The 144,179-nt window shown below is 46.7% G+C and overlaps 4 protein-coding genes across 7 annotated transcripts in view; 1 reads left to right on the top strand and 3 right to left on the bottom strand.

The window, feature by feature from the left end:
- The window catches only part of LOC119442692 (neurotrimin), a 242,401-nt gene extending 191,513 nt beyond the window's left edge, over positions 1-50,888 (bottom strand). Inside the window, exon 1 of the mRNA XM_049662319.1 lies at positions 49,344-50,888. Coding sequence (XP_049518276.1) covers positions 49,344-49,476 — 133 coding nt within the window. The 5' untranslated portion in view covers positions 49,477-50,888. The remainder of the gene's footprint in view (positions 1-49,343) is intronic.
- A 25,667-nt stretch (positions 50,889-76,555) lies between these two features.
- Positions 76,556-82,071, bottom strand: LOC125943685 (uncharacterized). Its single transcript, XM_049663143.1, has 4 exons — positions 81,794-82,071; positions 79,844-79,948; positions 78,638-78,902; positions 76,556-76,841 (listed from the first exon to the last, which is right to left on the bottom strand). Exons 1-4 carry the CDS (start codon positions 82,026-82,028, stop codon positions 76,556-76,558), a joined length of 891 nt encoding a protein of 296 aa, XP_049519100.1. The 5' UTR covers positions 82,029-82,071.
- Positions 82,072-90,852: 8,781 nt separating this feature from the next.
- On the bottom strand, positions 90,853-115,557 carry LOC119442690 (zinc finger protein 687b-like). The gene is given in 12 exon segments (XM_037707658.2): positions 90,853-91,336; positions 93,348-93,560; positions 97,713-98,101; positions 101,748-101,853; positions 106,503-106,712; positions 108,305-108,357; positions 108,360-108,438; positions 111,688-112,017; positions 114,696-114,806; positions 114,870-114,927; positions 114,994-115,149; positions 115,298-115,557. Coding segments are annotated over 12 exon segments (2,256 nt in total). The 5' UTR covers positions 115,459-115,557; the 3' UTR covers positions 90,853-90,946.
- LOC119442691 (DNA repair protein complementing XP-A cells homolog) lies at positions 114,400-131,043 on the top strand. 4 transcript variants are annotated; one of them, XM_049662318.1, is made up of 6 exons: positions 114,400-114,522; positions 115,831-115,981; positions 116,906-117,115; positions 120,147-120,309; positions 123,809-123,926; positions 130,853-131,043. In XM_049662318.1, the coding sequence occupies exons 2-6, from the start codon at positions 115,851-115,853 to the stop codon at positions 131,002-131,004; spliced, it is 774 nt and encodes a 257-aa protein (XP_049518275.1). In that variant the 5' UTR covers positions 114,400-114,522; positions 115,831-115,850; the 3' UTR covers positions 131,005-131,043. The 4 variants fall into 4 exon arrangements, with proteins under 4 accessions (XP_049518275.1, XP_037563587.1, XP_037563588.1 ...); XM_037707659.2 differs by lacking the exon at positions 114,400-114,522 and adding an exon at positions 114,615-114,751 and having other exon boundaries at positions 115,848-115,981; XM_037707660.2 differs by lacking the exon at positions 114,400-114,522 and adding an exon at positions 114,618-114,751.
- Positions 131,044-144,179: the final 13,136 nt, after the last annotated feature.

Raw genomic sequence — 144,179 nt, 5'->3', positions numbered from 1 at the left:
TGCACAATATATCGTATGCCACTCAGTTGCTAGAAAATCTACATATGTTGAACCATTATCGAAGAGCTTCCTGTTCTTCGTAGCGCACTTCGCACAATTTGTGAGGAACCACCTAACAAATGGAGTGTTTTAGTGACCCCAAGGCAACGCTACATTGCTTGCTTTCCGCCTTAGGCAGTGGACCCTACGAACAACTAGTCCTCGAAATCCGAGAGCTCCTTCATCGCCTCGTCGAGCAAGGACACGACGTCACCTTTCAGTGGCTGCCTAGTCACTGTGGCGTAATGGGCAACGAATTGGCCGATGAAGCTGCTCGATCTGCTCATGAAGACGGCGCACAGAAACCAATCCCGCTGTCAAGAACAGATGCAGCAGCGAAACTTCGAGTGCTTGCAAACGATGCCACACAATCGTTGTGGAACACACATAGTTTGCAACACACACATCTGCATCGACTGGACCCCTGTCTTCGAATTCGACCTCCACCTGGACTATCCCCACCCGCCACAACGGTACTTTGCCGATTGGGGCTTGGTGTCCCACTTACAAAAGTCGTTCGCTTTCCGCATCGTATGGGAGGATAGTGCTGCGTGTGACCACTGCGGCGACAAGGAAACAATCGAGCACGTACTGTGTCACTGTCCCCAATACAGCGCACATAGGCAGTCACTCGCGACCACGCTGGCGCGTCTTGACGACCGGCCGCTTTCGGAGCATACAGTCCTGGAACGCCGGCCTATACAGTCGTCACACAAGTCAGTCAAGGCACTATTGAAGTTTTTGCGATCGAGTGGACTATCTGACAAAACTATAGTGCTCACAAACGTTTCCAACCTCCTCCTTTGTTATTCCTTGAATTTTTTTCGTGACCTCTTTTCCTCTTCCCTATTCTTTCCGCCTTTCATTTCCCCTTCCGCTTCCCCCAGTGCAGGGTAGCAAACCAGAATCTTTTCGGGTTAACCTCCCTGCCTTTCCCACCACGTTTCTCTCTCTCTCTCTACATATGTTAAACAGCCAGACGTGTGAAACAATATTAGGTGGGCCCAGCACATAGTTGAAGCAGAGGACACTTGACAGATTAAGACAATTTTTTATAGGAAGGGTAGATGCCATCTCTCGTTTGAAGATACCTACATCCTAAACTGAAATGCAGGTGAGATAGTTGGTCTGATTAAAGGAAGTCATATGACAGCCAGGGTGATGATGGTTGCCTTAGTATTCCTGCTTTTGTATTGTAAATCAAATTGAGTTCCTGCGCAGGAGGAGAGAAAAAGCATCGAGTTTGAGCATTTGGAGTTGGTCACTCTTTGCACCGAGTAATTCGGACTTAGAATGGCCAATAACAAACAAGCTAATTAACATAGTGGTGATCCTAGCCAGAAATGGACTGAGACTAATAACAAGAAGGCGATTTAGAGCACACTGAGAAGTCTATTAAACTCTATGCGCGTGGTCCTTTCCAAGTTCCAAACGCCAGCTGCTAAATGCGCTCCACCGGTGCTTGCCATACTGAAGCCATTTATTTCAGGTCTTGTGGAACAGCTTCCGAGGCTCCGACATTATACGCCGTCGTACGCTCTGAATTATAGTGAGCTACAAGCTTATTCTTTTGATTCGTGTGGGTGTCCGGCAGGGCTTTATGGACCTTCCCGTGCATCAGTGGTTGCTTGGCTAGATGCGCAACAATCTTAAATTACAGACAATCTGGAGCATTACCAGAACTCTGACGTGGGCGCGTGCTATTAGCAGCGCAGCAAGACCACGCTTCTAACAAATCATCGCATATGTGCGGGCACAGTTCCCGAGTTTCTCGGGCGCCAAAAATATAAAAAGCCAGTGGCACTCCATGTGTGGCCGCGACCTTTTTTAGATTGTGGTACAGCCTATGAATTATATGACACAACTTGTGGCTTGGTCTTTGGATGTGCCCAAGCAGCTCTATGCCTTTGTGTTCCAAGATTTAGCTTTTGCAAGTGTCTCGGCAACATATTTAAAGTCTAAAAAGGGAAGCCTACAGCCAACCAGCAGCACACCTGACATGGTGGGCTGGTGCGGGCATGACTTCGGTGCGGGCATGACTTCGTCAGCGCAGATTCCAGGCGAAGTGAAGCAATGCCTCTCTTGACAATCTTAGAAAAGGCAGTGTCAAACGGCAATAGTCCCTTATTCGCACGAGGATTGCCAAACCAGCAAATGTACTCGCCGTTCCATGTTAGCTTCAGTTGTAAAACTTGTACACAAACCTCTTCGGGTGTCTCAGCTCTGAAGATCAGGCCAGGGCCATGCTCTTCGAAAGCATGCAGAGTACTATCAGGCAATGTAAAGTCACCCACTTCACCAAAGTTGTTTACTTTAGGAATATATAAAAAGTATCATAGGATGGAAATTCACACTGTTTAAAACCTTATACTAGTTTCTCGGTGCATATCAGGTCTGTATGTATGTTTAAAAGGAATAAGAAATAAATATATATCTAAAAAAGGCTATCTTGCACTTCTAACACTGCTGCTGGCTATCTAGCTATCCAGCATAGCATGTGCCCACGCATATGCAATGGCAGAAAGCGCGGATGCCTGAAAAACCTCAGACGACTTTCGTAAAGTGCTCCATTAGATTAATATACTCCATTGAACTATCCTGCGGAAAAGTGCACCACGTCGGGCAAGCAGATATATGTTTTCAATGACTGGGTAATATAACATGCGCTAAAATGAAGAAGAAAAATTTTAGTGACGTTGCACTTCGTGAACGCGGGTGACGCTCAAGTGTATGGGTGATATAGCGCAACGAAGCCATCGGCCCTAGGTGCGCCTAGACGCCTAGACTATCCTCCAGATCGCTTCCAAGACAAGGCTCGCTTGCGCACGTTGCATCATATAGGTGTGAACCAGGATTTCCTGATACGCAGGTTCTGAGAAAAAGCGCCAAACCGACATCCCCGCACGGGGTGTCGGCGAGCTTTTGTACCCGCACCTATGCGGGGATCTGTCCTGTGCATGTGTCAAGTACACCCCTCTTCATGTCACCTAGACCAGCCAAAGGCTTCGCTCGAGTAGCCGAAAGGCTTTGGGGGTCAAGGATGCGCGCTGACACCCACCACTATGTTTCGTCGTGCATGATCTGTCAGGGCCTCAGGGTTGTTTCGCACTGACGACCAATAGCCTTGCAGCCACTCATTGCAGCCACTAGGTGTCTGGGCATTGACGAATTAATGCTTCATTTCAATGGTTCATTTCCCCATAACCCGCGCCGTAAGAAGTTCGCGTTTGTCGCAGTTGATTACCTGACAACATACCCGATGTATTGGCCGAACATGTTCTTTGTTTTTTATGTGTTATCATTCTTAAGATATTTCACACTTACTGGAGCCTACGTGTGTGTGTGTGTATGTATGTATGTATGTATGTATGTATGTATGTATGTATGTATGCATGTATGTATGTATGTATGTATGTATGTATGTATGTATGTATGAATGTATACATGCATGCATGTATGTATGGATGTATGCATGCATGTATGTATGTATGTAGTCAGGTATGTATGAACCTATGTTTGTATCCACCAGTTTTCGCGCCTACCAGGGTCAATGGGTAGTCCATGGTGGGTTGGTTTTTTTGCATCGGACTGTGCACATGGGCTGAGGTAACAGGTTTTGAAAGAAACAATCAGGCGAACTTGGGTCACTGATTGTTAATGCGTGCCGCGGTTCAGCGAACCTCAGGCGGAATTCACTAAGCAGTACTGTTCGTACGCAATTTCTTAGCGAAAAAGTTCTTACGCTGAGATAAGGGTGCAAGCGAAGTGGCAGCGCATTTAACTTACGGTGGTGTATGAGAGCGAGGAGGAAACAAAGTACGGAATTAACGACAAGAAATGAAAGAAGTGCGAACTGATAGCATGATCGCACATCATGCATATGTAGTTGAGGCTATATTCTTACGGCAAATAACTGTCACATCCCTATTCGAGAGCTTCCTTTTACGGGTGTCTGCGACAGCATCGACAAGCTCGACCGCGCTCGCCCGTTCACCGCACCGCCATCAAATGAATTGCGATGAAAGTGTTATGAATTCTGCCCACATTTCTGCGAGAGACAGGACTGCTGGACACATGCGACATATTTGGCACAGAAAGAGACGCTCAGTCGAAGCAATTGGCGGCCAGGTCTACCAGGCTCATCCCGCCTACATGCATCGCAAGCACCACCGCCACCACCCTATTACAAACCTACTAAATGTCTTTATTTCTATATTAATTAAGGAATAAAAATATATAGTTCCATTTATATATCGTTCGCATGGCTTCAAGGCGAAGGGTCTACCACCCGTACGTTCATCGGTATGGTATTTTATCGCACTATGCACTGTTGCAGGTGCGGTTCTAATGCCGCGCTCAGGCTTATTATCAGCTCCCTCGCGAGCCCGTTTTAAGGGGCTAGTCGATGTCGTTGTCAAGCGCCAACCGATGACGAAATGCGCGCTCCGTTTGCATAGGATCACTGTCGAGAGCACAGAGAGCTATTAAAGTAGCCCTAAAATAAATGCAGAAAGACGCCGTGACTATCAATACTCCAAAATTATGACAGAAAACTTCACTACGTCACATCCACACCTGCAAGCTTCCCTGCCTATCAACACTTTGACATCGTGTCAGCGTTCATCGCTTCTTCTTAGCTTCTCCTCAGCTGATGAAATACGATGATGCCTCGCTCCTGGTCGAGAGTTTCTTCTTGCAGGTTCAGGCGACCGCATTCCGACAGAGGTGAAATGAACAAAAGGGCGTACAAATCAATTTTGGAGACCGGTAAGTTATAGGTTGGCGATGTCAGGGCGGGGAGCCCTTAACACTGTCTGCCATAGCCCAAGTGGCCCCTCATAAATGTCAAGGCTAATCAGTCAACATCACCACGATGCTCAGCGCCAACGATGCCAGAAATTTACCAGACTCATAATAACACACGCTCAAGTGCACGTCAGCACAGCACAACACGCTATGTGTTGAACCACATAGCGGTTCAACATTCAAGCTGGTTTCGGATCAAATCTGTTGAACTCATCGTTCTTGCAACGTACAACGAAAAGACGCAACACACCAAGGAAAAGAGAAGGCCTGTATTTTCCTTGGTGTGTTGCGTCTTTTCGTTGTATGAAGCATGCACCAACTAGCCCAACAACAAGTTTTATTAAGATCTTGCAACAGTGACGCACTTTGTTGAGAGCACTCACTGCACGTATAGTACGACGCCAAGGTGGTATGGTATGCGCCGCTTGGGTGGCACCCAAGCGGCGCCCGATGCCCTTCCGTAAACATGCGAACGCGGCTTTGCAGTATGAAGCGAAATATGGCTCAAGAGCAACAATCCGTGAAAATGGCGCACTAATTTTGTATGTTCTAAAACTTCATCAGCGTACTTTTACGTTCCCTGCAGGACGAAAGCCTCTCCCAGCGACCTCTAATTACCCCTGACCTGCGCTAGCTTATTTCAAGTTATGCGTGCAAATTTCCAGATTTTATTATCCCACCTAATTTTCCGCCGTCCCCAACTGCGCTTCCTTTTCGTTAGCACCTACTCTGTACTTCCAGTGTACCACCTATTATCTGCCTTATAAATTAAGCGGCCTGCCCAGCTCCTATTTTCCCTCTTAATTTCAAGTAACACTACCCCCGTATGCTCTCTGATGCACAGCGCTCTCTTCCTCCCTCTTAGCGTTATATTGGCATAACATTTTTCGTTTCATCGCTAATTTGAGCGGTCCTTATACTATTATCACACTTCATTGTTAATCTCAGTTTCTGCCCCATTTGATAGTACTGGAAGAATGGAATGATTGTACGCTCTTCTCAACGACAGCGGTGAGCTTCCAGCCACGATTTGGAAATGCCGGCCGTATGAACTCCGACCCACTTTCATTCTAATGTAAATTTCCGTCTCATGATCAGGGTTCTCTATGAGTAATTGACCAATGTAATCTTACTCCTTTACATACTCTAGATCCTGACTGACGATCATGGGTTCTTGTTCGCTTGACAGGTTATTCAACATTACCTTTGTTAACCTACTCTCACACTTTCTTGGTTGAAGTTCTCAATAAATTGCTGAAATGTGTCCCCAGCATTGCAGAACAGGACAATTTCATCGGCAAGCTGAAGGTTGTTGACATATTCACCGTTGATCATCGCCCTCGATCCACCCCAGTCTAATGGCTTGAATACTTATTCTAATCATTCAATTAATATAACTGGAGAGATTGTGTCTCCTTGCCTGACCACTTTCTCGATAAGTATTTTCCCTCTTTTCTGGCGGTTAATTAAAGCATACCACAACTATCACTGAGACAGAGTCGAAGCCTTAGAAGTGGCGGATACGTGTGATGTGTGAAGGCAAATATGGAATTTACACATAAATAATAATTATTGAGTTGTCTGCCGTATGCCGCAAGCACCGCGGCCTTGATGTGAAGTTCGTGCAGTCCTTCAGTACGATCCCTACGATATGCACTTACACCGCTAATTACCTAGAAATGTCGTAGCTTTGTCCAAACGCACTAAATTACGTGATGGAAGAGTGTGCCGCCGGAAGAGCGCACAAGGCAGCATAATTCGAGCGACGTCAATGCTGATCTTGCTGATACGACGCGTTTTAATGACCGCGCTTAGCTTCGGGCACGCTCCACATTGTTCACTTCACGATACCGTGCCACTCTGACCGAATTTCGCGCCGTGATGTTGACCTCACTACTGCGCAGCAGGCGCGATGCACCATAAGACTGTTGCAGGCTGGACGAAAATTCTTGCGTTGGATTCACAAATGCCAATGAAGGGTTTTTTAGATGAGAGTAAGTGAGAGGAGGAAAATATGGAAAGAACATCGCACGAAGCGACTTAAAGACGTGAGTGGCGTCATTTCGCCCAGGACTGATGTTAGTCTGGAGTTTAGAATAAGCATCTCCGGCCAATCATAGGAAGGCGATGGCTGTCGTCTGCTGTCGCGTTTTTTTTTTCGTCCGCTTTACCGTTCGCTGTTGACTGTACTGGCTTTGGGCATGCAAAATAAAAACGTAGTGGTGTCTTTATGAGCGTTATGCTGCGCACGTTTTTACCAAAAATGAAGTGTCTTCAGTTATACGCCTCTTTCTGGTTATAAACATAAATTGTGCGTGTGTGTGTGTGTGTTCGTGTCTGGATGCTAGTGACAATTATTCGCTTCATTACGTGAGATGCATTGTATTTCACATCTTCACATTGGTGGTACGTCATTTTATACGCCATTTCTTTTTTTACTTCATCATATTGACGTCCCGCGTCAAATCATAGACAGGATTGCCATCCGTCGTACGCATACATTGGTTGACTCCGTAGGCCTCATAATCAGCAACACCATGGGCACAGACACTACGTCGTATATAATAGAAAGCTGAGGCTAACAGCACAGAAGAAGACAGCGAATTGTGCAGCGGCAACAAGTTTTGATAATTACAAACCTTCAGGCGTTTTTTCATCATTTCGCATGGAAAGTTACAGCCTCAAAGCGCTGGAAAAAATAATTATCCGAAACCCTATGAGCAAAAGAAAGCTCAAACTGAAAAAAATACAATAGAATTGGGCCCCAAACACATGAATGACAAACTTGACGGTTCTAAAGGACGCACACTGCACTTATCTTTACTAACACCCAATAAAGTGTCATGACGAGTATGAAAATTAAGGCTACTGCGCGCATAGAGAAACAGCCTATCAGACATAAGGCAGAAGTTCGCCGCACATCATTAACGTTACTGCATTCCACTGTAGCGCACGCTCAAGGCAATTATGCACTGAAACAGCTCAATGCACTTTGAGATGACAAATCAGAGTGCGCCAAAGAGATATAAGTACGCACCATCCTCGGCTATCAGTTGGGGCCAATCAGCCGCAACAGCGCCTTCCACTGTTTACTTGCGTCAGCTCGAGCGGCGCAGATAGACAATGATCTTTGTTAGACTGCTACACCCTTATCATAGAGATTTATTCTTAAGTCTTCTTAATTTCTTCTATGACGGCTGTTTAGGTTTTTGTGAATCGACTAACGCTTACTATTGGCGGAAGCACGCGAAGTACGCTTACTGTTCGCGCTTGTGCTAGCCTTACATAGATGCATTTTTTCAAATACAATGCTCGTCTTTACAGCGGCGGGCATCGCAAGCTTGCTGACTTACGAACAGTTTTAGCTTTTTGAATACGCTTTTCTCGTACGATTTCTCTTAAGCCAAAATTTGATCGTAAGGTTGCTTAGCGAATTCCGCCCCTGTTTCACGCTGACAAGGCTCACTGTAGATGCGGGAATGGCTAATTACACTGTTTGAAGAAACTCGTTGGCGTCGACTTGGAGAACTCGGTATGTGCCAGTCGGTGCGTGCTGGTCTTCAATGAACATGTAGCAGCACCAGCAACGCGCAGAACTGTAGTCAACGCCATCCGCGTTTTCCCCGCGTTCACGCCGAACGCGCGTGGCGTCCGTGACTGTTGCCCGTGCCTCTGGCGGCGGCTCGGAGGTTTTCGACCAGATAAGAGCTGGACACTCGTCGAGCTGCGTCGGAGCGCCCGGTAAATCCGATGCAGTTTCCCGGATCAGGGAAACGGTGACTGCAGGTGCGTTGGACTAGCTCGAGTCGAAGACAGCCGGATAGGCGGCCTCAATCTCATGCCGGACGATCCTGGTAACATCGCCAGTGTTGTTGGGACGAGGAGCGTCGGCGCAGGAAGATTTCGCTGGGGTGTTGGGCAGACGGGCAAACTGCTGGCTGATACGTCGGCTTTTACCAAGTTCTAGGCCACGACATTCTTTTAAAACTGCATCCACCGTCACCACGTTGTTGAAAACGAGCAAGTTGAAGGCAGCCTTCGCCAATGCCTTTGAGGATGTGGGAAATCTTGTCTGGCTCAGTCATGTGTGCCTCAACTTTGCGGCACAGAGCCAAGATGTCTTGAATGTACGTGACGTATGGCTCTGTTGATGTCTGCTCACGGTCGGATAACGCCTTCTGCGCGGCAAGTTCGTGACCGCAGGAGTTGCCGAACAAGTCTTGGAACTTTTGCTTAAGCTTTGAATCCCGACTGGTGAGCTCATCATCGTGTGTCCGAAACCAAACTCGACTTGTGCAACCGAGGTAAAAGACTACGTTGGCGAGCATGATAGTAGGGTCCCACCACTTATTGCGGCTGACGTGTTCGTACAGGCTGATCCAGTCCTCGACGTCTTCCACATCTTTGCCCGAGAATACGCCAGGATCACGGGGAGCGGGGAGAGCGATGTAGGTCGTCGAAGTGGGAGCAAGTGTCGGAGCCGGTCAGTCGAGCTGTCGTCGCCAGGAGCCATGACGGAAGGTTCGACGTACCGTCCACTGCGAAGTGCCGTGACGAGGTACAGGGAACGTCCACCTCCACCAGATATGTTGCGTAGGAAGACGCAGACGAAAAGCTATATACAAGTATATTTACGAGCAAATGCGCCGCATTTGGCCAAGAGGCAACAAACAGCCCGCACTAGCCTCGAATCGTCGTCGTCGTCTTCACACTGCTCGCCTCTTCGTCATCGCAAATACTGTTCCGTAGCAGCTATTATAATACAATAATACAATAGAGATAGAGAGAGAGTGACCTAGAATCAGAGCGGGTGGGGCGGGCAGCTGATTTGCAGAGATAGCGACTCCTGCATGTAGTGACAACACAGGATGAGAAATGGTTGTGGCACTGCTGTCTAGTAAATGGGTCAGCAATTAAAGATAGTCAGGGGGAAACGTAAGATATGTTATCCAGTAAAGACGATGGTTTTAGGAGACAGCAGGAAATTTTAGGCTCTAGTTGAGCAGCTACAATATGAAGGACCATGTAAATAGTGGGAGGCCAACATAAATTGAGTAGGAAGGACGTCACTGTGTAGAGCATGAAGTAGAAATTGGGAGCGTGAGGAAGGATTGTATAATTTTAAATAAGGGAATACTACTTGTCAGCGTATTGCAAGCTAATACATTGGAACAAAGGAGGTGTGCTCTGAGGAAAATAGTTGACACAATAGGCAAAATTTTCCAGGGAAAGTGCCGAAACGTTGATTCTTACTGAATTAGTAAAGAAATACACAATAATAAATTCAAATTTTTAAGTATACAGAAAGGGCCTTACAGACAGCAGTCGTCGCCTTCGTCGATAGCTAGCGCGTTCGCACACGCTCGTGCCATGGTTCTGCGAAGTGAAGAAGAGGTTTTGCGCGCTATGCTCAGGAGAGCGATAAAGAGAGACCCCTTCAGGCAGCGGGTCGGCTGGGGCACGTTGTCGGCATTGCAAGGCGGTGGAACGCGGTGACGGCATTGGAACGCTGTGTCGGTGTTGCAAGCTACGCTATGCAACACGCAGTGACGGCCGTAAGTCCGACACAGAGAGAGAGAGACACGCATTCACTGAGCAGGTCTGCTTGAACGCTTTGTCAGCATCGCAACGCGGTGGAACGCGGTGACGGCATTCGAACGCGGTGTCAGTGTTGCAAGCTGCGCTATGCAACGCGCAGTGACGGCCGTAAGTCCGAGACAGAGAGAGAAAGACACGCATTCACGGAGCGGGTCTGCTTGAACGCTTTGTCAGCATTGCAACGCGGTGGAACGCGGTGACGGCATTGGAACGCGGTGTCGGTGTTGCAAGCTGCGCTATGCAACGTGCAGTGACGGCCGTAAGTCCGAGACGCGCGAAAGTACATTATCATCATCATCAGTAATAAGACGAAAAGTACGCGCGCACTTCCGTGAAATGCTAGGCTACGATAGCCCAGCTTCGCTGTTTCAAGCCTTGCGCGGCCGAGTGCAAGGTTTGGTGTTTTTTATTGTTGCTGCTGTGTATCCCACTTAGTATTCACAATGACTTAGTGGTTTAGGGATCGTGGTAACTCTCAATTTCTAAATTTGAAAACTAGAAATTTCCCATACCTTTTATTTCTCATGCCCAGTTACCTAAGCTGTGCTTTCTGTGCGGCCACAATAGTTAGGATTGTTGTTTTAAGAAGCTTGTTGCCTTATCCAAGTTCCCGCAGTGTACAGGATCATAATGAATTGTATGGAATGAACTGTCATGACTCTGTTGTTATTTTGCTAATGCAGCAAGGTTCCAGCATAGCGATGCACTGCACCTATTGATCAAGATGATCAGACAATGGAGTTCCTGTTCCTTGTGGTTAACCGCGAACAACATTCACTTTTTTATGAAAGCTAAAGGTGATTTGCTGCATAAATTACATTTTTACGGCTCAAACGTATACACATTCTTTTATTTGCAGTCAACTAATACACGTTATTTATTATATTTATACTGTTTGATACAATTATTTCTTGCTGGAGAATGTTAAGCGTAATGTTTAACTTGTACTTATGCATGAGTGACTGTTGCATGATTGCCTGTGTTTAAAAAATGTGAACTCACACATTTGAAGCTTCATTCAGCAAGCAAAGTGTGGCTGATGTAATAAACATTATTTACTCATTGATGTACTTGCATACTACAAGCCCTATAGCCTTGCATTACCGCACCCAGTACAAATAATTTAGAAATCGGCAACGTATTTTAACTTACTTCATCCACCTGTTGTGGCCAGCAGAGTACATTATTGATCAGTGGTTTGTTTTTATAAGACCCCCATTGATACTGCACTTTTACCTAAGCAGTAGTAGATGGGGAATATTTATGCTTTCGTTTTGCAGTAGAAAAATAACGCATTTTCAAGCGCCATATTTTATAATAAACCATGCAGTCCATTCGCATTACAAAAATTTAAAGAAACCCGAATTGTTTTGGAAAGTCTCCTACACGGCACTTTTACCCCCGAGAACTCTCCTATTCACACTTGAAAGAAAGGTATACAGGTGCGAAAATATTCTACATCATTTTCGTGCTCAAGTAATCTTGTTAAAAGACAAAGTTAAAGCAAGTTCATGTGTGCAAAATATTGTTTCAGTCTGTCAGAAATGTTGGCCAGTCAAGCGTTACATGGACTTTCCAATCGAACTTTTGGCATTGCTTTGCCATGATATTGGTGTACAAAATAACAGGTGTGTTTCTTGTCGTGTGCTTGGTCAGCATTTCATACAATTCCGTAATTGACCTTCGCGATATACATTTTTTCAAGGTCAGCAAAACTTGAATTTTTGTATTGCAATTAAATACTGAAAATTTATTCCATTAAGAGGCACAAGTGGCACAAAACACTTCGCGGCAAACTCGGGCTCTTCCAGTGTTACCGTATAGTTCCTCCTAATAAAAAGACAGATTTCATCAGTTCTTCCCTATTGCAAAAACCAGCGTCTTCCAGTGTGAAACCAGCGCGTTTTTTGACACTGGGTCGCTGGAGGGGACGCTGGCGCACGCTGGGAGTCACTGCGACACTGGTGAGATCGCTGGAGAAGTGCTGGGTTACACTGAACGAGACACTGGTTTCAATGCTATGACGCTGGGGCGCACTGGTGTGCGCTGCACACGCGCTGGAGTTCGCTGGCTCGTACTGGAGACTGCGCTGGTTTCGTTTATGCCGCACTGCCGGAGTATAGGCGCTGTTAAATATTAAATCCTGGATACAATCTTATGGGCATCTCCTGTCCAAAAAAACAGACTCCTGTCCTAAATATAGCGCTATAAGTTGGGATCATAAATGTCTATTTCGTGTCGGCGGTGTTGCACCTTGGAATAAAGGTGCGTGATGCTGGCCCATGCATATGCGACACTTGAGATCACTTTCGCTTTGTACATTTGCCTTTTGACTGTGCGGATAGCTGTATTCGTGAACGAAATTACGCAACGCAGATAAGGCCTCGTTTTCTAGTAGTTTGTACGAAATTGATGACTGCGAGTTGTCGCAGTGTTGTACAGTCGACACGAAATCGAGCAGCCGTTCAGACGCGTTCGAACGGACCTCAGAAAGCCTGCCGCTGATTGATATTATCGCACCGACAACAAAGCTGCGGTGATTCGTGCGCTTCCACTTTCCCTGCTGTACTAAAAATAATAGTTAAAAGGTTCTGAAGCTCAAATACAAACATTTTCGCATCCGCCCGATACCCACACCGAGATCGTTCACTTCCACCGAAGGTTAAGCCTACCGTACGTACCTGCCCAGTTCGTCTACACTCCTTCGGCCCGTCTGGGCTGAGGAATCAAGAATTCACGAGGATAAATCACTCTGTAGTTCACCTTTCCCATCGGTGTTTTTAAACAGACCATTCTTTCGCGTGTACAGTGTCAGCATAACAAGCGATGAGCGCCGATATGACGTTATAAACATACCAAATATGTGCTGTCGCCGAAGGCTGTCTGCCGCATTAACCGACCGCTTCCCTTACGGAGATATGTGCCTAAACATATGTGTCGATTGAAAAGCATTGTCGAGCTATGGAAATGCTGCATTACCTTTGCGCGAAGAATAAGAAACGGCTGCCAAAATCGGCTGTAACGGCCCGTACAACATTCCGGGTCGGCGGTTCATTTAAGGCTTTTTTCGTTGTTAATATACCAATCGCAAAAGCAAATCAGTGTTGCAGCACTTCCAGGCATACTATGCAATACGGACAACTTTTTCGTTCTGATAAAGGCGTAAGTTTCAGTTGAAGGCGATATCTCATCTACCATGTCTGTGCGAGACGTCTGTGCAAAGCTACAACTTTGTCAATGCGTTGACATGACAAAATATGAACAGGTAACCATGGATCGTCGTGGCGAAGTGGTAAGATACTGGGATTGGGAGCTGTAGGGCGGAGGTTGGAATCCTCGCGGAGTTTTTTTTGTTTTTCTTCTTTTTTTATTGCATTGCAACGTTCTCTGTTTCTTTCTGTATTAGAAAAAATATATAAGGTAGCCAGGCACCACGTATTTCTCGCTCAAGAGCTGCATTTCGCACCAGTACCCCGCGCCTTGCCAGCGTCCCAGTATCCAGCGCGCGACACTGGGCCCATAATCAGGCATGGCACTGGGCACTTGATACTGCATTTTGCAATAGGGTTATATAAAGAAACATACTTTTTATGAAATGTGAATTTTCTTGTACTTACAAATGTGTTTAGGTTATTGTTATTGATGTATATTGTGTATTCTGTACTCTAGCTTGGAATAAATATATTTCCTTGATAAAATACTTTTCTTGAAAATGTAGTATCATATGTCTTGCCTGTCTGTATTACATACTATACGGATCTCGAAATAGTAATAACCATGCTGTAGATATACACGCTCAGAAGTATAGAATTTGCTAGGTTGCATTTGTGCAGGGAAGACAGGTTTGACCCTGAATTATTCATATTTTTTCTGATCCACACGCATAAATCTCGTGTATCGGACGCCTTGATTGGTAGCTGAACTCGAATGTTCTGGCACACACGAGAGTTACGCGTGGATCGCTCTAAATAGTCCTAACTCAAGGCGTGTATAGCTGACCCTTCATTCCGTGCACTGTAGCAAAAAAGAGCGTACACCTTTCCAACACCCATGAACATGGTTGTTAATGTGGATTAGCACCCTAACACCCTAAGCAAATTTTTGCTGGGCACCCTTCCATTTGGGTGGTAAAATAGCACCAACTGTAGAGTGTAAGCAACAGCACCCTTAGGGTGTCTATCTGGAGACAAAGTGATTTACACCCTTAACGGTGTTAAAATGTTTAGTGTGTACATAATCATCATCACTGTGAGCGTAAGCTTCGTTAAGATGTTTCGTTCTTCTTTTCTTGGCGTTAAATCATCCCACAGCAATGCGAAGCTTGCAGAAATACGAAATGTCACTTAAGATGTGAACATGTTAGCCAAGCTAAATTTTCCTGAATGCCGCTAAAGCAGATACAGCAACACGAATGCGTGCCCTCTAACTTATCCTCGATGGAAACCATCATCGGCCGACTGGGATCATTTTAAAGAAACAAGTTATTTATCACAAGATTTTATCAGTATATATAGCACAGACGAAGCGGTAGCGTATTTTACCGCTTTTATAGTAGACGCAGCAGAAGAATGCATTCCACAGACAAAAGGCAAATCATGCAAAAGACAAGTCTCTTGGTGGAATGATGAGTGTAGAGAGGCGCGTACGAAACAACATAAAGCCTGGGGCATTCTCCGTCGATACCCTAATGCGGAGAACCTTATTGCTTTCAAACACATTAAATTGCAGGGAAGGAGGACTCTTCTCACTGCGCGTGAAGAACCTCAGCAAAGCAATGGCTGTTCCACTTCTTGAAAACCCTCTCATGGCTCCAGCCACACATGTAACACCGTGGCTATAGCAGCTCATAAAATGCGATACATCGTTTATAGAGGTTTCGAAACACGCACCAGAGGAACATATTAGAATGCATTTCCTAGAACTCCGGCCCAAGTATTCGTGCACATAATTTTACACCGATGTTTCAAAGTATCATGCTGGCGTTTCTTATGCTGCAGTCGGCCCATCCTTCTCGGAATCTGTCTGTTTGCATCCAGAAACAGGCATCTTTACGGCGGAGGCCTACGCTCCTTTGTCGGCTGTTAGACATGTCAAGAAAATAAAGCTATAAAAATAAATAATTTTTTACAGATTCATTAAGCGTTGCGAAAAGCCTAAGTTCTCTACAAAGAAATAAAAATACTGTATTTACTAAACTTCACTCAATGCTCTGCGCTTTGCACGTTTCTAATAACAATATCATAATATGCTGGGTCCACAGTGGCATCCAGGGTAATACGCTTGCCGACAGTATAGCTACATGTGCAAATAAAAAACTGAGCAATATTTCCATAACTGTCTCTGTCATGGATTTAAATCCCTTCCTTCGCACGAAATTGAGGGGCCATTGGAAACGCACGTAGGACACTGAGGAATTTAATAAACAGCACGTTATAAAGCCAAGTGCCGGAAACTGGCCACCAGTAACGAAAATACGACAAACTGAGCTTATTTTCTGCCGTCTTAGAATAGGCCACACCTATGGCACTCACTCGTCCCTACTGACCGGTGATGATGCTCGTGTCTGTGATAAATGTGGTGAGACGCTTACGATCCTTCACGTCTGGTTGGAGTGTCGGGGAATAGAAGCCCAAGGAAAAAGGTACTTTGTCGTGGAATATAGACAACACATTCCCCTCCACCCGGCAATGTTTCTCGGCGCTGAGCCACTCTTTGACAATTAGTTAGTTTTAACGTTTAAGAGATACTGGAACACTGCATACTGCAAGGTATACGCAGCACATCCTCTCACTAGAGGCTGCTGCTGCGATTGCATTTCACTAAAGCACGTGCCTGGCCCTTGCGTTCAAGGGCCCACTGGTGAGGTACGAGTGCTATTTTCACTCACACGTTCGATTAGTCATCCCTTTATAATATAACGTTTATGCTCATAGTATAGTCATTGTCATTATTTTAACACATTTATATTTTACGCACTTTACAAGGACCAATTTTTAGGCCTCTCTACAGCCAAATTACATCTGTCATTCGCCATTCAGATTCACAACTCTGGCTTTTGCCACGTTTACCTTCGAGAATCTATTAATTGTTTTTGCCTGCCATCCTTTGACCCTACCTGGCCCTTGCACCAATAAAATTCACAAATCATCATAAATCGCAAATAGTGTTTTCCGTTTGGGAAAGAAATATCACACTGCCATTTCGCTGGAATGTGTGCACGCCTTTAAGTCAGTACGGCGAGTTTAGACGCCGCATATTTGAGGGGAAGGAATGTACTGTGCAACGCATGCTTTGGAGCAGCGGTCACAGCAGCTCCGGAATCAATGCGCATGCCTATGTCGGCCCTTCTACATTTCCTTGCACCTCAGAGTAAGAGCGCTCGGCGTTATTTAAACGATAAAGGTTTACATCTCATTCATCATCCGAGCAGTCCCAACATTCGCATTCCTCAGACGTGTTTGCTTGCTCGCATGATCAAATTGTGGACGACCTTCGCATCTGGTATTCACATAACGACGAACACTTGCCACGTGCGCTTTGCCACATCTTTGCAATCGCTATGGCCATTTTGAAAGTTCAGAGGATTTCTTTTTTTATTCTTTCGCTCCGGCTCCTATGGTGTGCATTTAGGATACTTTGCCCTTTGCCCATATATAGAGGCGCTGTCCATATATAGAGGCGCTGACCGAAATAACCTCCTCGCCATTTAGTGGCTCTTCAAGCAATTGCTCGTAGAATATGTATCATTCCGCTTCAATCGAATTTTTCTGCCCATAGCGACTCTTCTGAAGATGTCATACTTTTTCAGATGAGATGTCGCCGCACATAGCTGGAACTATCAAACATTTGACCACTTGTACGTTCTAGGTTGTACATCGCTCAAAAATACCGCGATATTCATTACCTCTTTGACATATTGTCATGGTGCCACGCAGGGGCGGATCCAGGTTTTTTCTGAGGGGGGGGGGGTCAGCTTCTGTCGATGATGATGATGATGATGATGATGATGATAGTAGCCTTTATCATTTACCGAAATTCACCGTTTCTGCTCACGATAAACCCGCGTTTTATACGGCTAGAGCAGCACCTGTAGCCTACAAGGCTTGAGAGGGCAAATCACTTTTTTTTTTCTTCTTTTTTTGTATTTATTGCCAAGAAGTTCGCGCTGTTTTTATTCCCCGGCCGCCACTGTCATCATGAAAACGAGTGTTACCTCGCGCCATCTAGCCCGCCGTGGTGGCTCAGTCAGTTCAGGCATTGCGCTGCTGAGCACGAGATCGCGCGATCGCATCCTGGCCGCGGCGGCCGCATTTCTATGTAGGCGAAATGCAAAAACGCCCGTGTGCTTGCGTTGTAGTGCGCGTTAAAGAACCCCAGGTGGTCAAAATTAATCCGGTGCCCTCCACTACGGCGTGTCTCATAATCAGAACTGGTTTTGGCACGTAAAACCCCAGAAAGAGGAAGAAGACCTGTAGCGAAAACAGGTACGGTTTCTCCGTGCTTATAGGAAAAGGACGTTACCCAATACAGCCATGTGCTTGGCGGCTGTGCCTGATCATGCAGGTTGTTCAAAACTAAGCTTTATGGTTTTCTTAAAATTAGGCACTGGGAGGCACGCGAAGATCACCTGTGCAAATAAGTTATGTGGCCAGGGGGGCACAAAGTGAGATGATAATTATCGCTGTGAGCAGCCCAATTAACTAAAATTGAACAATTATTTTTGTCGACTGCAGTAAGTGGGTATGTTTGTATTGTGAGACGTTGACCAATGCGATGCCTTTATTTCCGAGCAGTCGCCCGAGTCAGAGACGAAGCACCGCACGAGACAAAAGATGATGATGAGTCGTATGTACAGATGACGACGACGATTTGCACAAATAGCGCTCACACAAGATGATGAGTCGTTTGTGGAGATGACGACGACGATATGCGCAAAATGCGCTCACACTAACTTCCCCCCTTCAGGAAAGCGGTCAGCAAGACCGCAAACTAGAAAGGGTAGGTACGGCGAATGTAGGGTTTCAGGCGAGATACGTGAACGATTTCCGTAGTGCGGCGGCGGCGGTCAGTAGCTGAGCTGACAGGAGTGACGCTGTAGTTAACGGCCGAAGTTCGTTGCAAAACGGTGTAGGGGCCGAGATATCTGTGGAGAAATTTTTCACAGAGCCCCGGTGCGCGAACAGGTCTCCACAAAAGAACTTCGTCGCCTGGGCGGAACGAAGCAACGCGACGCGTCGCATCATAGCGAATTTTCCTTTTGTCCTGAATGGTATAGCGGTGTTGGCGCGGGCAAGTTCACGGCACCGGGAGAGGCGAGCGGCAAATTCCTCAGGAAGAGACGCGGATGGAGCAGCAGGTGCTGAAAGGAGTGTAGTGTCCAAGACGAAAGACGGCGCACGACCGTACACCAGGAAGAAGGGACTGTAATTGGTTGTACGTTGGACGGCAGTATTATACGCAAACGTCACAAAAGGTGGGATGGTGTTCCAGTTGGTGTGATCGGGTCGAACATACATTGACATCATGTCAGACAAAGTTCGATGAAAACGCTCCGTAAGACCATTTGTTTGCGGATGGTACGATGATGTGGTCTTATGGATGGTGTCCGAGGCCTGAAGGACTTCACGGAGGACATGCGATAGGAACGTCTTGCCACGGTCACTCAGGAGGACACGAGGTGCGCCGTGGCGCAAAACGATTCCGTGCACGAAAAACTCGGCGACTTCGGAGGCAGTACCAGAGCGAAGAGCCGCTGTCTCAGCGTAGCGCGTTAGATGATCCACTGCGGTAACGATCCAGCGGTGACCAGCGGGCGTGAGTGGGAGGGGTCTATACAAGTCTATGCCCACAATTTCGAAGGGGGTGTACGGGCATGGTAGAGGCTGCAGAGGACCGGCTGGAAGGGATGTCGAGCGTTTTCTGTGTTGGCATGATGCGCAGGAGCCAACGTATTTGTCGACTGAGGTGGAAAGGCCCGGCCAGAAACAACGCGTTTTGATGCGGTCGTAGGTCTTATGAAAGCCCAAGTGGCCAGCCGTCGCGTCGTCGCGAAATGCTTCCAATACTTGGAGTCGAAGTGAGCGAGGTATTACTGGCACCCACCGGTTACCGGAAGGATGGTAGATTGATCGAAATAACGCTCCACCTTGAAGCTTAAAACGCGAAAGTTGTCGTCTTAAGCGACTGTTGGGGGGTCGTGCCAAGCCAGTAAGTCGGTCGATCAGCGTACGGCAGTATGGGTCAGTACGTTGGAGTGAGACGAGGTCAGTAGACGGGAGAAAGTCAACTGAGGCAACTGACTGTCCCGGGCTACTGGGCGTGCGCTGAGACGTGTGGCTAGATGGTGACGTGCATACCGAAGGTGAAGCATGGGCGTTTGGGGACAGCGGGCTGCGCGACAAAGCGTCGGCATCTTGATGTTGTTTGCCGGACTTATACGTGACAGTGAAGTCATATTCCTGTAAGCGCAGTACCCAACGGCCGAGGCGTCCAGACAAGTTTTTCAGGGACGACAACCAACAGAGAGCATGATGGTCGGTCACAACTGTGAAATGGCGGCCGTAGAGATAGGGACGAAATTTTTGTATTGACCACACGATGGCGAGGCATTCCTGTTCTGTAATCGTGTAGTTGCGCTCAGCAGGAGAAAGAGCACGACTTGCATAAGCCACGACTTGCTCTTCGGACTTCTGATTCCGCTGCAGCAGGACAGCGCCAATTCCATGCCCACTGGCATCAGTGTGTAGAATAGTCGGGGCCGTTGCATCGAAATGACGGAGCACGGGCCCTGACGTGAGAACTCGTTTGAGGGTCTGGAAGGCGGCTTCACAGTCGTTCGACCACACAAAGGACGCGCTCGAAGTCAGAAGTTTGTGTAGAGGAGCGGCGATGGTGGCGAAGTCACGGACAAAGCGGCGGAAGTAGGACGCCAGTCCTAGAAAGCTGCGGAGTTCTTTAAGAGCGGTTGGTGGCGGAAATTGCACTACTGCAGTGACTTTATCGGGATCGGGCTGGATGCCATGCTTACTGACGACGTGGCCCAATACTTTAATGCTTCGGCTTGCAAAGCGACACTTTTTAGTATTGAGTTGGAGACCAGCTTTTGCTAGACACGCGAGAACTTGGTCTAGACGTTGTAGGTGCTGGGAGAAACTCGACGAAAAGATGACAATGTCGTCCAAGTAACAAAGGCAGGTCTTCCATTTTAAGCCACGGAGTACTGTATCTATCATACGTTCAAACGTAGCTGGTGCATTGCACAATCCAAAAGGCATCACGTTAAATTCAAAAAGGCCATCAGGTGTAGCAAACGCAGTCTTTTCTTTATCTGGCTCATGCATGGGAATCTGCCAATATCCGGAGCGCAAGTCGAGGCTCGAGAAATACTCGGCACCTTGTAAGGTATCCAAAGCATCGTCAATACGAGGCATTGGATAAACATCCTTACGGGTAATTTTGTTGAGCGCCCTATAATCGATGCAAAAGCGCACAGAACCATCCTTTTTTTTTAACAAGCACAACAGGAGAAGACCAAGGGCTTGCTGAAGGCCTTATAATGTTGCGTGTCAGCATGTCGTTCACTTGTTCTTCTATAACTTTTCGCTCCGAAGGTGACACACGGTACGGGCGACGGCGAATGATGCGAGAGCCGTCTGTTTCAATTCGATGAGTAGTTACAGTGGTCTGACCCAGGCCTCGCGAAGAAACGTCAAAACAAGCTTCATGCTTCATTAAAATGGTGAGGAGTGCATTGGTCTGGGCCGGATTGAGATCTGCACTCAAGGTGGCCTTAATAGCACCAGTGTGGCCTTCTGCGGGCGTACAATACGCGGAAGATGTGGCAGGCGAAACACTGACGACACATACCGGCGCAGCCGTACTACTCTCCGTGGCGGTCGTCGCGCCCGGTTTGTTTCTACTGCGGTATTCGCGGCCACATTTCTCGCTACTGCCGTCGGCGTCAGCAGGATGAACGACGGGGCTATGCTACCTTTGAGCGAGACAGCGCACCTAGGTTGGATTACTACGTTCCCGGGCGTCACCCAGGTGACAGGCGCGGCTACGCCAACTTTGAGCGAGACAGGACACCTGGACCAGATTCCTCCGTTCCCGGACCGTACACAACCTCCTCTGGTCGCTCTCCTTCACCTACCCAGCACCTCCACCACTTGTGAGACGTTGACCGATGCGATGCCTTTATTTCCGAGCAGTCGCCCGAGTCAGAGACGAAGCACCGCACGAGACAAAAGATGATGTGTCGTATGTACAGATGACGACGACGATATGCACAAATAGCGCTCACACAAGATGATGAGTCGTTTGTACAGATGACGACGACGATATGCGCAAAATGCGCTCACAGTATTGAAAACCTAGAGGCTGTCGTGTTTCTACACAGTATCAGTCGGAAGAATTATTCTAGCGTGTTCGTGCTCCGAGATATCCGACTCCAAATTTCAATTGCACTGCGCAGAGTTATCGACTCGACGCGAGAGCGGTTTATGCTTTGCGTTGCTGTGGAAGGGAGGCATTTTGGACATTTTTAGGGCATTGACATCTTGATGGGTGAAGTGTTGTCTAGAGATTTGTGCATGACAACACCAAAGTTAAAGCGGCAGTATGAAATATTCGTTAGCATAGCTAAAAAGGTTTCTGCTGTTGATGGTGCAGTTGTTGCTTTTGATTTCAATAAAGCTTACAATACTTGTAAATCAGCAGTCACTTTATTTGCGTAGCCCAAACAAGGACCATGCCCGGTCGTCTAGTCACCATTACGCACGCGCACTGGCCTCCGGCTTCTCCGCTCGCGCCATTATCTCGGCATGGCAGCTGCCGCCATCTTTACAGGCTGCGCGGTCGCGTGTTACGACAGCGGTTACGGGTTCTTCGATTTTTTTTTTCGCCAGCCGTGAGGGGAAGGGGGGCAGTTATTATCTTTGCCAATGCCTCCGCCGCGTTGTCAGACTAAACGCTGCACCCAACAGCCGCGTCACATCAGGGAGGAGCTTTGCGCTGATCCTCACTCTCTTGCATGCGTAATCATGCGAACGACAATTAAAATTTGGAGTTGGATATATCGGAGCATAGACATGCTAGACGAATTCTTCCAAGTGAAACTGTGCAGAAACACGACTGCCTCTAACTTTTGAATACAAACATACACACTTACTGCAGTCAATAAAAAGTTAATTATTCAATTTTAGTTAATTCGGTTGCTGACAGCGATAATTATCTCATTTTGTGTCCCCCTGGCCACACAACTTATTTGCGCAGGTGGTCTTCACGTGCCTCCCAGTGCCTAATTTTAAGAAAACCATAAAGCTTAATTTTGAACACCCGGTATATCAGCCTGTATTGTTTCTTAAAATAAAATTTGGGATGGTCTGTCGCAGGTTCGTTATAAATGCGTAAGCACGGGTCCGGCTTTGGAGTTCTGTTGGGACACCTTGATTTCCTTAAGAAGATTCTTTGTGTTCGGCTGAGACACCTTCGTTTCAACGCGGCAACCACTACGCTAGTTGTTTACGATATGCGAATCACCGCGTGTGAAGACTCACGACGCCACCTACAAGAAGAACGATGTAGCGTAGTAGCCGTGAGCGCGAGCCAGCGTCTTCATGTTTTGTTTCCCACGCGACGTCATCCTTTTACACAAGGCGCGCATCTGCTCCCATTTCTCTAACCACGCGACGCCATCCTAGGCCCGCGCGCTGGCGTTGGCCGCTGACGTCACGCTCCCCCATTTCGCAGCCCATGCTCGAGGCTTCGCCCCGCTCCGCGAGAACGCCCACTCAGATAAACGGATCCGGTGGGCTTGAGCCTCCTATGCTTAATGTACGACAATAAAACTGCGAAGTTACAATGAAAAACTTGTAGCGTACGAACGGTACTGTGCTCGTACTGGATATTGTCAACGTGTAACTGTGATCACAATGAGTGCTACAGTTAAAAAAAAGTTGTCTATGCGTAGTTCTTAGTTAGGCTGTTAGTTGTTATATATATATATGAACACTTCAGCGAGAGATCTCTTTCATTAAGCAGGTTGGTCGCGGAACCGATGACAGCAAATGAGGCAACCGATGACACCCCAATGGGGAACTAAGTTGATCAGGCGCGAAGGCGCTCGCGCGGACATCGGCGTGCTTGGCAAAAGGGACGTCCCCTCGTTCATTCGACGCCACCGACGGGACGAGTAAGGCACGGCCGGCGCCAGGAGGTCCAAGGTGTTCATGAGAAACAATAACTACGGCAACTTCGCGACACCACACCCCTACGGAATATAACTAAGCTTGTGAGCGAGCTAGCTTTACTTCTACATGGCTGCTACCACTGGTATTCGCGAAAAATACTTTTGAAAAATGCTGGTGGCCATATTTTTTTGCGACAGGGCCGTCCCCGTGTCAGCAGGGGGGGGGGGGGCGATGCAGAAATCTGAGGGGGGGGGTCAGGACATCCGGACATCCCCCCTGGATCCGCGCCTGCACTGCCACGAGAGCGACAAAGAAGACGATCACCAACAAGACGACAGAGACTACGAAGTGGGGCTAGCTTAACATTCCGCCGTCCTGGCTCTACTGGCTATATCTTCTGAATAGTAAACACGGCCCCATTTTCTCTTATATCTCTGCGCGTTTCATTTTTGGTGGATGTACACGGCATTGTACCGGACAGAACTCGACAGCGCGCTTGTCCTCGGCCGTCCTACCGTGCTAACAGGCGACCAGGCCTCTGCGTCAAGCACGGCGTCAGCACCCGGCGCGCCCGGGCCTTCAGCATCCGCGACGCCGCAACCGTCAGTCGTCTTCACTCATCCGAGCGACCCTGGCACCGTCTCTGGTAAAGGAACCGGCAGAGCCGACGTCGAAGAATTTATTGACTTATATGAGCGTGTCGCTGCAAACAACCGATGGCACGCGACGCTGATGCTTGCAAATCTTGAATCAGCTGACCAGCTGGGACTTATGTAAGCAAAAACTACGTGACCTCTTTGGCAAGCTTGCTGGTCGCAAGTGCGCCGCTGCGAAAGACATATCCTGTCAGAATCAGACAACTACATAGTCGTTCGTTGCGTACATTTATGTTTTAGCTCTTGGCCGCAGCGTCGATTCCAGTATGCCTCAGGCTGGCAAAGTGAGGCATATTATGAAAGGCACCGCCCGTGATGCGTTTAACTTGTCTTTCTGAACAATGCTCGACGGTTGATGAAATTATCCATGTGTGCAGGCGTTTCGAAAACGCGAAGAGCAGTCGGATCGCCCGACAGTTCGTGCGGCTTCCCACCAGGTGAGGCAATAATTTGGTATGATAATATTCTCTAAGATCGGCAACTACAAATCCGACTCGAAATTATGCAATGCCTCCTTGTAGGCGTTTTATTTTTGTAGACGTGGAATATTCTACTGGCAAAATTAAGTACTTATTCCTTGTTCTACTTGGAAAGACGTGCGATGACTGCACTGGAGCGTGGGGCGTCACTTACAAATATCATGCCATCCACATGTCATCGCGCTATCGTCATCAGGCCATCATCGTTGATGAAAACTGAAGACAACGAAGAGTTTAGAACGCAGGACGAGGGCTCGCGCCAGCCGCCGTCGTACCAGTTGGTTCAGTAAACCACAACCGGCGGACGCGCAGTCGCTTCGTTCCTTACATTTATGGTGCCGTGAAACGCGGGAGATGACTGGCGTCCTGCACCGACGATGGATCGACTGCGACGCAGCAGAGGCGTACTTCGAGCCGCTGCTACAAGGCTCATCTCGTCCGCTACCGAAACGCTACAAGCCGAGCATCCTTCGCCACCCGACCTGCAAGTTATTTTGGATGACCTGCAGGACAAGGACTCGGCGCTAGCAGCGCTCAACGAGACGATTGCCGACCTCATGGACGACGGTGACGAGTATGAGGCGGAAGCCACCGTCGCTTTGGAGTACCACGACAAGATCCGCAACACCATGAGCCGGATCCGCTTCATTCTGAATTTTGCTGCAAGAGCCGGAGACAGCGCCACACAGAGCGTTCTGAGCGTTCTGAGCGACACCGCCACCCAAGGCGTCTCAACTCAAGCAAGTTCCCGAGCACCGTTACACCGAGTTGCCCTACTGAAACTACAGGTAACCGTTTTTTCCGGTGAACTTCGCCAGTGGCATGGCTTCTGGGAACATTTCTAGGCCCCGAGCCATAACAACCGCGAGCTGTCCGACATCGAGAAATTTTCGCACTTAAGATCCGACTTAACCGGAACAGTGAAGCGTGCAATCGAAGGTGCACGTGCGTCTGGCGGAAGCGAACTACGCTGTAGCAGTGAAAATGCTCCGAGAGAGGTTCGGCCGTGATACCGCCCTCGTTGACGACCACATCAACTGTTTACTTGTCATCACGCCCATTGATCGCTCTTCTCAAGTATGGCAGCTGCGGGAACTCTATGAAGAGGTGCACTTTCGTACAAGCTGCCTCGACAGCCTCGGAGTTCCAGCATCAGAATACTAGGTCATCCTTCATCGCGTCCTTATGCGATCGCTTCCCGAGGATATCGCTATTCTCTGCCGTCAACGCATGAAGGAGACTGAGCCCGATGATGGGGCTACTCCGAGGCCGCGGCAAGAGGAGGTGCGAAAAGTCATGAAGTTCCTGCAGGTGCAAGTAGAGAGCAGAGAAGAGAGCCATGCCTTCAGTTCAAGGTGCGTACCCAAAATTACCTCTGCGGGACAAGCGCGATGCCGACCTTGTCTACCACCGCAGGTACCGTCAGCATTAGCCTTGGCCGCAGGATCTGCATCGAACGAGCATCCCTGCTGTGTACAGTGCGACAACCGTGATCACACCGTGAAGGACTGCCACGCCACATTGTCAGCCCACGAGATTAGACGCCGGCTTGCTGGAAAGAACTGTTGTTTTAAATGTGGCAGAGAGAGCCATGTAGCACGAATGTGCCACAACGCCGTGTGGCTCAAGTGCAAGTTATGCTCTAAACGTCACCTTTCCGTACTTTGCGACAAAGGGAACCAAGATCGCAATTACCGGTCTCCGGAAACCAGTCATCCACTTGTCAACCATGTTCCAACGAAAAGGGTCAAGCCGCCAGTGACAAGTGCTCCAGCTAGTAGTGATACGCCTGCACCTGTCTTGATGCAAATGGCCACAGTTTAGGCATCCGCAAACCACAATTCCGTGTTAGTTCGACTACTACACCGGCAGCCAGAAAACCTTTATTAGACGCGATCTGTCCAAAAGACAAGACCTGCCTTCCCTCAGGACTGGAGACCTCTCTCTGTGGACGTTTGACACTTCTAAGTGTTCCCGCGCTTACATGTGTCGAAGCGTCAAGCTCAAACTTCACACTCGGTTCGACTCCCGCAACGTCACCGTAGACGCGTCGGACGTACCGGAAGTCTGCACCGTGAAGACTCCAGCCATCGGACAAGATATCCTCGCACAGTTGCGTGAACGCAAGATATTTGTCGCAGATGAGAATCGACTGGCCGATCGGCCGATACCGACAATCAGTGTCCTTATAGGATCAGGTTACTATTGGCGCATAGTGACCGGGAGAATGAAACGTCTATCCAGCGATCTATGCGCGGTTGAGACGGTCTTCGGTTGGCTGGTGCAAGGCATCCAACCCAGTAAGGCCCGCCAATGGAACTCCAGCGCATCTGCCCTATTCCTTGCGTGTGAGCGGAATGGGCAAGCCGCACATGACATTGCTGACCCGACGGAGATGTGGCGACTCGATGCAATAGGGATCACCGACCCTCAGGATACCGCCGGAGTTGTGACCAAACGGCAGTGACTCAGTTCACGCAGTACGTGCACAAGGAAACTGGACGTTCCGTGGTTCATTTCATGATAAGGCACCAAGGAAGACTGACTAGCACCAATCGAAGAGTCGCTTAAAACCTGCTCAGATGCCAGCTTCAGCGCTTCGAAGGACAAGTGGAGCTACTCCAGGAGTATCATCATCATCATCATCAGCCTATATTTTATGTACACTACAGGACGAAGGCCTCTCCATGCGATCTCCAATTACCCCTGTCTTGCGCTAGCGTATTCCAACTTGCGCCTGCAAATTTCCTAACTTCATCATCCCATCTGGTTTTCTGCCGACCTCGAGTGCGCTTCCCTTCTCTTGGTATCCATTCTGTAACCCTAATGGTCCACCGGTTATACATCCTACGCATTACATGGCCTGCCCAGCTCCATTTCTTCCGCTTAATGTCAACTAGAATATCGGCTATACCCGTTTGTTCTCTGATCCACACCGCTCTCTTCCTGTCTCTTAACGTTAGTCCTAAGATTTTTCGTTACATCGCTCTTTGTGCGGTCCTTAACTTGTTCTCGAGCTTCTTTGTTAACCTCCAAGTTTCTGCCCCATATGTTAGCACCGGTAGACTGCAATGATTGTACACTTTTTTTTCAACGACAGTGGTAAGCTCCCAGTCAGGATTTGGTAATGCCTGCCGTATGCACTCCAACCCAATTTTATTCTTCTGTAAATTTCTTTCTCGTGATCAGGGTCCCCTGTGAGTAATTGACCTAGATAAACGTACTCTTTACAGAGTCTAGAGGCTGACTGGCGATCCTGAATTCTTGTTCCCTTGCCAGGCTATTGAACATTATCTTTGTCCTCTGCATATTCACCTTCAACCCAATTCTTACACTTTCTCGATTAAGGTCCTCAATCATTTGTTGTAATTCGCCTCAATTGATGCTGAGTAGGACAATGTCATCTGCAAACCGAAGGTTGCTGAGATATTCGCCGTTGATCCTCACTCTTAAGCCTTCCCAGTCTAAGAGCTAGAATACTTCTTCTAAGCATGCAGTGAATAGCATTGGAGAGATTGTGTCTCCTTGCCTCACCCCTTTCTTGATAGGTAACATTCTACTTTTCTTGTGAAGAACCAAGGTAGCTGTGGAATCCTTGTAGATGTCTGCTAAGATATTCACGTATGCCTCCTGTACTACTTGATTACGCAATGCCTCTATGAATGCTGGTATCTCTACTGAATCAAATGCCTTTTCATAATCTATGAAAGCCATGTAGAGGGGTTGATTGTACTCCGCAGATTTCTCGATTACCTGATTTAGGACATGGATATGATCCATCGTAGAATATCCCTTCCTGAAGCCAGCCTGTTCTCTTGGTTGGCTGAATTCAAGTGTTGCCCTCATTCTATCGGAAATTATCTTGGTGAATATTTTATACAATACTGAAAGCAAGCTATCATCATCATCATCATCATCATCAGCCTATATTTATGTCCACTGCAGGACGAAGGCCTCTCCCTGCGATCTCCAATTACCCCTGTCTTGCGCTAGCGTATTCCAACTTGCGCCTGCGAATTTCCTAACCTCATCATCCCACCTGACTTTCTGCCGTCCTCGACTGCGCTTCCCTTCTCGTGGTATCCATTCTGTAACCCTAATGGTCCATCGGTTATCCATCCTACGCATTACATGGCCTGCCCAGCTCCATTTCTTTCGCTTAATGTCAACTAGAATATCGTCTACCCCCGTTTGTTCTCTGATCCACACCGCTCTCTTCCTGTCTCTTAACGTTACTCCTAAGATCTTTCGTTCCATTGCTCTTTGTGCGGTCCTTAACTTGTTCTCGAGCTTCTTTGTTAACCTCCAAGTTTCTGCCCCATATGTTAGCACCGGTAGAATGCAATGATTGTACACTTTTCTTTTCAACGACAGTGGTAGGCTCCCAGTCAGGATTTGGCAATGCCTGCCGTATGCACTCCAACCTAATTTTATTCTTCTGTAAATTTCTTTCTCATGATCAGGGTCCCCTGTGAGTAATTGACCTAGATACACATATTCCTTTACAGATTCTAGAGGCTGACTGGCGATCCTGAATTCTTGTTCGCTTGCCAGGCTATTGAACATTATCTTTGTCTTCTGCATATTCATCTTCAACCTCTTTCTTTCTGGGTTGAAGAAAGCAAGCTAATGGGTCTATAATTCTTCAGTTCTTTAACGTCTCCCTTCTTATGGATTAGTATGATGTTGGCGTTCTTCCAGCTCTCTGGTACACATGAAGTTGTGAGGCATTGCGTATAAAGGGCCGCAAGCTTTTCAAGCATGATATCTCCTCCATCTTTGATTAAATCTACTGTTATTCCATCTTCTCCAGCAGCGTTTCCCCTGGTCATGTCTTTCAAGGCCCTTCTAACTTCAGCACTAGTTAGAGAAGGAGCCTCTGTGTACGGTTCATCATTATTTTGAATGAAAGTAGCTTGGCTGTTTTGGGCATTGTACAGCTCAGTATAGAATTCTTCCGCTGCTTTTACTACGTCACCGAAATTGCTGATGATATTAGCATGCTTATCTTTCAGTGCATACACATTGCCTTGTCCTATGCCAAGCTTTCTTCTTACTGATTTAATGCTGCGTTCATATTTTACGGCTTCCTCAATTATAATTTATAATTTATAACGTTATAATTTCGAATATCCCTTACTTTCTTCTTGTTGATCAGTTTTGACAGTTCAGCGAATTCTATCTGATCTCTTGAGTTGGACATTTTCATCTTCTGTCGTTTCTTTATTAGGTCCTTTGTTTCTTGGGAGAGCTTACCTACTGGTTGCCTTGGTGCCCTACCTCCCACTTCAATTGCTGCTTCTGAGATCAACCTAGTTACGGTTTCATTCATTACCTCTATGTTGTATTTATCTTCCTTTTCTAAAGCTGCATATTTGTTTGCAAGCACCAGCCTGAATTGGTCTGCTTTTACCCTTACTGCCTCTAGGTTGGATTGTTTCCTCTTGACTAATTTCACTCTGCCTCTCTTCAAATTGAGAGAAATCCTAGACCTCACTAACCTATGGTCACTGCACTTAACCTTACCTAACACTTCTACATCCTGCAGTATGCTTGGATCGGCAGAGAGTATGAAATATATTTCATTCCTTGTTTCTCCATTGGGGCTTTTCCAGGTCCACTTCCTGTTGCTGCGCTTCCTGAAGAAGGTATTCATTATTCGGAGCCTATTCCTTTCCGCGATTTCTACTAACATCTCTCCTCTTGCATTCCTAGAATCGATGCCGTAGTTGCCAATTGCTTGCTTACCAACCTGCTTTTCCTCCACTTTTGCATTGAAGTCGCCCATGACTAAAGTATACTGAGTTTGCACCTTTCTCATTGTTAGTTCAACATCTTCATAAAACTTCTACTTCTTCATCATTGTGACTAGAGGTTGGGGCATAGGCTTGTACTACCTTCATTTTGTACCTTCTGTTCAGCTTTATTACGAGGACTGCTACCCTCTCATTAATGCTGTAGAATTCATCAATGTTGCCCGCTATGTTGTTATGCGCCAGAAATCCTACCCCGGATTCTTTCTTATCTGGAAGACCTCTGTAGCAGAGGATGTGGTCGTTAGTCAGCACTGTGTAAGCCTCACCAGTTCTTCTAACCTAACTAAGGCCAATAATATCCCAGGAAATGCCTGATAATTCTTCAAATAGTCCTGCTAAGCTAGCCTCACTCGAGAGGGTGCGCGTGTTGAACGTTGCCAAGTTCAGTTTCCATTGGCGGCCTGTCTTGACCCAGAGATTCTTAGCACCCTCTGCCGCGTAGCAGGTCTGACCACCGCCTTGGTCTGGTGCTCCGCAGCCACTGGGAACTGAGGGCGATGGGTTAATTGTCGGAGTCATGAGGGAGGTATCACCGCACTTCAAAGAAGGACGCGCGGAACGTGTCGACAGCACTCGAGAACCCGGAGGGACGGTTTACTACCTTCCGCACCATGCTGTCATCCGTCGGGAAGCTATCACTTCGAAGATACGCGTAGTGTTTGACGCCTCTTCCCACGAACGTGGCGAGTCATCGCTCAACGATATCTTGGACAAAGCGGTGAAACTTGGTGCTGAGCTCTTCCAACTGCTTGTAGAGTTCAGGATGAACCCAATTATCCTGTCAGCGGACATCCGGAAGGCTTTCCTTCAAATTTCAATTCAACCTGAAGACCGCGACGATCTCCGCTTTCTATGTGTCGACGACGAAGGGAAAATAAATAGCTTCCATCGTCGAATGGCGAATGACTCGTGTGCCCTTCGGAGCGTCGTCTAGCCCTTTCCTTCTATCTGCTACTTTGCAGCATCACTTCGAAATGTTGAAAAAGACTCAGCCAATAATAGCTACACACCTATAGACATCATTCTACGTGGACGACCTCGTCATAGGAGCTTCCACTGAAGAAGAGGCCCTCGAAATCTAAGTTGCTTGGCTTAGTATGGGACCACGAAGCTGACGATATCGTGCTTACCACCAAAGCCGTTTCCGAGTATGTCGCTGCGCACTCAGCCACGAAACGCACCATTCTGCAGTCATTCGCAAGAATCTATGATCCCTTAGGTCTCACGGCTCCGTTCGTCCTTCTAGCGAAATTATAGTTCCAGCAGCTGTGGCGTAGGAACTCACCGAGGGATGATCCATTACCGGAAGACGTCGAGAAACAGTGGGAAGGCTGGACATGCGAACTACCGACGCTCTACTCGCTGCGAATTCCACGCTGCGTCATCTGTCACACTCCGCGACAGATTCCACCATTTGAACTTCACCTGTTCTGCGATGCAAGCCCACTGGCATACGACGTAGCCGTCTACATGCACTGCGAGATCAGAGGAGGAACATTTGAGGTTCAGCTGCTCATGAGCAAGTGCAGGGTCGCACCGCGGAAGACTACCTCGCTGCAACGCCTAGAGCTGCTTGCGTGCCTGTCGACTGCCAGGCTTTGGAACTACCTCCGAGGAATTCCAGAAACATCCAGCTGTCAGGGCATGTTTTGGAGCGACTCATCGATAGCCCTACACTCGATTGCTGCTGACGCAAAACGATGCCAGACTTTCGTGAGAAACCGTGTTCTCGAAATCCAACGCTTGACTTCTGGGTATTCTTGGAGGCTCTGCGCAGACACCGACAATAACCCGGCAGATTTTCTCACGTGTGGAGTAGCAGCCCAGTTATTGACGCGCAAGTTTTGCTGCTTGAGCGGTCCTACGTGCTTGTCACAGCCCCATTTGCAATGGCCTGCGATAATTTGTTCTGCTCCTTCACCGGAGGCCCTTTCCAGCAAGACCAGTGAAGAGATAGCCGCTTGCCCCACCGCAGTAGTGGCACCCCCTTCGCCTCCACACGAGCCACTGCTTCAGGTTGCAAGCTTTGGACGCCTCTCCCGATTACTGCGAGTAACAACTTGGGTCATGCGGTTTCGTCGGAACGCTTCGCAGAAAACGCCATCTTGTACCGGACCACTTACGGCGTCAGAGTTGCACCAGGCGGAGATGTATTGGTTGAGGCTTGTCCAACAATCCGCATTCGCAATCGAATTCACGGCCTTGGAGGAAGGACAGCGAGTTCCCAACACCTCCAGTGTGCTGACGCTACAGCCATTTCTCGACCGTGACAGGCTACTTCATGTAGGCGGCCAACTGCAGCAGCTTAACGAGCGAAAGGAATTGAAGCATCCGATCTTGCTTTCTGCAGATCACCGGTTCACCGATCTCTTGGGTGATGCAAAACACGTAAGACTCCTACATGGATGAGTTCAACTCACCTTGCTGGACCTTCGGGAACGCTTTTTGATCCTAAAGGGGCGTCGCACAGTGAAGCGCGTTCTGAAAGCGTGCTTAGCGTGCCGCCGACGGCGCCTACTTCCCGAAGCTGCCCCTGTACCACGCTTGCCAAGGGAAAGAATTAGTGAAGCAACACCGTTTGAAGTGGTGGGAATTGACTTTTGTGGGCCACTCTATTGTCGTGCTGAATTACCATCCACCGTAAAAGTGTACATCGTTGTTCTTCTTCTGCGGTGACGAGGGCAGTACACCTGGAGCTGACCACAGATATGACAGCGCAAGCATTTTTGCGAGCCTTCAGACGGTTTGCAGCACGACGTGGAATTCCTGATATTGTGCACTCTGACAACGCGAAAACATTCCGCTGCAGCGCCAAGCATTTGTGCTCCCTTTTCGAAGACAACGTTCAGGACCATGCCAGTTCTCACCGAATCCAATGGCGCTTTATTGCTGAATGTGCGCCGTGGTGGGGAGGCTTCTGGGAGCATGTAAGTCGCAGAATTGAGGAAGCACTAAAGCGTTGCCTGAGACGGAGCAGCTTAAGCTACAACGAGCTACTCACCGTGCTTGCTGAAGTGGAGGCGGCAGTTAACTGCCGTCTGCTCACCTACTTGGAGGATGACGTCACATCCACAGACGTTTTGACGCCCTCACACTTCTTAGTCGGCAAGCGTCTCGTCACTTTGCCAACAGAACAAGAAAACCCTGCTCTTAATGCTGATGTGCCTGACCTTCCACGACGAGCTCGGCATCGGGAACAGCTGCTTCGCAGGATTTGGAAGCAGTGGAAGAAGGAATACCTTCTTTTCCTGCGCGCTGCTCACCACAGCAAGCCTGTGCCGTCATCGAACGTAAAGCCCGACGATCTTGTCGCCGTCGATGACATAAACACTCCGCCTATGGCATGGAAGATGGGCCGCGTCGTTAAGGAGTTTCAAGGAAGAGACGGTATTGCGCGGTCCTTCCTGATACTACTATCGAACGGCCAGCAAGGGCGACGTCCTCTACAGCGGCTTCAGCTCCTGGAGGCGCACACGTGCAACGCGGCCGCGGGAGTGTGATGAAAACTGCAGACGACGCAGAGTTTAGAACGCAGGACGAGGGCTCGCGCCAGCCGCCATCTTACCAGTTGGTTCAATAAACCACAACCGGCGGACGCACAGTCGCTTCGTTCCTTACAATCGTGATTGCCTCTTCTTTATCTCGTTATCGTCATACAGTCATCACCATGTAATTCCAATTTTGATGTCGTCACCTTGTCCTTGTTATACCGTCATCATAATTTAAGAATAGATATCTCATTGTCGCCATGCCTTCGTCGTTTACGCCTTTTGTGTTGGATCGATGCCATTTCATCGTCACTGCATGTGCGTCATACAGTCGTCATGAGGTCTTGATGCTCATAGACAAACTTGGGCAAGCGAGTGCCATAGCAAAGGGGGACAATATCGGAATACGTGCCATATAGCCAAATCACGTAAATCTCAGAATTTTCACTATACACATTAAATAAGCGTGACATTGAAGTCTATAGTTTGTCGCTAGACTGTACGACTGTTCTTGGCGCAACGTCGACAGTCATCGTGAGAAGAAGTCTGCAGGATATTTTGGCATCCGTTGTCTTCTTTCGTGCTGTTTAACGTGTTCATTACGAAAGACTGACACTGTTACTATCCAATAGCCTCGTTTACCAACTTAGACGACTTCAAGTCACCATGCACTATTCTATGCTAATAAAAAAACTATAGGCGTATTTCGAGAGTCCATTGCAAAGAAAGTTAAAACACGAACTACGCATCTAAAAGGAGCATAGATGAGATTGTGTTAGAGAGCCTAATAGAACACGACATTTTTTCATACTTAAGGGAAATGATATGGATTAAAGACGTTTTCTTTAATTAGTCTTACGGTTACACTAGCAAACTGCTTACGGGAATAGGAGTACCAATGAATTTATAAGGCAGCAAATAAACGAGCGCGTCGTCTAATTATCCCAGAAAATTATTGGTTACGATAAACTCAGGCATAAAACATATTGTTTCAAAACATATTGTCCCTGCAATAACTACAGGTTGAGATGCACTATCAATAAGAAAAATATTTCGTAACTTCTTGTCCACAGTTGGAGGCAAACTTCTGTGCATGTATTGCAGGGGTGCTATAACGTAAAATGATTCCAAACTGTTTTGATTCCAATTTCTTCAATCAGCCTCCGCGATTGGTCAAAACATTTTCGGGCCACTCCCAACTTCGCCGGTCTGTCACGCGACGTCAGGAAAACCGCGATAGCTCCCCATCTGATATAACGTGTACACACTGATTATACATGATTAAACCGCACAAAAGAAAAATAATCATTCCTGATTCGACGACTTTTCACCATTAGCCCTCTGCTATTGGTCCAATGTTTTCTGGCTACGCCCACTTCGCCTGTCTGTCACGCGACGTCACAAAACCACGAAAACTCACCACGTCAAAGTGACGTGTACGCGAAAAATAAAGCATTAATATGCCGAACAAAACTGAATGTTTTGTCTGAATAGCCACAGACTGCCCCGTTCCGAAAGGAATAGAAGATGGCTGCCCACCGGTCGCTCAGACCCTCGCAACTCGCACCTGCCGGTGAGCATGTATTTATTTGCGCATGGTAAACCTTTTTGCGCGGCAGTAAAACGTTATCGAACCCTTTCGGCATGCATATGTCATCGCTCTGCCAACTCTTCCTTGCTGTGGATCCGTTTTAGCGGCATTCTTATCCTTCCGTTGTAGGGCGCCGCGATTTTCGACCAGCCACCGCAAGCTAAGTAAGGCGACGCGGACCAATCGGAGAATCCGGCACCGCCCTCTTCATGCGGTTATCTATTTTCACTGTGATGGCTCGGCCCCACCAAAACCCTCTCCACTAGAGCGTGCCCCTCACCTCTTGTAAGCCAATTAGATAAGAAAAACCGCTGAGTGTCGACAATGTTATTGGTTTTGAAAGCGAACAGAGGTGACCTCCTATAAACGAGGAATGTGTTTGATTAGGTTGTTCAGAGAACCCTGCGGCTCACAGCCCGATGCTTGTCGGTGGTTACGTAAATTTGACGTCCGGAGTTTGGAATCAAAACATTTTGGAATCATTTTACGTTATAGCGCCCCAGGTTCGAACAATTTCTGCCTCCTTGCCTTGATCTTCATGTGGCTACATATATATTTCCACCCAGGAATTATTTGCAACGGCAAGCCTAATTAGGCAGAGGAAAAACACCCGGGTTCATAGGCGTTGCGGTGTTCTTACCGTAAAATGACAGAAAACTTGGCACCTACTTTCGCTACACTGTATTGACACGTATACATGTTTATGTTTCACCGATGGCCGCTTTCAACCGGCTAACAAATGTTAAACGTTATCGCTCGGCGCAGGACGCGCCTGTATCGGAAGTTTCTAGAACGTTATCGATGCTTCTTTCCATTGCCTGTTTTCACCGACGCTTATGTTATCTGATTGCATGACTGACGCGAATTGTCTAGAACTTTCTGGAAGACACGCGGGCATCAGGGATTAATCTAGAACCTTCGATGACTCAGGTATAAAAGCCGACGCGTTTCGCCGCTGATCAGATTTTCGACGATCGCCGACTGTGTTCGCCGCTATCGTTGTGCTTTGAGTGTACCTTGATTTTGTGGGCACAGGTTCGCCCAATAAACAACCAGTTTCGTCGTACACAGTTTTACGACTATTTTCTTCAGCGTCACTACTACGTGACATCTGGTGGAGGTGCTAGTGCGTTCATGCAGCGAACGCCCCCGCAAAGCCGCGATCCAAGCCCGAAACCGGAGGACAACGCCAACGTCACCAAGGACCAGCGAGCTAGCCGTAGGCAGCAAGGACTTCTGCCGGAGTACGGACTTCTTCCCGAGAAGACCACAGCGATCAAGGCCAAGTCAACGACCTCAATGGCAGCCCCAGCGTCCCCCATCCTGCTGCAACAACCTCGGGAGCCCCCGACCTTCCGTGGATCATCGGCTGAAGACCCTGAAACCTGGCTGGAGACATACGAGCGGACCGCGACTTTCAACAAATGGAGCGACGACGACAAGCTACGCCATGTCTATTTTTCGTTGGATGACGCTGCTCGGACCTGGTTTGAGAACAGAGAGACCACCCTGGCTACGTGGGACCTCTTTCGTGAAAACTTCGTGAGGACCTTCACGAGTGTCGTACGAAAGGAGAGGGCAGAGGTTCTCCTAGAAACCAGAGTGCAATTGCCGAACGAGAACATCGCGATCTTCACGGAGGAGATGACTCGCCTCTTCCGCCACGTCGACCCCGACATGTCTGAAGAAAAGAAAGTTCGGTTCTTGATGCGGGGCGTCAAAGACCAACTATTCGCCGGATTGATGCGCAACCCGCCCAAGACTGTCGCCGAATTTCTTTCCGAGGCTACAACGATCGAGAAGACGCTTGAAATGCGCGTCAGGCAATACAACCGCCGTGCCCTGACCAACTACGCCGAAGCTCAAGCGCTAGGCGCCGACGACCTGCGCGAGACCATCAGAGCGGTCGTTCGCGAGGAGCTGCATAAGCTCTTTCCCCGGTCGCAGCCTCACGTGGCATCTATCGCCGACGTCGTCAAAGACGAACTTCAGCGCTCACTTGGAGTTCCCGATGTGCAGCCACAATCGCCGCAACCCCAGCCGGAAGCGCTGACCTACGCCGCCGTCGCCCGTCGTCAAGGCCCCCCTCCGCGCTCGCGCCAGGGCCCCGTAACGCCGCAGTTCCGTCGTCCACCGCCGCCGCCGCCAGCACGCCCGCCCGTCGCCCAGCGCAGCTACCAGAGGAAGACGGACATTTGGCGCGCTCCCGACCACCGCCCGCTCTGCTATCACTGCGGGGAAGCCGGCCATGTCTACCGCCGATGCCCATACCGCGAAATGGGCCTACGAGGGTTCCCCGTCAACGCGCCGCGTCCCGATCGAGGTGAACGACCGCGCGACATCGCCGACTACCTCGCCGGAGCCCAGTGGCAACCACGACGATCCTCACGCTCGCCGTCACCAGGCCGCTACATCTCGCCGCATCGCCGTCAGTACAACGGTCCCACCCGGGGCCGATCTCCCAGCCCTTACCCGGGAAACTAAAGGCAGCAACCGATGGAGGTGCGGTTGCTGTACGACGCAATGCCGAAGATCCTCCGATGCCGCCGACGACGACGATTCGCGATTCATCACGACGAGATATCAGCACGCCGCCTAGCAACAGCCTTGACAACACTTCGCCGCCGAAAGAAGCCGTGATCCGACGCCACGAATTAACCGCAACGCCAGACGCCGGTCTACCGATCTAGACGTGCTCATCGATGGCCATAACGTCACCGCTCTCGTCGACACTGGAGCCGACTATTCCGTCTTCAGTGGCCCGTTCGCCGCCAAGTTGAAGAAGGTGAAAACAGCCTGGCAAGGACCCGATATCCGGACAGCGGGAGGCCACCTAATAACGCCGACTGGAATCTGCACAGCGCGAGTCACGGTAAACAACCGCACTTACCCGGCGAGCTTCGTAATCCTGCAGCACTGCTCCAGGGATGTCATCCTCGGCATGGACTTTCTAAATCAACACGGTGCAGTCATCGACTTAAGGTCCAAGTCGATAACGCTTTCAACGCACAACGCGATACCACCGGATACAAGCATAAGTTACCATGCCTTGAATGTGCTTGAAGAACAAGTCACCGTTCCGCCTCGCTCCAGCGTAATGATTTCCGTCGGTACCGTAGTGCCTGTAGACATGGAGGGCGTCATCGAGGGCGATCATCACTTACTGCTCGACCGTGAAATTTGCGTCGCTAGAGGCATAGCTGAGCTACGTGCAGGGAAAGCAAGGGTGATGCTCACGAACTTCAGCCCCGAATACAAGCACATTAACAAAGGCACCACGGTCGCCTACATCGACGAAATAGTACAAGCCAGCAGTGCGTTCGCCTTCACGGATTCCAGTGCACCTGCAACGACGACTATAGTACCTGAACCAACTTTCGACGTCAATCAGAACCTTCCCAGGCACAGGAAAGAACAACTAAAGGCTCTGCTCCTGCAATACGAGGACTGCTTCTCGTCGTCGTCAAAAGTTCGACAAACCCCTGTCGCCAAGCACCGCATCATAACCGACGAAGATGTCCGGCCACTCCGTCAGAGCCCGTACCGAGTTTCGGCGCGCGAAAGCGAGGCCATAAGGCAACAAGTCGACGAAATGCTACGCGACGACATCATCCAGCCGTCGAAGAGTCCGTGGGCGTCCCCCGTGGTGTTAGTGAAGAAGAAGGATGGAACCCTACGTTTCTGCGTCGATTATCGCCGCCTCAACAAGATCACGAAGAAGGACGTATACCCCCTCCCACGGATTGACGACGCCTTGGATCGACTCTACAACGCAAAGTATTTTTCGTCGATGGACCTCAAAACCGGCTACTGGCAAATCGAAGTCGACGAGAGGGACCGGGAGAAGACTGCGTTTATAACACCAGACGGACTGTTCGAGTTCAAGGTCATGCCGTTTGGTCTTTGCTCAGCGCCTGCCACTTTCCAACGTGTCATGGATACAGTACTGGCAGGCTTGAAGTGGCAGACTTGCCTCGTCTATTTGGACGACGTCGTTGTGTTTGCCTCAAGCTTCGAGGAACACCTCCGGCGCCTTGAAACAGTTCTTCAAGCAATCAAGTCCTCCGGACTCACGTTGAAGCCAGAAAAGTGCCGCTTCGCATATGAGGAGCTCTTGTTTTTGGGCCATGTCATCAACAAGTCTGGAGTGCGCCCCGACCCTCAGAAAACTGCGGCCATCTCCAACTTTCCTGCGCCCGCCCACAAGAAGGCGGTGCGTAGATTTCTTGGACTGTGCGCCTATTACAGGCGCTTCGTCAAGAATTTTTCACGGATCGCTGAGCCACTGACGTATCTCACGAAGGCCGACGTCGAATTCAAGTGGGAGACGCCGCAAGTCGAAGCATTTGAAGAACTGAAGCGACGCCTGCAATCGCCGCCAATACTTGCGCATTTCGACGAAAATACCGATACCGAAGTCCACACCGACGCAAGCAGCGTAGGTCTCGGCGCCGTGCTTGTGCAGAGGACTGACGGACTAGAAAGGGTTGTAAGTTACGCTAGCCGGTCGCTATCGAAGGCGGAAGCAAATTATTCCACAACAGAAAAGGAGTGCCTCGCCATCATCTGGGCTACATCAAAGTTTCGCCCCTACCTCTATGGCAGGCCCGTTAAAGTTGTAAGCGACCACCACGCCTTATGTTGGCTAGCTAACTTGAAGGATCCATCAGGTCGCCTCGCACGATGGAGCCTGAGACTTCAAGCATTCGACATCACCGTCGTTTACAAATCCGGGCGAAAGCACGCTGACGCCGATTGTTTGTCTCGCGCCCCCGTCGAACCGCCGCCACAAGACGACCAGGATGACGACACTTTCTTGGGACCCATCAGTGCCGACGAATTCGCCGAACAACAGCGAGCCGACCCGGAACTAAGGAGCCTTGTAGACTACCTGGAAGGCAAGACCGTCATTGTGCCGAAGGCGTTCAGGCGAGGATTGGCGTCGTTCTTCTTGCAAAACGACATTCTCCTAAAGAAGAACTTCTCGCCTCTCCGAGCCAACTACCTCCTCGTGGTACCAATGTCCAGAGGTTCTGCAAGCTCTCCATGACGACCCAACGGCTGGACATCTCGGTTTTTCCCGCACTCTCGCGAGGATACAAGAAAAATACTACTGGCCTCGCCTCTCTGCTGACGTCGCCCATTACGTAAGGACATGCCGAGACTGTCAGCGACGCAAAACACCGCCGGCAAGGCCAGCCGGGCTTCTACAGCCGATCGAGCCACCTCGCCGACCGTTCCAGCAGATCGGGATGGACTTACTGGGGCCTTTTCCGACGTCGACGTCCGGGAATAAATGGATCATCGTAGCTACGGACTACCTCACCCGCTACGCCGAAACAAAAGCCTTGCCCAAAGGCAGTGCCGACGAGGTAGCCCGATTCTTCGTTGAGAACATCCTCCTGCGTCACGGTGCCCCGGAAGTCCTCATCACCGACAGAGGTACGGCCTTTACGGCAGAACTAACTCAAGCCATCCTGCGGTACAGCCAGACAAGCCGTCGCCGCACCACCGCCTACCACCCGCAGACGAATGGCCTCACCGAGCGCCTAAATAAGACCATCGCCGACATGCTGGCAATGTACGTAGACGTCGAACACAAGACGTGGGATGCCATCCTTCCGTACGTGACCTTCGCATACAACACGGCCGTGCAAGAAACGACGCACATGGCGCCGTTCAACCTGGTCTACGGAAGGAACCCGGCAACGACGCTGGACGCCATGCTACCAGACGTCGCTGACGAAGAAAATCTCGACGTTGCCACCTATTTGCAGCGTGCCGAAGAAGGTCGACAGCTCGCCCGCCTGCGCATCAAGAACCAGCACAGAACCGACAGCCGACACTACAATCTTCGACGACGCTACGTCGAGTACCAGCCCGGAGACCGTGTTTGGGTCTGGACTCCGATACGCCGACGAGGACTTAGCGAGAAACTCTTACGTCGCTATTTCGGACCATATAAGATCATCCGACGTATTGGCGCACTGGACTATGAGGTCGTGCCAGACGGCATTTCGCAATCACAGCGGCGCCGCGCACGACCCGAAGTCATCCATGTGGTGCGTCTTAAGCCTTTCTACGCCCGCTGACGAACTTAGGTACTTTGTTACTTTATTTTTTTTCTTTATTACGCATGGTTTTGTTTTCGCTTTCACATTTGTTTGTAGCATCGGGACGATGCTTTTTAAGGGGAGGGTATTGACACGTATACATGTTTATGTTTCACCGATGGCCGCTTTCAACCGGCTAACAAATGTTAAACGTTATCGCTCGGCGCAGGACGCGCCTGTATCGGAAGTTTCTAGAACGTTATCGATGCTTCTTTCCATTGCCTGTTTTCACCGACGCTTATGTTATCTGATTGCATGACTGACGCGAATTGTCTAGAACTTTCTGGAAGACACGCGGGCATCAGGGATTAATCTAGAACCTTCGATGACTCAGGTATAAAAGCCGACGCGTTTCGCCGCTGATCAGATTTTCGACGATCGCCGACTGTGTTCGCCGCTATCGTTGTGCTTTGAGTGTACCTTGATTTTGTGGGCACATGTTCGCCCAATAAACAACCAGTTTCGTCGTACACAGTTTTAAGACTGTTTTCTTCAGCGTCACTACTACGTGACAGTATAATAAAGTATTCTCAAGGTTACATACCCGAACGTATTGAAAGCGGCAAGAGTGATGCCTGCTTATAAAAGTGCAGACACGAAAGAATTCAGTAATTATTGACCTATATCGTTAGTGAATTGCATGAATTGTGGAAAACCTGCTGGCTGCTAGAAAACTAGATTGTTATGTAAAAATGACAACGTCTCACAGCGTCTACAGTACCTAAGCTGTGGCTCTTTTGTCTTATACAGATGTAAGCAATGAACCCTTGAACCTTAACGAAATATCATTAGATGTATTTTTAGATATAGGAAATAGCATTTAAGATTGTCGACTACATCATTTTATCCCAAATTGCAAGGATTTGAATTTTATGGCAGTTATCTTAAATTTTTATATCCATTTCTGAGTGGCCGTCAAGAAGAAGCCGTTATGGATAACGATGTGTCAAGTCTCTGTGAAGTTACATTGGGCGTAGTTGAAGAATCGATAGTTGGGCAGGTAATATTCACATTAAATATTCACAACATTCTAGACTTGCTAATTTAAGCACGTGCATTCATCTATGTCACTGACACTCCTGTTGAGACCCGCCGCTGTAGCTCAGTCAGCTAAGGCGTTGCGCTGCTGAGCACGGGATCGCGGAAATCAAATCCCGACAGCGCCGGCCGCATTTCGATGGAGGCTAAATGCAAAACGCCCATGTGCTTGCGTTGTAGTGCACGTTCAAGAACCCCAGGTGGCCAGAATAATCCGGAGCCCTACACTAAGGCGTGCCTCATAATCAGAACTGGTTTTGGCACGTACAACCCAGAAAGTCGAAGAAGGCTCCTGTTGAGGTCGGCAATAACGCCACATAAGCAATCAATACAGAGCTTCAATATTTTAGGAAATGGTTTAAATGTAGTCGTGTTTGCATTTATGAGGTACCATTATTTGTTAATTTTAGACCCTAATTTCAATAAAAACACTTCTGAGGAATGGTACCCCACTACTATTGACCATCATCAAATAGAAAAAAAAAACATGACTCGGTGCTCTGCTTATGTGTAACCCTTGATTCTGCACTGAACTTGAAGCCAGAGGGGAACTTTTAAAAGAAAAGCAACTATTGTAATGAAGCAGAGGCGCCCCTGGGTATGTGCCGACTGAGGAGGAAGACGAAGGACCGTGCCGTGATCGCGAGAGAACCCCGTGCTACAAACAGTCCTTGCAGTGCCTACCAGTACCTAGCGTTCTTACAACGTTATCGACGATAATAAACCTCGTCGCATTTGGTGGAGGTTGCTGAGATCCTTCGCCTCGTCCTGGAGCTCCGCACTCGAACCCTGCCAACACCAACACGTTCGCCCTGCACTATGCCTGATCCAGCCACTTCGTCGCCTGCACCACCGGCTGCCACTGTCGTCTGCGCCGGCGTCCCTCTTCATCGCGATCCACCCATTTTCAGTGGGACCGCCGAACACGACGTGGAAGCCTGGCTCTCATCGTACGAACGTGTAAGTGCCCATAACAAATGGGACGACCAGGCTAAGCTGTCCTATGTGTCCTTCTACCTCGCCGACGTAGCCAAACTGTGGTTCTTCAACCACGAATCAGACTTTTCAAGCTGGTCAGCATTTAAGACCCTTTTTGCCGAAGTGTTTGATCGCCCCGCTGTGCGTAAGCTACGCGCTGAACAGCGTCTGCGCCAGCACGCACAGCAGCCTGGAGAGACATTCACCAGCTACATCGAGGATGTTCTCGATTTGTGCAAGCGGGCAAATCCCACCATGTCAGAGGATGACAAGATTAAGCATATCCTCAAGGGCATCGAGGACGGCGCATTCCAGATGCTGCTGGCAAAAAGCCCAACGAGCGTATCCGTCCTTACTAACCTATGTCAGAGCTTCGAGGAGCTGCGCCGCCAACGTTCCATCGCTCGCCAAAACATTCAGCTCACCGATTCCGTCTCGAGCATTGCGGTTTCTGCCGACCTTCTGCCCAACTCGACCCTATCGCAATATATAAAAGATTTTATTCGTGAAGAGGTGGCCAGGCAGCTCTCGCTGCTGCCTCACAGCGACTCACCTTCGGCTGCTTTGACTCCGACGCTACAGCAAGCCATCCGTAATCAGATATCGGAAGCGCTTCCTGCAGCTCCTACAACCTCCCAGCCCAATCCTATGAGTGTGCCAGCATGCCATATGCCAACTTTCCCACTCACCCTACGTCGTTGCCGCTCAGTTACGCAGCCGTGGTTGCACGGCCTCCTCCGCCGCCAGCTTCCTTTTCATCGCCCATGCATCCGGCTTCATTTCCAGTTGCCCGACCGTCACCAGCAGTTTTTTCGTCCAACCTCGACGTGGCGCACTGAAGACAACCGGCCTATCTGCTTCGCCTGCGGCATTGCTGGCCATGTGGCGCGCTTCTGTCGCCGCCGCGCCCCAACAACGCCTACCACCTTTGAAACGCCCACCTACGCACCACAATACGCCGCCGCGTCTCCATTTTCACCGAGACGTCTTGAAACTGATCGCCGATCAGAAACTCGTCGTTCCCCTTCCCCTCGTCGGCGTTCGATTTCGCCCGTGCGTCGTCGAGCTTCCCACTGAAGCGGGAAACTGACTGGTGCAGTTCCTGAGGCAAGAACTGCTAATACGTCGACGTTCTCAAGACCTCCATCTTCGCCGCAAAATGTTATTACCGTTTTTGTAGAGGGAGTACCCGCAGTTGCGCTAGTCGATACCGGAGCCGCCGTTTCCGTCATTCACGAGAACCTTCGTCGCAAACTCCGAAAAGTGACTACAGCTCCCTCTGGCCTGGTGCTCGCCACTGCCAGCGCGCAGCGAATTCACCCTTCAGCTGTATGCACGGCCCGTGTTGTCATCAACGAAGTTCTGTACATAATCGAGTGTTTCGTGCTACCATCGTGCTCTCACGACCTCATCCTTGGTTGGGATTTTCTGTCACGTCATCATGCTGTCATTGACTGTTCGCGTGCAGAAGTTTCGCTTTTACCACTATGTGACTCACTGCTGACCGGCTCTCCTCGCGTTGCCGATAAACTCATTGTTGATGCCGACACAACCATACCCCCTGAGTCGTCGATGGCTGTTGTCCTGTCGTCTGCTGCCGACTCTGACGCCACTGTAGTGTTCACGCCGTCCGATGTGTTTGCTCAGCGCAAGGGCATCGTTCTTCCGTTTGCCGTGCTGCACTATAACATCTGGGTCAACTTTTATGCTGGTCACCAACTACTACCAGTACCCGATCAGCCTACTGCGTGGAGAGACCCTAGGATACTTGCAGGCGGTCGACTACGTTGACGATCTCGATGTTCCTACCGACTCCCACCGTTGTTACGTTGACGCCATCGCTTCTGTCTCAGACTCATCGTCTTCAGTGTGTTTTGACAACGCCATCGACCCTGCTCTTTCCCCATCTCATCGCCGCCAACTTCTCGCTCTCCTTCACAAGTTTCTTCTTCTTTCGACTGCCATCAGACGTCATTGGGCCGTGCCACCGGTGTTTCTCACACCATCGACACCGGTTCCCACTCCCCCTTGCGACAGCGCCCGTATCGTGTATCGGCCAAAGAGCGACGAGTCATCACAGAGCAAGTGGACGACATGCTCAAACGTGAAGTCATCCGTCCTTCTCAAAGTCCTTGGTCTTCACCTGTCGTGTTGGTAAGAAAAAAAGATGGCTCCATTCGTTTTTGTGTCGACTACAGACGCCTCAACAAGATAACAAGAAAAGACGTTTATCCACTGCCTCGAATCGATGACGCTCTCGACTGCTTGCAAGGCGCAGAATATTTCACTTCCTTGGATCTGCGCTCCGGGTACTGGCAAGTTCCAATGGCCGAACCTGACCGTCCGAAAACCGCATTCGTTACACCCGATGGCCTCTACGAGTTTAACGTCATGCCCTTCTGCAACGCGCCTGCTACTTTTGAGCGTATGATCGATACCATCCTTCGCGGCCACAAATGGAAGACATGTCTATGCTACCTCGACGACATCGTCGTCTTCTCAACCGATTTTCCGACACACCTCGCTCGCCTGCATGACATTCTGACCTGTCTCGCCTCTGCCGGCCTACAGCTCAACCTCAAAAAGTGCCGTTTTGCTGCAAGCAAGTTAACCATCTTGGGTCACGTAGTCTCAAAGGACGGCGTCCTCCCGGACCCAGACAAGCTCCGCGCCGTTGCAGACTTCCCTACGCCCACGTCTATCAAAACCCTCAGAAGTTTTATTGGCTTGTGTTCGTATTTTCGTCGCTTCGTACGCAACTTCGCATCCATCATGGCGCCCTTGACAAGTTTACTTTCCGACAGTAACGGTATAGCAGCGTGGTCACCTGAATGTGATGCGGCATTTCAGCAGTTGCGCCACTTGTTGACCTCACCACCGATTCTTCGCCATTACGACCCTGCTGCTCCTACGGAAGTTCACACTGACGCCAGCGGAGTTGGCCTTGGTGCGGTCTTAGCGCAACGGAAAGCTGGCTATGATGAATACGTCGTCGCTTATGCTAGCCGTACTCTAAAGAAAGCAGAATTGAATTACTCAGTGACAGAAAAGGAGTGCCTGGCGATCATCTGGGCACTAAGCAAGTTTCGTCCATACCTTTACGGCCGTTCTTTCGCCGTAGTTACAGACCACCATGCCCTTTGTTGGCTTTCTTCCTTGAAAGACCCGTCGGGACGCTTAGGACGTTGGGCGCTTCGCTTGCAAGAGTACGATATCCGCGTCATGTACCGCTCCGGTCGCAAGCACTCCGACGCTGATGCGCTCTCCCGCTCCCCACTGACACCTGACTTGGCGTCTTTGTCAGACTCCGCGTCCACCCTGTCACCATTGGCCATCACCGACATGCACACAGAGCAGCGCAAGGACCCAACACTTGCAATGTTACTTGACTACCTTGCCGCTCCGTCTGATGTCCCTTCGACACGAGCACTGCGTCGCCAAGCAACCCACTTTTCCGTGCGAGACAACATTCTATATCGCCGCAACTATATGCCGGACGGTCGGAAATGGCTCCTTGCTATACCTCGTCATATGCGCTCTGACATCTGCGCATCTTTTCACGCTGATCCCCTAAGCGCTCATGCCGGCGTCCTCAAAACTTACACAAGGTTGCGTCAGCGCTATTATTGGCGAGGCATGTACAACTTTGTGCAAAAGTACATTCAGGCTTGTACTACTTGCCAACAGGGCAAGACACCTACACACCGTTTCACAGGACCATTGCAGCCGCTACCATGCCCGGCTCGTCCGTTCGACCGCGTCGGCATCGACCTCTACGGCCCTCTTCCATGCAGCGGGTGTGGAAATCGGTGGATTATTGTCGGCGTAGATCATCTTACTCGCTACGCTGAGACTGCAGCTCTGCCGGCAGCGACCGCACGTGAAGTTGGGTTTTTCATCCTTCGCAATTTTGTTCTTCGCCACGGTGCTCCCCGAGAACTACTGAGTGATAGGGGCCGTGTCTTCTTGTCGGAGGGTGTCGAAGCCCTCCTCACGGAGTGCAGGATCATTCACCGAAAATCGACCGCATACCATCCCCAAACCAACGGCTTGACCGAACGGTTCAATCGCACACTTGGCGACATGTTGCGAATGTATATTTCATCCGACCACTCCAACTGGGACACCGTACTCCCCTTTGTCACGTTCGCATACAACACCGCGACGCAAGCGACTACCGGCTTTTCCCCGTTTTTCCTTGTGTATGGCCGAGAACCTTCCTGCCCTTTGGACACCATACTGCCGTACCAACCTGATGCCGCAGAGTACACTCCACTTTCCGAAGTCGCCAAGTATGCTGAAGATTGCCGTCAGCTGGCACGTTCCCTCACTAGCGAGACTCAAGAACGTCAAAAGACACGACATGACCATACTCATCAACCACCACCCAGCTTTGCTCCCGGTTCGCTTGTTTGGCTTTGGATACCAGCCCACATTCCTGGCCTCTCTTCCAAACTCCTGGCGCGTTATCACGGTCCGTACCGTATCATCAATGCCACTTCACCGGTCAACTACATCGTTGAGCCGCTCACAGTGTCACCAGACCTGCGTCGTCGTGGGCGAGAGACAGTACATGTCAACCGCCTGAAACCGTATTACGACCCACTCATTTTCTCAGCGCCCTGAGTCGCCAGGGTGGCTATGCTTCGCTCCCGGGGCATTGTAATGAAGCAGAGGCGCCCCTGGGTATGTGCCGACTAAGAAGAAGACGAAGGACCGTGCCGTGATCGCGAGAGAACCCTGTGCTTACAAACAGCCCTTGCATTGCCTACCTGTACCTAGCGTTCCTAGAACGTTATCGACGACAATAAACCTCGTCGCAATATATATATATATATATATATATATATATATATATATATATATAGAGAGAGAGAGAGAGAGAGAGAGAATGAGGTTACAAAACTTTAAGAGGCAATGCAGTAAATTTCTAAGTAATGACTAAGTATTTCCCGAGTGAAGGAACATGTCAAGAATGTCAGATCATGATGAATAACTCCTTATTGCATGTGAAAAGTCACATTGTTCTGTCAGGCACAGCCTTGTCCTGCTTATTACGTCGTCATTCTGCTGCGGCGTAAAACGTGCGCTGATACCGGCGTAGCTCTTTTTTCTTCAATATATATAGGTGAGCATTAAGGTTCGTATTTACAGAATTATACTAATATAAGCGCATTTTTTCATTGCTTAGTGTTCGATCGCCTACCAATCACGATTCTATGAGCGTGAGAGCGACGCAATTGGCGCTACGATGACCAGCCCCAGATTGCACTTTCGTAAGAAACGTTTTGCTAGTACGGACCCAGATCCCGTGTCTATGGCAGTAGATGCATGAACGAAGACGTTTATTCAGACAAACAACTTAACCAGCGACTGATGCGACCACTTCACGATTAGAAATGTAGAAAACGGTGAGCAAAAGGTTTCATTGAAGCCCGACTGACTTACGAGTCATTCTCTACGTGAGAAGATCCCTCAAAATGGACCCATTCCCGGTAGTAGGACACTTAAAAGCGAGAAACAGAGAGATATAGAGAGAGATCAGACTTACCGTAGGCGACGTGCGAAGCTGCTGCAATCCAGAGCGCGCCGAGAAGCCAACTTTCCCGAGGCGCATCACACCGACGCGAGGACGCTCCATAGCACCGCTGCACTGTCATAGTCCGCCGCGTTGTGTCAGGCATCGTGTCCGCACCGTTTCATCCGTGCGCGTTCTTTCGAACTCAGTGGAATGTTTCACTGCAAGCACACAGTTGTGAGAGAGTCGACGTGTGGCTTAGTCACCATTGCGATGCACCAAATTGACCAGCGTCACCTCAATCGGCGGTCACGTTTGCTGCAAGTCTCTGACACTGGCGCGTGTTACTCTTTTAAAAACAGCGGCAGCGTTGCAGTCTCTTGATTATCTCCAAGTTTGACGCAATAGGCCACTGGGCGTTCTAGTGTTGCACCAGTATTCTCCTTGCGCCTAGGCGAGGAAAAAAAAATTAAGAAACCGGGAATCCTCTACAAGTTCAAATGGACCTCTAACGTTGTCTGTAAGCTAGAAATGTGTCTTACAGCCGGTGCTGAATAAAGCTGAAGACGCACTCGATCAACTTCTGTAAACGCTTTTGCCCCTCATGATCAAAACGAATATCCTTCTGTTTGTTCTCCAAAATATTCTACTTTTTTTTCATCCCGAGGCGTTGATGTCTCCTAAGGTAAGACGTCACAGCCTGAGCAGGCTTAGATAAAATCTTGTTCAAAGCACGTCTCTTATCCACGGCAGTTGGAAATCTGTTTGAACAAAGAACCGGCTCCACGTGTTTGTAAACGGGTGACTCTTCGTTCTTTTAGCAGTTTTATGGAGTACCCACGAACTGTCCCATTGAGCGCACGGTGGTGTTGCCTTTCGTTTCCAAGTCCGAGCAAGGTGGTAGGCTTACCACTCCAATAAAACGATCATTTAGTGAGTTTTGATGTCTTACAGCGTCACTTCCAGCAATGACCAGCAATCTATACTGTTCTTCTCGCGCCAGCAAGCGTTTCTTCAGGAAGACTGAAGCTTCGAGAAGCAGTCAAGCGTTTATGAGCAGCAGTATAGGCACGCGCAACACGGCACCAGAATCGTTTGCGGCCCCGAAGACAGGTGGTTCCCGTGGTGCCAACGTTACCTGTCAGTCGGAACGTTTCAAGGAGGCACTCGCAGCAGCGTGTACAGTGACAACATACGAGAAGCTTCGTGAGACCACTGACTGCTCTCTGTCGAGACGACACGGAGACACCAAGCGATCTGCCGCCACCAGAGAACACGTGCTCCCGGGTCCGAAGAGGGGTGACCAACAAGTTGCCGCGCCGCCAAATCTCCCGGGGCGTGTCTGTGACACAGGTCGGCGCTCACGCACTAGTTAGGAGGTCAGCCACGCACCGCGTTTGAGTGAGCCTCGTCTAGCTGCCCCACGCAGTCAGGCGTTCGACGTCAGCAGAGAACAACGGCACGAAGAGCACGTGCGTCGACGTCCGGCGCCCACACGGCGGATCGGTCAGCGCCGCCGACGCAAGTCGGCCACCGCTGGCATCGTTGGGCTCCTGCCTGGGAGCGGCGGCGGCTGAGGCGAACGTCCCGGTACGGGACTCCGGGAGGCGCGTGGGCGAAGAAGGGGGAAGCAAGAGAGGCGCACAAGCACGGGCCAGTGGGCGAGAGGGGTAGCGCAGCGCCCCAGCGGCGCACAAAACTCCCGCCGGAGAGAGCAGCGCTCGCTCGAGCGCCGGGGCTCGCTCCAAACGAGATTCTCGTTTCGGCTTTCCAGGGGCTCGGACATTTATTAGATTGTGGGAGGGGCGAACCGAGGAAACGATCGGAGCGCCACCGACGCCTCGCGTCGGGATCCCAGCCTCCTCCTCCCTTTCTCATTCCGCATCCTCCTCCTCATTCCCTACACTCTCCCTCTGCACTCCCCCTTACCCTACGCAGACTCCCTCCTCTTCCCGATGCTCCTCCAGTATGAGACATATCCCTCTTTTCTATTTTGCCCGCTTCCTAGACCGCGTCTGTTCCCTTACTTTTTCCCTTTTATTTCAATGAACGATTTTTTTCGACAATTGTTTGTTCTGCTTTCCCTCTCCACATCGAAGTGGTTTTTCTACGCGAGGTCTTTGTTAAATCGCTGAGCTGACATTTCTTCTCGGGGTGGGTTTTCGCTCCTCGAGTTCGTTGTCTCCTTGATGCCTTGTTCTGAGGCGAAGACGAAGAGCATGCCGCACTTTGCGCAGCCGCCCACCAGCGCACATACGTGCACGATCAAACTGTTTCCTAATGTCACGGATTGTTCCCTAGAGTGCGTCGCACTTTTTGCAGCGTACTACGTATAAACTCGGCGAGGTATTGTCAAGCTGACTTGTGCTTTATTTAGCTACTCCCAGTGCGCATTTTTATATGTATTTCCCAGCATCGCAAACGATTGCGAATGCGTCGCAAAACTTGGTTTAAGGAATCACTGCGGCCTCCACAAGTACATTTGTTTCACGGCATTTAATCGCGACAAGCGGCTGTGCGTAGAAGTATGCCTCCCCGGTTGTGCTTGAAGAGGTGAATCCTAGCGCGGTGCGCACCCGTGGGCATAATATTTTGACGCAATCAGAAGTAAGAGGAAACACAAGACGAAACCCATTTGCAAGATTCAGCAACACGCGGCTTGCCAAAGTGCAATAAATGAAGTGGTCATATTTTGCGGGAAAAAAAAGAACTCGCAGGCCAATTCGATGAATTGCGGATAACGTGAACATCCGGCATCATCCGGATGCGATTGCTGTCGCTCCTTTAATACTATCAATAAAACTTTACAATCGCTCAAGCACTCGTTAAACACTGCCTTCTCGCTTTCAACGAAACGTGGCCCAAGTAACCCGCAATGCTCCTTACTTAAAATATTTGCATAACAATGATTTTGTTTGTTTACAAGCAATTTTTGGCCTGCTGACGTTTGTTCGAGTTCTGCCTTTGAACCTCCGTTTACGAGCCACTTCATCTTAAGCGTTGAGAACACGCCTGAGTGAAACTTAATGATCAATAAGTCAATCAGTTTCCCCATCGATTATTTAATCATGATTGCGTTTGTTTTGAGTATCACCAGCAATAAAAAAGAAAGAGAGAAAATACTTCGTTGGGAAGGAAAGGTGAGTAGAGTGGTCGGAGTCCTCAGTCCAGGGCGTCGCTTGCAGCATTCTCGAGCGCTTCGCCGATGAAGATGAAGACCGCAGGGTACCGTTGTTATAAAGAGGCCGTGGTCAGCCACTCGGCAAGGGATTTGTTGCTGGGAAATGTGGAGGCGTAGTGTGAAAAAGCACTACCACTAAAATGTGGGGAGTATTGGAGTAGCCATTACAGCGGCGGTGGAACAGTGGTGTGTCTTCCGTGCGGACACCAGTTAGAAGGTTCAATCAAGCAGTGGGTAAAGAGTGTCGGATTGTGCCTAGCCGATGAGCATGCCCTGTTGGTACATGAGTACTGGATGCAGCTTGGAGTATACGCTGAAAGAAGTTGCGGGAAAACAAAGTCATACTGCGGAGTCTGCGAAGCTTCTGTCACTAACGAAGCCACGGAAATGCGGCGATAATGATGGCGACCTTACAAGCAATGGCACATATCCACTCTAAAGGAATGAACAAAAATCGAGTAGCACAAAGGCAATATAAGTTTTTTCAGTAACAAAAAATGTTGGGAACGACTTCCTAAAAGTGCCCCTCGGGAGTCAGAACAACGATAGCTGGCTCGACAAAAAAATGATAACGACGGCAACGGCACGACACTGATGATGACTCGACGACGGCACGATCGCTCACAGGTCTAAAAGACAAGATGGAATCCTAAATGAGATAAATTAAGCTTTATTTCCTGGCGGGTTCGGTCAAGTTAAAATTATAATGACAAGCACGACAATGCCACCTGTGGCAGACACTGCGAAACCTTAATGAAGTGCTTTTAAAGCTATCTGTGTGAAAACAAGGACAATTTGTGTATAAGCAAGTATAGATCACACGTAAGTATAGATCACAGCTTCCAAAACTTGTTTGTCTCCTAAAGCGGACGCGAAACGCAAGTTAGCGCTTCATTCAAGCGTATGCGACCACGGCATATACAATAATGGTCACTGTGCACGAACGATAATAAGATCGAAATCTCAGGGAGTTGGTGCGAATTTAATGCGTGGTGTTAATTTCTTCTGTTATTAACTTTTTTTTTTCTCCTTGTGGGTGAATCATGGGCCTTTTCCTGCGAGGTAGTGCCTTGACATTCGAGGTGGACAACACCACCGCTGGAGTGATCGCGACGATACTGTGAGGGAAGATATTTGCGATGCCGGAGAGGCATTGATACCTTGGGCGTGGAAAAAGCATTCTTCGTAGAAGTTAAAAGTGGTATTTGATGACACCAACTCAGTGGCAAGGCTTTATTTTCTTATATTTTTCCTTTTTATTTGTCCTTCCCAACTGGTTGATCACCTATGTATGTGCACTGCAATACGAATAGCCCCACTCAGCGATTTCTTATCACACATGGTTCCTGACCTGCCTAATGATATGCCTGGTGCTTTGGCACAACGCTAATGCAAGACACAAGACGCACATAGACGCGACCATCGCGTCTATCTGTGTCCTGCGTCTTGCCTTTGCGTTGTATACCTAAGCAGTATGTGAAGTCACCGAATGGCCCAATACGTCACGTTTCCATGCTATGCTTGCACGTTTCCAATGCTCATCGCTATACCCAATTCCCGACCCGACAAAATGCCTTTAAAAGACTCAAGCTAGAAGGTCCAGCCTTTCACCAGGTTTGTTTCTTGCGTAAAATGTGCAACACTTCTCGCGACGAGCGCTTGCGCAACACTTCTCGCAAGCGCTCGTCGTATGCATGAGCAAAGCTGACATGCTTCTTCATCATGCGTGACCGTCCACGTCATGCTGAATACGCTGGTTGCGAAACTTGGAAACATTGCGCTTAGTCACTACTCAGGATGGAAGTCATAGTTAAAAGCTGGGAGCTAATGGCTGCCCTTATGCAGCGAAATGGTTCAGAAGTCCCCCTTGAAAAAAGCATTTTTGGCAATGTGGACACCAGTGATCAAGAATATTTGTTATCGCGCTTCTTCTACAGGACGCGTGACTTTTATTCAAACCATTCTAATATTTCAGGCTGCTTAACTTAAGCCTCAAGACAGTAGCAATCTTCAGTATGCATGATATATAGCCATATACAGTTTACCAAGCACGTTGCACTCATTTGTATTTTAAAGCGAAGCTTTCTTTGCCTCTTCTCCCGAATTTGCGAGCGTTGCTGCTGCTGCTATGGTCTTGCTCGCACGCGCTGCTTGGTTACTTCCAACGCCACCCGATGGCGCTCGCCGCCGCTTTTCACAGTTCGTGCGTATGGCACGAGCTGTGCTTGCTGTCCTATACGACAAAAATTTGCCGCGTATCTGCGTGCTTCGCTGCAAATGTCGTCGAAAGACGATAGTCTTCTGCCAGCCGTACTACATGAGTGCTGGTCTGATCCGCGGCCACCCGTGATGCTGTTCTCGTACCATTTCCGTCCTGGCATGAAGGTTTGTTTGAACAGATTTCATTTTACCGCATTATTTCATCAAGCGGCCATTTATGTTTTGCCCTGCCTGAGACAGCGCTTCCTTTATGTTGAATCGGCCGAATCTGGCTGGCATTGATAAAATTGAGGAGGCGCTGCGTGAGACATGGACGCCATCTGGCAATACATCGGGAAACATGAGCTTGTGCAGAGGGTTTCCTTCCTCCATGGCAGAGGGCGCTCGTCGGCGCGCAGTCGGGGAACGTCGTTCGTCGGCGCGCATAGCATGGCATTTTCAGCGCAGCTTAAGAAACTAGGGTCTTTAGAGTTACGTATCTCTGTATTTTCTATTAAAGGAACACACCTCCTAATACTTACCTAGTGATGTTGCGCCTCAGATATGCGTAATATTTACTTTGTGATCGATAACGTTCACAAGTATGAACAGCCGTACCAGTTTAAGTACTGTGGGCGGTAAGCAAGTGGTCCAACTTTGTTTGGCCGGGTGGCTGAATCGGGTGACAGACAGACAAACAGACAGACAGACAGACAGACAGACAGACCAAATTTTCAGCGTTTAAGTTCCCCAAGAAAGACTATCGTCTTTAATATACAGTTATGGTCTTGTCGTTAGCCTCGCGCCACATTGTAGTGTTCCACCATCCTCGCGACACTGAATGCCAAGCATTACCTGGCCAACACTTTCCGTGGGTAGGTAGGTTCCTGTCTCGCATCGTTTCGGGCCTTTCCAATAATCGTAAAATAACAATAAGTAAGATGATTGGCGCGTGTGTCACGTCACAGCTGAAAGAGCAAGATCACGTCCTCAGAGAGCACGTGCCCTCGCGCCAGTTCCCATTATGTCACAGACTTACCAGTCTGTTTCCAGTGCATCACGTCGCATAAAAAGTTGCTTCTAAAAGCGTGAGCCTAACGGTTCCTCCCAGTCTTTCCCCGGGGCAGCTAGTGCGTTGCGGCATTGTGCTGCCTTCGCGATCGACCAAGGTCGTAACGAAACTGTTTGTAAGTTTTCTTCACCACAGTGCAAAAAAAAACAAAAAAAAAACAAAAAATCTGTCATCATGCCACCGCCATCACACTATCGTCGTCACCCCGTCGTCTTCCTTCTGTCATCATAAACACACACACACTCGCGTCCCGCACACAATTTCTCGATTTACACAAACCCATTGGTGAATCTGGTAGCGCTTTTCAGAATCCCCAAATGACGCTGTAGCTGCAAAATGCTTCGCATAGCATCGATTCCCACAGTGGGTGCGGTCTGCATTTTTCTTTCTCCTTTAAGCTATCGGTGGCTGTTCTGACACCGAAATGCTACCTCTCTCCTACAGCTCAGTTCCTACAGCTTCTCCTGCGCCTGTGTGTGGTTGCCGTTTTTCAGCAAAGTGTGTTTCGCGTGTGTTTACGTAACATTGTTCTTCACGAATAACGGGGAGGTGTCGTTTTTCAATTAGGTATGGTTACGTCCTGCGCCAGCACGCGTATATCACCCGAACGTTTACTATCGATAAAACAATTTAATACAGAAAGTAATCCTGTTGTTCATGACGGAACTGTTTTCAGAAAAAAACTCAAGAAGAAGAGACTTCTATTGGCTATATAGGCAAGTCGAAAACGTTGGTGCGACTTTTCCTCGAAGACAACACTTCGTTTGTGTCTTAACACAGGCGAAACCACCCACGCGTTTGCTCTCACTGATTTCTGGAGCGCATAGCATATATTACCGGATGAGAAAGCCGACCGTGAAAGAGCCTTCTTTTGTGTAATTGTAGTACCGACTGTCACACAATAATCTGCAGCTAGACATGACGTGCTACTGAGAGATTTTGTTCCTACGAACGACCGATTAAGTAAAATCTCGAAGGAAGCAATAGCATGCAATAGGTGAACGGAGCTTCTCACGACAGTCACGTCTATTTCTTTATTCTGCTTTTTAGGGCTTAAGGCTTTAATCCTCCTGCATACTGCCGGGCTTTTGATTGACTCCCGTTTCCTCATTAACTTCCCTATTACCCTGCGCTAGAAAAATGCTACGCATTCCAAAGAAAATGTACTCTCGTTTTCAGCTGATTAGCTGTACTCCATTAGAATTGCCCACTGCACCAATGCACTGAACGTGACGTGATATTTGAAGAATAGCTGATGCTTACAGTGTGTGTACAAAGCGTAACGTCGTTCTACTTCTACCTCTTCTCTCTCTCTCTCTCTCTCTCTCTCTCTCTTTGTGTAAAACGCTTCTCGAAGCAAAAGCGACTTGCTGGATTTAAGTGAATGAGAAATAGTACGCGTTACAGATAAAGAGAAGTCGTTGTCGCAGTTAATAGCTGCGATACTGTGTCAAAATACCAGACGACAACCTCTAATAACAAAAATCATAAAACGGGCTGAAGATTATGAAACGTGCTTAAGGCATTATTTACTCACGTAAGATGAAAGAAAGGGAAAATAAAACTTGCAGTGAATTCCAAGGAAAGAACGAGTGCAATGGTATGTGCCGAGAACCTCAGAAAGCCTACAAAGACAAAATTAACAAATTAAGTATTGAGCAACAGTGCCAGATCCGATTGCGCAAGGCACAACAATGCTTATGCTTTTAAACTCTCGTTTTATGTTGCACCTGAGGGGCGACTGAAGGGATAAGTCGTGTTCTTCTTATTAGCAACACAGACTAGCAACTAGTGACGCTGATTTCGTAACTCTTATCAACACCGCTCCCCCACTAAATTTTTATTGTATGCAATCTTTGTTTACTTTGCTATCAGTTTTGGTCATGTCATCCTTTCTTCTTGTCATGGGCCGAATTCACAAACCTTCTCGTTCTAGAACTGCTTGCCATAAGAACTGCTTACGATTGATCGGCTGTCTTGACTAACTGTATGATCTCTGTCTCGATTGCCCGGCGCCTGTCTTTTCGAACGGCCTTGGCGCGCGAACGGTTTTGTAAAATGAGCCCTGAAGTTAAAAAAAAGTATAAAGCTTCCAATGGACGACAAATTATTATCCCATCCAGCTGCTGCCGCTGTTGTGACTGCCTTCAACGTAAGGCATGTCCCCACGAAGGAGGACTGGCCAAGGTTCCCAATGAAAACATAGTGGAATGCCTTCCTACCCGCAAACTTAATGGCCTGTGTGACCTATACTTTAAAAAGTAATAATAATTACAATAATAACTACTTTAAAAATATTTGAAAAGTGATCATGTCATCTATCATTCCGCTTAGTACTTTTGTCTTTCCTTTATCGTTTTCCTTCGCCACCGTTCCACGAAATGCAACTTAACACGACAAGCCAAGAGCGAGCGATAACTTCACTCAATCGCACGGATAACGTCGTGCAACTAAGGCCGCATTTGGTCGTATTCCTATCATTCCCTACACGCCCGACGCAGACTCGCGCGTCGGTCCAGACGGGCGCGCCTCGCTTGGCGCGCAAGTGGGATAGTGTCCCGAACTCCGCCGCTTTGGGACGAGCGCGGCGCGGAAGGGAAAGGGGGAAAGCGAAGGATGGGGAGGAACGGGAAGCGGCGGGTCGCGGCACGCGGGAGGAGAAACCCGCCATAAAAACGCGATTGTCTCTCTCGGCGCCGAGTCTCCTCCCCCGCGTCGCCGCTGACTTGTCTTGCGCCAGTACACGGGGCACTCTCGCGCCTCTCGTGTGCCTCGGAATCTGTTCCCTCTCCCCCGCGCTTCTTTCCCAGTTTTTCGCAGCCTCTTCCCTACCGCCACCGACTCATCCCTCGTTTCGCCGGCCGCTGTGCTGGAGATGAGTCATGGACTTGAATCGGAGGAGGGTGGAAGGATGCGGGCCAAGAAGACGAAAAGGATGCGACTGAGAGAGAGAAATGTAGAGGGGTGGGAAGGGAAAGGGAAGAGAGTTGGGAAGACAGGGAGCGAAGTGCATCGAAACAGCGCCGGAGAAGGATAAACGCGCGGCGAGATCAAGCTTGACGTCCTACCGGAGGCTTCAGAGGATAAGTGAGAAATGGGGAATAATTCGACAAAAAAATTAAGACAAAAACGAGCAGCGGTGGAGGCGACTGGGTGCGCAGGGAAAACGAAAGCGAATTGCCAGCCGCCCCGAACCAGATGGGGAGAGGCGCCAGAAGAGACGCCGGGAGCTTTACGCCATGGGGAACGACGCGAGTGACGTTAGTTCGAGGAACAGGGGTGCAAAGACAGAGAGAGAGAGAGAAGGCACGGAGAGCACGGTAATAAAGAAAAGAGAGTTGGTAGAACGAGGGGACCCTGCAAGACACCACAGGCCAGAGCGACCAAGCCGGAAACGGCGCAACGCAACTGTGATTTAGGGTTTTCATCGCGAAAGAGGCCGAAAAGGAAGAAACAAGTGTAAGTGCGCGCGGTAAGCAATGCATGAGAAGGGAATAGAAAGAAGGAATGGAGTAAGAACAAGAGTTAATGCAGAGGAAAAGAAAAGGAAAAACAATTGGTGATAGTCTCTCCGGCTGGGATTGCCTATGGGGTCTGCGGGAGGATGCTCGAGCAGAGCCCGTCGTCGACAGCGTCGACCATACACAAAGACGGGTCTCGTCCTCTCAGGCGCAACAATGGGACGCTTCCCCGCCGCTGTCGCGCGCGCGAGACGGCAGAACGGCGCGAAGGCCCGACCAGAGCGTGCGTGGTTGCGCCCGAGAGAGAGGAAGATCCGCTCCGGCGTGTACTCCCGACGGAGGAAACAATGTCGCTCGAACCGAGTGGCTCGCCCGATGAGTCACGTTGCATGTGGTAAGCTCTCGCTTGTCGCCGACGAACTCCCCCCCCCCCCCCCCCTCGATCGGTGGCCAACCTTGGCGCGCGTCTTTCGATGCTGTCCTTTGATCGTCCGACAAGATTACCACGTTTCCTCGGATATAGGCAACAGAGCAATGCTGACCATCGTTCTTCTTGACGGTACCAAAGAGTACGCCAGAGGTGTCTTGGTTTGAGACTCCGCAGTCCATAAAGCTAACAGCACCTACACTCCTTATCTATATACCCCCGTGAGAGAAGATAAAAAGAGTGGAGGGGATCGATATCAGTCCTACATGTCGCACGTTAGTTTGACATTTAATGTTTCCAGTCTCATGCGGACTTGATGTGTGAGCTGGAAAAGCTTGAGTCAAGTACCTGCAAAGCTACTAGCTTGCGCGTGTTAAAAACAAGCGTTAACAACATTACAGAATGACCACAATGTCTCTTCTCTCTTCCTCTTTTTTTTTTTTGCCTTATCGCCGTTAGTCATATTCTTGTGGTGAGTAAGCACTGCAACGAGCCTGCGCAAGACCCACAGGGCCGTTGAGAGAGAGAAGATTGCCTCATATAATCTAAGCACAGCCGCAGAAAAATAGCAGCAACGCGCTGTGAGCATGACTTTTTGAGGGCTCTTTTTTTCTTTTCTTTTTTTTCCTCGGCTGTTTGCATGCCTGGCTTGGCACCAACGGCTCGCGAAAATTTCTCCGGCTTTACGCGGAAGACAGAAACGCCAGAAGTTACGGCGCGATGGTAAGTTATGTACACGCCCGTCTCTGCCTGTGACTCATTTTTTCCCGTGTTGTTCCTTCCGGAACATATCACTAACGGACCACCGCGACAAGACTGGGGCGCGTACGCGGTACTCAGGAGTGTCGACAACCATGAGGCGGCAGCTTTTAGTTTTCTTTTTACGTTTTGCACGCACACTGCTTGACGCGTGCATACACGCATGGACACGTGAATATGCGTCGACATTGTCGACGCGTGACCGCAACAAAAGCCCGTGACTGACTTGCATCACATGTTATAGAACTCCATGACGTCTCAAGCAGGCTTTGGAACTACGCGCTTGTGCTTGTCTCAAAACTGCGTATCAAAACAACAATTTCAGGATAACGAAGTGCCTTCTCGCCCTGACATGAGCTTCAGCAGCTCACCTACAGAACAGTAACGGGACGAGGTTGTTTTCGTAACAAACAATGCAAAAGACTCAACATAAGCCGCTGTGGCTTCTTTTCATACTTTCCATATTTTTTGCGCTGTTCCCCACGAGAATGCGAACAGCTCACTGTATGGCCACACAACGGGGCGCCAGAATGACGTCAATCTGCGGAAGGCAAACCAACATGGAAACCACGTCCTTTTATTCATTGCACCTTTGTGAAAGTAGAATATAGGCGTCTGCTTCAGGCAGCATACGCCAGCATACGCTCTCATTCGCTCTTGGCAGATCGCACGGCTCGCACCTCGAAACAATTTAAACACTCGCAGACGCACACGAACGCGTCAGAGCGCTTCTATAAACCTTGCTGGACTCCCAGTGGTGAGCGAAAAACGAGAGTCGCTCTGACAGTGAAGCCATCGTGGAAAGCTGACGTTCCTATTGAAAAGGATACCAGCGCTGAGTGTTCGCTCGCATAACCCCTCTGCAACATTCCTACTGGAATTTCCTGCCTACGTATCAGCAAGCGACGCACATGAAGCAGCTCTAAAAACAGGCCGACGTTTTGTGATTATAATATACGCGCCTGTTATCTAGAACTCAAGCGATCATTGCAGTAACTACGTATCCATAAATTATTTGGCCATCTGCCCTTGCTAAAAATTCTGATGCCTGTAGACACCAGGAGCTTTATGTCCTGTAGAGATACCGAAACACAAACCTGCTGAGTTGACAAATGTAAGTGGCTCCTTTTAGTGTTAGTGGTTCCGCCTGACCAAACGACCATTTCGTCACATTCTTCATTACATTTCATTGCGATATTTTACATCGTTACTAGAACTATCTCAAAAGTAAGAGAGCTTCAGCCAGAGCTTCACATCGTCGATAAAGCTCATGCTCGGTACTCTCTCTTTTTTTTTCTGTTTATCACAAGCGTATCCTAAAGAAACTAAGTTCGTTTAGTATGGGAGAATGAGCAATAAAGAAGCCAATCACTGCAGTAATTCTTGCTTAATTGGGGATCAGCATTATTTCTTATCTTTCCTGTGTCGATATGACCAAACGCAAGCAGACCTTTGTTTACCAGTGCGTCATCAGACAGCTCTAGAACAGCTTACGGACCATTACGTACGTTTAACACAAGCAGTTTGCGTAACTTTACGGATTACTTGACTTGAGAACTTTTATTTTAACGTATGAAAACACAAAAAGCAAAGAAGTTATAAGCGGTCGTTGCATGGCGTCAAACCTCCCTAAGGCAAGACAATTCATTAGCTGAATCGTGTTGTTGTTGTTGTCGTTGTCGTTGTCGTTGTTGTTGTTGTTGTTGTTGTTGTTGTTGTTGTTGTGTTGTTGTTGTTGTTGTTGTTGTTGTTGTGTTGTTGTTGTTGTTGTTGTTGTTGTTGTTGTTGTTGTTGTTGTTGTTGTTGTTGTTGTTGTTGTTGTTGTTGTTGTTGTTGTTGTTGTTGTTGTTGTTGTTGTTGTTGTTGTTGTTGTTGTTGTTGTTGTTGTTGTTGTTGTTGTTGTTGTTGTTGTTGTTGTTGTTGTTGTTGTTTGTTTTCTGCTGACGTGCCTCTTCAGGTATATACGAACGCCGGACTCACCGAATGGTCACAAGAAATCCATTTATATGGGATGAACAATGTCGAGAGGGCCGCCATCACGACAATTCACACACAAGCAGCAGCCAAGAATTCCTCCATGTTTGACAACGCAATTTAAGTACAGAGCAAGCGCCGCGAGTAGACCGCCATTCCTTACATACAATCAGGAGCAATATGAAAGGGAACACGGTAGCAAATATCGGATAGCCTCAAACTTAGCTTGGAGCGTTACGCGACGGCCGCCTTCAAGAGCAAAGTGACTAGGGAGGCGCTGTTATGTTCACCGATGACACTCCCGCCCCGCTTTGGTTCCACAATGCAGGTATCATCATGTTGGCCTCTTACAGACCCGATCAATCCTCCCTCATTTCCGTCTACGCTCGCATTCACATCGGTACAGGCAATGGCTTTTCTACAGCGGTCATAGTCATCGCTACACTCGAGCGCATTGCCAATCTTTGTGAAATCTAAAGCGTCATCATTGCTAGTTGTCGACAAGGGCTGCAATTTTGTAGCGATGCCTTGCGCTCGATTCTATGCGACTCTTATGGCCCACCGTGCGCGTCCGGCAGATCCCACTGATAACGCTGGCGGAGCGTCGCTATGACCATTGACGTACTCGAAAAGGAATAGCACAGGAGCATAGGAAAAGGCATCCCTATAAAATTATGGCCAAGATGTCCCCATGTTCTAGAAATACAGACGGGGTGGTAGTGTTATCAGTTAGCTGAACAGCGCCTCCCTTTCCACTTTTCATTTTTTTTTATTCGGAGAAATTTTCGCAACGCATATTGTTAAACTGGGTTTGAGGCTATCTATCACGCGCTCCCGTGTTACCTTTCATATTGCTCATGATACTACTCGAGGCATTTCCGTTTGCTCACGTAAGCTATTCTAAAGGTATTTGTCATTACGTTTAACTGCTTAATGAAAGTTCATATCTTTTTTATCGTGTTATGATCAAATTGAATTCTAGGAAAGGAGCCGCCATTTTACAACGAAAAGCCCTCGTTCGCGTGTCCTACCTAACTTCTTCGTGTTTACGCTGCTATATATTCTCTTTGGCGCAGGTGTTACTACCTTCAGAACTTAGAGTAACTAGCCCCCAAGCGACCCGTCATGCTCGCTTCTTCGTGCAATAACTATACGTAAAGAAAACGTTACTTCGTTAAACCTGCGCAAACAACGGTCATTTTTACGAACTTGTGCTTACGATTCGCTATATTTACAACGCCCCGAAAGGCTTACTTTTACTCAAGTGGCGGCCTCTTGCAGACGGCGGCGTTAATTGGTTGTCGCTTCAGCACTTAATTAAACAAGTTTGTGAAACATCCAGCAATTGAGAAACTGTAATGAAACAAGTTAATTAGCGTTGCCTGCATTCTTTACGCTGCAACGAGTCGCTGTCACGTTTCTTTTTCTGCTTTTTTTTTCCCCCTTCGCAGAGGCAAACAGTTCCTTCTCTCTCTCTCTCTTTCTCTTTTTTCTTTCTTTTATTTAGGTGAAATCACTCGATTCGTGTACGCAGGTGCAGCCACTTGAGTGTTTCACCCTTGCCCTTTCCAGTCTGCTTAAGCGGAGAGAAAGCGCTGGTCGCAAGGACATGGCTGTGTAGCAACGCTGCATATCTATTTACAATTCAGTGAACATGATCACTACTGTGCCCTCACGTGCAACGTACGGGAAGACACCAGCCACACGGTGCACTTTCGAAGCCCGATCAGGATCGAATTTCTCGATCACGGTTGCTTTCCTTGCGCAATCTGCGAAAGGAAGACAATCGCGGTCGTGAAATTCGATCCAATCAAGCTAGATCACAATCGAAAGTGTACCGCATGACTGAGATATAAGTCACATCGCAGGCTGTTGCAGCCGGTTCGCACTCTCCATAACTATATAACAATGTCCGTTCACTAAACTTAAGCCGTTAGCCAAAACCCTGTGCAGTGGGACCCGCTAGGACAGTATATGGCAATTATCTGTGCGACGCACACTACGATGACACCGGCAGTAACCAGACACTGTAACTAGCTTTGAGTGACCGCTTGTGTATATGCTGTTAGAGTGCAGACACTTTTTTCTTTTTATTCTTTTGTATTTACTTTGTGGCGTGTGCATCGCGTCATACTTCACCTCTTTCATCATGCAGCAAGTGCAGCTTTTATTTGAAGAGCGTTTCTCTCTGCGTATATATATATATATATATATATATATATATATATATATATATATATATATATATATATACGAGGGGAAGTCAAAAAGTAAAGGGACTTTTGCAATTTCTAGCACTAGGGTTTGGTGACACTGCTTGTATCCAGCGCTGAATTAGTGTCGTCTGCAACACTTCTGTGGAACGGGTCACTCTTATTCCCGTGTTAGTCGTTAGAGTGTAGTAGACCGTTAAACATGGCAGCTCCATTGTCGATCTGCACCAACGAGGAAATGAGGGCAGTGATTCGCTTTTTGTTTGCAGAAGGTGTTAAACCTGCGCAAATTATTCGTCGAATGCAAGCGCAGTATGGTGACAGTTGTTTATCGCGAAGCAAGATCTACGAATGCATAGAAAGTTTCAAACAGGGAATCACTTCTTTATGTGACGAGGAAAGATCGGGCAGGCCATCGACGTCAACGGCTGAGGACAATTTCACAGTCGTTGAGGGTATGGTGATGGAAAACAGACGAATCACATTGGACGAAATCGCCAATACTTTACATATCAGTCATGGTTCAGCGTATTTCATCTTACACGGCAGGCTAAATTTTCGGAAAGTGTGTGCAAGGTTGGTCCCAAAAGAATTGTCAACGCAGCATAAGGCACAGAGGTTGGACATCTCTCGTAAACACTTGGCCCGTTATCGTCACGAGGAAGATGGATTTTTACAGAAAATTGTTAATATAGATGAAACTTGGGTACATCATCACGAACCGGAAAGTAAGGCTGCGAGCATGCTTTGGAAACGCTTATCACCACCAGAAGTTAGGAAATTTAAAAGTCAACCATCAGCTGGTAAGATTATGCTAACACTTTTCTGGAACATGGAAGGTGTGGTGGCCGTTCATTTCACCCCAAAAGGCGAAACTGTGAACAGCAAGAACTATTGTGATGTGTTGCGAACTACACTAAAACCTGTAATCAGATCCAAGCGTCGTGGAAAACTGCTAGAAGGTGTCATCCTGCAGCAAGATAACGCTCGGCCCCATTCTGCCAAACGGACGGTCGAAACAATAGAGGAGTTGGGATTCGAATTGCTGGAACACCCGCCATACAGTCCAGACCTGGCTCCAAGCGATTTTCATATGCTGTGACCATTGACGGGAGCGCTCAGGGGAAGAATATTTGCAATCGATGAAGGAATCATTGATGTGGTGCATAATTGGTTACAGGTGCAACCAAAAAAAAACGTTTTTTTTTTCGATGGAATCAAAAAACTTGTGAAACGTTGGGAAAATTGCGTTGAATTGCAGGGAGGTTATGTAGAAAAACAATTATGTTTCAGTTTTCTATCATTAGAGTAAATGTACCTTTTTCTCAAAAGTCCCTTTACATTTTTTACTTCCCCTTGTATATATAGCCTGGTATTGGCAATGCTTCTCCTTTAAAAATGCGACAGCATTTATTACGCTAATTAGAGACGTTTCGTTGGCCGCGAGAGCTCTCTGAAAGTTGCTGCGATACTTGTGCGAGAAAATCTGTGAGATCGCTTGCCGGGGGAGATATCAGTGTTTAGGCTGTCAAATGTGCAACGCACTCACGACAATACATTGAAGCTGATGCTCTATCTGTCACAAAAACAATTATTTCATAGCACTGGCGGCACAGTTCAACTAAATCAATCTTTTTCTAAGTCAGTTATAATGTATTTCTCCCAACGAATTCCGCGAACCGTAGAGTAAGTCACGATAAATGAAATTGTATTCAAGGGCAACAGAGAACACGTTGTTTCGTTCATATAACTGCATCACACCTTTGAATGGGCGTGGTCATGCAACCTTCGGTTTTCATAGGCTTAAAGAGGAAAACATATAAAAGTAAGGTTCAAGATATCACATATGGCGTTCGTTTATTTCTCAGTTTTCTTTCAACGCCTGAAAAAAAGAAACAGAGAGAGAGAGAGAGCATTGCACCATCATGACCAACAAGTCGTTGTACGATGATGCATACAAACGGGTGCATGCGGAATATTGAATTCACGCTTCAGCCAAGCATCAACCGAAAGCAGGTTTGTCGCAATCCAAGCGATTCAGAGAAGATCGTGTAAAGGTACCGATGGAGGAAGCGGGTAATAAATGCTAAGCACCCAAGCCGCACTCTGCGCCACGCAGTTTTAGCTTGTTCGGGTATACAAACTTTGATATTTGATAAAATACTCATATTCGGGTTGACGGATGGTCCTGGAAAGGGAATTTAAAGTCGGCTTTAAATAATTTCTAAGAAAGAAAGAAAGAAAGAAAGAAAGAAAGAAAGAAAGAAAGAAAGAAAGAAAGAAAGAAAGAAAGAAAGAAAGAAAGAAAGAAAGAAAGAAAGAAAGAAAGAAAGAAAGAAAGAAGAAAGAAAGAAGAAAGAAAGAAACGGAAAAAAATAAGCGACGTCGACGTCGATTCACAGTCGCTGACAAAGTGAACTCGCAGGCCGCGTCGAGAACTAAGTCGAAGTTAACCCTGCTACCGTTACCAATGTGACTAGCAGTACGCTTTTTCTCGTTTCCTTTCATGCCGGACGGGGCAACTCCACTGTGTTGAGGAAACGCTTAGTCGATGACTCGACACTCTTCTTCAATGCTTTCAACAAAAACAACCACCGAAAATAGCGATGGTTTCTCCTCTAAAGCTATCATATTGCAGCGAAGCACGCTTTACAAAGCAAACAGCATGCCTTGCAGTATATATTGCAGGAGGCCCAATCTTGCTAAAAGGCCGAAAATCTACTGGATGCCAATGACCGCCGCAGCATGGTTGTTTTCCACACCTACAGAAATATCCCAAAGAAAATGATAGAATGAGCACACCATGTGTTCTTCGTCTGTAGTGTCAACAAAAACGTTATCGTTTTTCTTTTCTCGCCCCCTTCGTTTTCTCTTCTAAATCATCTTTTAAAAATAGAACCAAGATTGCTCAATCTTTTCAGGAATCTTACGTAACGTGCACTTAACGTGTGCACGTAACGTGCACAGATATCCGGACGTCGACACCGTTATAATACTCTCTTTTATTTTTTAGAGGCCTAGGTCTTTGACAGCAGCGTGAAACTGTAAGCTTAAATGGGCAAGTTTTGGTTGTCCGTAAAATGGCTGCGATGAGTTCGATACCCTATCCTACTGTTATGGAACAAAAACAATCATTTAATCCGCACGAAATCGTGACACTGTCTACCGCACGCGTGGTTTAAAACGTTAGCGTATCTAAGTATACGAAAAAAACACCGGAAAAGTCGTTATAAAACTCTATATTAAACGTTATTTGCGAGCGATAAGAATGAAAAGATACGAGGGGCTCGATATTAAAGCGAATAGCCTTCTGTGGCTTTTTTTTTTCTTCTGCCATTTTCTTAGTCGATGGTTGGACTTTCACAGCTTTCACCACAAATACAAAGGCGCCGATGCAAAGGGCTCTTGATATCGTGAAACCGAGCCGTGGAGCGCTTTCTTCCCCGAACGCTAACTATTATATCTCTGTGAGACGCACGTGCTTTCCACCTATACTAACACTACAGATGTGCTGATTAACGGCTCTGTTCTCGACTGGGTATTATGCAATGAAACAAACAAACGCTATCTTAATATTTTCACTACAACAAATAACTACGTCAAGCGCATCATTCCTTTAATGAAGCGAACAGCTTTCTAGAGGGTTTTCGCTATTCGCTCACACTGACAATCATTGTCGATGGTTTCCGCACAACTTTTTTGTTTGTCACAAGCATACGAATTAACAGACGCCGAATCCAACAAACGACGACATCGAACACCGTGGTGGCTTTCCCTCCCAAATTGTCGCATTGCAGCGAAGCACGCTTTACAAAGCAACCAACAAGCCGTACAGTGCGTATTGCAGGAGGCCTAATCTTGCTTTTAAACAAAGAAATTTACAAAGCTTCTCATTGATTTCAGCATCATCGCAAGTTAACACATAAGTGCGTGCTTGATGAGCGCATTCGGGGTTGCTACGCGTTTTTATTTTACATTTAACAGCGAAGCTGTTCTAGCTAACCGTAAAAGTGGAGCCTGCTGTCGCAAAACCTCGCCGAGCTATGACGCCACTGCGTTGCCTAGCAACCACCTCGCAGAGCGGCGTATGCCTCGCCTCTTTTCCGTGCCGTGTACATGTTGCCTTGACATGGGACGTTAAGGATAGGGAGAGGGAAAGAGAAAATGAGAGCGAGATAGAGAGAGATGGAAATTGTAGCAGCATCAACGAGGCAACGCGCAGAGCTGCTGCCGACGCCGCCCGCGTTGCCTAGCCGCGCACGCACCGAAGCAGTAGAGATGACGTCACCTCGCGTTGCCTAGTAACCGCCGGTGCAGGTGCGCGCTCGCTTCACCTGACCCAGACATGGCTCCTGCCTGCCTGCGTTTGTGACATTCCAGGAACGCCGTCGCTCGTAGCCGCCGACGCGTCCAGCGCTAGTCACGCGAAATGTCGCGAAAGGGAAGGTACCTCCGAAAATGATCGCTCGAGAATACCTTCCCTACATGCGTACTTAAGTTAAACCAAGTTAAGACCTCGCCGCAACCAAGTTAATACCTAGCAGTAGCAGCCATTAAGACTTGAGCATTGACACGTTCGCTGTGCCTAAGCTTTGCACAACCGAGTGCAAACTTCCCCACTTTTGTTGCCCCTCGTTCGTTTCCACCAGAGTATCACTGTTATCATGTTGTCGCTAGGAGCAAGACGCGTCTACACTGTTTCTTGAACGTCGTCGCCAATTCTATAGTGAAGGAAGCGCGTCTAACCAGATTGCGCGAGCGTCGCGTATAGTGTTGTACGTTCTCGAATGTATGTGAGCATCAGTGATTAATCTGAAATGTACGGCGGGGCATGTATAAATAGCGAAAAACTCGACCCATGGGATTAAATTCAATGACCGGTGACTGTTCTCACCACCATCGTTGTGATTTTAGTGTTACTTGTCTCCCTTCGCACAATTTTGCCCAGCAAATGATTAGATTCCTAACTCCAATTTCTGTCAGTGCTTGGTTCTTCACCGTCACCACAACGTAACAGTAGACATTATGATACTTGGAGCGTATCAAGCCGACAGAGTGCAATGATTGAAACGTACCTAACTGGTGACACAAGTTATGTTACAGATCTCGGCAATGCGTAAAAATCTAACGCAACCGTGTTAAATATGTCCACGCGTGCGTTGTTTTTATTTCTGGCTGGTGCTCGCTTTCAAAGAGTTACCTTGTTACTGTTCTGGCACAAAATTCGCTTTCTGTGTTCGAACAATCGTAAATGTTGCCGTTACTTCGACAGTGACATTGGTGAACCGTAACCAGATCGTACGCAAGTCGCGAACGTTGCCGTACATTTTCGAACCGACGCAAGCACCACCGACTTTCTCTGTGATGTACTATGACGGAATGCGCAAAGAAGCGACCAGTAACGAGGGACAGAATTTGATTCGACGATCGCCGACCATATTCGACGCTGTCGTATCACAGTTACATATAAGTCGATTTGCCTCTGGCAGACAAGTTCACCCGCAATAAACATTTATGTTCTTCTTATTCGACTTTTTTTTTTGGCTGGTGTGCTTTGCCTGTCTATAACCATGCAAATAGATAAAACATGCGAGGCCTCACTTATAGGAACTGGTAATGACAAAGAAGTTAGCGGCCATCAGAAAGATGTACATGAAAGGCAAAAGAAAGAAACACAAGGTGGCACAAGGCAGGCAGAATTTTAGCTAGCGCCACGCTGGCAAATGCTGACAAACTGGTGTGTGGCTGAAAACATTTTAATGTAATGCCCCTTTCTCAACGTCTTTCTCAGCGATTACACTGTGTACCAGCTATGACTCAAGTTCCGTTACATTGTGAGAGGAACATGGTGGAGAGCGTGATAAAGGATTCTTGTTTAAAAATGACTGCTCATAGAAATGTAACATTGGGCCTGTTAGAACACGCTTTGCGTTCTTCAAGCAGAGTCAGAAACGCTTATCAACCAAAATGTCAAAGCGCGCCTCTCTATTAATTTTTTTCTCTAAACGTGTCGTCGGCACGTTGCACGCTAACGATGCGCCTCTGCTGCAGCCACAAGTCGCAGCCGCGCTAGAGCTGGCAGCCGAGTACTCTACAATTTCCACTTGAACAAGATTCGTGCCTCAGCGAGTGTGTTTCCTTAATCCACCTCTAAATGTCGCATCTTGTGACGCAATGCATTGCGTAATGAAAGAAAACGCCTGCGGCTGGCATTCTGTGCGTACCTTAAGCGCACAACTTAGAACCACTCGTACAATTTCTGAGTTTAACCTCTTTTACGAGAATCAAGCCAAGAGTTTTCCGGATCTCCTGGGAGAAGCAGTAGGGCGGAGAAAGGTTCGATGGAGGGAGAGAGGGCTGCAGGGAAGTGTAGCGACGCGGGTGGATGTAGGGATCGCGACACAAATTGGAGCCACACGCGTATGAGACTTAACCCCCGAGCTCCTGCTCGCGTCTGTCACAGCCGGCAGCAGGAAACAGCCACAGGCGCCGAGCGCGATTGCTGGGGCAACGCTAACAATGGTAAACACCAACCCGTAGAAAGAGGGAAAGAGCGAATAGAGAGGGAGAGACGTCGCCAAAGACACCAGCCGATACCTTGCGAAATCCAGCGCAGGGGAGAAAAAGGTTCAGAGAGGGGTGCCGATTTCGTGACCCGTGGTGCAGCAGCAGAAGGAAAAGGGCGCCCGGGCTGAACGCCGGGATAAGGCGACCAAAGCATCTGGAAAATGCCGCGCTCGGAACAAGAAGTTTTTCGGGGCTCCTTACCCAGCGGCGCGAAGAGCGGCGTTTCTCCTCCGCTCGCGATGCGCTGGAACGAACAGCGAACGCTTCGCTCGGTGCGGGCGGTGAGAGAGGAGGAGGAGGAAGCTGGGAAGAGAAAGGCGAGTTCGGCAGGGCGAGCCCGAATAACGGATTTCCGACTCGGGATTATTGGGATTGCGACGGGGATTAGGCCCGCTGCTCCGTGTGGTTCGTCTTCCTTGCCGAGGAGGGGGATATAAGGCGGCGGCTGCGGCGCTCTCCTATACTCCGACGGTTGCTTCGTGCAACCCCTCACCACCTCCTCGCGCCCTCCTCCTCCTCCTCCTCCTCCTCCTCCTCCTATACCATGCTCTGCGCCTCCCTCGAAGCTTCGAGTTCTATGCACGAAGCCTCCTTTTTCCACCTTTTCCCCAGCAACTCACCCGCTCTCGCGCACAACCAACTGTTCCTGCTGCTTTCCATTCTGCGCCAACGCAAGCGTCTCCCTTTCCCCCGCGCCAACGCAACTCTTTCCCTTCCCTGCTCCGGTGAAAATAGAGTCGTTACAATGGACTTGGACTGCGGCTGTGAGGGGTAGCACCTCGGAAGGCTTAGCACGTAACTGCTTGTTATCGTGCGGAGCATACTGCGTCACTCCGGGAGAGCGTCGCCGGAGAGAGCTCGGCTAAACTTCGCCGCAGAAATGGGACGCTGTTTGGTCGAGCCCGTACGAGCTCAGCGAGTTGCTTGGCAACAGAACTCGCTCACCTGCAGCGTGGATTGCCAACGCGTAAAAGTGCAGTTGTTTATGACGATTTCCTGCAACATCAAAAGAAAAGCGCGAATAGACGGCAACAATGGAAAGAAGGCAAACTTGTTGTTGCTTTAAGCGCTGTTCTCTTTAAAAAATTAATAACTAACTCTTCCAATTAATGGTGTTCTTTCGATGGCACGTTGCGTGCCAAGCACGCCCGCGTGCATATGTGTACGTGCGCTTGCACCAACTAAATAATACAGTATTCGAACAGCATTCCGAGCACCGCTTTATTCTAAGTCCCTGAATATAGACTCCCGCGTTAAATCGGAGCACCGCTCACCTCGAAAGCTTGCTCTGTCCAGTAGGCTTCGCCACGAGTCCATGGCAACTGCAGCGCAACGTTTGGCTGAGCAGTATGGGGCAACTCCAGAAACAAGACAAACGAAAGCGTTTCTAGAGAGGCCTTATACGCGGAAGAGCTCCGCAACACCTTGTATTAAAAATTGTGGAATGTGTTCCGTATGAAATCAAAGGCTGCTCTCTCCATTTGGCAGCCTTGTCCCAATCTTAATTGTTCCTGCTGCCCTCAAATCTGTGTGACGTAAGCTGTACACGAAGCAATGCCCGTAATGCTCCGCCCTCTGTAGCGCCCGCCGAGATTTTCTATCGACATTACCTCGATATCGTGTGACGCGACCCGTACGAGTAGAGCTTCCTTCAAAAATTAGTACAGATAACGCTGGCGCTAGTGTCTAAGGGAGCTACAAGTACGGCGGTCCAGCTAGCACAACAATGATGGCTACCAGATCGATTTGCAGAAATTTCATAGTTTTGGCTTCAAACGGTTTCGTAACCTTACAACTTAATCATTTTCCAAAAAAAAACATTGCGTTACAAATGCTATGATCTGCAACAGTGATTTTCAATAGTGATTTGCACAAACTTAATGCCTTCGGCGATTGAAAAAATGCAATGTCTTAGAAACTTGGTTGGAAACTTGGTTAGAACGTCACAAGAAGTTCTGAAGCCACAAGCGCGAAGATTAGACAAATCCAACGAACCATCATTCCCGTAGTAGATGAACGATCACAGCGCCAGATTTCCCTCTAGTAATTTCTGTAGAAAACTATGGCGCAACTCTTCATCGCGCCACCCATCGCAAAGGACATAGTGTTGGTGCAATTGCACGTTCTCCAGCCGCCACCGCCCCATCAGTGATACGTACTTTTCCCTTTTGCTGCTGCCGTGCTTAGCAGTGATGTTTAACAAAACCCGCAAATAATTCATCATCCTTACTCGTGCGTAAATGTCATAAAAAAAATTCAGAGCCACTCCCCTGTCAATAAAATGGGGGTAAGCGAAGCTTGTGGCAAGACGACACTGTCGCAGGCGTTCCGCTTCGTTTGCCCTGAACTCAGGGTCGGCGGCTCTCCGCTGACGTTTGGCCTCAACATTGCGCTCCCGCAACTCCGGGTCCGCGGCTCTTCGCTGACGTTTCGCCAGGGCTTCGGAAGCCCTCACGCTAGAATCGGACGACAAGTTTCGCTTACCTCCATTTTCTCGACAGCGGAAGGGCTGTTGATTTTGTCTCTTTGGGTCCCACGTGTGACAAGGGTAGTTCAAGGGCGCGTTACAGGTCCCCGCGCCCACAGAGGTATGTGCCATTGAGCTTGGGCCCTTTCTTCGCTATCACCAGGATCGGCTCACATGACAGGGGTATGTGCAATTGAACTTGGACCCTTTCTGCAGTATCACCAGGATCGGCCCACTTTTCAGCGTGACACCACCACCACCACAACCACCACTAACACTTGTGAACCTATAAAGCTTCGCTTAAAGAAAGTGGTTTGGCTTACGAAAAATTTTTGGGAAAGCGCAGAAGACATTTCAAGTGAAGCGATGGGCTTTCCAGCGGGTAATACTTTGTTCAGTTTACCATGAAAAATTCTGGGGTTTTACGTGCCAAAACTACAATCTGATTATGAAGCACGTCGTAGTGGGAGGCTCCGGATTAATTTTGACCACCTGGGGTTCTTCAACATGCACCTAATACACGGTCCACAAGCGTTTTTACATCCCGCACCTCTATTGGAAGGCGGCCGCCGCAGCCGGGCTTGAACCCGTGGCCTTCGAGCTCAGCAGCGCAACGCCGTAGCTAATGGACTACCTCGGCGGGTTAATTTACAATTTCATAAAAATTTTACAGAGCCCCTTTAATATGACTTAATCGCGGATAAAAGAAATGAAAATAGAAAGGTGCGGCGGCGTATCTCTTCTATAGGAATTGCCGACCAATGAGAAAAGTATCCGAAGAGATTAAAGAAAAAATAAAAGCCACGCACACGAAAGAGATATTAATACCATAATTGAACGACGGGGGCACTTGACTTTACCGCGTATGACGTCAGATGTTGGGTCTCTCAGTCGGCCTGGAAGCGTAACAGCACTTAACGCTGCATAATTAAAACGACCAGTCGTCTGGATGAGTTTTCACGGGTGACCTTCTGTGCAAAGCAGCCATGCAGGTCAGCGTGATAACGTGTTTTGCTGAAACGTTCAAAATAAGGCCATCATTCTTATTCAGTAACCTCCCAGAACGCTCCCTCACGCCACAGCAACGAAGGAAAGTAGTGGATCATTGTAGCGACGAAGATGGTGAGCAGATGTATTGCTGAGATCGTTGAATAAGGGCAGCGATGAATCTTCTGAGTTGAAAAAAAAATGACGTAACCATAAGCACATGTGGATGCAGAAAATGAGAAGCAGGTGTACTTTAGTGATTTTGCATTCACATCAAATCGTTTTGTGATGTCAAGCAACGCAGCTCAACTTCCAAGTAGCGCACATTATCACTTGTTAGCTGTACAATAAAGCCGTGGAAGCCTCACTCTCTCTCTCTCTCTCTCTATATATATATATATATATATATATATATATATATATATATATATATATATACACTGTCGTTGTTGATACAGCAGTAAGGTAGAGGCACCGCTTCTGGGAAAGCAAGCAAAAACATAATTACTCAAGGCATTGACCCGTGCGCGGTACGCGCCATATTCGCTTACGCCATATTGCTTTTACCATTGGCTGGAGAGTTCGACGAAAGTTCGTCTGGTCAGGTAACTTGATGATGTAGCGGTCACTAAGTCAAGGTGAAAAAGACGTTCCGGAACGTCTCTGCGTGCTTTTTTTCACCTTGACTTGGTCAGTGACCTCAACTTCCTCTTCAGGCCTATATATATAGCGGTCCACGCACATTTGCGCGAAGCGTTGTCATCAGTTGTCTTTTCGCCGACTAGATGAGACTAGCATGCAAAGAAATCCAACATTCAATCCGACAGGCCGATTACAGTACCTTCAGCTGTACATAGGTGAACAATTCAAGCCATGAAAGTAAAGTTTAAATCATGGGCTGAACATAGGGAGAACTACAGGACTGTTTCAGAACAGGCAGATGCATAATCGGGCAGATGGCTAATTATAATCACGTAATTCATATGAATAGCTGGAGAATAGTTAAATCAAAAGTGGGCGCTTTAACGTCCTAAAGCTGCACGTGAGCTATGGGAGTGAGCAGCTCTGTTTAAACTTCGATCGCCTGGGGTTCTTTAACGTGGACCTAAATCCAAGTACAAAAAGTACATCGGCACTTTTGCATTCTTCAGACTTATCTCATTGTCAAATCATACGCATTTCCTGCACTACGTGAGTGTGTCGTGTAGCGCATTACTGCCAATAACTTCAAGGAAAGCTTTCGGATGAGCGTCCCGCGACAAGAGCGCTTAGTATAAAGGAGCAGCTTCGATCGCTGCCCGTGTCGCCATCTGATTTCGGGGAAGCTAACACGAGCTCAAAAGTACGGCGCGTTTTACGAATCCCGAAGGGGGATACTAGGATCGAAAGTGGAGCGTGACGCGGCTTATTGCACCCGTGCTGTTCAAAAAGGCTCTCGTTAGATCGACCCCAAACAATCAGTATTGTTCGAACATTCCTGTCGCTGTGCTCCGGTACTACAGGCGTACAAGAGAGACGAGGTATTCAACCAGTGTCGACGCTATGGTCGTCCTCCACCATATATAAGTTTTCGAGTGCGAGTTTCGTTATTCACGCTTACTGTACCTATACGAGCACAAAGCTTGCACAAAATACACCGTGCTAAGCGAGAGGCAAGGAAATACTTTAAATAGCACACAATAAACGTAAACACGCACCACGCTTTCAGTCGCAGTCAGTGGCTGCTGCGAGTGCAAACACGCATGGGCGCGCTGAACGCGCTTTCCAACGGCTGTGTGCTATCATACAATCTTTTTTTTCAGAAGCCTCAGCAAGGTGTGTATTTCTTTACAGGCCGTCGCGACCAATTCCGCCGAACATATACCCCACCAATATGTTCCCACTTTATTGCCGTTAACGCGCAAAATCCCACGACAGTCTTCAGTCGGTAGAACGAGTTCAGTCGATCAAACGCGACGGCCACGCGCTTCCCGTGCGAGGCGACGGAGAACCGGCCGCGACGATGGTGACGCCGCTCGGTCGCGTCTTCTGGACGCTCACGGGGACGCCGGCGTCGTCGACTCGCGGACGCCGGGCCGCCGTGGAGATGGTGGACGCTGAGACTAGGCCGGCGGATTTGTTCTTTAGCCCAGTTCGCCGCCACAGCGTCGTGGCGACACCCAGGAGCAGCAAAATGCTCATGATCACGCCCACCAGCGTCAGGCACGCCGTATACGATGGCCATCTGCTGCGACACAGTGAAGAACAGCCAATTGCAAGAGTTGTGTTAGCGTAAATAAGGCGCAGAATGCGCAACTAATAATACCGGTGTGACATGGCCGTTTTCGATCGCGATTGAGCCTGATGCAGATCGAAATTCTCGACCACGATTGGCTCCCTCCCACAGCTTGCGTAAATGAGCCAATCGGGACCGAGATAAATTCGATCCCAATCGCGCTCGACTGCGATCGAAAGTGTGCCGCGTGACACCGCGGTATAAGACGAGGGCACAAGGACGAAGACCAGGCATACGACACGCTTGTGCGTCTGGTTGTCGTCTTTGTGTCCTCGTATAGATTCGCAGTTCGCATTATGCATTGCCGTGCTCACTCTCTCGCTCACTCGCTCGCTCGCTCGCTCATTCATTCATTCATTCATTCATTCATTCATTCATTCATTCATTCATTCATTCATTCATTCATTCACCCCCACTCGGCTCCCTTCGCGCTGTGTTCCACAAGACGAGGTTTCATCAGCTTGCCCAGGCAGCTCTCAGTTCTGTTTTGGTACTACCTAAACCCGAAAAAAAATATGTAATCGCGCATTTCGTCCCGATGACGTACAGCAAACAAATGCCGCGAATACCTTATTTTCGAGCGTATAGCTCGCACCAAAAATTCAATATAGTTAACAGTAATTTTAGGGTGCTGGTTATACGCGAATTTTGTTTGGAGGTGTGGCTTCACGGCAGGGCGGCGCGCACTGCCGTGTAGCCACACCTCGAGGCCAAGTTCTCCGCCATTTGATTTCGCTAACTCCTCGGGAATCCCACCCTCCCCCCACCCCTGCGTGTTGAAGCTCCCTTCTCCCCTACTTCATGGTCGTCCATTCTTCTGCTCTTTACGGGTCAGTCTAATGAATATCGGAGGACTGCCGACTCTCAGAGACGTCTGCGGATAGTTCATACGGCGAACCCTCGGATGACCGTCGAGTGACTACCGGATGGCAGAAAAGAGCTGAGCCAGAAAAGAGCTAGCTCATAATAAATTATAACGTAGCCGGCACGTCAGCTTATACGTCGCAGTTTTTCAAAGTATTTTCGCATGTTTGGGCCATTTCTGCGGGTCGAAGGTCAAAACCGACCAGGTTTAGTCTCTGGTTTCTTTACTATGCAGTGTGAACTCTTCTTTACCGACAAAATGTTTAGTCCTAAGCTCACGCTGTACAAATCAGTGACGTCACAGGCAGGCTAGTGCAAGAACTTGAAGGTGGCGTCGCCATCCGTCCTGTGTTGTTGCTCCTATTCTGATTTACCAACTCTCTGCGGGCGCTACAAGATTGGTGTCTTTGGTGTCAGAAGTGCAATTTGCGAATTTTGCTTACTTAACTTAGTCTTCCACTTCAGTGTGCCCTTAACTTCGCCGAAAAATTCAATGAGTTGCTGGCCATACTTAAGGCGAGCGGCTCATTCAGCTTTCTGGCGCGAGAATTCGGAATACTATGCCGCTCCAAGTGAAGACGGCCAGAAACTCTGTTTTCCGTTAAACAATATTACTGTTATACGCAAGCATGAAAGTATATGATTTCAACCTCCCTGTCTTTCCGTCTATTCCTCCTCCTTCGTTGACGGGCTTCCACTAGCTCCAAGCGATTGGCCCTACAATTGTTGTGCAAAAATGTATTGCGAACACTGTTAAGGATTGATTGATTGATTGATTGATTGATTGATTGATTGATTGATTGATTGATTGATTGATTGATTGATCTACTGCGAAACCAGCGACGTGGGGCGCCTGCTCATTTCGAGACGCTCAGGCGTACCGCACGCGTGCCTGTCGAGACCCTTTCTCCCTCTTGTAGACGGGTCTCAGCCGCGCAGCCAGGTTGTTGGCGTTGGTCTCGCTGTAGTGGCGCAGGGGCACCGTAGAAGGCAGGCTTACAGCTTCCGAGGTGGAACCCTGCTGCAATTGAAGCTGGTCGGCTACCCCGCCGCCACCTGCGCCAGACACGAGGGGGGAGCCGAAGAGTTGCCCCAAGACCGCCAGCGGCCGCCGAAACCCGCTCGAAGGCAGCGGCACTCTCTGGTCTGCGCGTGCGGACAAACAGTGCAACAATAAAATGGGAGTTTTTTTTTTTTTTTCCGCTCGCTTTTACTCCCCTTGAGCAAAAGTATACGGACCAGGGGTACCGCGATAAAGCCGGTTTCGTTCTACGCCTATATATATATAGTGTAAATTATAATATTGAGCACTGCAGTCCAAACTTGGCATTACGAACCTTCCAGTGCACTAGCCAATTGTCAATTTCAGTTTGTGTGTCTGAATTACAAAGGAATTTAGCTTTATCGGTATGCCTGAGGTCCGTATACTTTTGCTCACGAGTGTACGTAAGTCTGTACAACAATTAGGCTTGTATGCACGTTAAGTCGTTAAATAAATAAAATCAGCCAAGACAAGCTTCTGCATCCCGTTCGTGTTCGCCGTTTTTCGACTCAGTGACTGGAAATATGGGGACAGCATATGGGCGGCGCGAGCTCGTCCGCCCCTCAATTGAAGAGGGCATTTCGACCTGTTGCCGCAAAAGGCTCGCACGGACAATCATAAATAGGTCAACTGCGACTACATGAAAAGGCCAACGAGGGACAATTTATTCATTCATTGAACAAAACAAAAAAGAACAAAGAAAAATGTTGTAGGAGTGTTGGGGGATGGGCGATTTACTGCCGCGGGCGTTATATCTGCCCCGCTCAAGGCAGACACACACTAACTATTCCGTGATAGGCACTCCAGAGGGGGCGGAGATGCTGTGCGACGCTGTATCACACTTATCGCTTCAACGGACACAACACTGTGCGTGCATGTGATGACGTGCTCTTCCCTTGTTTCAGTATCAATACTGTCGTTGTAATAGAGCACTAGATAACTGACCGCAACTTATTATCATTCACAAGCTACTCAGTAGACCGGACGTCCAGTTGCGAAACATGTACACATATATATAGCCAGTGTTCGACAGGCTGGTGCTTACCGCTGTCACGGAGGTGCTTCAGAGACGCATCGTTAGACGGCACGTGCTTGACGGGATGAGCGCACGAATCCTTCGGTGCGGCATCCGGTTCTTGGTTCGTCGCGGCTGCGAGATACGACGCAGTAGGGTTGGTCCATTGATCGATTGACCTTCCGATTAATCGATTCAATACTTTATTAATCACGTTTATTGGGTTGAGGCCACGAGCGAAATAAGGCGCAAGCGTCGGTGCCGACGCCCCTGCTTAACTTGCTCAACAGCAAAGGAAGAGAATGACAGATTCAGCTTCAATGTTCCGACTAATAAGACGGATCCTGCTAGTTTTTCAAGACAAACACCACCCATGTGCGCTGCATGCATTTCCAACCAGCGGAGGGAAAATCCAACTCCATGGGGCGGGGGACGTCTTTTCGTGCAGCTGGCTACTGGTTAGTATTGTTTTGCTACTTTGTTCTTGATGTATTGCACTGTATTTTTCTTTTATATTTCCTGTACTGTTACTGTATTGAAGCGATAATGCTTTATTATTTTTTTATTAATGTCCCAAAGTTCTATTGTATAAATGCAACGATATATTGATTTGCTAGTTCTGTTCCCCACTCATATCTAGGTCCAATGTTGTACTGACAGTATCTTCAAATAAAAATGACTGATGAGCAAAGGAACTCTGTCACTACAGAGCGTTAAAAGGAGACTAACGATAACCACTTGAAAAGTTTAGACTGATAAAGCGTGCTTGCAAAACTCTGTTACTGCTAATTTCGCGGTATTACGTTGATAACAGAAGAAAAGTGAAAGCCAAACTTCCATTTTCTTTTTCTTTTTAATTTCGTGCCGAGACAAGCGCGCCGGCATATTAGTGTTACGTCATGGATTTAAAATTATATACTCGTATTTCGGTCGTTGTGACGGAGTAGAAGTACACTCGAAACAGTCGTTGGCCCCTTTAGCGCACAATGCAGCCCCATATTTACCGATAAATAGATCAACTATAGGCCCGAGAAGACGTGTTCGAAATAAGTGACGTCACAGCGATCTGGGGGGTATTCTGTAAGAGTCCACCTAGTGGACTGTCCACTTCGGCTGTCGCCATTGGCTGCCGCTGGCACCTTCGCGCTCGTGAAGCTAGGTGGACTCTTACAGAATACCGCGGTGCCGCTGGCAACCGCGAAGTGCATCGCATGGGATGTAGGTAGAGCTCGACATACAGTGCTCAAGTCCGTTTCTTGATCGCATTTCTTTGCTTAAACAATAGTTTGTGGCAATGAATGCCCCCACCCCCCCTTATCTCTCTCTCTTCCGACTTCCGATTTGATCGGAGTTTCCACTCAGATTTAATCGCTCGACATTTCGCTCGACAGACGAAATGTCGCTCGACCGATTTAATTGCTCGACAGTCTTACTCCGCCATAACTTCCTAGACTTCGCCTACTACCAATTTTACAATCTTGCCTACTCGACAATACGGCGGATCTTGACACTGTATGTGGTCTGTGACAACTTAAGAACGCACTGACAAATACAGAGTCGTTCAACTCTGGGAGAAATTTGTATAGACGCGCACACCAATCACGTTCGCTCATTTCTGTGACGTCATGGTGGAGGCGCACTTTTTTTAATACCACCGTCTCTCAGGAACTGTGTTTTGAAGCCGAATGCACACAGGGCAGGCGTAATGCATTCTTGTGGGTGTAGCTTGTACTGGATTCTTAGGTTGTCACTGAGTATAGAGTAGTAGTAGTAGTATTATGTGACTTTAAAAGGAAGGACATTGAAGAAAAGTGCAGCGCCGTAACGGTCTCTCGCTGTGAGGACACCTCAAAAGCACTACACAGTGGAGGGGGAGCGGAATAAAAGAAGAAAGAGGAATTCGGAGGCCTCCCCAGTCGAGCGACAAGGCCGACCACCCGAAGACGCTATTGCAGTGATCGCTACTCGACGGCTACTCACGTATGCCAGCGGCGTCGGCTCCCTGGGCTCTTTCGAGCGGTGGCCGTGCCGGTGAGAGCGAGGCATCGAGCGCGTCGCCCTTGTGCGGGGGCGTTTCGGAGCCGCGATTGGTGTCGCTGGAGTGGCTTTCGTCGCCCGCTTTGTCGATGGCCACGAAGCTGGGCGAGCGAGCGAGGTTCGACAGGACAACGCTGTCGCTGCCTGTGCTGAGGTAACGAGAGAATATCTTCCCCATAGCCCTCGATCGGCGGTGGTCCGACGAAGCGTGGCCTCTCTACTTCTGCTTCTTCTTTTCGTGCCCCACGAAATGGCGCACGTCTCCTTGACACGTATTACGTGGCACATACCCACGGCGGGGAAGTTCGCCAATAAATTTGATACCTGTAACGGGGGGCCGCTTTTGCAGTGGCCGTAAAATTTACCCCGCCAAAATGCGATAGCTGTATCTGCTCCTAGGTGGGGACTGTGACACACGGCACGTCAACAATATAACACTTCGCCATGGACGTTTTCTTCAAGCAAGGGGCATAGAGAACAGAGAAAGTGAGAAGGAGGAGGACGAATAAGCTTTATTCTTTTACAGCAGATTTGTGCTATTTGGCCTATCCCCCTCAGTGTGTGCGAGACATGATAAATGATCATATCATCATCATCATTTGTGAGACCTAGGACTCTCTACCTAGATGACGGCCTCGAGCCCTTGGGCTCTGGCGGCATCTTCGGCCTGCTGGATTGCCTCAAGTTGGTCTTCCGGTGCAGAGCTGAGCAGCGCGGTCTCCCGGCCACTGCTCTCTGGTCTTGTGTGTTTTATTCTGTGTGTGGATGTCCCAGCACAAGCCCAACCCATATGTTGTAAGAGAAAAAATATGGCTGAGGTTTAACTCTTGTAAACCTAGTTATCACGACCGAAAGGTCTGTTTGGCTTGGTTTTGCAAAGACTATGGACACAGTGTTTCATTAATGAACGCTTCCGCGCTTGGTAAGCTTCTCTATAACGTGCTAATCTGGCCTCCCTTTGCTCCGGTGTTTCAGTAGCCAGCTTTGTCTTTGCTTGAGATTTCGCAGCCTGCCGTCTAGCTATATCTACTGGATAATTGGATTCAGCCTGCCACTTGCGCTGAAGTGCACGCACAGAGGGCCCAGCCGGCGCGCCATCCATGGCGAGACTGAGCGACCAAGCGCCGGCGAAGCAGCCGTTAAACCCTCGCCTAGTCACGTGGTACCGCAGGGGCGAGACTCCGAGCGAGCGCAGCTGCGACGCCTCTCCGCAGCGGATCACGTGGCGTGACGTCACACCTGCCACACTTGCGCTCCGGCGGCTCGCGCTCCAGCGGTTCAAGGTCATTGCGACGCGATAAATGACCTTGCAAGACCTTTTGCTCTAAAAATGAATAAGATGTGGGGAAGTTAACTATGATTTGTCCAGCTTGCTATTGGGGGCGAGCTCCACCACTGGAAAAGCTAGCGCCACCGTCGGCGTGACGTGGTATGATACATCACGTGGGCCCAGCGGCCATGTCGTCTGCTTCGGAAGCGCCGAAGCGAGCTGAAAACGAAAGTTTAGTCCCACCCGCCATGGGAGTGGCTACGGCTCTGAATAAGTTTTCTCGCTTCGGGTGCCTGCTTGACAGCACTTGAAAGTAGGGGAAGGGGGCGGGTGGCAGGCAGATGTTGTCGTACGTCCTTTTCAAATTCAAGCCATTTTATTTCAGCACCAAGAGAGAAAGACAATTACAAGGTTGATGCTATGGGATGCATGCAAGAAAGCCATCTTAACCAAGGCTTTCCACCCCATTTCAGAGTAGGGTAGCCAACCAGACGTATTTCTGGTTAACATCCCTGCCTTCTTTTTCTCTTCTCCTCCTCCTCCTCCACCCCATTTACATTGCAACAGCAGCACAAACAACATATCCCGCACAGCATATACATAATACTAGTATTAAAATAGCATTGTTGAAGTAAAACAATAATAGCACACCATTTCAGTAGGTTACAGAGTTCAGGGCTTGTGGGAGTAAGTATCGCATTATTTGGCGGCCATAATTAGTACGGCTAGCGTGTATTGCATGTACATGTGTATGTATTTAATTCCCCTAGTTTCTCAAAGAAAGAACCGCCATTTTTCAAACAAGCGCGATAACGCTTTAATAAGAGCAAATTATAGATGACAAGTACTGGCCGCAAATTAATGACATCAAAATGTGTTCAGTATGAGTCACGTGGTACGTTTGCAATCATCCTCAGAGCTAGCTTTCTTCTGTAGCCTATGTATTTTGGATATGTTAATTGTTGTGGTACCCCACACAAGATATGAGCTAGTATGTTGTTATACACTGGTATGTTATGTTGTTATACCCTGTGTTTTTCTACACGTTTTAGCTAGTGCCTCTGTTATGCAGTTCAGTTGTGTTTTTCCTCTCCTATGTCAGGCGCCATTGTACTCCCTCAGGCACCTGCCATGGGAGTGGCTCTGAGCTTTGCTTTCAGCTTTGCTTTTCTTCATGACCAGAGATTGATTTTTGCTTTTGTTTTGTTATTATGCCAACAAGTGTTGACGCATATGCTACGTTGCTAATGTATTGATTTACTTTTCGTTGTGTTTGTAACCCCTGCGAGTGCAACATGCCTACAATGGGGAGAAGGCCCTCGTCAGGCATTGTGCCTTTTGACCTCCTTGCTGGAGTGTATTCACTTCAAATAAAGAATAAATAAATGTTAATGTTGCTAAGATAAGGGAATTATGCAACAGGAGCTTTATATGTAGTGGCAAGAGAAACCACAGGCACGATAAAACGCCAACGGTGCGGGAGAGTTTATCGTGAATATGTTCTACCTGTACATTCCAAAGCATGTACTTTCTTGAAAAAGAACATCCAAGCTTTTTACTACAGGTATGAGATCAATAGTAGATAAACCGAAAGTGGAGCTAATGTTCAACGTAACGAGCCTATTTTTGGACGAAAAAGTGCGGATTTTGTTTTCTAGACGTTTACTTTTAAGGAATTATTTGTGCTATATGTATTGAGCAAAGCGAGTACGTTATTTGCTTATGCAAGTGAGATTAAATAGATTGCGGTCAGTAAAACGTCTACGTAAACATGACATCACTGGTTTCATCGATATTTACAAGGTCATTTATGTAAATGTTAAAAAGCAGCGGTCCAAGGATACTACCTTGAGGCACGCCATCTGTCACTGTTTCGAGTGTAGACCTGCAGTCGGTTATTTCTACTCCTTGTTGGCGATAAGAAAGGGACGTCTGTATAACATAAAGAAAATGTCCACGGAACTAGTAGTGTAATGTGGTTAACTGTATCAAAGGCCCTTGGAGTAATCGATAAAAACGGTAAGCGACCCTAATCTTTGACTTGGGTGTATCTTAGTGGCACTCGCACCTCGGCGTTAATTCTAATTAATTCTAAGTATTCCGGTACTTCAGTAACTGAACTTGTTACTGAACTTATGCTCTGATATCATATCTTAATGAAACCCATGAATTTTGTAATGTACTATCTTTTTTTTGTTCTTTTTTTTCTGATTTATTTTAAATTTCGTCTCCGGTCGTCTGAGTGATTTCAAATTAATTCTAATTATTCCAGACACTTCAGTAACTCAACTTGTAACTAAACTTATGCTCTGATATAATATCTAAAATGAAACCCATGAGTTTTGTACTGTACTATTGTTTTTTTTTTTTCTGATTTATCTTGAATTTCGTCCCCCGTCGTCTCAGGAGGTGAACCGGAAGTGCTGCGCAAGAAACAAAAGTGTCACTCGATGCTCGTGCCACTAAAAAAGTGCAAAGCATATAGTTCGCTTTCTGATGAACTTTTGATGAAATTTTTTTTCTGTAAAACCAAATTGACAAGGCGTCATCATATTGTGCTTAGTAATAAACGACCTTATTCGTTTGAGTAATATTTTGTAAATTATTTTAGCACATGTCAGGTATCCCTGTACACTGAAATTTCGAAAGAGGAGGGGGGGGGGGGGGGGGGGCACGTGTATGATGTGACCCGAACCCTTCCCAGCTACGCTCCTGCGCGTGGCCATGTACAGTCGCGCTCAATATGAGCTGCAACACTGCATGAGACCCCAACACTGCAATGCGGAAACGATTTACGGAAAAATTGGGGAACTAAACACCGTTAATTTCGATCGCTGGTAGTAAGTTATTCAACCACTTTTTTCGTATGCCGCGACGCCGTCGTGCAGTCTTGGAACCCCTTCAACCAAGGTCACGGTGTTGCAGCTCACACTGAACGCGACTGTACATTCAAAGGATCGACTGGCCTAACCGAATGCTGCTTAGCTTCGTTGATCTGACGAAAAAAACATGGCTATGGCAGGTATCCGGACGCACCGTTTATTCCACCTCTTTTGCCGCGAACAATGCAAGCAGAACCTTCCAAATGACCAGGGGGGAGAACTGGCATATATCTCCCCTTTCGCTCGCATTAGGGTTTCCTTCCTACACCCCGAACGCTCCCGATTTGATCGAATATGCCGAAACATAATACCCGCCGTGGCACACTTTCTTGTTCCACTCTGCCCCCGCAGGCAAGTTGGTGGTGGCCAATCAGGTGCATAATGCAGTTAGCGCCTGTCTCGCGCACACACGATCTCTCTGCGAGCTCGCCCGCTTACGAGCGTTGCCGTTTAAGCGCACCCGAGATGTAGGTTGCTTTTCTTTTGTTTCCAGCATTACTGCTTTCGCATCAGGCTCTGTATAGTGCACAAGCGTGGCGGCGGCTTGGCGATGTTTGAACCAGCAGCAGCGCGAGCCGGGACGGGAGGAAGTAAGCAGAGACAACAGCCAGGTCGGGCTAAGATGGATGGCCTCGAAGGCCTCCTCCCCCTTGAGCGTGCGCCACGTGAACGTGACAGATGTTGGCCGCAGAGCCAGCACAGGCCGGACCGCTGCTGCTGCTGCTCTAGCGCGCGTTTGCGTGCACGCTTTTAGCTCGCGGCATCGAGTTCTCTCGGATGCGAGCTTGCCGGCGACATGCGACGATGACGCCGTCTTCCGGCCGCCACCCGCACATGCCCTATACAGCCGCGCGCTTTCTTACTTTACTCGTGCGGTACTCCTTTCCATTGTTTAGGTATAATGCACTATACCTACCAATTTTCACAGTGCCATAATTAAGACAGACAGGGGACAGTGGACGGGAATGCAAGCAGAAACGCTAATTCCCGAGTGTTTTAATCTGCGGACGAAATGAACTTATAAAATGAACAATACAAACTCGAAACCAAGAAAACTTGGTGCAGAAACCATCGACGATTATTGTCTTGATTATATTGATAGATTCGTTGCTGTGAGAATATTTTTTTTTTTGTAGGTAGCGTTTTTTTCTTCTTTCATTGCGTAATTCCGTAGAAAATATAGCCGTTAACCAGCACATGTTTAGCGGTGGCGTCTCAAAGACCTGTGGCTATAAATGTTTGCGGAACGCACCCCGCAACGCGAGCGCGTGCGCCGTTCGGGCCGCGCTGTTGCAACTAGTCTAGAGTTACTATATATGGCTCCCGCAGCTCGCTGCAGGAGCTATATACAGTAAAAACGATAGTCCCCCCGCCAGCGACCTCCGACCACTAATTGACCACCAACCACCGACCACGAAAACGGGGAAAAACGCACTCTCTATTCGGTTAAAAAAAGAAGAAAAAAAAGTCACCGACGATTACGACACTCTCTAATGGGAAATTTGAGCGCAGCTCTTGACATTTCGCGATGTACTGGCTGGCGCGGACAATCTGTCTCGTGCGGCACGTTGAAAACGGAGCGAAGTGTCGCGCGACTGCCTCGCTAATCGGGAGAAGGCGAGCTGCAGCGCGTGGGTGACGCGTGGGCGCGATTCACAGCAGTTGCCGCAGACCATGGAGTTTTTTTTTTTTTTTTTTCCTTCCTCCATGCCGCAGACAGACATCCGCTAATGCAGTTGTGGACGCGCTCACTGCATGCCTTATCGTTGGCGTCATCGGTGAACAGACGATGATGATGATGATGATTTATTGGCATCTCCTTTGAAATGGGGCAGCGACAAATAGTCACCTAGCCTGCTTGATTTAATCAGGTATACTATACATGTTCTTTATCTAGCATTTTTGTATACCTTTCATTATTCTTTTTCTTTTTTCGAAAATTTACCTTGTACCGCTACCTATTATTTTAAGAGATCAGGTCGTATCCATCTTTCCCTGCTTTTTTCCCATCGTCTCTTGCTTATCTCTACGGCTGATCTGTTGATGTTTCCTTCCACTTTAAACCCAAGCGCTTCTGGGATGTGCACGTTACGTACGGTTCTCGCTGGGTGGATTCCGTCGCATTCCATTAGGATATGCTGAGTGGTCTCTGAATCTTTACCGCAGCATACACATGCCTCATCTAGTTCCGAATATTTGCTCCGGTATCTTTTGATCCTTAGGCAACCGGCTCGAGCCTAAAATAGCAAGGCACTGCCCTTTGTGTTACCGTACAGATTTTCCCTTCTAATTTCTTTCTTCTCATTCTTGTAAATTTCCATTGTCCTTTTTGTTTCCTTCTTTGCATCCAATTCACGGTCTCTAGTTCTCCCACTTTCTTTCTGGTGACGCCTGGTTGTCTATTTACAGTTTCGATTATCCTGTACTTGGTTGCCAACTTCCTTGATCTCTTCCTCCATTCTGTGTCCACGCTTTTCATGTAGAGATACTTGTGCACTTTAGCCGCCCATTTATTTTCATCCATGTTCCTGAGCCTTTCTCTAATTTTGCTCTGTGCTTCTCTGACTTCAAAAGAGGCGACAACCCATGTCACCCTGCACTACCTCATTTGTGGTATTACCGTGGGCTCCCAAAGCCAACAGGCCTACTGATCTTTGTTCAACTTCCAAACCCGACAAGATATCCGATTTCAAGTATAGAATGGCATTGGCGAATGTTAGCGCTGGCACCATTACTCCTTTCCAGATTCCATGCACCACCTCATACTTATTGTGTCCCCACAGTGCTCTGTGTTTCATTATTGCTGCATTATTGCTTTGGCGCCATCTCGTAGCCATCGTCGCCAGCAGAGCCTGTCTTGCGCGGCAGTACGCTTTTCTTCTCACGCTGTCGCCCTACCCTCCTCCTCTGCTTTCCTCCTCGCGCTCTCTTCTCTATCGCCGTATTTCATCCCCCGCTGCGCTCCGCGTTCGCTCGTCATCCTTCGCGGTGCTCGTTCGCTAGGTTACGAGGGTCGCCGACGCTCGCCGCAGGAACGGGCGCCTAAGAGCTGCGCTAGAAAAAAAAAAGAAACCGCCCAAATGAGGAGAGAAAGTAACATTCACGTTGCTATGGTTTGTGTCCTCTGCGTACGCGCGCATGCACACACATGCACGCGCGCACACACACACACACAACCAGCACTTTGTACTAACAAAAGCTGTAAGCTAGTATGCGGCCTGCCCAGGCTCCCATCCCCTTCTCGTACAGCGACTAAATTATAACCTGGATCCGTATTCCGTAAGGGTTGTTTTAGCCCGATTCTATTCCTTTTTCATTATCCCTCTCGCCGAATGGCCAATCCCGGCCAGCAGAGATGCGGCTCCATGTAAGTTAAAAAAGTCTACAAAATACGGCCTTTAGGCTTGCAAACCGCATCACCTTATCCTTCCAAATAGGCAAATTGACTGCGTTCTGAGCTGCACACAGAAGCTCTGCAGGTCACGTGTCTAAACCATACACTTATGCGAAGCATTGCTAAGAGGAAGCTTCGAGCTCCAGGCTCAACTCCGATGCGGCCTATTGAAATACATGTAAATCACATAAATGCTTTTGTCAGACAATCCCTAGGCTGATTTGAATGAAATTTGTTGAGTTAAATGAGAATGTTCAATTCTATATAGTGACTATAATTGAGGGCCTCAAATTTTTTTACAAAAATTTTTTAAAATTGGCAAGTTAAAAAAATGGAAGCCCGAACTTTAAAAATTCGTACCATTGCATCAAACACAGGTATTGCGGTTCTGTAAAGTGCATCCGTTAGAGCATCTAAAGCGGACAAATTTGGTATATAATTTTACAGCCTACATGAATTTGCTGCAAAGCTTACAAGGGTTTTGCAAACGTCCTATTACCAAATTAGTGGCATATTTCAAAGCAGTGTGCAGTACATCAATTTAATCCAATTTATATGTATTATTAGGTGCAGTTTACAGAATTGTGATACCGTTTTTCATTGCCTAGTTTGAAAGTTGTAAACTTCATAGTATCGTTTTCCAAAAACTTGCAAACTTCAAGAACTATTCAGATATTGACGGCCTAAATAAAATGTGCTTCTTATGGTCACTAGATTTCTACTTTTTCTTTTCAATGCAACAAACCGCATCAAGTCGGTGCAGCAGTTGCAGAGGAAAAAGATTTCTCCGTTCCCATGTATTTAGATAGAAGCGCCCGTGAGCAAGCCCTTCATACACACCCCTGTTAACGTATGTCCATGTGGAGGCTCCCTAATGTGCCTGTTATTACAATCCGCACGAGTGTGTAACACACATAGTACATCCCTCTGAGTACCGTCCGAAGGACATGTTAGGCGTGTGATTGATGCCTCATCTCGTGGCCTCAGGATGTCTAGATTTTTTTTTTTTTAGGATGTCTAGCCTTGGTGATACAGCACTCGTGAGGTGTTTGTGCCGACGGTACCATTGGTGAGTGGCCATGTACCACAGAAAACGTCACGTCACACACAAAGACTACCGACTCTTGTACTGTTAAAAATAGCCCACCACATAGGTGGTGCTGGCTGATAACAGGCTATTCAGCTGGTGCTGTCAACTAGTCATGCTCGTAGCACACTTGCACATTGCCACTATAAGTCGTTACACTAATAACATGAAGCCGTCAGCCAGGTCCGACAGCAGTCAGAAACTGTTGATGGACCCACGAAAGCAAAAGTTGTCATCCGCTTAATGAGAAGGAAATTGACACAGTTTTTTGGAAGACCCAAGTTGCCACGGAGGTTTTCCACGGGGTTCAGTAGATATAGTCTCACTTTCACTCTACAGCCTATGAATAAAAGAGAGAGGGAAGCCAAGGTAAATGTAAAAACTTTCTTTTTAGGTAATTTATTCACTCATCTGCAAACTCGATGCACACAAAACACGCATATGCACACACACATACCACAAATCAAACAGTGCCGTCTTTGGCCTTCACTTTCTTCAGGAATGCCATGCCATGGCTACGTGTATGGCTTTTAAGTTCTCGTTCGGTGTCGAAAGTTGCTGAACACACAGAGCAACGAAGCCCGCTGACAGTGGCACCATTGGGGCCTGTGCCTATGAGCTTGTTGCTGTCTTGTGTCTCCTCCACCCTATGAACTCCTCGCAGGTGCTTCCTCAAAGAAGGCTCAACCACATAACACAGACCACACTCGAGGCACTGGAATGTTTCCTGGTTCGGTGGCCGGTGCACTTTTATGTGTTCCCGGAAAACTGACTTGTCACTGCTCTGGAAGTCACACTTGGCACACACACGGGTGCCGTTTGGTGGCTTTTCATCCTGTCTGACGGCTGCCTGCTGATCGAAACCAAACAGAGACAGCAACGTTTCATACCAGCCACTCAAACAAGACAAAGGGATTGCAGGAGAATGAAAAATTGAATTTATCAACTTTAATTGTACGATAAGAGAAGCAAGCCTAATCCCAGAGCCAACATTTCGAAAAGGCCACTGGTCACCCCATGGAAAACAAGTCCCCTTGCTGAAATAAAGACAAGGTGACAAATACCTTTGTCAAAATGTTGGCTCTGCTTCCCTTGTTCACCCGCTGTCCATCACACCAAAAAGGTCACTTTGGGTCATTAACAGCGCAGTCAAATCTGCTCACAACGATCCCACATATATAAAAATTTAGTCTTGACGATCCAGGAATACACTTCATAACAATACATTTCCCTTTTTTTTTTTTTCACCTTTCATTGTAGGCTTGGTCAATGACTGGGCACAATCGAAGATATGAAGAGTGGGAAAAATAGACTGTTACAAAATAGGAGACCAGACTTCAATTACAGTCGAACCCACTTATAACAATATTCAAGTGCCACGAAAATCCCATTGTTATAACTGATAATTGTTATAACCGGGTTGCATGAAAAAAAAATCAGGGAATGGCAAAGCTATTGTGAGAAAACTACAATGGCAGGGAGGCCAGTGCCCCTCCCCACCGCCTTCTTTCATCCGGCTGCTGATTGTGTTGACTCCTTTAACTGTTCAACCCCCGGAAAAATGTCCGTTTTAACCGATTGTTGAATTATCGAGGATATCAAGAAAACAATAAACAAATGCTTTCTACGTCATCACGCCTTTATTTACTGAATGAATCAGCAGAATCCTATTTCTATTTTGCACAAAAGCAGTGCGGAAGCTGCAATTCTTGTCATCTCGTGACTGATTAGCACTTGCAGCGGCGAAGGCCTTGAGACTTCGGGTCATAGCACGGACGAAGCGCGTCTTCATCGGAGATGCGCTTTTCACTACCGTGTGCACATCCCGATGATTTTTTTCGCCTGTGTCGCCAGGTCACCGCCCATCGCGATGTAGACTGTGCTCTTCATCCTCTACAGCTATGCACGGAATAAAAACGAAACTATTGTTTGCTGCAACCTATTGAAGGCGCGCGGCCGATACACACACTGAGTCGAAACGAAACTACTGTTTGCTGTAACTGCGAACGAAACCGCAGTCACTATCGACGCGATCATGGATGCCGACTACTCAGTTATGAAGGCGCGAGGCCGACGCGCGTACCGAGTCAAAATGAAATTACTGTTTGCCGCAACCGCTCCCGACGAAATCACGGCCGCTATCGACGCGATCATGAATGGTGACTACGCAGTCATGAAGGCACGCGGCCATCACGGTGCGATGCGCGTCTGTAAACGCGAGAATTAAGCCTTTAAAGGCACAAATAGGCATGAAGCGTTCCAGAGTTGCTTTCATTCCAGTACGATTTTGACTGATGACTATGGCGATGCGAACGGTGTCGCTGCGTTTCGGTGTACACTAACGCCGTTTTGGCTCTATTGCATTGCACATTTGCGGCGCTCTGCCAGCCCAGCGCTATCAGCGCAGTTGGCGCGGTCCACTCGTGTTTCGGAAGGTGGCGCGGCGCAGAGCTATGGGCACAGCCCATTCATGTTCCGAGGGGTGGAAGGGCAACGGGACAGAGGCGCGCAAGGCTGGCGATGCGGAGAAGGATGGAAAACAGCACGCGGTGGCGTGCAACGGCTCAAATTTCTTTTTTTTTTTCATTTTTATTTTCAAGGAGTTCGCATTCCATTCCCTTTTGGCACGGACACCCAGTAGCCAGACTTCATCGTTATAACTGATAATGCAGCATGGGGGCACTGTAATAAGCAGGTTATTTCACCATAGAAAACATACAAAAGTTGACAGTGCAGCTCAGTGACAACAATGAAAGGGTTAAACGAGCCGAGATGCATCAACTGGGAGAGGTTCACAACTGTTCATTATTCGCACATCCCTAGTATCAATCAGTCTGCTACTTAATGAGCAGTCGGTGGCTTACCTGCTCACTTGTAGAATGCTGATTAACTGTCTTAGGGGCATCTTGCTTGCCCTTTTGCGCTTGGTCAGAGGGCACACTCGATGCAGGTGCTGGCTTTTCTGGGCTTCCTTTCTCTGGCTTCTGTGCTTGTGTGACAGAAGTGTCCATCACCTGGTCACCAGAGTCAGGCGGTTCATCATCATCCAGGTTGATGACTTCATTTGACATGTTTGCCTGCAAGGACAGTAATGAACAGTCAGGAAAGACTAAACTACTTGCTACAGCATGACCCGCTTACGTATATGCTATCAAACTCCTCACAACTGGAATTTATTTGCATGAAAAATATTTTAACTGCACTTAAAACCATTCACGCCTCTTGCTATTCCAAGGTGAAATTAGTGTGCTTGCCAAAAAGAAAAACAGTTTCGCCATAAGGCCAAAGCAATGAATGCGATAGCAACAAGTTAGAATATTACACTAAGTGTAAGGCTCGTAGCTGTAGTGGCAGTATGAATTGCAGTAAACATAAGCTGATTAAGTAAACACGCATGGTGTGGCCATGTGTAGACAGATGAACAAAAAAACTCGATGGCCGCAAGCAGCATCGCTTAGAACTACAGGGTCTTGTCAGCATTGCCCCCTTGCGTTGGCTTTGCATTCCCATAATGCAGCATGTTCATGGCGAGCACAATGTGTGCGTCCGCTTCGCGCTTTTGAACTGCAGGGCTTTGTCGATATTGCCGCTTAGCCTCGGCCTCCTGTTCCCGCAGCGCCACGTCTGGGTGCCTCCAGCACTGAGCTACAGCATGTACCGCGCACACAGCAGCCCACTGTTTCTGCATCTGAACTAATGCAGTGGTCATTGCGCGTATGCGGGGCCCCCCTTGCTTCACTGGAATGAGCTTTTCACTGGATCTTCTCAGCCGACGTTCTAACAACATGCAGGGGCATTTTTGCGCGATGTGAGGCACGTAATGCTTCGCTGCAGAAACCATGCGCCGGCAGGTACAATTCTAGCCACCATACCTTGGTTACTACGTGTGCGAAAATGATGGCACAAGCCGACAAGGTCTGCATGGTCTGCATAGTCTGCATAGGCTGTGTTGCAATTCATTCCAGCAAACAAAGTTGTGTAACCTTAAGTTGTCTAACCTTAGAATACAGCTTCTTCTGTGCACCAGTGTCTGCGATTGGAACATGAACACGCCTAGACATCTTTCACCACATGGCATTCAAATTCTGATGCAAAGGAAGCTCGTACAGTTAATGTGAGTAATGTTCCTCAGAAAACATATTAACACTAAAGAAATCAGTATTTTTATGTGTAATTATTGATGACAGCAAAAAATCCCGTAGAGTGTTCATAAAGCGCACCAAGCATCTTAACACTTGGCTTTTAATACTTCACTTAACACATAGCATTTAAGTGCCAACTTGCATAATACAGGAAATTCTTAAGAATGTTCCATTCCCTTTACTGAGGCATGCGCCCGTGACCTATTGGTTAGAGGATGGAGCTGTTGAGCTAGGGTCTTATGTCCGAATCCTGCCATCGGACAATTCAATTTATGTTTATTTATTAAAGATAAAATCTTTCTTAGCAACTGAACACCATCTTTCCGTACCAGGTACATTTCTAACTCATTCTGGGCCAATCCCGGAAACAGTGCAGCCTAAAACCTCTTTCCTGGGCCGATTTCGGAGATAGCGCAGCCTAAAAAGGGCAATGCACTGACTGCGATAGCAAGGTTTAGCACTGCCAATATTTCGGGCACCATTAAAAGCCTTACCATGCCGTGTAGGGCCTGTAATAACATCGCACAGGCACCACTACACTGCCCATAAAGAACCACGCCAGTAAAATTACATTCAGGTTTGAGCTCTGATACTATTTCTGAATTTCAATCTTTATAATAGACTGAGAAGATTTAAGATAAAAGGCATGCACTGGGAATATTGTTTCATGACAACTGATTGTGGGCTGCCATACTAAAAATACCGAGGAATGATTTAGTCAAGAATGCAAGACCTGGAATGAGCAACTTTAGCAATAGAATAGTGTAGCAATGTAACGTGCATGGCATATAGCATGGCATGGCATGGCATATGGCATAGTATACCTAAATAAACGCGGAGCCTCAGGGCAACACTGATGACGACGGTGCAAATTCGCTAATTGAAAATGTCCATATAATTATTTTCGCAATAAAACTGACAGTGGTACCTAACCTAAACCAACCGAACCCAATCTGTTATATCCTCCATAGTCCCTCGCTGCATCTCTTTCAACTCGAAAATCAAGCCATATCACATCCTATGGCATCTTGTAATACATACAGTGGGCATTCCAGTGGTTGTCCAGCCAGCTTAGGACTTTGAACAATTTTTGGAGCAGAAAAAAATTCAGTTCTTGAGCAGTTTAGAGCAGTCACTCCAGCCTTTTGGAGCCGTTCTTAAGCAGAAAAGTTGAGCTTTTTGGAACACTTTGAGCAGTACAGCAGTAATGGGTGCAGCTTGTTATTACTGTGCAATCAGTAAATGCTGCTCAACAGCAAAGGAAGACCAAGGCCAACAGACAGCAGCAACCAAAAAAAAAAAAAAAATTATGGGGTTTTACGTGCCGAAACCACGATATGATTATGAGGCACGCCGTAGTGGGGGACTCCGGAAATTTCGACCACCTGGGGTTCTTTAACGTGCACCTAAATCTAAGTACACGGGTGTTTTCGCATATCACCCCCATCGAAATGCAGCCGCCGTGGCCAGCGATCCCGCGACCTCGTGCTCAGCAGCCCAACACCAGCAGCAACCAATTAAGCTTGAGTTGCAAAGAGACTTTTATTTGGGTTGGTAAGAAACTTCTGTAACCATTTACATAAACTTTTGTAACCTAGCAGAAATAGCTATGCAGCCAGGCGTAAAACAAACATGAAATTACAATTGCACTAAAACAATCTGTGCCATCAAGCATAAGATACAAGTATGCAGAAACTCCACTGGAGTTGTCTAAGTATACATAAGCATACCCCCAGATTTCAGTCGACCCACCACCAAATTTCCAGTTGACCCACTCCCAAATTTCAGTTGGCACACCCCCAAATTTCGGTTAGACCATCCCTACTATAGGCTTCCCCATGCATTTTCTATGGAGGACTATGTATCCCTATCGGTATGCATAAATCTCATTGTATGAGTATTCTCTCTGATCAATTTTTTTTCAATTATTCCTTATCGATTATAAAGCTACTAAACATCTACATTTGCACTACTATAACAATTATACATACCTTAACTTCGCAAATTATGCATTTCTATGCAGATACAAGGCATTACATTTTTCGCGTGACGGACAGATTTTGCTGGGGTACTCACCAAAAAAATGCTAACACATTAAAAGTGACGGCAAATGTCTTATCTGCATTCCAAATGACAGATGTGCTTTATTGCAATACAAAAAATGTGTACTGCACCCAATAATGATGCTTCAACTTACGACAAGAAACCAACGTGTTTCCAGGGGTGCCGCCAGGGAAGGAAGAGGGGAGGAGGAGGGGGGGCACACCAGGCAAAGCCCCACAAAAAAAAAATTTGTGTACCAAGATGCCATCTGGCAATACAATCTACGTGCACTATGGTTGAATTATTTGAACCGAAATAATTGAATTTGAACCGGAATATATGAATTCTTGAACCTTCCGGTTGAAATTGAATTATTTTTAATAAATTCGTATCCATATAGTTGAATATTCGCATACTCCTGTTGAAAACATTAAATTTCTGCATAAGAGAGCAAAAATTGTGCACTTTGATGCAGTTGGCACAAATGGTACTTGAGGGGGCGCAGCCAGGCACAGGCAAGCAGAACTGTAGCAAAATGGCGCAAATGGCGCAGTTGGACCACCACTGCATCACAGAGCTTAAGCTTGTCATTTATGAACCTGAATATAAATGCAGCCCCATTGATTGAGTGGTCAGCATCACTGGAAACTTCGCCATGTTAGAGCATTATTTCCCAAATATAGTATGGTGGCCTGTTAACGCGTTGCTGTCCGACAACCACAAATGATGCCATAATCACACTTCCTCCAACTTAAGGGTCCCATTTTTATTTAGAAGCTTAGAAACAATACATAGTGAAATTGCAACTATCCGTTAGAACATGTTAAGCCAAGGCAAACATAAGTGCTTACATACACGCAATCAGGTAGTAGTAGCATACGCTAGACAGCTCCAAAATTTCTGCACAACTCCCTTTCCCATTTCATCCATCCAAGATACAAGACAAGTCTAGTATGATCATTTTGCTATCGTTTTGCAACCCTTGAACTGACTCTGCATGTGTTTGAATACTGGTGGACATTCAAAAACTAGCTCGCACAATACCGTTGCTTTCTTTCCAGTGAGAAAAGCCAGGATCGGGTCCTCTTCTTTGCCCCATAACGTTGCTTGGTGCATGTCGGGGTGGAGCTTCCGCACATGAGCCACCAGGTCTGTGCGTGTGGGGTGAAGTGAGTCGCATGTAGAGCACTTAAATAAGGAACGGCCACACTGGTCCAGATGACTCGTCATGTGATTGGTAAGCAGTTCAGCCGAAGCAAAGACAGCCTCGCACAGCGGGCACTTGAGGATAAGCCAGCACTGGGAGCGCAGCTTGGGGTGTGCTGCCTGCCGGTGTATGTGGAAGCCGTCCAAATTTATGAAGGCCATCGGACATGCCTGGCATTTGTGCAGAGCACTGCTGTGCGTGTCCACTATGTGGCCAGCCAGTTCAGCTGCAGCAAATAGAAGCAAGGCAAACAAGCAGTTTCACCCTAAGCAGTAATGAGTGATATCTAGCACAATACGGCCATGCACACATTGTTTTTCTTTTGCCAGTGATCATTTATCACCAAGTTATCAGTTATCAAGTTATTGCTCAGCACATGATGTGATAACTGCACCCAAAATTCCTTAAACATTGTTGTCAGTTCTACAGCAAAAGAGATTTGTCTAATCAGATTACACATACGACCCAAATATAGTGTTATACATTCTTGAATGCATAGAAGTGTTAGCCATTACTCTGCAATGTACGGTGAAACATATGTATAAATACTAGATGGATTTGAAACAAATTCAGATTCAACGACCACCGACAGTGCTAGCCACTATCATTGTCACTTGAGTATTCCTTTGTTTGCTCAGCACAAGGTTGTGCAATAAAGTGTTAGATTCATGATTCACAATTTCTGGTGATGTTTCCAGCTTTATCACCATCATTGCACCGTGACAATATTACTAGCAGTGTCACTCGAAGTGAACATTCACAGTGGCATGAACAAGCTGCACATACCTGTTAGAGTAATGTCAGCCTGTAAATGTAGCCAGCCTACCAAAAATGCTGGCGTTCTAGTTCGAGCCTAGCTGAAGCCTGGCTCGTGCATATGACAAATGACTGTTGGGTCAACACATACAACAGTGCTCGCACATACGAAGTTCTCCGCAAGCTCAACGACGTTGACTACCTCATCACTCCGCTCCAACATCGCCCGTCTTCTTCTTTTACGTCTGCTGCTGATGTTGTCCATGTGTCGTGGCTAAAACCCTACTACACCAGCAGTGCTGACTGATTTTAAAAGGCGCCGTGAGGGCGCTTAGTCCGCCAGGGGGTGATGTTACGAGGCATTGCGTATGAGCCTGCCGTTAAAGGACCGCTGTGCTACGCAAAGAGAAAGACAGGACATGCCGCGTGAGATGCTGTCAGCCAGTTCTGTGGTAGCAGCAGCCTGTATATATTGTCATATACAATTCCGTCTCTCCGTGTACTTGTGAATCCCTGTGACAATATCAGGTTAATGCCGGCACAACTTCATCAAGCTGACTACTCTAATAAAACAAACTACGATGTCAGTTACTTGTAGCATCAGATTTCTTTCTTAGTAACCTTAGTAACATGCACACCGCTTATAACGTATGTCACTGGAGTCGCGAATATCGGCACTATAAGTGATACCGCACTATAGCCAAAACATTTTCGAAAGGCTGCATACATGCAAGAAATGTGGACCAAGCAGCTGCATGTATCCAGTAATCGAAGCATGCGACCAGATATTTGCATCTGTTTAAATTTACGAATGTTGATAGGTTAATGTCCAAGTACCCATGGTCATCGCATGAAACAGACAAAAAACAGCAACTGAAATTTCATATGCTGCACTGTGTCTCACTTGTCAAAAACATTGCTATCATGAAGAAAGCTGTCCCCATTCAATCTGTCACTCATGCCCTAAATGTCATTGTAGAGGTGGTTCCTTCACTTTTCTAGTGCCGTACGGTCGTTGTGAAGAGTTTTGTCAACTCAGCACCAAACCGCAACATTGGTAATCAATTCCTGACATGGCGGTACTGGTTAGGCCTAGATGGAGCAGGTTTCTGGACACATGCCTTAACGGAATCGGGACGGCAGCGCGCATGAAGCCAAATTTGGATTCACGAGCAATGCCCTGGCAACTAGTACGAACACCTAATAAGTTTGTATGTGCTCGTACTGGCACAAATGGCCAAAGATTCCGAGTGGACATAAAGCACCAAATTAAGTTAGTGGACCACAGCTGAAATTAACAGCGTCACAAAGTCATGGTCGCACACGCGTTATCTACATGCATCGTAACAGGTTAATGCGAAACGCATCTGCAGCCTCCAACGTCACAAAATTTCAAATAGGTATTGCAATAAAGTACAGAATAGAAAAAAATATCCCTGTGAACAGTTTTTCCACTATTCTTTTTACCACTGAAATCTGTTGTATTGGCCTGCCTGATTATTTGGACATTTTGTGGCCCCATCAGTGTCCAAAAAATCAGTTGGTGACTGTATTAACTTTACACACACAAACTGAAAGGCCAAAGAGTGGCAATTCACACACATTTGGTGCAGAGCACATACAAGTGGCCAGAGCAGACCGGCTGGAGCAGAATGGCCAGAGCAACCAATGGCTAAAAAAAAAAGAAAAGAAAAAAAAAGCATGCAATGCGCATACCACGTAACACAAAGCACACTACCACCACCTTTATTTGTTTTTTCCATTTCTTGTTTGTTGACTCCTCCCCCTCTGCATTGCCTAAGCGCTGCCCTTGTTAGTCTCCTCTCATTGAGAAGCGCCCTCACGGCCTTGCTTGTCCGGTATTTTGTCACAAGGGACTGCACTGTAATAGGTATGTGTACATATGCAGTTCTATGGGATGGTAAATGCGAGTCAGAAAAGACTGCATTACCGTATTCCCTAGAAATAATGAACGCACACTTCTCCCAGAATAACTTGCTCAAAGTAGGGGGGTGCGTTTATTATGCGGGGTAAAACTTGAGTAATTTTATTTCGCATGGCTACCTCTTAAAAAGTAGGAGGCACACAGTACGATTTGGCATTCGATACGACATCCGACGTGCCGGAACGTCAGCTGGATCTGAGGTGTTTTGCCATGATGTAGTGCCGGATCGAACACCTGCGCATGCAAGGCATCCAATCCGGTGCTACAGCATGGCAAAACGCCTCAGATCCGGCTGCCGTTCCGGCACATTAGAAGCCGAATCGTATCGCACGTCTGTTATTTTTGTTGCATTGCATGCCAGGAGTCTGATCAGGTGCTACGGCACGGCGAAACGCCCTAGTTCCAGCTGTCATTCCAGCGCGCCAGACACCGTATCGGACACCATATCAGACATTGAATAGTACCACGTGTCTCCTCCTTTTGTTGCACGCCAAGCGTCCGCTTCGGTGCTACAGCCCGGCGAAACGCCTCGAATTCATCTGCTGTCCAGGCATATCAATGCCGTGTCGGACGCCGAATAGTAACGTGTGTCTCCTACTTTTGTCGCACACCGGGTATACCATCTAGTGCTACGACATGGCAAAACGCCTCAGATCCAGCAGCCGTCCTAGTGTGTTGGGCGTCGTATCAGACGCTGAATCCTATCGTGTGTCTTGTACTTCACGGCAGCAAGTTTGGGGTGCTATAATTATGCGAGGAAAAGAAAAAACTCACTTATTGATTGGAAAAAATTGGTGAGTGCATTCATTACATGAGTGTGTCTATTATGCAAGTAAATACGGTATATCAGGTCCTGCAATTTAAGAGGTTACATTATAAGTGCTTTGAACTACATTCATTGGACACTATGCGCCTCACTGCTAAACACGGATGGCAAAACATTTTCAGCAGCTCTCTTGACTGAGCTAGAAGAGTGTGCACGCTTTGGGAGTCATCACTTCCATGTCATCCATGAACAGCAGGTTTTGGTACAGGGGATATTTATTCGTAACAAAAGATCCTCACATATTATAAGTAACTGAGTTCATGTCGACATAGTCTGCAAGATATGACAGACAGGGAACTGGATGTGACAATAAGGTTGAGGAGAGGGCACAAAGTAAGTGTTCACCTTGATCAAGCAGCAGGGCAGGACACAGCTGACAGTGGTAGCCCACAATTCGCTCAAAGTGATGGCAATGCTTGGTCACATGCCGGTGGAACACGGTCCATTCATCCTGCAACAGAACAGCAAATGGCTTTGGACACAGTGAACACCTCAGTACAAGCAATAAATCAGATCACAGGGCTTGCACATGTAACCAAAAGTTCTGTTTCTCAAAAAAAATTATTTCAATGCTTTGAGGTCAGGAACTCATTCATAAGATAGGGGATAATTCATAAGTTATCATCACTTTGGCACATCAGTGTGCCAAAGTGGTTATGGGGAATGACATCTTAAAATGACAGGCCTTCTGCAGTAAATTACTAAGTGGTGTACCAACCAAAAGTCACAGTTTCCCCTGAAAGGCGAAGGATTGATTGCGATAGCAAATTATTAGACAGCTATACAAAGTAATGTTAGTGGTTTTATCGGCCGTATGAACTGCTGCAACATTCACTTACTAACTAAATTTAAAAAATTCGGGGTAGCTTGCCCTAGTGGCGCAAGGCTAAAGAGACAGCGGAGCTGATCGGTTCCTAGCTAGTGATGGCTATACGAAGTGATGCTAAGTTATACGAAGTAATGCCAAGTGATGCTAAGTTATACGAAGTGTATAAGCATTTCCTCGTGGTCCGTGGCATCGGGGAACGCCTCGCGAAGCACTCGCAGTCCGAGCACATGTAGGGGAAGTGGGGCAAAAGCTATACACAGTGTACAGGCGGCCCGCAGCAGACGAAATGCCGGGATGATGTCACGGCGCATGCGCAGTAGCGCGCAGCTGGTGGGAGCTCGGCCGAGCCACCGCCAGAGACGCCTGCCTGCTGCAGTCACGGACACCGCAAGCATTTGGCACAAATGCAGGGAAACGGAGAAGCGCGGTTGGCGTCGGCAGCACCTCTGTGCGTTGCCTCATTGGTGCTGCTACAATTTGTTTCTCTCTCTCTCTCGCTCGCTCTCATTTTCTCTCTCCCGAGCATAGCATGCGACAGCCACACTCTCTCGCTCCTTCTCTCTCCCGAGCATAGAGTAGTGCGTGATGCTCCGTGAGGTGGTTGCTAGGCAACGCATTGGCAGGCAGCCACGGCGTTGCTGGTTGCCATGGCTACGGCGCGGCTGGCTTTTCGTGAAACACACAAGTTTTATGACTGGCTTAAACAGCTTCGCTGTTAAAAGCATGGTGTCGCATGCGCACAGGCAAACATGAACACATCTCACTCGATGACTGTGGACACTAACTGTCAGAATGCTAGTGTGATGAAGAGGCGGCAGCAGCGGTGAGTGAATTTACCTTCATGCTGTCTCTCGCTTCAACATGAACAAGTTGTGCAAGAACATGGTGCACATGACGCCATCAGCTATCTCGGGTCGGCTAGCCTTGGAACCCACAGCAGATCGTCTCCAAGATAGGATACGTGCAGCCACACCATGCGCTGCCACGGCCAGAGTCCAAAAGAAGATGCATTCTACCCTGCCCTGCCTCCCCCCCCCCCCCTGCGCGTGTGAAAAATCAGTGCGCCCCCTCCCCACCTTCTATCCTTCCTTCCTTGTACGTGCAGGAAGAATGCCACCGCACCAAGCCGCCATCCTTATCAGCTCAACCTCGCGTGCATTCCCTCTCACTTACAGCATACAGAGCATGGCTGCAATCTTATTACACTTGGACTTTAAACAGAACCTCACAGCGATGCCCACAGCAGAAATTCACCTGGAATGTCAATACAGTAGAACCCCGCTGTTACGTTCCCGGGTGCTGCGTTTTCCCGGCTGTTACGTCGTTTTCGGCCGGTCCCGGCACAGCTCCCATAGAACCCAATGCATTGGTAACCCCGCTGTTACGCCGCAACTGTGGGACCGTTCCCGCATCATACGTTGCGAACTGCCACACCGCGCCGGGCCGAGCGGCCATTTTGACTTTTCATGTCGCTTGGCTTAGTTGCTTGACGATGGCATTGGCCGCCCAAAGTGCTGGGGGCGACATTTATTACGTATTTTCGGTTTCCGCCAGCAAAAGTATGGCCTTTGATATCCGCTTTTTCTATCTAAAGATGATGTCTATGACGCGTTGCGGCCCTAAAATTGGTTTTGGCTCATAGATGTTCCGTATAAAGTCCAAGGGTGATAACGCCGTCGCCACGCGCCGTATGCTTTCTTTCGCGCGCGAGATGCAGTCGTCGGCTCCCCTCGCACGCTTTCACTCGCACATACAGCATACGGCGCACGCTTTCACTCGCACATACAGCATACGTCGCCGCGCGCCGTATGCTGTATGTGCGAGTGAAAGCGTGCGAGGGAAGCTGCGCGGCCGTATGCTGAATGTGCGAGTGAAAGCGTGCGAGGGAAGCCGACGACCGCGTCTCGCGCGCGAAAGAAAAGCAGGGAGGAAGCGCGCCTCCTTCCGTTGCGCTCGAGGCACCAGCGAGGGAGCGAGGGGGGGGGGGGGGATAGCGGGCAGCGTTGTGCTCTGGCATCATACTGCGCGACGGCGCGCAGTCCCGCGGGCCGTATCTTGAAAGCGACCTGCGTGGGGGCAGATTCTACCCAGTGTAGGTGTGTCGGCGGCTCGTGGCTTTGTGCGTGCTGCATGTTCTCGGCGCTCAGTTTTGGTTGAAGCGATAGACAACAGCACGAAGGTCACTTCGCTCGCTTCTGCAGCGGCGCTTAACTGCGCGTGTCCGCGCTCATCGAATGTGATGTGTTCATGTTTGCCTGTGGGCGCTGACACCATGTTTGTTAATTAGTTAATAACCGAATGTTTACAAGTTTATACAGACGATAAAACTACTATTCTTACTTTGTATAGCTCATCGCAATCGATACTTCGGCTGTCGGGCGAAACTACTTTTTGTCGCACGTAAGAATTAAAATAATGTTGTGTGCCAAGTTCAACACTACTGCCATTTCTCAATTTTTCCTGTTTCCTGGCTCTTGCGTTTCCCAGCTCTTACGGGTTTTTTTTCTACGGTCCCGTGAAAAACGTAACAGCGGGGTTCTACTGTATAATTGCTATTGCAATAAAACAATGCTTGTGACGCTCGAATAGCATGACCAACTGTCAGACGTTACATCCTCTACTCTTTTAGTCAACATATCGATATTGTCACATTGTAGGGATGGTAAAGAACCAGACAGTGGCAAAAAATTATTTACTGGGCGACTAAAAAAACATATGCTGGACGTTAAGCTAGCAGCTACAACACTTGTAAATTTCACATACATTTCTTTTTGAACCATGTGTGAGAGGTATCGCTGATGCATGAAGGAAAAGGAAATGTAACATGCAGCAGGACATGAGTGCACTGCCTTCTATTTCCACAATTTATTCACATGAAATTAAAGTGCTGTCTACACTTACTACACTTCCAAGTTTCATGTAATTTGGCCACTCTGTCATGACATATGTAGAAAAGGAAGTTATGCAAAGACCATTGATTGCTCTCATATAATGTTGCTTAATGAATGCATGACAGTCAAATGCATAAGTTCAATAACTACAATTTATGCGCCTGGTCAGATGCATAAGTTCAGGCAAATCAGTTCTGTGGAAGCCCGCAAGGTGGAGGAAAGTTTGTGAAAAGGAAAAATTGTCATTCGACCAACTTGTCATTCACCCAACTGGATCTTTCTGAGAAAGCTGTGTGGGCTTCCTTGAAGCCTCAGGCTACAAATCGGGTGGATGACAATTTTCCCTTTCATGAACTTTCCTCCACATTGCAGTTTCCACAGAACTGATTTGCAATGTTCAGTATCCCAGTGCTTCGAGTTGTCGATTGATTCACCCTTGCCCTGCGATCTGCTAGCCTCCTGGTTAGCTCAGATGGTACAGCAATCATCTCGAAAGAGTGTTGGTCCTGGGTTCAAATCTTGGACAAGGACGTATTTCTCTTCAAATGTCAAAATATCAGTTGCCTCATGAAATCCCGGAGCGCAAGAACAAGAATTTCGATTTGGTATTTCATTCCTTCTACAAATCTATTGTGCTGCATATTTCTAAGCTTCTAAACATTTTACAGACCGGCTTACTGAACTCGCATGGCTCTGAAATGTAGATCAAAAGGACAACATAAATCCTTGTAATGGTTAAGAGAAAGAAAAAAATATATATATTTAAACTCTGGGTCTTTTGATCCCATGCTTAACACAACTGCCTCTAGTAGTACCCACGCTCTTGGAACACGCATTGATAAATACGAACACACATTGATAAATTGTATCATCAACATCTGACACTAGTCAAACAACAAAGACAAAGACGAAGTCACCAGTCAAGGCAAAAATCTTTAAAGGCAACGAATATGCTAGCAATGTGGCACACTGAGCAATCTGCCTGGAACGGCAGTTTTAGTCTGGGCCTATATGTTGTAAGCATTCTAATCATCTAATTCCGCACCTTTTGTATTAACTGGGCAGCCAATTGGCTGATCTTGGCAATAGCAGGCACATGGCATCATGAAAGACAATGACGAAAGGAAAAAGAATAAAAAAAAAGAACAATCATTACAAGCTACAGCCCCTGAGTTGTTCATTAACAAAGGCCCCAACAATCTCCCCACATGTCTAACTGGAACTTTCCTGAGGGCAAACAGGAATAGTTGGAACCGCTTCTGCATGCCCTAAAGCCAGCCTTCGTGGTGCCACAGAGATCAGCGTGCATTCTTGCAAGAGCCCCTTTGGAGTTCTGAACACTCCTTTTTGCTCACCACAAAGCGACTGCACACTCCTTACCTCGCAGCGTAGGCCGCACTCGGGGCAGACGAAGGGGCGCCGCTGCGTGTGCAGCCTCCGATGTGCACGTAGAGCACACTCTGAAGTGCACAGCATCGGACAGTTGGTGCAGCGGATAAGGTTGCCTCGTGACGGGTGGAAGTGGTCCTCCCGGCAGGCCTCGTCTTCTAGGTTGACGTAACACTCGGAGCAGACCACGCTCTGAAGGACCTGCACCACAAGAAGGGAGAAAAAAAAAAGAAGATGGCAGACTTCAGCGATTATTCCATCTCCGAACTCATCTACCGCAACAGTAGCATTCTCCCACAGTGAAGACTACCCTGTTGTTTTCACTTGCCTGCTTCCTTCTAGTGTAACTGTGCTCACCGACTACAGGAAAACTGACAGGAAGGCAGCAGTTTTATGTTTGCTGCTTAGGGGGGGGCTGCAGAATAATGTAATGCCGTAAAACTCAGAGCAAGCACACCTACTTGTCACTAAGCGCCCCCGTCCACTTTTCCATTGATTTGAAATTGGCGGCAGCTACCGAGTAAGCACCCCTCCTTCCTTCACCCAGTTCACGAATTAAGGCTCTTTTTTTTATATTGTCATCTTATCATTATTTTCAGAAAATAGTTAATTTAGTGAGGACAAGAAATTTATTGTTTAGCTGGCACTGCCGCTGTGGCCCGGCAGTGGCCCCACCACAGCCAGATATCTTTTTGCATAGCTTTTGTCCGTTGCCATTTTCGTCAGATGCATCAGAGGTGATAGGTGCATCATTTGGTGCGAGGTGCTTTGGTGTTACCGGCGTTACGTGATGTGACAGCCAGGCAGCACACATTCCTATACAGTAAACCCCCGGTAACTCAAACTCTCATATTTCGAAATATGTATCTCTGTGCCTTTCACCTACTGGATTCTTCAAGCAGATGTGCTTGCTAAGTCCAGTAAACAGTTGGTTGAAGGACATCGAAATGACCAGTGAACAGACTTGGAAGATTTTTTACATGCTGTTTTTTTTTTATTATTATTATTATTCTCCTAGTGCAGAATGCACATTCTTTATTGGTAACGTAATACCCAGATTTGCATTAAAAAGCAATTTGTTTAGAATGACATGATAATCATGTCACAGGCTTTTAAGATAAAAATTTTCAGTTCATACCTACCACATGCAAACAGATTTTTTGTTGAGAATGACTTGTCCTTTTTTCACACCACTAAAAAAAAAAAACCACTAGCTTTACAATATATTTATATCTATATTACAATATCACTCAAAATCCCTTAAAAGTTGCTGAATTTCAATGTCACTAAAGAACCACACACACCCTGAGCATGAATCTAGTAAGTCAGACGGCCAGACCTGAAAATAACCGTGGGCAAAGGTACCACAGGTACCACAGAAATTGCTAGTAATAGCTCGGCAACTACTGTGTAGCCAGAAACACCAATCTACGGTGTGTCAAGAATGTGAAACATGGTTTCTTGGACACGGCACGGGTCAGCTTGGGAAACTGTCCAACAACTCACACAAGTCTCTCAAAGGGATAAAAACTCTTTTGCAGTTTGCACTTCACTAAAGCTTAAATAAGTGAGCATATCTTGTTGTGCACCTGCAACCTTCATATCTTGTGCACCTGCAAGAAGGTTTTTAAAAATTTTAAGAACTTGACATTTCATACAAACTAAATTTGTACATTTGCATCTATGTTTATGTGAACATTTGCATTTAGGTGCGCACTTATGTGCGGGCACGCATGGGCATTTTCCCACAAGAAAAGGAAACAGTCGTCACAATGCCTTCATACTTCACTTACCTTTTCAAGAACAGTCATTGGCACATCGGTCTGCGAGGCTGTGCTGTCGCCTTCTCGGAGAGTTCCACAGGAACCAATGTCTCTCCAGGCGGCAGAGCCGATAGGGTGGCGCTACTAGCAGCAATCCGACAACCCTGAGACAATAATCAATTGCTGCTCAGAAACACATGCCAAGGTGCTGCTGAAAAAATACAGGTGTGGCTAATCTTAAAATATGTAAGAAATCGTGCAGCGTTATTATGTATGCGGGCAACATTGTGTACCGGTCAAAACTGCCACACAAAAGTATCCTGTTACTGCTCAGTAACACTCAGCAACTTGTATTCCTCTGAACATCAATGTGCACGGATAATCAACCCCAAAAAGAACATCTTAAATAGCCAGAGTAAGAATATAAAGCACAACTGCTATAACCTCCTCATCAGTGCCCATAGTTATACACAGTAAAAACAGAAACGCTATTAATGGGGTAACAACACTAGAAAGTTTAGTAAACCCTCATTATAGTGCCAAATTGCACAAAAGAAGAAAAAGATGAGCCGAAATAGACACAGTGGCTTTTAATTTCTGTGCTGTTTCTAAGACATCTCAACTATTTCTCTAGTTCTTTGCAGATATGTGAAGAAAGTTTTTGCTCCCACTTTTTCGTACTTGCCAACATGCACTCACTCATGTGCAATATTCATCAGCCAACACCCAGCAAGTTATTGCTGAAAATGTGAATGCGCATGCGTAAACACAATACGCTAGCACTGTCTCCCACAGAACCTTAATCCTTATTACTGAAGGCAGCAGTAACTTGAAGCACATCTAATGGTAACGTGAGTTTTCACAAACATGCAATATGAAAATAAGAGAGTTTTTAGACAAGCGTGCGTGTTAAAGGGGCCCTGAACAGGTTTTAATGGTTTAAATAAGCAAGAGCAGCATGAGCAACACAGCTTTAAGAGATAGATAACTAACTAGATAATAAATAACAGATGACTTCGTAATAAGTTTTGTTGTTGCATCTTATTCTTTCTACTAAGTTTATCATCATGAGAGGTCCCCGTACAGTCTCAAACTATGGGATCTCCGGAGTCCTGCATACGACACCCATCCAAATATGTATAACTCTATCACAACAATAAAAATCTGAAATCTGAATCAGTTTTATTTAGTTTTGCCAAATATTTCAGCAGTGTATGTGGCACAGAAAAGGTTTTACACTCTAGCCAACAATGCTACCATTCTCCTTTACTACCGACGTGATGCCAGCAATATCTTCACAACATTTGTGTCTTACAAATGTTAATTGGCCAATCATTACAATGTAGCTGTTGAGCAAAACTCAACCAAGCATACCATTTCACTAATGATCTGCTTAAAGTATGTAGAACTAAATAAATAGTAAAATTGATCAGCATAAAATAGCATTAAGCTCCAGTGCATGCTAACTACACCAGGGCTTGGTACAGTCAGGGTGACATTCAGACACTTATGGCATCTACTTTTTTTTTTTTTTTTCCATTCAAACAAGCATTGTGGCCAACTAGAAAGAAAGTAGGGAATATTTTTCAACTAGAAAGAAAGTAGGGAATATTTTTCATATCACTAACTCAGCACAACTTAATTGCTATTCAGAATGTATGGATGCTCTCCTGATAACAAGAGCAAGGTCGAAAGAGAAATATTTGTAGAGAAATTTTGGCTACAAAGAACATTTCGCCATGAAAAAAAAAAAGGATAGACCCCGCAGAGTGACCTCAAGAGGACGCTAGTGAGTTGAGTGTTTTACAGAGCATTAATGTTTTAGAACAGCGGGTCCTGTAGCCACATAATGACTTTGTGTACGCATTTATTTGAAAGGGTCAAGGTAGCTTTAAAGGGACACTAAAGGCACATTAAGTCAAGTAAAGTCACAGATTAATGCTCGAGAACATCTAAGGTGCCAATATAATCACAAACAGAGCTTTAGTAATAGAAGAATTCAGGTAAATACAGAACATGATTAGAGACCCCCGGAGCATTCAAGTACTAGCCCGAGGACGAAGGCACTCCTCATTATAATTCTGTCACCAGTACCCAACCACTCATAATAAAAAGATCCTTGTATTGCGTTATAAGATGAAAGAAAGTGCTACTTGTCCAGTTCTATTTATTTTTAGAAAAAACTCACTGACGTTACTTTTGACAAAGACACTGGCATTCGAAAGGTTTCGTTTTCGCTAGAATCTGCGCCACCCCTGCTTGCACGTTTCAGTAGTTTCGTTATTGCATAGTGCTGCGGTGGTTTTGCTGGCTCTCAAAACTCACACAAACTGTAAATAGCAAAGAATGCCACGTCCATTTGTGCCGCAGGATTCCCAAACGGCCCATGCCACTTGACCAAGAGCAGCTGCAGCAGCGAATCCAACGCTCTGTCTTGGCTTCTCTATGGCCGCGCGTATGCGTTTTGCGCAGAAAACCGTAGCATCGTCTGTTGGGCGCCGTTTTACTCACCGACGGCAGTAATGGGCGGTGATGGCGTATGCAACGTCACCACTCCCTGCACGTGGGCAGGCGATTTGAATTAAGCTAAATGTATGCAGAACGTCAAACACAATTTTCTCATAAACTAAGTCTTTTCTTGGCACGAAACAAGTGCTGCAAGGTTCCTGGAATGGTATTTTAACAGTCCATGTCAATTTAGTATTTGCCTTTAGTGTCCCTTTAATGTTTTAATGTCTCTCTGTGCCCTTTGTGCAAAAGTGTCATTAGAACATGCAGCAACCTGACATAGCAGCTTGCCACGTTCGGCCCAGAGGTCCTTTACATGATGCATGCAATCCCATAACGGTGCAGTGCCTGAGGTAGGCGGTTTCAACCCATCAGCTGTGAAACACCGCTCTATCAATACCACTTGTAACTATTGTTTCAATACTCAATTTTGCATCTCTGAAGTGCACTTCTGTCACAGAACAATGACTGTCATCATTCCTGCAGGCACTTCCTCTCTGCTTGGCACTGTCCATCAGGTGTTGTCTTGCAGCCACAAATAACATTATTGCAACACTTGAAGATGCATACTATTAGTGACAAGTCCACAGTCTAAACACAAATATTTAAAGGTGAGGTGGCTTCTATTTGATGACATTTTCGCAGGACGAAAGTAAATACCAAAACATAAAACATTTCTCAAGCAAGGATTTACTTAAACCCCAATGATACTTGATGGCAGCATTACTGCTTATTCAAAGTTGGCAGGAAGTCCTTAATGAAGCACAGATAAGAAAGCACCAAATGCAGAGACAAGGAGCATGGAATGACAAAAAAGTCAACGGTAAGAACAATAACCTACATTTCTCCTGCCGCCTCTTGGTAAATGTATAAATGTGAAGCGTGAAGACGACGTTCCAACATACCTGTGCTCGCATTATGAGGGTGCAGCGGTTGAATGCCAGATGACAAGACCCACACTTGCGGCAGGGAAGCCGTGCCAGGAATGAGCGACGGGACAGGTGTCGTCGAAGGCTACGCGAGGTTGTGTATGAGTCAGCACAGATGGGACACTCAAACCCGTGCCCCTTGCTCCCGTGAGCTGGATCAGCAGGTCCATTTTCTTCGCACTTTGTACCAACATATTTCGGGTGCGGGTCCGCTGACCATTCGCGCAAGAAGTCATCTAGCGTGACATGAACACCACTTTCCAGAGAACCATCTCCGTCGACTACAGAAGCCAGGTGCACAGCCCTCTGCAATAAGGTCAGATGGCAACTTGTAAATGCACAAGAAAACAGATCACAACGCAGGAGGCAGCACAAATTTGTGTGTAGGTACAGAAACTTGAGCGATTTTTCAAATAATCTGAAAGAACTGGCTAGTCATAAGTTGTGCATTTTTAAGTAGCCCTAACATAGCCTAGCAAAACCCATTAGTTCAGTTGGCTCTCCAACACCATGTTAGATCTGACGCGAAAATTATACATACACGTTGGACACAGAGGCAAACAAACACCTCATGTTTGGTGCTTTCTCATGTCTGTGAGTCGATTGCAGCATCTAATTTTCATTCCTGACTTACTAGAGCTTTAACGTAGGCCTATATGAATGAAAACATCCACAGCAAACGTAGACAGGTTTATTAGAGAAATCATTAGGAGCAGAAGGAGGCACATATTTAATTCAGATTAGCAACTTGGGTCAAGCCTAGCCCCACAATGCAAAACTACAGGATACAGTCAACATGGCAAGTATCGTGGAAAGCATAGAATCAGCACTACACAATTCAGACAGCATTCCTTTCTAAGTGCTCTGCTTAACCTCAAAAAGGCTGCACACACAAACTAGACAAGAGCTTTATCCCAAAGTTGTGACTGCAATCCAAAACTGCAGCTTCACTACTACATTTTTTTCTAATATGTTCCATTGACATGACAGATCGCAACTTCTGCCTCTACACATTTATGAGAAGCGATGGAGTCGTGTGAAATGCCTCGCATCAATATAGCCCAAAATAGATCAAGGACCAAAACACTGATAGAAGTGATAAAAATAGGTCACGGACCCAGACCATGCTTAATATAGATCTGTCTTTGGCTAGGTGTCCCATGATTTTCTGTAAGAGATTGTGACTTGTGCCATTGCTGGCACATATATAAATTGCTATAGAGGATATAAACAACAAAGGTGTGCCAAAAGCTCCAAGTTGTAAGTCAATTCCTCTGCCATTCACATGATGCAGTTTTGCAAAGTGTTGCCCCTTGTACTTCTACTTCAATTGTTTGTTCATCTCATGCTTCACACCGCCATTGATTTCTTTCTCGCCATCTTTTTATCCTCCTCTTTCTCATACAAAGGCATTTTACTGCGAAGTATCTCTGTAACCTCCTCTCAACACATGCATGAACATGCATCACCACTGACGTACATAATCTTATCTAACTTGACATGGTCAAATTAACTGCAACTGTTCCGAGAATGCTGATAGTTTCTACATCCACCTACACAAGCTCCTAATTGAAATACACTTCTTTTTTCGCTGCAAAAAGAGAATTAAAAGCTGCCACTTCAACAATCGGCTCTGGTATCAGTAAGAAACTGGTAAGCCGCGAAATGCCAAATTATTAGACATTAAAAGACGCTGCATTAAAATTGCATTTTCCCGACCACTACGAAGTTTAGCGAGGTGGCAGCTCCAGGATGTCACTGTCCAAGCTGTTTCAGTGCACTACAGCACCCATTGTAATCATCTGTTAAATATTTGTATGAAATCTTTAAACTTATGTGGTCCGCTCTTACATGGCAGCATGACTTGTAGAAGGCAAGTGCCACTGTCACATCATACTAGAAGGAAAAGAAAAACGCAACAGGTGGTTCATTTGCAACTAACCTTGCGCACGGGGTTAATCAATCGGGTATTCAACCTTGAGACAGTTGTAACATTCGCGATGCTGTTATTTGTCTTGGCTGCAACCGGAATTGTGCTCACTTTTTCCATAGCGACGGCTGCCACACAACCACACACTCGTGGATAATGCCGATTAATCGACAACAGGTACTATTCGGAATTCATGAGCAAGGTGTGTCCTACGGTTGATTACCGAATGCAATCACAACAGCTGGTGCATCGAGTGTGACATAAGTTTAAAGAAACGAGCACGATCGGCAGGCCAACAACTTGGTTCTTTTCTACTGCTGCAGGGGATGCGAGATGCAATGAAAGCGTGCAGCGGTAGCTCGCGCTACACTGATCGCGGAATTGCCATGTTGTAGCGAATACGTTCTAAAAAAAGCGCCAAGTGAATGGATCACTGAATGCGTATCGCGACAAAACTTCGCGCACTTCAAAATATGCCCACTGCTTGAGATCGCGCAAGCTGCCATGCGCGTTCCGCAGGTGGAAGCCTTGTAGTTGGCCTGAATACCTTGCCTCCTCCATAACGAGACAGGTGGTGCAACTAGTCGGTTGAATTAACGTTAGTTCACTTGGACTACGTGTAAATACGGCAAAACAAAAGTGGGCAATAAAGTAAATGTTTTTTACATATTTAACAATAAAATTTGTCTTTGCAGAAAGAACCGAACAAGCCAATACTAGAACACTCATTTTCCTCCTCTCTTTTAATGCCACAAACGCACATGCGCACTTAGGCCATCCTTTCTCTATGCTTAGGCCAACTTCGGCCTTTACCTTTCCGTCGGCCTTGGCCGTGGCTTTCCCAGCTATTTACCCTATGATTTGTCACCGTTAATTCGATGGTAACCTGCCTGTCCACTATCTTACCGCTTTTAAGGCAGCACTAATGCTTGACCAGCCAACCACGTCGTAATCGTTGGTGCGGTTAACGCAAGGAAATCCCGGTGTTCCGCGTACTTTCGTGTCGTGTAGTTAAATGGCATGAAATAAACAAGTCACCGAAAAATGAGCGAACCTGTCCTTCCATTGTAGTTCCACCGGCGACTTCTCTAGTAGCTGCTTTGGAGGACGGTAAGGAATTCTCCGTTTCTCCAGCACGTGAAGGCCTTTTACTTGCTTCAAGGGGCTAGACGCAAATCAAGCACCATGCGTTAATGCAGCGACAGTACATTCACCTGGCGTCACTTACCTTTTGCGGCGATTGCTCAATTAGGTTGGCTTTCGCGCTCTGCTTCGTCTTCAGGAGCCTGCATTACCAAAGCAATGTCAGAAAGTAGACATAGAAATTCAGAAAAAGGGAGATGCGCTACTACCTATTGTACTTCTGTGCAGTCTTGCTGCTCACATCAGGGAAGATGGTGGGGATGTAATTGGCTGCCCGCGGATCTTCTCCTTTAACGTTACCAACGAAGTGCCTTGAGCAGACCTTGGAGTTTTTTGAGGGTGACCAAGCTCCGTTGACGTCTTTCCTGCAGAAATCATGAGAGGCCCTTAGACCTTTCTTCGCTTGTGAGTGACGCTCGTTACGATTACGTACTTAATGCCGGTAAAAGCAGTACAGTTACGCAAGTTTTCCCAAGGCTCTGCTCAGATCTTTGCATAAAAGAAACCGCTCACCGGGCTAGTCTAATGTTGTCAATCCACTTGTTTTTGCGTTGTATATCGTGGGGTCTTGAGGGAAAGCCGAATAAGCGGATTTTTTCGCCAGTTTCATCGGTGCTTTGATAAGTGGCCGAACATCCAAGTACGCAGCACCTCACGCGACTCGCCTGTGACATCGGCGTTGAAAACGCTCGGCAGAAAAGAACCGCCCAGCCAATGTGCCACGCGGATCACGCGCTCGGTCACATCGCGGCTTCATGCAACAGCAACGATGCCCTACGGAAAGTACCCACCCATGCCGCCAGTCTGCGCGATCGTCGCTTCTCGCCGGCGCGCTTTGTTTATTCATTATAGCCTCCGAGCTGCGCAAGTAGCATTTAGTAGCGGCGTCCTCCTCTAGGATAGTATTCGCCCTTTAACAGCGAGGCGCTTAATAAACACGTTTCTGTGCGCAATCCGCATTTCGTGTTTGTTTACAAACTCCGCGGAGGGCACCCTGCATGGTCTGCAAGGTGACTGCGTTCCCTTTTTTTTTTTTTTTTTTTAAGCTGTTGACTTCACACAGGATATGGCCACTGCCAGCGGTGACACAACCATGCCCGAGCTTACAGAGGTGCAAAAGAAGGCTATAGCTGAAAAACGTGAGCGTGCCATTCAAATAAGGAAGGCCAAGTTGGCATTAAGAAGCATTACTGAAAGGTGAGACATTGTTTTGACACACAATGTATAAAACACTTTGTTTTCCATTTCATGTATTTCAAGCAACATCTGACTGTGGATGTTGTGTAGCTCTAAGTTTAAATCCCATATCACTTACCCTTCGATTTTGGTGCCCCTATATATATGGTATTCTTGACTACTATGACAAATGAGATGTGAAGACCTGCAAAAGGGTGGTGTGGTTCCTCAAAACGAAAACTGCTGTGGTGGTGTGACTGCAGTGGCAGTTTTCTATAGCTAGTTTTTTCCCGTAGCATCCTCAAGCAACAACGACAACAAAGGCATGTTGTTGCAGTAAGACAACAAAGGCATGTTGTTGCAACTTGCAGTAAGACTCCTGCTTGTGTCTTACTGCAAGTTGTGTATATTCTCTTCTAAGTATTTGAGATGAGCTTATGCTGAAACATTTGGGCTGATTCTTTTCTAACATTCAACACCCATTCTCAGAGATTTGTCACGGAGTGAGGTAGTCTGTGTGTGGGTGCCCTTTCATTTATTCACTATTGTGTGACAATTAGGTATGTTCAAATATGTTGTCATATGTCAAGAGATACTATGCATCACCTGGACCTGTGCACATATTGACATGGATGTAACTTCTTTCAGCCGAATAAAGCATCAGGTCATAGACATGTCCCACTTAAGTTTTCTTTTTCCTGCTTGCAGCAGCTTCATCCTGACATAGAATCCAAAAGTGTCCATGTACTGAGTTTAGGTTCCCGTGAGAGGACATAGGATGGTCACACTTACCTAATCTGAAGCACTCCACTATGACTTCTTTCATAGCCCAGGTTTAACTATTACAAATTAAACCTCATAATTATTATATTTGTTTTCTGTTCTGTTCAAGACCTCTCTTTCTTATGCACCCTTTTGAAAGTGTTCTTAATCATTTTTTTGCAGTGCTGGTGGCTCTCCAACGAAGCAGCAGCGAGTTGTCGACACAGGTGGTGGCTTTCTACTCGACGATGGTGCTCCCAGTTCACAATCGGTGCCACCACCAACAACAGTGGAGATGCCCTCGGAACACTCCACATGTGGTGATTGCGGCAAGCAGTTCTTAATGTCATTCCTCCTGGAGAAGTTTGCCTTGGAAATATGTGATAAGTGCAGGTAATGCTTGGTTCCAGAAAAAAAAAAAAAAAAGAAATGCTATTGCCTTACACTGGGCACCAGATCATGAGTAAATGCTGTGTAATGTTTTTGAAAGACAGATAATTGCTATTTAACAGGCAATTTATGTCTGCTGATAATTTGCTTCGTTTTTTTTTTTTTTTTTGCCTACATATACCCATCCGTGAAATTACTATAGTTGGAAGGGTGCATGGGAAGAGTTTTCCCGCTACGGTGCTATCTTCCAACAGAATGTATCTTTAACAGGTTCGAAATTGTATTGGGTTTGCTTGCACATTGTGGATACGAGCACCAGTTCCAATAACGTATAGATTGATTTTATAAAGTTTAGGTCAAGTACCATTAGGGTGGAAACGCAATGGACTTGTGGTGAATGAGAAACAGGTTTACCAATGTCTTCAAAAACCTTGTGAGAAGGAAAATAGTAATTAGTACTGTTAAGCAACAATCAAACTGAGTGTCATTTTGTTTTGAGGCTGATGTTTAACCAGTAGTGGCATTAGCTTACTGATATCTGCATATGCTAGGAGGAATTAGTGTTGCAAATGTGGCATACAGAACATGCCTAATATGATGTAAGTGTCAGTTTTTTAGACTGAGTTGTAAAGGTGTAATGAATGTGTGCATCATGGACGGCTCACCATAAATGCTGATCAGAAAGTAACAGGCGGATAGGAAACTTGATTGAAAATATCATGAAAAGAACAAAAACTGCACGAAATATGATATACATATAATTCATCTGGGGCATTTTTATATGATCTCGTGGCACTGAAAAAGAAGTGATGATTATGACAGTCAGAGAAGCAAAGTCACTGGGTGTGTGAATGGTAATAAAAGTAAAGTCCAACTGCTTTAATAAATTGACTCATCATGCAAGGGTGTGTTGCTGTGTATATAAGCATTTCAAGCTTAAAGTCTCTTAGCTTCTACTTGAGCCCATAGCTGCGGGCGCCAAATTGCCTTGAAGAAGTGCCTGTACAACTTTGACTGTCATTGCTGAATGTGACACATATAAATAAAAGATACTGGCACATAACAGAAGCTGGTGTTTCCTTTTACATGCAGCTGCCTTTTACATAGAAATAATATGCCTTAATTTGAATATCAGTGTAAATATAGCTATGTCTTGTGCCAGCAATATCTTCCTACCAAATCGGCTCCTTAAAGTGCTGCTGATGTGCACAATCAGCAGGTTTTATACATCTTTATACGAGCTACCTTACATTGAAATCTTAATTGCTTTCTCAGAAATTCTTCATTTTGGTAGCCATGTGAGACATTTCACTATGCCACTTCTTTGTGACTTGCAATTAAGGTTCAGCAAAAACACTATGCATATTGTGCCAGTAGCTGAATCAAAAGGCTGTGAATGGTCTCATCTTAAGCAGGCAGCGTGCTTTTCCTAAACCCTATGTTGCCAAACATTCTGCCACTTGACGTGTTGCCTTGACTTCTGACAGCAGAGGGCAGCACTGTCTTTTGACTGAAGCAGTCACTGCACTTCAGTAGCGCTCCTCAGTGATTCAGCAGCTAACATTTTGGCATCTGAAAATGTCCTTCAAGCGGCTCCTCACTGTAGGAATCACTGAGATGCATTATTGAAACACAGTGGCAGCATTTTGGGGTGTGCTAACATTTAAAAATACGGAAGCCTTTGAGCTTGAGGGTGCAAGTTTTTGTTATCAGGCCTCATTTAACATCTTCTTGGGAACTCTGCAGTCAAGGTTGTTCGTGAAGCAACTCCTCACTGTTGAAATTGCTGTGGTGCATTATCAAAGAACAGTGACAGCTACAATCAAGATTTTCTGATTGTTTCGAAGCAGTCAACACAGCAGTAGCCCCACGGTTCCTGACGTCATACAACACATGCTAAACTGGCAGTCGCTCTGGGTGGGAGGGGCGCAAAGGCAGCGATTTCACATTTAAATTTCCAGTCAACATGTGTTTTGAGAGCCCTCGTGTGTGTGTGTGTGTGTGTGTGTGTGTGTGTGTGTGTGTGTGTGTGTGTGTGTGTGTGTGTGTGTGTGTGTGTGTGTGTGTGTGTGTGTGTAGTGGTGGTGAGAGAGAGAGAGATTCATAAACTGAGAATAGTTGGAGGACCATGTCATGGGGTCCTTTAAGGATGACTGTTTTGTATCAGTTGCGTCAGCAGCTTTTTTACTTGATGAATAAGAGCATAGAGTTTCATACGATAATTACTAGAGGCAACTCAGGTGCTAGTGTCTATAGGAGCTGCAAGCGGGGCAGTCCAGCCAGCATGGGAATGATGGGTAGTGCATGAATTTGTCTAAACTTCATCCTTCTGGCTTTAGACGGCTTTGTGACTTTCCAAACTTGTCATTTTCAACAAAGTACTGTATAATAAATAATTAAGTAAACATTGTTAATTTTTTCCGATGGCAGGGATTCGAACACAAGACATCTAACATAGAGGCATGATATTGGAACCATTACACCAAGGACGCATGCTTCGACAAGCGGCATAAAACGCCCAAGTTGAGACGCATGGCGTGTCTCAATTTGATCACCTCGACAGGCTGAACTACTGCAATTAGTACCGGTTGTGGTGTTCACAGAGTCTTGTGCACTTAGAAAAGTATAGATTGCGCTCAAATTTAGGACAATGAAGGCAGATAAACCATAATAAACAAAGCCGTTAGAGCATTTGAATCCACAAGCACGAAGATCGGACAAATCCATATACTACCGATCATTCTCATGCTGGCTGAACGATTGCAGCACCAGAGTTCCCTCCAGTAATTATTGCAGGAAACTCTATGGACAAGAGTCTTCATTATGGATGTTGAAGAATCCCACCTGGCATGGGGAAACCCGGGTTCCATGTTGCAACGTCTTTAATGCCCTGTATGGTGAGCTAGCATATGGAATCTCAACTTGAACTCTGAATTTTTTTGAAAATGCCATTTTCCGCAGTTATCCCTGCTAAGCAGATATCAGTGTCAGGGAAATTTGGAGCCTCAAGCATGCAATATCTCAACTTTTGCAGAGACAAGGAGGACAAGCACAAGCTTGTTACGCGAACAGACTGCAAGAATGAATACCTGCTCAAGGACTGCGACCTTGACTTAAGGGAGCCACCGTTGAAGTATATCCTCAAGCCTAACCCACACCTTGCCCATGGCAACATGAAGCTCTACCTGAAGTGCCAGGTAATGCTCAACATACTCAAAATATGTGAGAGAGAAAATTTGCATCTCAATTAATTGTCACCAGAGGGCTACAGAGAAAAGAGGCTACAGAGGCTACAGCTGGACTTCACATAAGCAAAATGCATAGTACATCATAGCACAATAGTCAAACTTACTGCTAGGCATATGCCTGTGTCACATGGACACTTTGAGCTTGCAAATTTTTACAGTTACTGGTTTCAAAGGCCAGCAAAAGTGCGTGTGCAACATCCAGTTTGGATGCAGCTGCTTTACCCTGGTTTTGCAGGCAAAGTTGGAGAGATTAATTGTGTAATTAGTTATGTTCATCGGTCACTTGAATAATTCAAGGCTCACAAATTTATTAACGTTAGTTCTAATGGCAGTACTCACCAAAGTAGTTTGTCCAAAGGAGCTGTTCCCTTGAATACATTGCTTGTAAAGGTGAAGCTACTTGATGAGAGTTAAATATGATCCTAAGCCAAGAGTGATACGATGGTTGGATTAAATATGCACTTGCAGAGGAATGTTATATTATGGCCCGTAACGATTGTTTTATGATCACTCTTATTCACGTAATAACCTTATGTAATCACACTAGCCACTTTATTAGCACAGAGTCATTACTCGCGCATTGTGCTACATGATAGTTACAAGATGTTGGCAGTCTGTAATACTAGTAAACCTCGTCATTATTCCGATATGTACTAATCTTGATTTGTGGTATACAGGAAATGATATAAAAACAAACATTAGGTGGAATTATGTTACATTACAGTTCTGAAGGCTCTCTGCTATCAAAGCCAAAAGATAACTTAGCCATTCAAAAATCTGCACTTGAAGTCAGCACCTCTTTTACTCGGTTTCCACTGTTTGTTAACTGAGGAATACATACGACATTTGTGCATCTTGCTCACGACATGCCTGTGGCATCTTCTTCCACCCAAAGCTGCCAAAATTGACTACACAGAGCAGGAAATCTATACTGCTTGGACACTCTCTGAGGTGATGCTCTGACACTATTGAAAAGACTCCTGAGAATCTCATGGAGAGGGTGACACAGCTGACGTGTCGAAGGGTGCCAGGAAACAGTCACAACCACGTGAACCCAACAGACAGCGAAGCCAGGAAATTAAGTGTCCTTTTTAAATATAATAAAGAAAAGGGAAATGAAAGCGGCTGAAGAGACAACTGGAGGCCTACATTTTCCACATTACTCTTGCAATGCTCTACTATTAAGTGACCGTCCTCCCTTGTACTTCAAAAAAATATTTTGGGGTTTTACATGCCGAAACCAGGATTTCATTATGGAGGCACGCCGCAGTTAGGGACTCCGGATTAATCTTGACCACACGGGGTTCTTTAACATGCACCAAATGCACCGTACACAGCCGTTTTTGTATTTCACCTCTATCGAAATGCGGCCACTGCGGCCGGGATTCGATCCCACGCTTTTGGGCTTAGTAGCGCAACACCGTAGCCACTACGCCTCCACAGGGGGTCCTCCTTTATACTTTCTTGAGCATTTGTCTGTGTACTAGATCTGGCCCTGAGAGTGTTAGGCAATGCCACTCACAGCCATGGCGGCAGATGTCGAACTTATTCAACCACAGGCAGCATGTAATATGTTAATGTAGGAGCAGCCAGCTGCCCAGTATACCCTCAAGTGCTACCTTATGGCATCAGAGCTGTCAAAGTTGAGACCCTTGCAATGCAGTGAGAAAATTGAAATTCACTCAAGTGTGCGACAAATTACACACTCGGAAGGAGTCTCCTCCCTCCTAGTGCCAACGGAATGGTGACATAGTCAAAATAAATCAAGAAATCCTACAATAAGGGTTGTTGGACCAAGCAAAAGGTTCACAACTCAAGAATGTGCACACAGGACACATGTGAGACCCCACGATAAGAGTTGTGTGCTGGGCAAGCTGGGAACATAAAAAGCAGAAAAGTTGAAAAGTCCACATCAAAAAATGTAAAGGAACGAAAAAAAGAAAAGTTGCAGAACCCATCTCACGATGACTGTTGATGGTAATGCGTTGGCATTGAATCAAAATAGCGGCACAGTGTATTGCCACTGTCAAAACGAATTATGTATGAGGTGTATACTGCAGCAGGGGTCCTCTTTCACGTTTCCCTAAGAATACTCAGCACCATCTAACACAGCCGCCGTGAAGCCTGCGCGTGGCCTCCGAAACACATGGCGCGCCGGTGCATGTGAATGCTGAAAAACGCGTCATGCGGCAACCGGGCTCCTTTCTCGCACTTCTTTCTGGACTCACTGCGCCATCCAGTGGCACTGCCGAGAAGTGCGCACGCAACCTCAGAGACAAGAAGCGTGGCACGCTGGTGCCTGCGAATGATGAGAATTGTTTCGTCGCTTGCCACGCACTCGGTGGCGCATACTCAGTTACCCAAGTTGGTGAGAGGTTCATTGAAAAGCGGCACATACCCAATGCATTTGTGGCGCAGCCTACTAATGCATCGGGTTGCTGTCCTTGAGGAACCCTTGTGACGTGGATTCGATTCTGGTCTGTATTGCGGAAATTTAAGGGATCTTTTTTGTCATTGTAGAGCGGCACATTCCCAGTAGCGCACACTTAGTTACCCAAGTTGTCGTCAAAGACTTACTTCGAAGAGCGGCGCACACCTACCGATACACACCCAGTGACCCAAGTTGGCATCAAAGAGGTTCATTGAAGACCAGCACAGACTGAGTGGCATATTCCCAGTGCTCCAAGTCGATGTCAGAGAGTATCTTCGAACAGCAGTACATACCGAGTCCCGCATGTACAGTGACCCATGTCGGCATGAAACGTGTGTGTAGAAGAGCGGCACATATGTACACATTGACACATACTCAGAGACTCAAGTTAGTACGATGGTTGGTTATAAACTCTGTTTCCTCAGCAGAGCAGCCATTCGCCCATGGACTACCCATTGGCCCAGGTAGGCAGGAAAATGGTTAGATACCGACATACAAACATAGATAGATATATAGATACAAACATACATGCTTACATAGATAGCCCCCAGAAATTGCATTAATAAAGCTTTCATGCCCATGCAGTCTTTAATCTTTCATGTCTCAGCATTTTCTTATGTAGAATTTTTACCTTTATTTCTGCTTTCTTGTTCCAAGTGTCCCACTGCATTGGTGCAAGGCGTGCCAGTTTTGTATATGTGTATGTGGCATTGAACTAAAACCTTTTAAGTGGCAGTACTTTGTTCCTGTCTGTTGTGTCTTCATCCTTTTTGAATGTGTGCTGGTCAGCTGAATGCAATACATTGCCAGCTTTTGCAGTCGTACATTCTTTCAGGTTAATCAACTGCTCTTGCTCAAAGTGCATGATTGTCCTCTTGTGTAAGATTTTCTGCTACCTTTGACTGGCCACCTGCCGGCATGAACTTATGCCACTAGGCAAGTTTTATCGATTAAAAATATGTGAAAAGCAAGCTATATATGCCTCATGCTCTGCTTGTGTAATCTTGTGCTTCTCAGGTTGAAGAGCGGGCGATAGTGGTCTGGGGATCCCTGGAAGCCCTAGATGAGCAGCTAGAGAAAAGGGATGAAGAGAGATCGAAGAGAAAGCGAAAAGCGTTTAATAAACGTGTCAAAGGTAGGCAGCATCCTATGTTATTCTTGGGAACCCTGTGTCTAACTTCTTCCATATTGGAACTTCTCTTCGTGCGCTCAAACCTTTGCATTGCAGTAATTTGTGGAATGTTTTTCAGTTGCATCAAAATTGTAAATAATAGGGCAAACATGGGACAAAGTGGGAAACGCAGACATTTCATTCATAAAGAGCCTTGGCCTTTAACCCCTTACGCCCCCCCCCCCCCCCTTTTTTTTTACTGCAATAATGGCTCATATTTCCGACATGATATTCATAATAACATGGTTAGAACACAGAAATATGTCTGCAAATATTGTGTGAAATCTAATTCAAAAAAGCGATGGTGATGGAATGTCTACTGGTGTCTATGTTGTGAGGAGGGCTTGTCATTAGCCAAAAGAAGTGATTATCACTGTTGATGTGCTGAGGTGTTCAAGATCCTAGAAGTGGTTAACCGTTTCCATAAAGATGAAGAACCTACTACTCCTTCAGCCATTTTTATGGAACTACAGTTGTACCTCATTATCATGTTCCTCTCTGATATGTTTTTACAGTTGTAAAATCGCTGAAGCCCAGCCCCCGTGACGCTAAGAGCATAGCTCTTAGATTTTTACGCAGAATTTTAGGACGACGACGAAACACACAAAATGGAAGCCACAAGCGCTAACTTCCGACTAAAATCGAAAGAGGGTGGCTGTCATTTGTTACTTGCACAGAGCTTCACATCATCTTAAAAATATTAGAGGTAACACTGACGGGGAAGTCATCATGTCTGCCCCAGATAAGTTGACCAGACTTTGCAAGATGATTTCACTGATAGTGAAGCAAAAGAAAGCATAAAGCACAGGAAAGCATAAAGCACAAGAAAGGGTTTGTAACCTGCGTTGAAGGCATAGTATACCTAATTCCACTGTCCTGTGGCAGAGTGTATGTCGAGCAGACCAAGCGATGCCTAAGTTAGTTTAAATGAGGACAGCAATAATGTGAAGAAAGGAGGAGAAGGTCACCTTACGTCTCATTGCCGCAATAGTGAGTATGCCCCATATTTTGACAATCCTGTGGTTGTGTTCTGCAACTGAGATTGCTGCACACACATGATTGTCGAGGCAGCAGCAATGATGAGAGACGATTGTGAGTGCGTGAGCTCACCATCAGTTTTTTTATCTAAAAAAAGAAATTGGCTTTCTCTATGGCAGATGGTGATAGCTAAATATTAGTTGATATCGCACACATGCTAGCTCTACTGTGCGATTGGTTGGTTTCTTAGTTTATTTTCTTCTTTCTTGGGTGTTCCTCTGTGTACTTAATAAAAGTGTCTGGCATTGAATTTTACTTGGAAGTTGTCGCTCGCACCTTTCGTTTTCTGGGTTTCAATGTTCTCCTAAATTTATGCACTAAATATCATAATAATTATGGAGTACCAACTAGCCCAAACCAACGCTTTGCTAAGAGCGTGTTCAGCATCTTCATAAACTAATTTCACAGCTACTACATTCTGTTCCTGCTTGCCTTTTAACAACATAATAGATGTATTCTGCATTATATGTGGACAGAATCGAGTGAACTAAGGGGCTCAATTTTTGGTGGACAGTGATCCAAGCTAGCAAAAGATTTTGTTTTGCTTGTGCAGGCCAGGGGACGTGTACTGTTCATTCATGTCTCAGCTTCATGAAGTTACATTAAAAGGTGTCAAGAATCTTGTAGATGGAATTTAGCTGAAATGTGTCATGGTGGCTCGTGGCTGTGGTATCCATTTGTCGAGCACAAGGTCAAAGGTCTGATTCTTGGATTTAGTGACCAAATTCTGATATGAAAGGAACGTAGAAATCCTCATTAAATTTAGATGCACGGATCTTAGACAGTGAGAGCTCACCTGAACTCTCTCCGCGAGGGCATCCCTCACAGCCAAACATGCAGCTATGTGACATACACCACCATCAGTTAAATCAGTTAATTGAAATAGCTCCTAGTTTTGTTGATTTGGGCCCCAAAAGAGGTAACCTATACATGGTACCCTCTTTGGAAATTTAGCCACTAGACCATCAGTACTGAAAGAATAGTTGTTCACCAGTGGTCAACACTCATTCTTATGCATTAGGGAGATAATGCACTTGTGAGGGAGTTAACAGAATCATTTCATTCGAATGAGCTAGAACATTCAATGGATGATGAACAAGTAAGTCATAGATGGTGACACCTATCTTCCTGATGTTTTGTGCAGGTGTATACTCTTTCTTTTTTTACAAAGGTTAGCATTTGTTGTATTGAGTCTCTGGTGCATTTTGCATGTCTTTCGCTAAGCCCTCATTTTTAATGCTGCTATTTGTGTGTTATGAGCAATCTAACCAGCCCAGAAGAGATAAAGGCATACCATAATGGGTGCAGGGGATGTTTGCCTGGCCATACGCCTAGCACATTACTCCAGGTGACAAAGGTGATGCATGAAATAGCCCACCTATACACAGTGCACGGGCACACAACTGTCATGATGCCAAGCCAAGCAAAGCTGGGTCCTGCTAACACAAGACAAGGCAGCCAGTGGCTGGGAGCCATGCAGTTGTAATCGTAAATTGTACCAGTGAATCACCAATTCTGTTCACCATATGAGATGGTGTCAGAAGTGGGATTAAAAAAGACCACCAAAAAGAGTTACCAGAAGAGAAAATGCAACTAGAACAAGGACAGCGAAACTGTGGCAATGTGAGGCGAATTTTTAAAACTACAATGGCTGAGCGTGTCCTAAAGGCTCCGAAGCTGCTTAACGTGTTATCCCAGGCACCCAATGCTTGGAAAGACTAGCTTCAAAGCTACAAGTGGTACATCTGTGCAACTCCACAAGAAGCCTTGAGAAGTTCGTGTAGCGAACTTTATGACTGATCAGGCTGGACATGCAGGAACATATTGCAGATGCTCCCGCTGAGTGTAGCAGAGAAGACCCAGAGGCCTCTAAGCGCAGTTTCAAAGACCGCGATGGTTAATCATGTATACTGAAGGTACCAGTTTAACCAAATGACACAGAAAGAAGGGTAAAGGTTTAATGTATTTACCATGGCTGCACGGCTACAAGCAAAGAAACGCTAGTTCGGCAAGTTGACAGATGAGCTCTTGAGGGACCACATCCCTGTTGGCATTATCAATAAAGATGTTTGAGGGTGACTGCTGAACAACCCGACTGTTGGCCTACAGAAGGCTGGAGACCTGTGCAAGACCAGTGAGCAAGCATCGCAGCAGCTCAGACATTGCTGAGGAGACCAAGACAGTGGATGTACTCACGAAGAAAGCAAACAACCTAGGAAAATCCTTTTGTAGTGCTAGAAGAAAAAACGTGGAGCGAAAGGGAATTAACGAGAAGTTAACAGAACCAACTCCATTTCGCAGCCATGGGTAGTAAAAGAGAGAGGCTTGATAATGATCAGCATTGACCTAGTAGAATTGAACGAAGTTCTTATCAGGCAACATTACCAACTGAGGACACTGGAAGAAATGCAAATCAGAAGTCCCCTAGAGGTTCACTTCTGCTAGACCTGAAGAAAGGATTCTGGCAAATGAAAGCGACAAAATGCACAAGGAAGTATCTAGCCTCCGGTACACCATGGGGAAGACAGATACTGGTTCAGGAGAGTTCCTTTTGGCATCGCAACAGCACCAGAGGTTTTTCCAATAAGTTGTCAACAAAATTCTGGATAAAATTTCAAGCACCATTAATTCACTAGACTACATCCTGGCATATGCAGAAACAAGCGAAAAGCTCGAGAAGTACAATCATTTCAGTAATGATGGCCATGAAGAATGCTGGAAGAGAGGCAAGTGAGTTCACTCCTCACAGAAGGGCATGCAGTTTTTGCAGAAGCTTCCATAAGCCAAGGGGATGTTCAGCATATGGGACCCAGTGCAACAAATGCAGATAAATTTGGGCACTTTGTGAACATAGCACGGCGCCGTTCAAACAGTTAGAGAGCTGTACGAAGTCAACACCATTGATGACCAGCAGGAAACAGAAGAACTGTATGTTTCGGAACTAAAAATAAAAAGCAGCAACGCAGTGTAGCCGAGGAACATTTCAGCAGTGGGATCAAGGTTACAATGAAACTTGACACTTGACCATAATGCAATGTCCTCCCATACAAGGATGTCCAAGCCATGGGCATGGGTTCTCAAAGTGGGTTCCGCAGGCCCCTCATCGGGGTTTCGCGGGCAACTGTTAAATTTTCCGTGGTTCCACGCTCGCCAAGTGGCTAAGACGGCGAACGCGAGGTGCGCTCAATCAAAGAACCTCCATTACCCATTCCCGAGTGTCAAAAAGCACATCACAGTGCGTAACAGAAACGCGCGAACTGCACAATAAATCCGCCAGCCGCTTGTAGCCACCCAGCCTCTGAAAACGGGCAGCGCGCCTTTTGCACTTAAATCTCGGAGGCCGTAACTTACCACCATGTCATTTCGTCGTGTGTAGATCGGGGCCGAAAGCGTGCATGCTGATGTATACGTCGGAGGATTACAAAAATAAATGCGCGGAGCACCGCAAATGCGCAACGCAAAAGAGCAAAAATGGCGCTAGCGTCCGACCGAAACGAAGTGGCGGAGTCCGCATCGCCATTTGCCTTCAGCAGAAATCGTACGTGAAACGTGTCTGACAGCAACGCCGAAACGCCTTGTGTCTAATTGTGCCCTTAAAGTCTTTATTCTTGCGTTTATCGCTGCACATAACACCGTGTTGACGGCTGGCCGCGTGCCTTTATAAGTGCATAGTCGCCATCCATGATCGCGTCGATGTATAGCAACCGCGGTTTCGTCCGCACTTGTTGCAGCAAACAGTAGTTTCATTTTGACTTGGTGCGTGCGTCGGCCGCAAGCCTTTAGAGCCACAAGGTCGCCGTCCATGCTCGCATCGATAGCGGCCGCGGTTTCGTCCGCGGTGGTTGCGGCAAACAGTGGTTTTGCTTTGATTCAGTGCAAAGCTGTCGAAGATGAAGCGCACCGGCTACATCGCAATGGACGAACGATTTGTTGGTGACCACATCACGGGCGACAAAATAATCGGGATGTGCGCATGGTAGTGAAAAGCGTGTCTCAGATGACGCGTGCCGCAGCCTCGCTGCGAGCGCTATATAATCACTCACGAGATGACGAGAAATGCAGCTTCCACACTGCTCTTGTGCAAAATAAAAACATGATTTCCTGATTCATTCAGTAAATAAAAGCGTGTTGACATTGTAAGCATTGTTTATTGTTTTCTTGATACCCTTGATAATTCAACATTCGGTTAATTCGGAAAATTTTTTTTCGGTCCCGTGAAATCTGAATTAACGAGGTTTTCCTGTACTTAAAGTAGAGTCGGCACTAATTTTAAGACCTCTTGTGATGAAATGTTATAATTAAGTGTCCCCTGCGATAAGCACTGAAAGCTGTCATTCTTTCTTGGCATGGTGTCTTTATTGAGATGCTGTCTTTGCTCATAACGATTGCACCCAGTTTGGACCGCGTGTGTTGCACGTTGCCATCAAAGTAGCCTGCCGACCACCACCGTTGGCCCCAAAGATGTTGTGCGCTAAGCCTAGCCTATAGGGGGGGGGGGGTTCATTTGCACTTCATGGAGCTTAGCAGGGTTCCCTGGGACCCACATGCTTGAGAACCCCTGGTCTAGTGCATGCACGTGTTTTCGTCACCAGTTAAAAGACTTGCCACATATAGCAACCACCTGATTCACATCCCTGGTGAAGTGAAGGAGATGTGCAGAGGGCAAATTGGCATTGCCTCCCTGTAGTGTGTGGTCATTACAATATCCGCTTTAGAATCTAAGTTTCAGACTTATTGCTTTCCTCAGTGCAGTGGTCAACTGTTGAGTCGCAAGCTAAAGTGAGAATTATTCGTTCCGATGCAAAAAGTTTGTGCAGGAATCATTCAGGATTAATTGTATGAAGGAAAAAACTGCATGTGATGTGATGCATATGGCTTCATAAGCTGCATGGTAAATAACGGCTGTCTTAAACAAAAGAAAAAAAGAGGCATGTGACCTGTGACGGGTTCTTGTGCAAGAGGCCTACAAGTTTCATTATGTTGTACTTTTATTTATTTATGGATGCAATGTCATTCTTTAGTAATGAGTACCAATACAAGGGTCAGGCAGATGTTGCCACAATCCGGCATCATGGAGAGCTGTTGTGGCATTTCAAGGTAGCATTGCCATTTGTGTGTCATCATGCCATCTGACAAACCAAGTCTGTTTTTTTGGTATCCTACAAGTGTGATCTACCAGTTTAGCCTGTCTTAATCTCGTATTCTCAAGCATTCCTTCGCTAAACGCTCCACTGCAACTCAAGAAGATGGATGGCAGTGTCACTTCTCTACAGAAGTAGTCACTGCACTTCATTGATTTTCCAGGGCAATTCTTGAGAAGCGCAGTTTCTTCAGTCGAGAGGTGGCGCTGTGCTCAACTCAGTGGAGTGGAGCAAATGTGTTGAGGATCGTTTGAGAACATAGGGATTAATATTTTATTATGTGTCCCTCTAACATCGAACTATTTCCTCATGCACTTGTTCATTACGTGCTTTCCTTAGCCTGAATAACCAAAAAGTTACAGTTGAATGCCCTGAAGCTGCACAATGGCTTAGGAGGGATGTCATAGTGGAGTATGCCAAATTAATTTAGACCATCTGGGGCACTAAATTTCAAATACATGAGCGTTTTTGCATTCTGCCGCTTTCGAAATGTAGCCGCTGCAGCTGGGAATCTAACCCTAAACTAAGGTTCAATTCCAGGTCACCACAGCCACAAGTGACACAAGCAGGGGTTGCACTAAAAAGAAAACGAAATTTTTTATTGCAATTTAAAGTGTATAACAGGAATGCACCAGAAATTGTAGAACATGGTGCATGTATGGCGTTTGCATTAAATTATTATTATTTTTTTTTTATTGCCTTACATTGCAGAGCTGAGGATGACCGTAAGAAGCAGTTTGTACCGTCCACTTGGGCAGAACCACGAACACAGCTATGGACCCGAGTCGCATGATTCGGACAACGATGAATACTTCAAAATTTGCACCAGCTGTGGGCACCGAATGAGTTACGAGAAGATGTGACATTTTTATACAATAAACTTTATGTACATAATGTTAAAACATGGTAGCCATGATGTCGGTTCCAGCACCTGCACCATGCAAAAGCACAGCTTTCAAGATTTGTTTTCACGGGAGGGAGGTGTTGCGGAAAGTATGATGTGGCCATCACCTATCGGAAGGTGCTGTGTACTTCGGTTGCTTTCAACTGTTTTAAAAGTGAAAGTTTGTTTGCCTACCACCACAGCCTTTCATGTGGCAGTTGCTGGTGTGGTCGGTATCTAATCAGATGCTCTGACTTGTAAAGCACAAAATTTTGGTTGACAAAGTAGTGCTAGTAAAGCATAATTGCTGCTAAAGGGAGACACACTAACTATGGGCACAAAAGAAAAAAATCGACGACAACACCTCCTGTTGTTTTGTATGTGTTCTTTTAGCAGCAGTTATGTGTCAGAGGAAGTCCAAACTAGGTTAACAAGTTCTGTAGTGCAAGTGAGCACAACTCTGTTTTATGCAAACAAATTGCGAAACTTGCATATTGTGCACTCAGTATCAATTAATGTACAAAGACTTCTTAATGCAATACCGCATGACATTCAACAGCCTGTTTGAGTTTCTTAATAGTTTCTATTCTTGCCTTGGGCCACTAGGTGTGTTCCCCATCCTGGGTAAGTACCCCAAAAACTGTATGTGCCATTGAGCTTTAAATGTATTTAGAGTATTACTTATTAGTGCATGCACATCTCGTCAGCATTCTTCCCTCTAGAAGCATCAAACATGCGTCCTCGAGGCATTGCTGCATCAGCTAGATGGGTGTTGGAACTGCACAATTTTTTCCGCTGCACATTAAAAACCACTTGACTTGTGAGGTCCAGCATATGCTTTGCATAGACAATTAATGCAGCAAAACATGGTTCATGTGCTCCAACTTGTGTGTGTGTGTGGGGGGGGGGGGGGGTGAAATGCAATTGAATTGCCCTGGTACACTTTCTAGCATTTGCCTGCACCACGTGTGTAGCAGATCTTGCACTGCAGCCTTACTATACAGTGTAATCATATGTGGTAGCTGGATTTACTCTTGCAACAGATGTGTATTCTAGAAAAATCAGCATTAATGTTGCCTTTCATACCAGCACTAGGTAATGTTGTGCAAATAACAGAGCCCAGCAAAAATCCACAAAGTTGCAAAACCCAGCTTGCTTCACATGCGAGCAACAGCAGTGTCAAAGCATCAACAGTGGTGGAACAACCATTTGACCTTTCGGTGCAGATCTTGGTGCAAGCAAAAAACCTGATTTGGTACTACTATAAGTAATTTTGGCGCACTGTTGAATGTACATCTGTCCACCATATGCTCAATATTAAATGAAATAGTCATCAAATATAGCTGAGCCAGCTTCATGCCTACCAATGCGGCGGTAAATAATACCAGGCTAGTTTGATTTATTTTTCTTACAATTCTATTTCCGGTGCGCATCTCACAAGTCGAAGGTACGAGGCATACACAGGCAATATCCTTGTGCAGCGGAGTTTAGTTCCAGGCGTAACTGTGTTGACTAATGGTGAGATTAGAGTTTTGTTTTTGCTTGGTACACAATATGTTAAAGTGATTAAGACAGGACCTTTGCGCACGCGCGTTGTATACCGCTAACAACTGTGGCAGTCACCGCCAGTAACCATAATAGCCATCCTGAGCGTGGTTACCCTAACCGCATTCGGCCTTTCTATTGGCTGAGGATCATGCAGGTTCCACAGTACTGCAAACAATTTGGGAGATGAGTATATAGAGCCGCTTCTACCGCTTCAACTTTCTAAATGCATTTGCATGATCGCCACGCTTGAAGCGAGCAAGAAATAAAAGAGGGGAGGGGGGGGGAAATGGTCCCGGAACAAGACTAAATCAAAGTTACAATGAAGACGTCCAGGGGTTTCCTTACTTCTAACAGGCAAACTAAACTATGTGTTAGGTTGTTGGGTCATGTAAAAGCTGTTTAAATTACAACCACAGGATCTGCTCTTCCTATCTTGCAGGGTCACAAGGAAGGTGCCCACTCATAGCAAATTATTAGCCAGCAGTTGCTAACTTCCCACTCTTTTCCTCTTCTTCCTCTTAGCCAGGGGATTATACAACTATTATGAAACATGGTTTTACAGCACAAATTTATACAAGACAGAACAAGATACACAGGAGAAGCGCGGAACTTCGACTGTTCTTTACTGCAAGATACGGAAGCAGCAGTTGCTGTGCAGCGGTGACAGAAAAACATAGCCACTGCGCACATTAATTTGGGCCTATACATGCCTGAATGACAGTAAGTGTTGCCTATATATGCCTTAAATGGCATCTTTAGTGACTGTTACAGGCAACTAAAACAGCAATTTTTAGTGCCTGAACATCCAGTCTCTAGCTATGGCTGTGCGCTGCTGAGCTTGAGCTTGTGGGTTAAATTATGGCCACAGTGACTGCATTTCGATGGGGGAGTAATGCAAAATTAAGAAAGAGCAAGGGCAACCATAGAAATATTTTTAGAGAAATTTTGTCAATAAAGAAATTTTGACATGAGAAATAAATGCAAAACCCTGAAAACTGACCTCAAGAGCACACGAGTGAATTGAGTCTTTGAAGGAACAGTAACATTTTACAACAGCAGGTCGTGCAGCCGTGTAATGAGTCAGTGCACACATTTATTTGAAATTGTCAAGGTGCCTTTAAAGCTTTGTTTATTGGTGTCATCTGTGCAGAAGTGCCATTAGAACCTGCAGCAACCTGAGGTAGCAGCTTGCCCTGTCACATTGCAACCTTCGACCCACAAATTTCTTGCATCATGCATGAAATACCACAATGGTGCAGTGCCTGGGGCAGGCTGCTTCCACCCACCCCTGTGAAACACCTCTGCATCAATGCCAGCTGTAACCATAGTTTTCAACACACTTGAAAATGTTGCACCTCTGAAGTGTACTGTTGTCACACAACAAGAACTGTCATCATTCTAAAAGGTATTTCTTTTGCTTGGCACTGTGATGGCTTGCGGACATGCATAGCATTATTGCACACTTGAACATTCATAGCATTGCTTGCATTATGAAGGAGCAGTGGTTGAATGCTAGATGGAAAGAACCACACTTGTGATACGAATGCCATGCAAGGAATGAGCGACGGGACAGGTGCCATCGAAGGCTATGCGAGGTTGTGTAGCGGCAATGAAAGCGTTCAGCGGCAGCTCGCACTACATTTATCGCAGAATTGTCATGTCGCAATGAATACGCCTTGAAAAATGTACCGAATGAACAGATCACTGCATGCGTATCGCAACAAAACTTCGCAATTAAGCATGCAACTGCTCGCGTCCGCACGAGCTGTCATGCGCATCCCACTAGTGAAAGCTTTGTAGGTGGCCTCGATATTTTGTTGCACCTTCACAACGACCCAGCAGATGGTGCAACTGGTCAGTCACATGAACATGTGCTTATAAAGTACGGCACAAAAAAATAAGCAAAAACTGAAATTTTTTTTTACAAATTTAACAATACATGTTGCCCAAATCCAGCGTCCAGTCATCGCTTCTTTGAAGAAGCAGAAACAAATCTCCGAGGCGATGCATTGCAGACATTGCAGAGCTGAAAACACCTCATAGTCACCAGTGTTCTTGTCCGCACTTTCAGGAAAGATCGCATTTTATGGTCCGAATCGTTCGATATAACAATTAATTTGCAATGTTACTTGCTTGACTTGTTAAGGAACAACTTTGAAGTCGCCTACGTTGACCTCTGAATATGGCAAATCATCTTGGCCGGCATGGCCTTCAGATTCGTTGCTCGAGGCCGGGTGCATCCGACAGAAGGAGACGAAGGCAACTTGAGATTTGGAAATCACCATGTCTTTCTTAATGGCGAGGATGGCATGTTACCAACACTTTTTCATATTGGGTGTGTTTGTTTCTAACCTGTTTCTAGCCTATTTCGTGAGCCGATTCCGAAGATAGTGCAGTCTAAATATAAGTGCCACTGGGTTTAAGCATTGGTTTAAGCTACTGAGAATGTGCCCCATATACCCATATGTGCCCCATATACCCAGTAACGGTTACTCGACATATATAAGGCACATATGGGAATGTGCAACTGGGGCTACTGGGTGTGTGATCGATACATGTGTGAGTATGATGATGATTGTAATGATGATAACTGATGACAAAGATTCGTAAGGCGATTGAACTTATAGTTGATGTCAATCAAACAGCAGAGTTTCCTATCAAACGTTGTTGCTCCAGCGTACGTGGCTCTCACAATAAAACGTGGCTCATACACCCTATTCGATCTCTCTCCCAACTCACCCATGAAGACAGTCTTTCATCGACAAATTCAACTAATAGACAATGAATTGCTTTCTACCTTTTTTTTGTTAAAAACCGGGCAAGTAAGGTTACCAGGTGCTACATAGAACTATGCAGACAATAAAATGCAATCTTGATGTGAAATTTGAGCAAGAATAGAGTGGTACATCGTAAGCCCAAAATCTTTTTTGAGTGATTTCGAGAGAAATTCGCACATCCCTGTATAAAAGACAGAAGTGCTTTGTCTTCGTAGAAAGAACCAAACAAGCCAATATTACTGATCAACATGAGCGTATCCACGCAGTCATGGTTGTACTAGAGCTATTCTAGGCTCCTATAGTCATGAGCATTTTCCTCATTCTATGCTGAAAACGCATGTGCATGTATGCTTGGGAGCTTTGCAGACTCTCAAGCTGCCTGTCGCAACTTTGCCAAAGGACGGACCTTCATCCCAGCCCACCACATCCATGACAGTGCTTCGTCAATTCCCTCTGAAGTCGAAATTGTATGGACCCCTTTCCATGGAAATCTTCATGGAAACCAGCAAGCCAACGCTGTCGCCTGAGCATACACCACCCTGGCAGAGAGAGATTGTTAAGATGAAGAGGCGCTATTTTCTGCAATGAAGACCGTAACCTACAGGTCAACTCCATAATTCCCCAGTCCAACATCCTCCTCCAACATTACCGCCTCTCCCACGCCTCTACCTTCCCTGTGAAGACGTCGTCGCCTGGCATCAACTTCAGACCACTTTACCACATCTCAGCTTATATCACGCTATACATCCCACCCTCTAATCCTATAAGTTCCTCCACTGCGATGTGTATGCATCGCTGTATAACACGATGTGGGCCTCTACGTCCTAGCCCACCAACACTCCCCCCCATCCCCAACCCCATATTGAACAGTGGAGGGCTATGCTGTCCAGCTTGTAATTACACGACCAGCAACAACTGGTGTGGTGGGCCCGGCAGGCAGCCGAAGTTGCCAGAGTACTGGTCTGAGGACCCCCTCCCCACTGAGATGCAGGCAGCAAGACAAAAGACAGATGCAAGCACCAACCTTTTTTAATTTATCTTGAATAAATTTTTATTCATCCTTATTCCTCATTCTCGGCAGTTTAGGTTTTTGCCTTTCATCGGCCTCACCTAGCTTGCTTGGCTTTCCAAGCCACGGTCACTATTTATTTGTTGACTTACATTATAGTAACCTGTCCACTATACTACCTGTTTCAAGGCAGCACTAATTCTAGAACAGTAAACCACGTACACCGTAGTCGCTAGTTCAGTGAATGCAGCCAAACCCCAGTGATCAGAATACTTTCGTGTTGTGTCGTTAAAAGACATGAAATAAACAATTAAGTCACCGAAAAATGAGTGAACTTGGCCTTCTGTTGTAGTTCCCCAGCAACTTCTCTAATAGCTGCTTTGGAGGATGGTAAGGAATTCCCCATTTCTCCAGCATGCGAAGACCTTTTACTTGCCTGATGTGGCTAGATGCAGATTGAAGCATCATGCATTACTGTAGCGACAGTATACATTCACCTCCTGTCATTTACCTTTCTCAGCGATTGCTCAATTAGGTTGGCTTTTGCATTCTGCTTCATCTTTAGGAGCCTGCATCACAAAAGCAAAGTCAGAAAGCAGCAATAAGTTCTGAAAAAGCGAGCTGCTTCAATATACCAGTTGTACTTTTCTGCAGTCTTACTGCTCACAACAATGAAGATGGTGGGGATGTAATTGTAATGTAATTGGCTTCCCTGGTATCTTCTCCTTTAACGTTGCCAACGGAGTGCCTGGAACAGACCTTGGAGTTTTTTGAGGGTGACCAAGCTCCGCTGACGCCTTTCCTGCAGAAGTCATGATAAGCCCTTAATAGACCTTGCCTCGCTTGTGGGCAATGCACGTCACGACTACATACTATATCCTGGTAAAAGCAGTACATTTACCAAAATTTTCTAAGGCTGTGCTTGGGTCTTTACATGAAAGCACTCACTGGGTTAGTCTATAATGTTGTCAGTCCACTTGTTCTTGCATTGAATATTGTGGGGTCTTGCCAAAAAGCCGAAGAGCTGCATACTTTCTCGCCAGATTCATTGGTGCTTTGCTAAGTGGCCGAGACTCCGAGTATGCAGCACTTCACACGACTCGTCTGTGACATTGGCGTTGAAAATGCTTGACGGAAAAGAACCGCCAGCCAATGTGCCACGCGAATCACGCGCTTGGTCACATCGCGGCTTCATGCAACAGCAACGATGCCCTACTTTCCGGAAAGTACCCACCCATGCTGCCAGGCTGCGCAATCGTCACCTAATAATCACATTTTTGTGCATAATTCGCATTTTGTTTTTGTTTACAAAGCTTTGTGTAAGGCACCCTGCATGGTCTGCAAAGGCGACTGCTTTCCTTTTCTTGCCGTCATCTTCATTCCAGATATGGCCACTGCCAGCAGTGACACAACCATGCCTGAGCTTACAGATGTGCAAAAGAAGGCATTAACTGGAAAATGCTAACATGTCATTCAAGTAAGGAAGGCCAAGTTGGCATTAAGAAGCATTACTGAAATGTAAGACATTCTTTTGATGCACATTGTATAAAACAAACCGATTTTATCTTCTCATTTCACATATTTGAAGCAACATGCGACTGTGGATGTTGTATAGCTCTAAGTTAAAATCCCGTATCACTTACTATTCTGTTTTGATTGTGGTGCTCCTATAGTTTTCATGATTACCATGGCAAATAAGATGTGAAGCAGCAGGAGCTTGATGTGGGCGAGTTACCGTAACATGAAGAAAAAACAGCGCAAGAGAGATGAGGACGAAAAGAAGACAGGCATAAGGAACAAGTGCCCATCCGTTGCATCTGTCTTCTTTTCGTCCACGTCTCTCTTGCGCTGTTTCTCTTCAAGATGTGAAGACCAGCAGAAGGGTGGTGCAGTTTCTTAATATGAAAACTAGTGTGACAGTGTCACTGCAGTGGCAGTTTTTATAGCTTGCTTTCCCTCCACTAGCACCCACAAGCAACAACAAGAGAATGGGTTCCTGCCTGCAACTGACTGCAAGTTGTGTAAATTATCTTGAAAGTATTTAAAGTGAGCTCATTGTGTTGAACCATACGGGCTGATTCCTTGCTACCATTCAACATCCTCATCAAGATGTGTCACAGAGTAGTCTAATAATTCTGTGTGTACCCTTTTATTTATTCATTACAGTGTGACATTTAGGCATGTTCAACTATGTTTTCATATATCGAGAGATACCATGCGTCATCTGGACTTGTGCACATACGATACATTAACATGAATGTAGCTCGTGTTTCTGTATGACATTACTTTTGTTACTTCTTTTCCCTGTCATTTTTTTTTTGTCTTCCTTCTACTTTTATTTTTCTGTTCGCAGCAGCCCCATCCTGACATGATTGTTAATTCATATGGTCACATATGGAGCACTCCCCCATAGCCTCTTTCATAGCCCAGGTTTAACTCTTCCAAATTAAACCTGCTCATTATTAGCTTTGGTTTTTGTTGTGTTCATGACCTCTCTTTCCTATGCACCCTTGAGAGGGTGTTCTGTATCCTAAATTTCCTTGTACTACTGGTGGCTCTGCAACAAAGCAGCAGCAAGTTGGTGATACAGGTTGTGGCATTTCTACTCAGCGATGGTGCTCCAAGTTCACAAATAGTGCCACCATTAACAACAATGGAGGTGCTCTAGGAATACTCCACATACGGTGCCTGCGGCAACTATTTCTTAATATCACTCCTTCCAGGAGGAGTTTGCCTTGGAAATATGTGAGCGCAGGTAATGCCTGTACCAGAAAAAGAAAAGAAAAAAAAAATGTTGCGTGGCATGTCTGGCACTGAGAAGATCTTATGAGTAAATGCTGTGTACAGTTTTAGAAAGGCAGATTAATGTTACTTAACTATGGATAATATTCCTCCAGCTTTTCTGCCTACCCTATTTGTGAAACTTAATGAGAGCCCGAAGGGCACATAAAAAAAAAAGTGTTCCTGCCATGGTACTATCCCGGCCACGGCGGCCGCATTTCGATGGGGGCGAAATGCGAAAACACCCGTGCACTTAAATTTAGGTGCATGTTAAAGAACCCCAGGTGGTCAAAATTATTCCAGAGTCCCCCACTACGGCGTCCCTCATAATCATATCGTGGTTTTGGCACGTAAAACCCCATAATTTTTGGTACTATCTTGCAATAGAGGATTTTAAAATCTAATGGGTTCTCTTGCACGTTGTGTATACAAGTACGAGTTCCCACAACTTATAGATTGCCTTCATCAAGTTTAGCTCAAGTACCATTACTGGAAACATTAGAGGGACTCGTGGATGAGAAGAAACAGGTCCAAATTGAGGTATTGAAGAACCTTTTTCGAATCTTGCATAAAAGAACTAAAGAATAATTGCTAATCAATCCTCTGATAAAAGCACTTACGAGGAGGAAAATAGTATTTAATTAGTACTCTTGAGGCAATGATCAAACTTAGTATCAATTTGTTTTTAGGCTAGCATTTAACCAGCAAGGCATTAATTTAGCATACTGATGTCTGCATATCCTAGGAGGAATTAGCATTGCGAATGCAACATAGAACATGCCAAGTGATGATGCAAACGTCAACTCTGTAGATGGGGTTGTAAAGGTGTTATGAATGTGTTCATCAAAAACAGCTCACTGTCTGCAAATGCTGATCAGGACAACAGCTAGGGAGATAGGAAAGTTTATTGGAAAAATTATAAGGAGAACAGAGACTGGACGAAATATTATATATATATAATACGAACATAAGCTGCATCTGGGGCACTTTTGTAATGTGATTTTATTTCACTGACAAAAAAAAGTGATGATTATGACAATCGGAGAAGCATAGTCACTATAGCATGTGAATAACGAGAAAAAGTAAAGTTTCAACTGCTTTAATAAATTGATTCATCACATATCGGTGTGTACGTAAACATTTCATTATTAAAGCTACTCTACTACGGTGCCACAAAGCCACTTTCGATCGCAATCGAGCCTGATCTACATCGAAATTCTCATATGCGATTGACTCCCTCTCGCACCTTACACATGGTAGCCATTTGCGACCGAGAAATTTGATCTGGATCGGGCTCAATCGTAGGCTTATAAAACCATATTAGCATCAGCATAAGCCCGCTGCAGCCACCGATTTCATTGCCTTGAAAAAGTAAGTACCTGTACTATTTTGGCTGTGTCATTATACAGAATGTGATGCATTCAGTTAGAAGATGCTGGCACATAACAAAAGCTAATGTTTCCTTTTACATACAGCTACCTTTTACTTGGAAATACTATGGCTTATTTCGAATAACAGTGTAAATATAGCTAAGTGCTGTAATGTCTTGCTCCAGCAATATCTTCCTACCAATTATTAGCTCCTTAATGTGCTGCTGCTGCTGATCTGCACAATCAACATATTTTATACATCTTCAACAAGCTATACCTTATGTTGAAACCCTAATTACTTTTCTCAGAAAGACGTCATTTTGATGGCCATGCGAGATATTGTACCTAGTCACTTTCATCGTGATGCACAATTATGGTTTAGCAAACACACTAGGCATATTGCCAGTAGCTAAATCAAAGGGCTGTGAATGGTCTCACCTTGTGCAGGCAGTGTACTATTTCTGAACCCTGTGTTCCTAAACATTCTTCCACTTCACATCTTGCCTCGACTTTTAATGGCAGAGGGCAGCACAGTCCTTTGACCAAAGCTAGCAGACACTGCACTTCAGTAATGCTCCTCTGTGATTCAGCAGCTTTGATTTTGCTACCATTTTAGCATCTGAAAATGTTGGAATAGATGTATGTCCTTCAAACGGCTCCTCACTTTTGTAATTACTGAGGTTCATTATTGGAGCACAGTGGCAGCATTTTGGAGTACAGTAACATTTAAAAATGCAGAAGTTCACCTTTGAGCTTGAGGGTGCGGGTTTGTTATCAGGCCACTTTCAGCATGTGCTTGAAGATTCTGGAGTTAACAGAGCCAATTCCATTCTGCAGCCAAATGGTGATATGTAGTAAAACAGAGGCTAGATAAAGATCAGCATCGACCCAGTAGAATTGAACAAAGTGTTAACAGGCGGCATTACCCACTGAGGACACTGAAACAAATCGTTGTGCAAATCAGAGGGCCCCAACACGTTTACTCTGCTTGACCTGAAGAAAGGTTTCTAGCAAATGAAAGTGTAAGAATGCATAAGAAAGTATCTAGCCTTCAGTACAGTATGCAGAAGATAGAATTACTGCTTTAAGAGAGTTCCTTTTGGCATCACAACAGTACCCAAGTTTTTCCAACAAGTTTTCAGCAAAATTCTGGAAGGAATTCCCAGCAACATTAACTCAACAGATAACATCCTGGTGTATTCATAAACGAGCGAACATCTCAAGAATTAAAACCACAGACGTAATTATGGCCCTGAAGGATGCTGGAGAAGAACTGAACAAAGACCTGTAAGTTCACTATTCCCAGAAGGGTGTGTAGTTTTTGCGGAAGCTTCCATAAGCCAATGAAATTTTCAGCATATGAGAACCAGTGCAACAAATGTAAAAAAATTTGGGCACATTGTGAAGATGTGCCGTTCCAACCGCCAAAGAGAGCTGAACGAAGTTAACGCCATTGATGACAAACAGGAAAACTTAAAACTGTAGGTTTTGGAGCTAAAGAAATTATCCAATGCACATGTTGGAATCTGTTTGAAGCAAAGCTTTCGTGAAGCAATAACTTAAATGCTATAAAACTAAATGCAATGCATACGGTCATCTTTATTGGCACCTATACAACATGTAATTTCATGCAATGTTTATGCACCATATCAGTCACAAATTTAATGTGCTGCAATGTTTATGTGCTACATTGTTCACAATCTAAGGCGAGATGCAAAGTAGATGCATGCTTTCATGCAAATGCACAATGATACATCAACGCAGTGATGTCACAAGGATGAAGGTGATGTTTTTCGATGCAAGAATGGTGAGGACAGATGTAGACTGAGAGAAGTACGGTGCGAGAGGCAGGGGTAAGATTGACCATTATTTTTCCTATTTTATTCCTGCATCTATGGCGTAATGAAAACTGGCGTGCGCGCACATGCTCTCGTGCAGATGCTACGTAACATGGAGCATGCCTCTACTTGGCAAGACAGCAGCCACAATCAGTAAAGTGCGGGAGGGTTTATTAAAAAGCTTTGCTTTAAAACAAGGAGCAGCAATTCGATGCATTGTGGTAGGAGGAAATACAGTTCAGTAGAGGGACCGGGTTACAGTGAAACTTGAGCACAGGAAAACAATGCCAAATTAAGAGGTTTTACGTGCCAAAACCACAATCTGATTATGAGGCCAGCCGTAGTGGGAGAGACTGGAAAATTTGGACCACCTGGGGTTCTTTAACGTACACTTGAATCTAAGTACACGGGTGTTTTCGCATTTCGCGAAAACAATGCATGTCGTCCCATAAAACAGTGTCTAAGCCATGGGTCTGTACACATTTTTCCGTCACCAGTGTAAAGATTAGCCACATACAGCAACCACAAAATTCACTTTGTTGGTGGAGCGAGGGATATGTGCAGAGGGATCCACTACCAGTGGTGCACCGAAGGGGGGGGGGGGGGTCGGGTGTTGTAACCCCCCCCCCCCAGGCCGAGTTGACCCCCGACACGTCCAACTTGTACCTTCAGCGCTCTGTTCACATTGTCATTATAATTCAGGAGGTGGCTTGAGGTCGAATTTTCCTGATTAACAAAAACACTCTATCACCGTCTTGTATTTATTCATTCACTCTTAAATTACTTTGAGTAAAACGCTGAAGAAATAAACATCGTCATCATCCTTGGTGTCATTATTATAATTATTAGGCATATTATTTGCTGTTGGATTCCACTGGCTAAAGCAAGGAAATTGCATATTATGCAAAGTGCTTGCTTCCCCCTCCCCCCCCCCCCCACACACACAAAAATTTACCCCCCCCTGGCAGAGATCCTGGGTGCGCTACTGTCCACTACCATCTACAAAACTGGCATTGGCTCCCTGTAGTGCGTGGTCATGCATTACAGTATCCACTTTGGGATCGCAGTCTCACACTTATTCTGTTTGGTGCAGTGATTAACTGTTAAGTTGCGAGCTGAAGTACAGATTATAGCATTCATTTCCATGCAAAAAATTAGTGCAGAATTGATTTAGAATTACTTGTAGAAAGGAAAAGAAATTGCATATGGTTCCGTGGGTTGCAAGGTAAAAAGTGCTTAAACAGAAGCAGGACAAGTGACCTGTGATAAGTTTCTGTCCAATAAGCCTACAAGAGTCGTGATGTTGTACTTCTGTTCATTTAGAAATGCAGGGTCATTTTTTCTCTAATACTGAATAATAATACAAGTGTCAGGCAGATGTTGCCACAACCCGGCATCATGGAAAGCTGTGGTGGCATTTCAAGGTTGCATTGGCACTTGTATCATGTTTAATCTGACAGACCAAGCCCGTTTTTTGGTATCCCAAAAGTGTGATCTTCCACTTTAGCCTGGCTTAGCATTTTCTTCCAAGTCCCTCTAACGTAGAATTATTTCCTCATGCACTTGCTCATTGCATGCTTTCTTGCACCACGGAACCAAAAAACGACAGTTTGAACACCCTGATACTGCACAGTGGTGATGCCATAGTGGAGTGTGCCAAGTTAATTTTGACCATCTGAGGTACATTCATGTGCACTGAAATTTAAGTATGAGGGGGTTCTGATAAGTTCCTGGCTTTCCCCCTTCTAGATAAAATAGAAAAACGAGTATGGGGTTATATGACAGCCTAATATCTTAGTATGTAGCTGTGCAAGTATCAGATGTTTTTTTGT

The sequence above is a fragment of the Dermacentor silvarum genome, chromosome 2 (genome assembly GCF_013339745.2).
Source record: "Dermacentor silvarum isolate Dsil-2018 chromosome 2, BIME_Dsil_1.4, whole genome shotgun sequence".
Classification (NCBI taxonomy): Eukaryota; Metazoa; Arthropoda; class Arachnida; order Ixodida; family Ixodidae; genus Dermacentor; species Dermacentor silvarum.
The sequence above is the reverse complement of the archived record's forward strand: the minus strand, read 5'-3'. Positions and strand labels throughout refer to the sequence as shown.

Coding starts and splice junctions, on each gene's coding strand:
- LOC119442691 (XM_049662317.1), top strand. Junction 120,310..123,808: donor AGCTCTACCTGAAGTGCCAG/GTAATGCTCAAC, acceptor TGTGCTTCTCAG/GTTGAAGAGCGGGCGATAGT. Junction 123,927..130,852: donor GTTTAATAAACGTGTCAAAG/GTAGGCAGCATC, acceptor CTTACATTGCAG/AGCTGAGGATGACCGTAAGA.
- LOC125943685 (XM_049663143.1), bottom strand. CDS start 82,028: ATGGGGAAGATATTCTCTCGTTACCTCAGCACAGGCAGCGACAGCGTT. Junction 79,949..81,793: donor AGCCGACGCCGCTGGCATAC/GTGAGTAGCCGT, acceptor CGTATCTCGCAG/CCGCGACGAACCAAGAACCG. Junction 76,842..78,637: donor TCTCGACAGGCACGCGTGCG/GTACGCCTGAGC, acceptor GTGTCGCAGCAG/ATGGCCATCGTATACGGCGT.